Below are 141460 nucleotides of genomic sequence, written 5' to 3' on the forward strand. Positions count from 1 at the left end.
CCTATTTCCCAATTTTGGAGCTACTGTTGTTATTAAATTACCGTTTACTTCAGCGTCCCTTTCACCGTTTGCATCGAATAGATTTTTGTGTAAAATCACTTTTTTTCTTTTTACGAAAATACACCTGAGAAGCGGCTTCTGTTCGAGAATGTATTTTAACCTTCTTTCCTTTTTCACTTCTTACAGATTAGATTTCTCGTAAGTTCTGTTATTTTTCCCTTCTTGTCGAAGCGGTCACGGCTTGGATCGTTTGGCATTTGTTAATCTCATATTTGTAGAAATTGGATAAACTTTTTTTTTTATTATCCTCATCTACCAATCATTTGACTGTTTACAATTTGGTATTATCAGATTTGTAAAAATCGGATAATTTTTAATTTTTCTTTTCCTTCTCTTCTGCCGCTTCCACCGCTTGGCGTTTTATATATAAGAGCAATTCTCGTCATTTTTACTTTCTACTCCATTTGCTCTTATGTTCGTTTTCTTGTTAATTCTCTCACATTTAAAATCAAAGTTCTTCCTATTCGTCGCTTTGAAATTTCAAAAACTAGGTACGTAAGAACTAGGTATGTAGTTCTTTTTCTTCTATTCAGTTAATTTTTCCTTTCTTTTTAAGTATAATGAAACTGATATGTGTCTATTTCTTGTTGCTTTCAATTATGCCATATATCATATCTGCTCTTTTGGCTTTTCTTGTCAGTTAATTTTTCATTGTCTTTAAATTATATTAAAACTGATATGCCTCTGTTCATTTCTATTTTCAATTACATCATATATTCTATCTGTTTTTATCACGTGGTTTATACACATCCAAATTAAAAAATTACAAACTACAAACTACCTAAACCGTGTAAAATAAAGTTCTCATCTAAACAGATATGTTAAGATCCAAACCACAAACTGTTTGTCAGATAGTTGCTACACATGCAGGATAGAAAATTACATACTGCAAACTAGAAGACTAGGCGTATATATGACGATGCTTAAAATAAACTACATATAATCAATCCTCAAAAACTGTAAAATAAGCTTCTTATCTAAACATATATGCTAAAATACAAATCGTAAAGTATTTATCAGATAGTTGCTACACATGCACGTTAAAAAACTACATACTACAAACTAGAAAAATAAAACTTCATATGGTTATCCCTAAAAGTTGTAAATAAAATTCTCATCTAAACAAATATACTAAAATGCAAACCGCAAAGTGTTTATGAGATAGTTGCTACACATGCAAGTTAAAAAACTACAGACTACAAACTAGAACAATAAAACTACATATGGTCATCCCTAAAAGCTGTAAAATAAAATTCTCATATAAACATATATTCTAAAATGCAAACTACAAACTATTTATCACATGGTTGCTACATATGCAAGTTAAAAAACTACAGACTATAAACTCAAAGATAAAACTATATATACGAATCGTTAAAAGCTGTAAAATAAGATTCACACTTAAACAAATATGTTAGATATTTTACAATATCTCCACATTTTCAAGCTTAATAATTATATATAAAAAAATCACAATCACAAACATGTAATTTGCAAAGATCTCTTACCTCCTCTAGAGGAGAGAAAATGGAGAAGGAGAATTGCTCCACCAACAAGAAAAAAAAAATTAAGATGAGAAAATAAACAAAACTAAGAAAAAGAAATGTGTTACCTAACAGATTTGTACGCTAACAAATCTGGGGCAAAGCTTCACAAATCTAGACTAAAACGTCAAGATTTGTCAGTTTACAAAAGAGAAAAAAAAAACTCAAACAATTTATCTAAAAATTAAATACAGAAGTTCATAAGAGATATCTTTTGAAACGACTCTAGAAAAAACAAATAAACATCAATCGATAAACAAAAAAAAAAAAATCGTAGATCTGAACATGGCTTCTTCAACTGTGCAAAGATCTGGTCAGATCTTTGGAGAAATGAAAACAATAGCAACAAGAAATGTGAAAAATAAGTTAAAAATAATCTAAGTGTGTAGACGAGCAAATCTGAGCCAAAACTTCTCAAATGTAGATTAGAATGTCTAGATTTGTAAAGTTTATATAGATAAATAAAAATAAATTCCAACAAGATCTAAAAAATAAATACATAACTTCATAAGAGAAATATTTTCAGATAATTTTGGAAAAAAGAAATAAATATCAATTGAGAAGTAAAAAAAAAAAAAAAAAATCGTAAATCTAAACATTATCTGTTCAAGCGTATAAAGGTTTGTTTGGATCTTTACGGAAATAAGAACAATAGAAAGAGAAATGAACATCAACTGAAGAAAGTAAAAATGTAAATAAACAATAACAGAAACAGATTAAAGAAACAAGAAATAACAAACCATTACATATCAGGCGCAAGTAGAAATTTTTTCTACATATCTGAAAAATGTCAGATTCGCGAGGTTTGAAAGTATGGTGCGAAGAAATAGAATACATAGAGAGATTTGTGCTTTGTTGTTGAGAACAAGGTGGAAGAAGAGAGATGGTGCAGACGGGAAGGAAGAAATGGGAGACGTGGAATATGTTAATTTTATTATATCAACTATTTTATTACATGTCATGTAAAAATTACAACAAAACAACTAAATATAAAAAAAAAATGAGAACGTTTTATGTTATAGTGGCAAAAAATAAAGACTTCACAATCAAGGTAAACATTTTTTCTCATATTCTGGAGTTAAAAAACTTTTACACTATAATTAAAATATATTAATTGCTAATATCAATAAATAATAATTTATTTACTATTTTTAGATATCAAATTTATTTAGAAAGATATAGTGATAACACATCAACTTCAATAGTCACTTTTGGATCTGCAATAGAAAATTGTGTAGCTGTAACTATGTTTGTCAAAATTCTTATGTTATAGTCATGGATATTCTGCAGATAATATATGTAATATTTTTTATGATCAATGAGAAAATTTTAAAACATGGACAAAATTATTACATTTTATAATCATATATATTAATCTATTTTTTATTATTACATATTTTTACAAAAAATTCTTATTTTTAAAAATACTTTTTCAAATTTTTACAACTGGTCACACGTGCAATGTACTTGTTTGCCCTTTACTAGCTCTTTCGGCCTTTTGGTTGGCACCATTCCGTTGTTGCTACTCACATAACTGATTCTACCTGTTGCCACGCTACATCCATTCCCAGTTCCATTGTTTTAGGGAAGTTCCTCTTTTAACTTTTGGTACAGATCTCATAATCATAAACTTATCTGCTCTCGTATTATAGCCATAATTTTTAGGCTGCATTTGGATGTTGAGTTGAGCTAACCTCTTTATGAATAGTAATGAATTAAGTTAATAGATGAAGTTATGTGGGATCCATCTAAAATAAATTTAGATGTATTTGAATATTAAAATGAGTTTAATACTATTTATTGAAAGTTGAAAAAGATATGGGGCCTACCAATGATTGGAAAGTTATTGTAACGATTGAATAATTATTTTATTATTTCTCTTACTAATAAATAACATAAATCAAACATTATTTTCCTCCATGCATGTAAAAAATTACAACAAAATAAAAACAAAATATTCCACCCATTATAAAAACAAAATTTAATTACTCCAAATTTATAAAAATACGTGTTTTTGGGGAGAGATATTTGAAACTCTACGGAGAGGGAGAGAGAGAGAGAGAACCCTAAGGAGAAAGCAAAAACCCTAAACACATAGACTCGCTGCCACCCTTCCCCCACCCTAGTTTTTTTATAAAGTGTAAGAATATTTTATATAGAATGTGGAATATAAAATGATGAAGAAAGAATTATTGTCCAATAAAACCCGCTTGCAGCGAAGATATTTCGTTTACTTAACAGAGTAACATTGATTGAAAGTAAAAGACACGAAGAAAGAAAAAGGAAAGAAGGCGATTAGCCGAAGCATAAGTAACTTTATTAAATAAATAAAAAAATGGTACCCGCTGTTTTCGTTTTCCTCCACTCCCCTAATCACCGTCACGGTGAGTCCCACCATGTGAGTCTTTTTTCTCCCGTCTCTTTTCTGACTCCCTCTTTCTTTTACCTCCAAATCTTTGTACTATAAATCTTCACTTTCCTTGCCATCAATGATTTGCGCCAGTAAACAGAAAATGCTAATCAGGGTCTGAAGCTTTGTGAAAGGTTTGGACGGACACGATCTTAGAAATGAGTTCGATTGCTCTGGTGCGCTGGCTGCAGTGAGTGATACACGTACAGAGAGCTAGTTAGAGGGAGAATTTTTTTTTTTCTATGAAATGAAGGCTTTCTTGGTTGCTGGGCTCTCTTCCTTCTTTGTTTTGGCCTCTCTGAGCTCGATTTCAGCTCTGCCTAGCAATGTACCGCACTCGGATCCTCTCAAGTTCATTATAGGTCCGTCCTCTCGTCTTCGTACAATTGTTATCCGTCTATGTAGTATTAGCTTTTCTCTTTTCTTAGTTTTTCTTATCTGATCGGGGTAAGGGGCTCGATCACTAGTGTCGTTTCGTTTTCTTGTTTGGTTGCTGTGGAACTGAGGAAAAGGAAAGAAAATGGAGATTGCAAATAGTTAATAAAGTCTGCCGCTTCCCCCCGCCCGAGGGGGGGAATCCAGTTAATGAGAATTGTTTCTGTTTAAAATACAAAAGAGAATAATTTTCCCTCATTTTCTCAGCAAACAAATGAGACATACCTTTCATCTTTTGCGAGCGTTACCGTTTACAAATTAATTTCTGGCGGTGCTACTTCGTCTGATTTAAGAAAAGTTATTTTTTCTGTTTTTGAGTTGAATAAGTTGCGAGGGTATATTCATGTTGTTGTACATGCAGGAGAAGAAAATCTAGGACCATGGAAGAATGGAATATCGGAGGCCGCACAAGCTCCAGGGCCTTCAAGCGACGACGCCACTCAAAGCACGCTTGTTTTGGCGGCAAACAGGACGAATAGGCTGGACATTCTTCGTGGGTTTCGGCGCTACCAAGGTGGTTGGGACATTGCGAATCGGCATTACTGGGCAGTAAGTCCTGCTTCCCCTATTACACTACAGTGGTAGTCAGATTTATGTGTTTAAATTTGATTGCCCTACAAGTTCGGTTTTTTCTCCGTGTTGGGGGCTACGAAGGAAGCTTCGTAATTTATTTATTACGTTAATGCATTACCATAATGCTGAAAACTACGTTCTTTATGTTGTCCTGTTCCAAGAGAAAGCCAAAGCTTTTAATGAAAATATGAAAATCTTCAGGACTTGAAGAGGAATACATCTGTTTTTACTTCGCTTATTTTTTCTGGTATTCTTCTCCTGTCAACCAGGTATTCTTTGGCTGAAAATTTACAGAATGATTCAAAGCTGTGGAAGCTTAATTCGATTGTTGCTTATAAGTAATAAGTTGGATCGGCACCAAAATGGAAAAAAACCCTGATTAGTATAATGAATCAAGAGGATTTTATTTAACTTCTATGGCAATCCTTTATTTCTATTCTGAAGTGTTGCCATGTTGAACTGCTCAAAATCAGGGGATGTACCCAACATATTTTAATTATCACAATAATAAAGTTATAAATGCACATATGCTTACCAAAGAATTCATCCACTGGTGTATAAAATATTGGTTCCAATCAACGACTCGAGTATAGCCACAATATCTCTTAAGAAGGGCCAATGGCCTTTGGTTTTAATGCTAGATGGAGTGGGTAAGCTATTGGGTTCAATGCTTCAAGTACCCTAGAGTGTGTGAGTTGCTTACCAATCAAAAAAGAGAAGAGTAAGAGTGTTGTGGATATGACAATGGAAAACAATTCCTTTGGTGTTTTGGTGTTTCTGCAATAGCTGTAGTCGAAAACGTTGTAGGCTCATGATATTATTTGGCTGAGTAATAACATGCAAAATCCTGTCTAATAGAGCCTGATTCATATGAAACTCAACACATATTGACTTCTGGGTTTGTGTTACATTTTTTGACAAGTTATTAGATGTAATTTTTAATTGGTATTTTATCCACTCAGTGTATTTTATCCTTGGTTTCAAGTCTTCTATTTTCAGTTTGTATTTTCTGCATGTTTCTACCGTCTTCTTGTTTTGCTGTTGTTGATTTGTATTCAATAGTATTTTAACCATCATCTGCAGTCTGTTGGATTTACAGGTGCTTCTGCTTTCATTCTTGCTGTCCTATGGTTTGTTTCTTTTGGCTTATGTCTCGTGGTTCATCATTGCTGTGGTTGGAGGATAAACATAAAAGGAAAAGGATCACACCGTTCACAAAGAATTTGTCTTGTACTGCTTTTAGTCTTCACATGTGCTGCAGCGTAAGATTCTGAACTTCAAAATTCAGACATTATCAACTTTTCAAGTGTCATTCTCTTTGTATGTGGAGATCTTCCTTATTTTGTTTTTTCAATTTTCCACTAACCCATTTGTTGCTGGTACTTGTATTTAATCTCTTCCTTTCCCTTGCCTATATAAATCTAAAAATGGACTGGTAGTGCTGTAATTTTATGTAACTGATATGAAAAACTATTCACAGAACTAGCTTTTATTTTGACCTTCCATATTGAAATATTTGTGTTTTTCCGTTGAGCAATCTGGCAAATTAATGAATTTATATTTCTTCTATGACTCTTGCTAATGCCGTCTGGCCCTTTTCTCCCACAGGATCGGATGTATCCTTCTTTCTGTTGGGCAAGATGAATTTCATGGTGAAGTTTTGCGAACTTTGAATTATGTTGTAAACCAGTCAGACTACACTGTGGAGACCCTAAGAAATGTCACACAATATCTATCCCTAGCAAAAACTATTAGTGTGGCCCAGGTGTTCCTTCCTTCTGATGTCATGGATGACATTGATAAATTGAATTTGGACCTCAACACCGCAGCAGATACACTAGCTGACAAGACAAACGAAAATTTTGTCAAAATAAAGAGAGTCTTCAATGCCGTGTATGTATACATTAACCTTGCTTCAAAAGATCTATATCTAGAATTATTTTCCAAAATCAGGATATTAATTGGCTAATATTTTGTTCTCTGCTGCAGGCGTTCTGCTTTAATAACTGTGGCAGCAGTAATGCTTCTCCTGGCTCTGATTGGTCTTAGTATGTATCACTGAATATCTTTTATCTATTTGTCTCCTCTATTAGATTCTTCCCTCTTCTTAACTAACTGATTTATATTGTGGCAGTCCTGTCTATCCTTGGGCACAAACATGCAATTCATATGTAAGTTTCCTTTGCAATTTGGTGGCCATGTGCCGCATTCAGTACTATTCCCACTTCAAAATGCAAGACACTTTTCACTTTTGTATTTAACGCTACATGCTTAATGTTGCAGATTCGTAATAAGTGGGTGGTTGCTCGTTGCAATTACATTTGTGCTTTGTGGAGTTTTTGTTGTCCTCAACAAGTAAGATTTGGGTTTTCATTTGGATTCTTTCTACTAAATGTTCTTTTTCTTTCCCCCTCTTTTTATTATTTACTTGTTCATTTACAAAAAACTTAATAAAACAACACCAAGTTTCTAAGTTCTTTTCACAAGTGATGTCTAGAAAGTTGCTTGCCATAAACAGTTCAAGTTCTGTGTTTCTTATCTGTAGTTCTTCTATGTATGATTCAGCCTGGGTAAAAAAAAAAATCCTTGCCAGGATATTTTACTGACAGCAGTGTTTTACTTTTGCCATTTCAGTACAGTTTCTGACACCTGTATGGCCATGGAGGAATGGGTAGAATATCCACATGCCGAAACAGCTCTTAGCAACATCCTCCCATGCGTTGACCAAAGAACAACAAACCAGACACTTGTGCAGAGTAAAAAGATTATCAATCAAATTGTAAATGTCGTAAATGAATTTATCTATACATATGCCAACACATATCCCTCCCAGGAAAATTCTTATTATTACAATCAATCTGGTCCTCTTATGCCGCCACTCTGTTACCCATATGACTCAGAGCTGCAAGATCGCCAATGTGGGCCTCAAGAGGTGTCTGTGGCAAATGCTTCTGCGGTATGCTTTATCAATTCGGATTATGTGCTATCTTTTCTATTATGAGAATCTTATTAAATATGTATCTGGAAAGTACTTGATTATTGAGGGAAACAAACAGTAGAACTCTAGGTAAAACTGTAGAATCGCCTTAACACCCATGATGTGCCAAGTTTAAATTATGCACTGGAAAAATCTTGTACAGAATTTTAGCTGGAAACATCATGTTGAGATGAAAGGATTTAGATCTCGTAGAGTTTCTATGTTTTACCTAAACACTAGAACTAGAGTGGGAGATAGATGCATGAAGTGGGTCCTACAACTTCTATGGCTGTCTGTGTGAATGCTGTAGGATTAAGTACTCAACAAATATTATTTAGACCACTTCATCTCTCTCTCTCTCTCTCTCTCTCTCTCTCTCCACTTTAGGCCCTTAAAACTGTAGAATCGACTCAACACCCATGACATGCCAAGTTAAAATTCTGTATGGGAAACATCATGTTAAGATTGGGAGAGAGACATATACATGAAGTGGCCCCTACAACTTTTATAGTTGTTTGAGTGAATGTTGTAGGACTAAGTACTTGACAAATTTAATTGGACTATTTTATGTGTCTTTCTCTCTCTCCATTTTAGGCCCTTGAATTTGGATAGTGGCTCTAGGGAATCTAAAACTGAGATGAAATTATAACAAATAATCATCTAATAAGCAACCCCTAATAATTTACTAGGCTAGTAGCTTTTTCTGCATATGAATTTTTGGTGGCTTTCTTTTGCAATATCACAAATTATGTACAAATGTAGATCAACTGAGTAAAGGCCTTTTGCTTTGCTCTCTCTCTTTAATAACATGTCACAGATTTAATTAGCTCTACTTTACTTGGCTATGTAAACTTTTCAGGTATGGCAGAACTATACATGCAAAGTGTCGCCAGCTGGCTTGTGCATCACCGTAGGGAGGGTGACCCCAAACATCTACACACAGTTGGTGGCTGCAGTTAACGAGAGCTATGCCCTTGAGCACTACACACCGCCTTTACTTAACCTCCAGGATTGCAATTTTGTCAGAGACACTTTCAAAACTATCATCACAAGTTACTGCCCACCGCTGGGTCGTTATCTAAAAATAGTGAATGCAGGATTGGGCATGATTTCAGTGGGAGTCTTGCTCTGCCTCGTTCTTTGGATACTGTATGCAAACCACCCCCAAAGGGAAGAAGTGTTTGTGAAACTATCATTACCAGTAAAAGGCAGCAGAAACTTCAAGAACTGCTTTACTAATGACATCAAGCGTGAGGTACCTGTATCAAACCCAACAAGTGAAGTATAGTCCATAAAGTAGAAAAACAGTATTAAGGTTAGGCTCATCTTTTGAGTTTGATTGTACCCCTATTAGGGGAACAAACCAAAGTGGAGCAAAGCTCCATTTTGAGTTGAGGGGCTAATATCTTAGTGTTTGTTATGTCTATATTAAAAGTTATATCCATTGCTTGATCTTGAATCTGTGTCAACTGCACCAACATGATCTATGTTGAACTTCTGTGTTGGTACTTAATTTTTTTAGTTCCAACCCAAAAATAAGATCATAGTCCCTGTCAGGATGGACATGGAAGAACTATGCCCAAGTTCAATTGTACAGCGTACAATCTTCCTGATTAGCTCATAAGATACACAGAAGTGTCAATTATACATTGCGCAATTTTATTAGCCGGGCCGTTGCCCATGACATCATAGGAAGCATTTTCATGTCAAGAATTCCATCTCATGTACTCTATTTCTCTCCTTTGACCACCCCCAAACATCACGTACCCTGTCTCTACATTCAGAGAAAAAACAAAGAAAGAAACGAAGCAATGAATATGGCTTGTTCAAATTTCCATGTTAGTGCTAAACATACCATCTCGATGTGAATGTTAGTAGTTTTCCAATGTGTGGAGGTGGGGAGAGGGTCACCCCCCGGCACCGCACCCTCCGCTACTAAATAGCAGAACATTGACATCCTGTTTAGGCTTTGCTTTGTATATTTGAGAGTTTTTATTTTTATTTTTAATGTTTTTCTTGAAAAAAGGGAGTTAATCTTTGTTGGCTTTTCTGTCATTCTGACGTTATTAGCTAATGTGGCCCCTGATGCCCATCATACACAAGATGGGAAATCACAGTTTTTTTTTTTTTTTTTAAAAAGAAAATAGACATCATTTCATTTTACGAAGGAAGGTACAAGCCAAACTAATATCTGTTCTAAGCTTCCCCGTACGCAAATATCTTTGCGACATGTATTGTCTTAATTTCTAGAAACTCTAAAAAATAGAGTATTATTTTCTGTAAAAAAACAGAGATAAAACAATCCACATCCAAACTCCATCTTCCAAAAGAGAAGTAGAACAACACACCCATCCTTCTAAAAAGAGGAGGGAGGGAGCAACACCTGCTCTATGGACATAAAGTCCAATAGCCTATTTTAATTATTTTCTAACACAAAATAAAAACCAAAATACATATATTGAAAACACACATCAGAAATCGAAAAACACTAGAGAAAGAAAATTGTGAAGGACATGCGCCACTTTGGGAGGAAGCCGGCCGGCCGGTCAGTCTTGAAGGTATCAGAGTCACTGGCCCTAAGTTGTCTCGCGTGGCATCAATGAAAAGAAGATTCACGGTGGCGCGTGGGAGCCATGCACTCTCTTTAACCCGTGCATGGGTGCAACGTGCCGCTCGGATTGGCATCCAATCCAGTCGACTGCAAGATCTATGGGTGAGGATTCTCCCAGTGGGGCGCGTGTAGGAAGATGTCCACCAAAGAAGCTCGAACCTACAAAATCAAATGTAAGACTAAACTAATACTCCACTTTAGCTAATGATAGGCCATCAACTCAGCTGCTCTATACTGATCATGCACCGACCTCCTATCATCCTTGCTCTTCCAACCATTTTCGGTTATATCAGAACAAAAATAGACAATTCTGTAAGAACAAATAAAAACTTGATCAATTTTTTTGATGCCAAGAGAATTGCCATATTTAGTGGAGTAATGATATTTGAAATTGTGAAGTGTGCAAACGTCACGCAATCTCTTTAAAAAAAAATAAGTAAATATGGAATCTACATAAAAAAAAAATTAATTTTTTAATAATAGACTTCACTTTTTTTCAAATCGATTGCACGGCGCTTAAACATTCCACAACTGTATATAATATTACTCTTTAGAGTGTATGCTTCTTTGAAAAGCAATGCTTCTTCATTCAAAATTTATCATTTATTGATATGGCGTAAGATCCCTTAATTTCCTTTTGAGCGTGTGCTTATCTTGAAAAAAAAAAATGAAAAACTACAGCAGCAAACAACAACCATTAACCACACTTTCTGAATCGATGACGATTAATAAATCAAGCACCGGTTGTTACAATCATGCAGCCAACACAAAGAATGGGTATTTTTGGGAATTTAAGCCTATGTACATGCATGATTGGCATTTCGAATTTCCCTCAAACGTCAGTGTGAAAATCAAGTCAAGTTATGAACAGAGCTCTTTGTCTATAAAAACAGGCACAAAGAGTATATGGTACCTATCAGTTTGGTTAGCTACCCATCAGTGCTTTGTCACAATGTGGGGTTTCATTTGGAATTCCATTACCTTCGGAACCATGGTTCTGTGCTGTAGTTGTTGACGTTTTTGGGCTGCTTTCTTCACTTACCTATTTTTTTATGGGTAATGAATCTAAAGATACCCTTGCAACCGGTTCACTATTTTTTTATTATTTATACTATATTTGAAATTTTTTATTTTTTTTATTATTTTTTAAATATTTTTTTAACATCCTTAATCATTAAAAAAAAATTAAAAAAAATATATAATTTTACTAATAGTCACTTTCTTAATTATTAAATAAAATAAAAAATTAATAAAAAAATCAAATAAAAAAATAATATTAAATAAATAATAGGAGAGTAATAATCCTATCATTTTCTATTTTTTATGTGAGTTGGAAGATGGAGCAGCTACATATTTGAAGGATATTGCAGTCGAATTCTTGTGTTTACACTCGAAAGAGTAAGCATACAGCTTGTTGTGAGACCTATTATAATTAAATAAAAATTCAAAACACAAAAACCTTTTTGAGTTAATTGCAAAATCAATAGCTGACGGTTTTTATTTTTACAAATGGAGGCCAAAGTTTTCAGTTTTTACAAAATTGATACCTAAATTATAAAGAATTCGCAATTTTGAGTACTTCCGTCAATCTCTTGTTAGAAACTAATGGGAGGAATGCCATTTGTCAATTTTCAATTGACTGAGGTGTCAATCTTTGCCTTTATGCCTTGTGTCAACCAATTACAGACTGACACATGATGTTAGTATGCCACATGGCAACCCGTAGTTTGTTAATGGGAAACTAGCAGAGATATTTAATTGTGAGTTTTTTGAAATTCAGTATTAATACTTCAAAAATTAATAACTATAGTATGGAATTGTAGAAACATAAAAGCCTGGTTGCTAATTTTGCAACTAACCCTTCTGGTATTTTGACTTGTATGAAAGTTTTTCACATGAGTAGTGTATTGAGTGTATCAACAAGTAAGGGTGGTAATTCGTGTTCTTGAGTCATGTTAATGTCGTGTCAAGTCATAGATATTTAACTATATGATTCAACTTGAATACGACTCGTTAAGCTAAACGGGTCAGACCTTTAAACCTTAACACTATTCATTTAAATAACGGGTGGTACGATATGATTAGTTTAATAATTAATTATAAATTGGTGAACACAACATGACTCATCTCAACTTGTTTTATATAAATAGGTTGAACTGACCTACATAACCTATTTTGACCCGATTAACATAATTTTACATAAAATTTAAAATCTATATTTATTAGTAATCACAATATCTAAAAAAAAAATACTAACTATTAAAAAAAAGAAGTACTGCATACACAAAGAGAGTATACAAAAATAAACTCACAAACTGATGTGGTTTCATGTGATTCGTTAGATCTACTTTACAATAACAGTAACATTACAATCTGATATACTGCATCAAACCACATCATTTTGTGAGTTTACTTTTGTATAATCCCTTTGTAGCTAAAGTCTGGAAAAAAAATATCAAAATTTTTCAGATTATAACCTATAATAAAACTAATATTATAAGCCTAACAATAATAAATATCAGCATAATCCAAAAATACAATCATAACAATGAAAACATAAGCATATTGGAAAGTGAAGATGGCGCAAAAGAATGAGAGATGAGTAATAAGTTGGTTTTTTAGTTCTTAGGGTTAAGTGGATATAATTGTAAGTATTAAGTTTACAGGTTGTGTCACATATTATCACTTATATCAACAAGCGGGCCTCCAAACATTTTTTTTTTTTAATAATTCCAATCTAATTATTTTGCAAATAAAAAGCACTTCCTATCCATTTAATTTGAAAATATGGCCTCATATTGACCTATCACCAAAATGTTTTTTCTCTAGCTAATAAATGCTATGACTATATATATATATATATATATATATATATGGTTCTTTTTTACTAGTGGCATTGATAGTATAATTGGTAAGATATGTCATTCTAATTAATATCCATCACGAAAATACTTGGGAGATGAATTTTTAATCTTAGAAAAAATGTTAGGCAGAACTAATACTCTACTTTTAGCAAATAATGGATCTCAAAGTCACCTACTCTATATTGATCGTTCGTCACTCATGTTCGTCTTTTTCATATACCAAAAGCCTAGTTCTATATTAGGAAAACACACCTTTCTAAGCTGATGCTCCCATGCAATGATGCAAACTCGAAGTGGTTGTTCAACCACATCTCATCAGCTTAAATATATGTTTTAATATTAAGGGGATTCGATCTGTGACACAACTCAAATATGAAATTATGGCACGTGTCTATCTTAGGATGTACTATGCTAGATTTTTTATTTTATTTTTGTGAGGATGCAATTTAGAGCTAGGTGTAATGCAGAAGGAAAAGAATCAGAATAAAAAGTACTAGGAAAAAAAAAGTGGGAATTGTATTTAAAGTAATGTTATATGTAGTTGTGGAGTGTGCAAGTGTCGAATAATTACTTTGAAAAAGTGTGAGTTCACTATAAAAAAATTAATTTTTTTTTTATATAAATTCTGTATTTATTTATTTTTTTCAAAGTGATTATACGATATTTACATATTCAGGACTGTAACAATAATTTTTCCTATATTTATGATCTTGACCTCATCAATGAGATATGCTATAATTATTTTCCATGGTTGCCAACCAAACCAATCAAAATAAGTCATACAAATCAATGAATTTTGTGAAAAGAAAACGTCAACACGATGGTGTAGCTCTTACATAAATAGAGTCCACCCAACCAAACACTTGGCCTGGTACAGAAACTTCTGAGAAGTCCAAGTCGAAGTCAGCAGTCAAAGGTCCAATTTGGATATCTAAGCCATAATTTTTGAACTCTTCCCATTTTTTATACTATAGGAATTAGGAAAATTTATATGATCAGATAAAGAGGACCTCATATATATATATATAATATATATATGTATGTTCAATGCCAAAATAATACCTAAATTAATCGCATGAAAAACGTGAATTTTGAATGAAATATTGGACGATATAAGAGCATCCTCGTCAACCAATCTCCAACTTTAGCTATATATATATATATATATATATATATGTTCAATGCCAAAATAATACCTAAATTAATCACATGAAAAACGTAAATTTTGAATGAAATATTTGACGATATAAGAGCATCCTCGTCAGCTATACTCCAACTTTAACTAAAATTTAGTTAATATCCTCTTAAACTCCTACATTGGATTAGGTATTAGTATATAAATTTAATTATGAGTTACAGTAACTTAGCCAAACGAAATTTATTTATTTTTCACTCCTTTGTGAATATATTTTGTTTATGTTTTAATATTTTGTATTTGAAAATAAAGCTAATTTAGGTTGAAAGATGGATTTTATGGAATTTAATATAGAGAAAGTTGGAAATTATGAAAATAAAAATAAAAAGTATTTAAAAATAAATAATGCATTAAATAAATAGATAAACAATTAAAAAAGAAATACTATTTTATTATTATAGAAAATGAGATGGCTAATTCAATGCGTAGTTTAAGTTTTGAGTGATTAACCAAAAATTTAAAAGTGACATATTAGCCAAACTTGTCTAAAAATTTTTGTATGGCAGTGAGAATGGTCTAAGGATAGATTCATATATACATACAAGAAGTTTTCCTTTACATTGTATAATATTTTTTGAAGTAGACTTGCACTTAAAGAGTTGTATTATTGCTTTATAAGCTATATTATAAAACAAAGAGCTGCATGCACACACCACAATTTAAAAGTGCACTTCAAGTTTTATGAATGGTAACAAGTACGTAAGTGATGCAAGATCATCATTTTCTCTCAAGTATCACCTCAATAAGATTCAAATAAATCACAACATTTTTCCCATTGCATTGACTTCTTATATGCCTTGCTTTATATAGTGAAGAAAAATAAGAAAAAAGAAAGCAATACTAATGCTATAAAACCAAAGACAACAGACAATACGTGTGTGTGTATATATATATATATAAAGTAATGGCTCGTTTGAATAATGAGATGAGATGACTTTAAATGAATTGAATAAAATATTGTTAGAATATTATTTTTTAATATTATTATTATTTTGAGATTTAAAAAGTTAAATTATTTATTATATTTTATGTGAGAATTTAATAAAATTATAATTATGAGATAAGAAGAGATGAGATGAGATGATTTCTGTATTGAAACGAGAACTAAGATATTTTAAAGAGCTCGGGTTTGAGACGTGTAAACATATAAAGTAGACACTACAATATTTACTAATATTTATGTAAATTAACGGCTTATTAAGAATAGAAAATAAAAACTTCAAAGGACAAAAAAAATAAAAAAAATAAAAGCGAAAAAAATGGTTTGAGATTCGAGAATCGAATAACACACTCTGGCGGCCTAAACGGCAATAACGGGGAAGTAAAAAGGACGATCGTGGCAGTGGCGAACTTGGAATCTCTCTTTCTCTCTCTGTCTCCCCCCTTGCAAGACATCATAAATATAGTAAACCAACGTTTGTATTCTGCAATCTGCATACACGGCGCCAGAGATAAAATTTTTATAGTTATCCGTTAATGTAAATATCGGCTTATAAATTGGGTTCCGGCGAGGATGACACTCAATCTCTTGCTTCATTCCAAAACAGAGATTTCCTACAAACATCATAGATAAACGGAGAGAGAGAGAGAGAGACCTTTGTCTTTGCTTCAAGAAAATACGATTCCCATCCTGTAAGTCTCTTCTTCCTTCCTTTCCTCTGCATCTTTGTGTTAAATTCCTTGCCTTGTGCTGATACCTTTGCCTTTTTAGGTTCTTGGTCTGATAACGTTCTCCTGTTATATGAGTCTGGGTCTCTCTCAAATTCCCTTTCTTTTTCTTCATGTTCCCCTTTCTGGGTACTTTCTCCTTGCTGTTTTTGCCTTCGAAAATTTTTGGAGACGCTTTCTTTATTGGGTTTCTTTCATTTTTCTGTGATTGATAATTAAACTCTTTTGATGTTCATAGAGATACAACACCTTGTTAATTTTTTCCCCTTCTTCCCTCCTTAAATTACAAACCGTTCTCCTAAAACTTCACGTGTTTATTGGTTTTCTCCCTCTTTTGCCAATTTTGTTGAGCTTTATATGTTGTCGATGGTGTTGCCTGTTTCATTGAAACCTGTTTATCATGGTTTCTGGTTTGGCCAATTCTTTTTCTCCTCTGTTTCAATAGTCTCTCAGTTTCTGTCCACTGCCCTCTGCTTTTGTAGTTGCACTAACAGTTGTGGGGCCTAGTTTTTCCTGTTCTGTTTGCAGGGAGAAGGTTTCGAATGAAAAAAGAAAGAGTTTCTTCGTTGTTATAGATACTGTTATCCCTATGTAATTTCATATTCCGGTAACTTGCTTTGTTTTTAACTATGATGGTTCTGATTTTCAGGAGTTTTAGAAAAAATAAGAGCCTGTGCAAGGAGTTTTAAGGCTTGGATATAAGCTTATTTCCTCTGAGTTTTTTTAAGTCTTCTGTGTTGTTGAGAATTCGAGGATGGGGGATCATTTTGTGTTGCTGGTTGATCGTTTGCTCACCGAGTCCACGTTAGAGGCTGCAATTGAGAGCAGAAACTGGTCCATGAAAGCCACATCCTCTGTAATTGACGAGAAGAAAATCGGTAATGCTCCCAAGGTGGGTGGTGCAAATATATCATCTCCCGGGAAATTGGTGGAGTGCAGGATATGCCAGGATGAGGATGAGGATTCAAATATGGAGACGCCCTGCTCTTGTTGTGGCAGCTTGAAGGTCAGTTGGGCTCTCTCTAATTCCAACCTTTATAACGTCAATATTGTGTACAAGCATCCTATTTTTTCCTTTTATGTTCTTCGTATGGTCTGTACAATTTATAAATTTGATCATCGTCGTCGTAAAGTAGTCCCCGCGAAGGTTTCGGCTACTCAATATCCTTGTACGAGTCCACAATCACTACACGAGATGAAATACCCGAGGAATCTCCCTTTTTTTTGTGATTGTTCCAAAGCGTGCAGCTCTCTATAGTTCACTACTTGTACAGGAATATTAGATGAATTCTCACCATCCACTACCTTTCTGCATCTGAAGCCATCCGAACGTCGATACCAAAATTTTGTAGAATTTATTTATTATTTTGATTCAGTCAAGTTCTAGTCTACTAGTTTGTAAAAGACGCGAGCACATCCTCAGATTTTTGACAGTCAACTCCAACCTCATTGACCCTACCAACCAGAAACATTAAAAGCAAAAGAACAAAAAAGTCTATCCATATTCATTTTGAAATTCCCGTCTTGATTGACTGAACCTGAAACTTTGGCTTCAATTCAACTTTCAAGGAACACTATTGTTGGGTCTGCCTTGCGCAAGATGCATGTGCTTGTTGACAACAAAATCTTAAGTCTTTCTATATGCAGAAAGTGGGCTCGTCTCATATAATGCAATTATCCCATGATGTAGCACACTGTTATCACAATGATCATATACACCATCCCACTTAAGCCTTAGCATCAATATATACTTCCCTTTCTTGGATTGTTACTGATCGAGGTTAAGACAGTCTAGCATGCACTGGATAGAGGTGCATTGCCACTTGCCTCGATAAAGATCATCAAACAGAAATGTTAAGTATGGTGATTTGATTCGAGATCAATTGTTTTAGCTGCAAGTTTGTGCCTAAACTATCTACCTCAGTAACTTGACCATAATGCTCCTTAAGCTTTCAATCTGGTCTCTTCCTTAACTCCTCTTCTTCTTCAGAAATTGGTGTTTGGGAAGTTTCACAAATGTTATGTAATTTCTCTTTAATAGAATGCGATTTTATCATGTAAAAGTAAGATTTCTTCAAATGATTATAATATTATTTGAATGCAACTGGTATATTTGGTTCACTGCAAACTGTTCTTGTGGCATTCATGTGATGATTTCAATTCCCATCTTTAGGAGTAGTTTATTGTGAGAACCTTGGTCATGAGTTACGTGATTTTTGCAGTATGCCCACCGCAGATGCATACAGAGGTGGTGTAATGAGAAGGGTGACACTATCTGTGAGATATGCCAACAGGTGATCCATGATCTTTTTTTACGTCAGTTAGTTTTCGATTAGTGGGTTGTTCTCGATATTATCCATGCCTTGTGTCAACCATTACATGCAAAGCTCTTGTATTAAGATTAAATTCTTGAATTGCAGCAATTTAAGCCTGGTTATACTGCTCCTCCCCCACTGTTTCAATTGGGGAGTGTTCCAATGAACTTCAGGTAATCTTTATGTAAACTTGTTATTTCAATGGCTATAATCTGGAATACGTTGTACGTTCTTCTTTTTCAACTTCACACCAATGTGTTTTTCTGACTATGACGGGTAAACCAGAGGAAATTGGGAGATATCTAGGAGAGACTTGCATCGTCCCCGCATTATAGCAATGGTTTCAACTGACCGTAATTTGCTCACTCCTGACTTCGACGAGTATTCAGCTTCTACCACAAGAAGTTTGATATGTTTCCGTTCAGTTGCTTTCATTGTAATCTCTCTCTCTCTCTCTCTCTCTCTCTCTCTGTTTGATGATCAACTTTATTCCTCCAAGTTATAAATTTTGAAAAGTGCACTTTGCACCCTCAAATTACCAAAAGTTTTACATTTGGTAGTCCAAACTACTAAAAAACTGACACTTTGCACCCCAATTTATATATAACCATTGTGGTACAATCTTGACCATTAGATTTGAATGTAGGGTGTAAAGTGTCATTTTCTTCTAACTCATGGTGCAATGTATCAGTTTTAATAGTTTGGAGTGTAAAGAGCAATATTACCCTTGATAGTTTGAGGGTGGAAAGTGTGTTTATGTCTTCATAAATTCTAATTGAGTTGTTCACTTTCGAGAAACCTTAGGCTCAATATAGTTTAGATAAAGTTGTAATACATCCTCTTTATTTATTGCTGTAAACTTGACCGAGGCCTCTTCCAATTCCATTCATTTTCTCCGGTGCAGTTCATGGTTCTACTGATTCTACGCCATATTCTTCCCCTCATTCTAATAAGTGGAAACAATGAGTACTTTCTCCCACTATCTGTGGTAAGATAATTTAGGGCTTGCTAATTCATTTCATGAAGACAGACAAAGGTGGAACTTCCCTTGCAGATATTACAATTATCTTTCCTTCTTTGCATGCAGTTGCTACTTCTACGAACTGCTGGGATTGTTCTTCCGATCTACATTATAATGAGAGCAGTAACTTCTCTTCAGCGCCGCCGACATCATCATCAGGTACATTCCCCATATGATCTTTTGATTCCTTTTTTTACTGTTTAAAGTTCATTGCAACTAACTATGAAACATCTACCAACTTCAATTTCCTCATTAGGAGGAGCCTTCAATTTCATCACTTACTTCATCGGATGAAGAAGCTGAGCATTCGACATTGCAGCCTCATCAGCCTCATATCATTCATGTTCACGTGTAGCTGGTGAATCGAAGAAGCTTCACAACAAGAAAATGTGTGCAAGATGGATAAGAAAAAAGGATATTATGATACAGTGCTTTAATCAGTGTGGTGTGCTGTAAATCCAAAAAGGAAAGAAAAAAATGGAGGATCAAATTTCGATTATGATGTAGCTTATAAGATGTACTCTCTTCTCTTGCTCTTGCTGCACATCGTCTGAATACTTTGTACAGCCAGAAAAAAAGTATCCCAAAAGCCAATATACAGACTTTATACCAAGAAAATAGAAGCAAGTTAGTAAAGGTGAAGAATGTTCTTGTATATGTCATTCTGTATTGGGGATTATGACTCAAATACCAAGTTTAGTAGATATAAGTTAATGGAGCGAGACAATGGATTATTGTTTTGCTTTAGAGAAATGATATTTGCAGTCGTGAGTGAACAAACACTATATAATCACTTTAAAAAAAGTGAATAAATACAAAACCCACATGAAATGAAATTAATTTTTTAATAGTAGACCCTACTCTTTTTTAAAATAATTGCACGTCACTTTCGCACTTCACGACTATATATAATATTACAATGAACCTTATTTTCTTGCTAAAACATCTATTTTTTTTCACTCTTTCACTAAAAATCAAGGGCTCCCTTGCAAGTTCGAGAATTTTGACCCATAAAGTTTCACAAAACTCGGATAAGAATGCATAGTTAATTTGCTCGGAAGGAGTACAACCTTGGCTTTTTCTTGAGGCGCAAAGGAAATGTACCATTCATCAGCGTTACAGAAGGAAGTGCACAAGGATCATGTTACATAACCAGTGTTGATAGGAATGGATCGCCAATTGACGGGATATTATTTCTACAATGCGCGAATGCAAAGCTTTATTACTATGAAATTTCGAAAGAGAGAAAACTGAAGAGAGAATTGGCAGCCAAAAAGCTACATTATTCTGCAAATGCCCCCATTCAAGATCCCGAAGACTACTGCATTGATTCGTGGGAATAATGTAATGCACAAGTACATCAAAGGGCATTGGATAAAAATGATGTATTCACTCAAAATATTACTTTTTCTCATCTTTCTTAACGAGATCCGTGCAAGTAACAATAACAAGTATTTTTAAAAATACACAGATCTAGGATGATTCTATCCCAAAATTATGAATATGGTAAAATTCTGTACAGTCCATTATAAATGTTAAAAAAAAAATAATACAGCTTGAAGGAGTATACAGAGGAGGACCTCAGGCAGGGAATTTGTTTTGTACAAGGCTTTGATCTGGATTCCCCCTATTCAGACCCTGAATTCACCCAGGCTGTGTACCTTGTCGCCTGTCTGATTTTGTCCTCTTAACACCTTAGTTCCAGCTTCTCCTTGGCCTGAAATGTTGTGGAAAATAAACAAGATAAGAAAATTGGAAAGCTCCTAATAACCAACTCTCTCTCCCCTCTGTTTTTTTATTATTTTTTCTCTTTGTTCTGATGATCTTTTACACTTTTTTGAAAGAAGTCATTGTTCTCCTAATTATAATATGTTCCTTAAAGAGTGTAGTTGGTAGAAATACTTCCGACTCTTCTGCTGTGAACGCCAGTAGCATGCAAGTGCCCCAAATGCACAGCTAGCGACAGCAATTGCCAATGCAGCCCCCAGAGGCACGACAACTGCATTTGCTGAGACTGCCAAATCTTCAAGAAACCAATCAAGCCTATCATTCCTAAGATTGTTCTTGTCCTTGCGTAGCGATACAAGTATTTTTCCATAGTAATTAGTCAAAAATTTCAACACCTCCTCCTGGTCCCAATCAATACCATTGTTTTCCTCGCTCTGAGAGAGACGGCAGGAAGAGCAAAGCTGCTTTGGAGGCCAAATCATTTTAGGAAATTTAGGATCGCCAGTCCCAAGAAATGCTTCTTCTTTGAATAATCTCTCATTAACCTTATTGTGTGCACTCCACAACCAAAGGGCGAAGTCACGGCTTGTGTTGAAAGGACTAGAGACACTGGAAATCAAGATTACTTATTTTCAGATTAAGTTGGCTGAAAGAAACTTAAAGGTCTGTAAATATGGACAATTCTCAGGAGCATACCTTGAACACATGTCATGAAAATGTTGGCGGCATTCCTCACAAACAAAGAATTTGTGTACAAATTCACATATAGCTGTAAATGCAAATTGGCTCTCTCCATCCTCAATTCTCACAGACAGTGAATGCAGCAAAACCCACAATCCACAACTGCAGAAAGAGAAGAAAGCTAGTTTTCAATAGAATCACTGGATAGAAATCTCATAGTCGGGAGGAGTTAAAAAGTAAAAGGAGAAAAAGGAAAATAACTTTTAGCAGCATAGCTAAACAACAAAAAATAAAAGCAGCAGCTTTTATTGAGAACAAAATATTGGGAATGATAAGAAGGAAAAAGTAAACCGAAAAAACGAAATCAATCACACACAACATTTACATGGTTTGGCAAAGTGCCTATGTCCACGAAGCTACAGAGGATTTTATTCTCTTGAAAGTCGAATACACTGTGCGGCAATACAATGAGCAGCCGTATAGAATAGTACAATATATATTTTTTTATAAGCAATATCGACCAATATATATATATATATATATATATGGCATATTAGCGTGTTAACCCTAATTAAGGGTCAGGTTGGACCGGTTTAGGACCTATCAGCCCAAGCCTCATTGAAAACCCACCAAAAAACTGTAACGAGTTATTGTCAGGTTGGGTCATCGGGGCACCACAAAAATAAACCAGGCTCCACACAAACAAGCCCAACACAAAAATCAAAGTTGAAATTGCACAAGTGATTGGGGTTGTCAATATGAAAAAACACGTAGTTAGTGGGGTTGTAAACTTCTAGTAACCAAGAACATAAATGACATCATGTGCAAGCCACCAAATGATGGCCTAACAATAGATGTCACTTCATAAGAACACTTCTTGCTGTTTAAAGCCAAAGCCTAATACTTACATGAACAAGATGAGTGAAACTTGTGCAGAAAAAAGGAATATATTGCCTTATTTTGTCAATATCAATAAATTCATAGCCAGATGATGAATTTTAAGCTACCTTCTACGTGGGCATGTGCACACGCGCACGTGTAACAATGGATCCAGAGATAATGGCCTCTGAAAGCAAAATTATGGAGACAATCAATCATGCAGGGGCGCCTATAATTGCAATTAAAAAACATGAGCCTATCCCAATAGACTACCTACCTCCTAGATGCCGAACACTGTAGAACAAGGTTGGTCATTGAAATCAGCTCTTAGAATATCATCATTGTCATGAAGCAAAAAAAGAAAAAAGAATATCTCATCATGCATGGAGCAAAGATAACTGCAGGTTGTAATTTTGAGCTACTTAAAATATGAAACTTACTTCTAGGCACATCAAAAAAGTGAGTTTATAATTCTTGTGTATGATGACTAACAAATTGAACCAATTCCAAAATTTGGAGATCTGTGTACTTGGACTATGACTTTAGCTTTTTCTAAAAAAAAGCTCCATTGCTTATTAAAAAAAAATGGAGACCACTACCTGAAGCCCCTTGTATCATTCTTGCTGCCTCGGCAGAACATCTGGAAAGGAACACACAAAGATCATTGACAAAGTTAGGAATTTGCTTCAACAAATACAATATTACATCATGATAAAGTTGAGTCAACAGCCAATATGGTAACGAACCAAAAGAAAAAGGTAAATTTCCAAAGAAATAAATGTACTGGCCAGCTATAGCCTATAGGTGACGTAATTAGATGATCTTACTATCTAGATATTTAAGAGCATTCCAAACTATGGACTCGATAAATGACTCGAGCACTGATTCCCCTCGTATGATAAATCCACCATCCATATATTTCAATAAAACCATATCAAATTTGGATGCAATTTCAACATCACCAAATTAGCATCTACACAGAATAAACAAGTGGACAGAAAACAGTTTTCAAAGAATAAATCACAAAAAAATATATAAGAATTGGTCATTATTAAGTTGTATACAATGTGAAGAGTCATTAACTCACTGCTAAACAGAAAGTCCAAAGGATGCCGACCAGCAATCTCCAACATCAAGTCAATTGGACTGTCTAAAGTGATTTTATCAAGGATCTCATTCACTTTTCCAAATTGAGGAAAGATAATGGGAACAACGTCAATAAAGAATGGACTAGGTACAGGGCATAGGTTTTTAGGCATGCAATATTGACTAATTTCCCAGCAAACAGAAAATCTAACTTCACCTATCACATATTAAAGATAAGAAGAAGTTAATCAACAAACTTAGTTTGAGCCTGATACATCCCGGGAAACTTCTTCTTTCTTCTTCTTCTTCTTCTTCTTCATTTTATTTTTTATTTTGTATTTTTTTATTTTTTATTTTTATGTCAAGGAACCTCTCCAAGGCAAGGCCCTTCGGACCCACCCCTATAAAGTAAGCTCTGATCCCGTGCACCACACCCTCAGAAGTTTCTCTATACGGAACTGGTTAAATCGCTGGCTTTTTCACCAGGAGGTGTGGCCCCAACGGATTGTTTGCACCCATGAGGTGTTGAACCTTGGACCTTGAATGGAGTGATACCCCAAGACCAAGGCCTTCACCATTCAGGCATCCCAGGAAACAATATAGACAATAAACTGATATAGCCCAGGAGGCAGGTCCGACACCCAGAAGTGCTGATGGACCAAAAGATGCCTGAATGTATGGCTAAAAACCTTGCAGATATGATATTCTGCAATTTCCAGCAAGATTGGTTTCAATGCCATGAAATATGCGGAATATTTCTAACTATGGAGCTCAAAATTGAAGCAATAGAGACAGAAGGGAAACAAAAAAAGAAAGCATTGTCTTAATTGTCTTCTTTCACTACAGGCGCAACCCCTGATTAAGCAAAAATATGTAGATTTTTTGGTCCCTGAGCATATTACTTGGAACCAAACCTAATTAACTCCAAAATAAGCTTAAAAGGACTTACTTATCCAAAAAAAAAAAAAAACAAAAGCTTAGAAAGACTCAACTACAAAAGTAGCACTGACCCCTAATATAAAACTAAAGCCCCTTCACAGTAAAACCCAACCCAGCACTGGTTTTAACTTGAATAAACCTAATTATATTAGAAGCAATCAAAGAAAAGTCCCTTCATCCGCTTTTTACATCTAAAAGTCTCTGTTCAATATTAATTGCATCAATGATGAAGACAAGCAATACTTGCCTGTAGTCATATTTTCATCTCTTATATAGGCAAACATCTAGCTGGAAGGGCATTCTATACTGCTTAAACTATTTATATTTATGGCTGTAGTAGGCCTCATGTACTTCTTTACAGCTAATATTCATCACTATACAATGTCAATAATTGTGAAGAAATATAATCAGTAATTGAAAAAAGAAATCATGTATATATCTTATTGTTTGTAAAAATGGCTCAAAAGATATCAGCCACTACCAAATTTAGGTATAAGATTATTTCGTAGACCCAACTGAACAACTGATGATACTGATATGTTATATAAGCAGAGTATAGCATGATAGCAAAGTTCAAAAGGGTAAATACAGCGTTTGAGTATCTACCCAATATCCTCGAGGAATGCCTTTTCCACAAATCTGAAAATTTCCCAGTGTGCCCTCTCCATTATTATCTCCCTGCTTACTAGGTGACCACATGTCTAACGGGCACAACTCATCAAAGTTCACCAGTACGTCAGCACTTCCTGTCCGGCACCTGCCATATATATCTAGATTGAAATAATGGAGGACGAATCATATTTGGCAGAGAAAACTGGCATACTAGATTTCGTCTGTACCTCCTAGAAGGATGATGAGCCACCAAAAGTTGGAGAAATTTTATTAGTGAAGCTCGGGTTTCTGATTTGATCATCTGCAACACAGGCATAAAAAAGATGGGTAAATCTTTGGCAACCATGGGCCCCAATAAATAAAGCCTGACCATATAACAAAAACTATACCTTGTGTTCTAAAATGATCTCAAAGGCTGTTGACGTTGCCTCCTCGACATCATACACAGCACGTGCAATCTTACAAAAGTCATGTGTTGCAGGAGTCAATATGTTTTTTATATAGAAGAAACTTTAATTTGTAATAGAACTGGAGAAATTATATCTAATGTTCTCTTAAGGACCTGAGCAGGGTCTGATACATTTGATGAAAGATGCTCATTTTCAAATTTCTCATCATCCAAGCCAAAAGAGCTGCAAGATTATAAGCACGTGAGAATGCAGTAATAAGCACAAACTCATTGCTAAAATTCACATTATAAGTTACAAAACAAAATGTTATGTGCCCATTATCATCTCCCCAGTGCTTGGTTGGTCATGTATGATAGAACAATCAGGCACCTTCTCATAAATACTAGCAATGGACAAATTTGTTCATGAGAATTATGGTTTAGTTATTTAAAACGAATGAAATGTAATTCCATCAACAGTTATCACAAGTAAATATACGGAGTAGTTTAGCTTAATCCAACACTTGTAGCATTTTTCCCAACGGTACATGTATAGTCCTGTTATCCATAGAGGTGATTCGATTTTTATAGACTACACTTTGCTGTAGTAACCTTTTAGCATATAGCTCAGAAAGAGTTAATAGTAATACATGTTAATGCATACCCTAAACATGGGCTTTTGATGGCAAAGAGAAGTCTGCTTAAAAGCTCAACGGCTAGAATAATAATACATGTTAATGCACACCCTAAACATGGGCCTTTGATGGTAAAGAGAAGTCTGCTTGAAAGCTCAACAGAGGACTCATGAAGGCTTTTCTTTCAAGGCTAGATCATACCATTATTTGCCAAGACAGGGTCCTTCTCATGTTTCATTGTCTCATTAAAAAATTTTAGATCTATATTTATGTTCTAGTTCCTTTCATTTACTATTCTTTCTCACTTTTGTTTTACTTTTTTTTCTCCTAACCCACATAGATTAGTCCCTGCAGACTAATATATTAATTTATTGAACCTGTTACGGTTGTAATTACTTTTTATCTTTTCATGATGGAAAATAATGTATTGGCAAATGATGCAATAGTTACATGACATAGAATTACCTCCCAAAAGGAATCGAATGTATGATCCACATAATTAAATTTGATGATTTTTTATTCTTCTTCAAATAACAAAAGAATGGAGGAACATAGGCTGGGGGCGGGGGGAGGGGGCGCTCAGAGGGACACATAGGTCATTTACCAATTTTATCTTTCTCTAATGATACTTATTTCTTGTACAATCTATATGGTTGGTAGGCGTAAAATCCAAAACCTACCAAGCCATGTGGTAAAGCATAAAAATTTATATCCATAAAGAAAAATAGTAATGATTAAGCACGTCAAGAATGTCTGAACACTTTTAAGTTTTATTTAATTTTAAGCTCACCAATTGAAGGACTGGTTTTTCCATTAATTAAATCATACACCTCAAAGGTAAAAAAGTATGAGATCTTTCAAAAACACGGGATATGAAAACCATTAAAGTTACCTACATATTACATAAATCACAACACTCATTGAGTAAATTCCAACATTATAACTCCTTTGAGTAAAACATATGGTAAAATATACTGCCTTCAACTGAATACCTCATACCTGTCTATTTGCTTGTTTATCCAATTAATCATTCGGTCAGCTGTCCGTCCATCATCAATGAGACGTATTTCACTTTTCTCTTGTTTAGGTTCCCAACCACCCGCTACAAATTTAGCAGGAGGACCCCAAAAGAGCATAGGATAATGAACAACAGAAAACTTATCACAAAGTTTAGTGTTTATCTGTGCTGCCAAACAAGTGAAAGTAGAAGGACTAATCATCAAGCCATACATTAAGATTCAGGTATCATTCAAACAAGCAATAATGAAAATGCAACAACTACATGGAGAGAGGGCTAATAGAACAATGCCAAAACCCGAATGATGATAAGAACAAAGATGAAAAATCATATATATGGCAATATCTATCAATAAGGTGAATCATGGCTACGAAATATTGATCTGAAGGGCAGCTGTCTACTTTAATTGGGTGGCCACTGCTTTAGCCCTCCATTGAGTATATAATTTCCTCCCTTAACAGACAAATCTATCAATACAAGAGAGACGCCTATCTAGCAGGAGAAAAATAGATAAGAAACTAATGTAAGTTGTCATTAAAGTCTATAGCAGCTGCTCCAAGGAGGATAGTATTGAAAAAGAAAGATTTGAGCTCCTCGAACATTCATTCGAGTCCTCAAAATCTCGGCCATTGCTTCCCTCCAAATACACCATATGAGGCAAGTAAGAACCATCTGCAAAAGTTCTTTAAAATTTTGAATTTAATTTAGATAGACATTTGATGGAGTATCACTCTTATTCGACCAACATAAGATTGTGAAGTGGAGTTATTTTCTTCATTCTTTAACCTTTGGTACTCTACTAGGTAGGGGGGTGGTGGTGGTGAGGATAGGATCTAGTGGGTCATATCCAAAAAAGGAGGAAGTCTGAGGACAGAACATTTTATAATGCTTTGTACCCGCCTGTACTCCTTTTCCTTGGAAAGGCATTTGGCGGAATAAAGCTCCATCATGGGTGGCATCTTTGTTGGACAGCTCAATAGAGAAGATTCAAACTATGGATAATATGAGGAGGAGAATCATAGTGATAGATTGGTTGTATATGTAAGAAGAGAGGGAACAGTTGAACCTCTGTGCTCTTAATAAATCAAATAAAAATAACAATTAACCAAAATGACGATCACATAGGTGACTTCTAGATAACTCAAGAACTTTGCCACTCAAAAATAATACATCATGAGCCATACAACACATATAAGGCTTAATTTAGGTATTTCCTTTACAATCTTCACCAATGTTATCACTTTATAGTGGGTTTCAAACTGCTGAAACAGTTCAACAACTACTAGTGGTCAGGGAAAAGGCAGTATTATGTTTATAAATACAAGATGTACTAAAACAATGCAGGCATAAAAAAATTAAAAAAATAAAACTCTGAAGACAGTGATCAAGAGAGCACGGCATAAATACCTTCAGTGCACAATCTACCCTACTCATCAATATGATTCCCGGATGCACTGCATCAGGTCCATTAAATAGCCTAGCAACTTTTTCATAATGAGGCTGCACAATTTACTCTCAATCAATTTCAACTGATAAACAATATTCCTTAGGAACTATTAGTCACAAATTTTAGCACAACAGACCTTATAATTTCTGCAGGCTGGGCACCTGAAAGACCAATCAAATTATGTTCAATTTAAAATCAAACTCTACATGAAATAAAAATATCAAATTTCAAGTTCTTCAATAAACGCAGAGAGAAAAAAAAGGGAAAGGTCATTTTGATAATAAACAAAAAGATAATCACTGATCTGCAGTTACACGCACCAAGAAATAGAGAGAGAAAGAAGATGTAATAGAGAGAATTAGAGAGAGTGGCAAAGGTTGTAAAACACGTTTTGAAAAATTAATAAAAAACGACACAACGTATTTGAAATTATTCAAATTTTAATACGTATTGCCAGTTTCATTATGGAGATTTCAATGAAAATAACGAACTATGAAGTAATACCTAAGAAATTGCGCAAACAGAAATGCTTCGGGTCCCGAATGGCTTTTTTTTTTTTTTTTTAGTGATTAAGGAAGTTTTTTTTAATGTTGTAAATTTTTTATTTTTTTAAAAAATGTTTATGATGATTAAAAAATAGATGAAAAAAAAAAGAAAATAAAAATAAAAAAGTGAAATACGATATCTTCGGGCCACTTTTTCGGTGGCTGTAGCATAGCTCTTGCGCAAAATAGCTTCAATGAGCTCAAATAACATTTCCACGACAGTAGCTTCCTTAAAATTCAAATACTTCAATGCAAATGAACCCAGGGAATCTTCCAATTACAGATCTAAAATGTTAGTTAAAAATGAAACAGGGAATCTTCAAATTATAGATCTAAAATGTTATGTTAGTTAAACAATTTGCTACACGGAATACAAACAATCTTTTTCATTTTTTGGGTACTGACCAGTGGGCAAAGAACTCAACGACGGCAAAGGTAGCAGGGGTGTCCCCGAGGACCGAATCGAAATTCGAGGCGTTCAAATCAACGGCGTAATCGTGAGGACCACCGTTCTCGTTGTCGATCGCCCGAAGGATCGAGCGGGATCCTAGAGAAAACGAAGTAGCTCCGGAGCTCAAGGAAAGCAGGCTCAGAAGATTCAGAACCAAAAGTACCTGAGACATGGGATTTGACCCGACTGAGAGAGAAAGAGAGCCAAATCCGATGCGACGAACCTGCTTCCAGCACTAGGGTTTTGTTTGGTAAGAGTTCTTGAGACGAGTGTTTTGAGTTTCGGAGGTTTTGGCCTTTTCTTCCTTCGGGAAGTTCGGATAGAGAGATGGATTGGTCGATTACTGTCTTATGGGTATGATCGCCGATGGGAACAAATCTGGATGCTTCTGTTTAACTCTTCTTGGTCGTAGTTCGTAACTGTTATTACAAAAATTAAAATGGTAATTTTTCAAAAAAAAAATAAAAAACGGTATGGGTTCGTCAGCAAACACAAAATATCTAATAATCTTGAGTTAAAATATTTTATTATATTTTAAGAAATAAGAAAAAAATTAAATCAAAATATTATAAAATAAAAAAAATATTTGAATATAATTTTTTAATATAATTTTTTTATAAATTTTGAAAAGTTGTATTTTTTTATAAATTTAAAAAATTGTAATGATTAGATAAAAAAGTTGAATATTTGAAATTGATGTGTATTTTATGTTTGAGTGATATTTAAAAACAAATATTTAAAAATATTTTAGAACACTTGTATTCTCAAACTAGTCCTAAAATACTCATTATATTTCTAAAATATTTCTTAAATTTTAAATTTCATAGTCGAAATTTGGTATGTTATGAGAAAACTTCAAAAAAAAAAAAAATTAACAAAAGCATTTTGAGTATGTATATTTGGTTCTATTACCAACTCTTTTTTTTTTTTATCAACAGTGATATGTACACAAAAAATAAATGGAGTTCAAACAATGATATAGGCAATGGCCACTGTTTACTCACTATTTTCCTCCTATAAACTTTTTGTAGGTCAATATTTTTATTTTATCATATTTGTGTTGGTAGTCTTAGGGCTTGTTTAGAAAATGAAATGATTTTATCTTATCTCATTTTAAAATTTTTCATAATTTTCTCTCTAAACATCACTCAAACATAAAATACATTTCAATTTTAAATTTTTAACTTTTTAATCTGATCATTATTTAATTATTATAACTTTATTAAATTTTTAAACAAAACACAAAAAATAATATAATTTTTTCAAATTTAAAAGAAAATTAATGTTAATAAATTATATTCAAACAATATTATAAATTTATAATATTTTTATTCAACGTTTTCTTTTCCTCTCTCAAAACTCAATAAAACATTTCAACTTAAATTATTTAACTATTATTCTCAAATCATTTCACTACTATTTACATAATTTTCTTATATCATCTTCTTATCCAAACATGCCCTTAGTTTATTGGTAAAACTCTTTTGCATAGACTTTAAATAAGATGTGATGAATTAGGAATGTCAAGAGGACAAAACCCATTCCTCTTATTCATTTCTTTTAATTGTGTGTTACGTACGCGTTATCAAATTTTGCATTACTTACATGTTATCATGACGATTAGCTCATAATTAATATTTTCTTTATTTTTATAAATGAGCTCTTCTACGTATAAATAAATTTGCAAATAAATCTATATACTAATATTGACGTGGATTATTTTGTCAGATATTAATTAAAGAAAGAAAGAAAGAGATCGTTTCATTAAAGTTTATATTTTCACCTCAGCATTGGTGCGCGTATTAGTACGCAAATCCACTTACAATCAAATTTTTCCTTTATAAAGAGATAACTCCTCTATGCGGTTCAAAACTCATGGCCTCACCCTCCCTTTTTTTCACTTACTATAAAGAAAAAATATACTAGTTAAATTATAAGTCAACATGTTGTTCTTATTGTTCCTATCTAGCATGGAAGGCCAACCTATCGTACTTATTATTTCTATCTAGCATAGAAGGTCGTGGTTGAACTATAGCTTAGTCTTGCTAGTCTCTGCCTATCTCTGATTGAGCACCTAAAACCATATCAAGCACATGTCATAAGTCATAAGACTTGCATTTGTTCATTGTGTTGTCATACGAGTTCTTCTAATCGGAGTACTTACACCGCACACCTGCTAGCTTTTTTTTTTTTTTTACCTAAAATGCGCGTTTTGAAATATGAAACAACAATCTCATTTCAAAGGGTCTCGTCATTTATGTATATATGGACTACAAATTTCGTACAAGTTTGAAAGATTGAAAGGGATTGTCTACCATTTCTGTACATATGGACTAAAAATTTAAGTAGAAATTGTAAAACTTTCATCTTTTCTATAATCTTTTTGAAGGGTTTCCGTCGTGCTAGTATATAGAAGCAACCAAACAAAAATAGTTTCTCCTTCACCTTTGGGCTCAACAGAAATAACCCCAGATCCAGCATCCACTGGTGAAAAGTCATCGTCGTTAGACAATCAAAGTAAACCTTTCTCCAGCTCCTATCAATGAACCTCCTCCAAGTGGAGCTTTTTCTATCTCGATTAGCTCTATCAGTTCCCTTGGAGCATCCACTGCTTCATCTCTTCTTCTATTATTCTCAACTTGAATATGTTTGCATGATTGAGTTTTTTTTTTTCATTTTTTTTTATTACCATTGATTTTCATGCAGACCTTAAGCTTAGTGGTTTCAACTGGGTTTTCAAAGGTTGAATGGCTTTTTAATTTCCACTGATATTGAGACATGATGAAGGAGGAAGCAATAGGGGAAGAAGTTTGCCCTAGACTTTCGACATGGTCGCACAAGGGGGTTTGTCCTAGAATTGGTCGAACGAGAAAGTTGATTTTCTAAATTAAGAGAGCAGCGGAAAATAATGAAATTGAGAGAGAGAGAAGCGACAGAAAGGGGAGAACTTGAATTTGAGAAACAAATCAAATCTTAATCTATACATATCACTTGGTTGTGAGGCTAACATCCAAACACCCAACTTTTAAATTATTGAACTCATCTCAACTCAAAATCTCTTTACACGTGGGACCCACAACTTTTTTCAACTCAACACATCTTTACATACGGGACCCATAACTTTTTTCGACTTCCCATAAATACATCTAAACTCATCTTAACATCCAAACACATCTAAACTCATCTTAAGTGGGTTTTACAAAACTCACTCCACCATCTTAACTCACTATTATTCATAAAGAATTCAACTCATCTCAACTCAACTCAATATCCAAAATGGGCATAGTAGACTAGATTTTTCATGTACACGGGTGTGTAATGTGGTCTGACTGACCTTTCAAGTTGATTTTTCCATTATTATATGCCTAAGGAAAAATCTATTCGGCTGCCGGTTTTATTTTCCTACATTGCACACCTGACGTGGCGAACACAGTCTAGGTGGCCAAATCACAGTTCTCAACAGAGTAGGGAAAAATAGATCTCGTGCTCGTCGTCTAAAAATTTCTAACTTTCTTCCTGTGCTCCTTTCTCTCATCTTGACTTCCTCCTCTCTCTCTCTCTCTCTCTCTCTCTCTTTTCCTTCCGTGCTCCTCTATGTGATTCTAGGGCAAAGTCAATTATTGCAAACTCGAAATTGTGTATAGACTAGATATGCGAACTCAAGTTGATGTTGAAGAGAAACAATGCCTGAGTCCAGATCTGTGGCCACATCACAATAAGCTTTCGGCCAAATCTTGGTTTATGGTTCCCCAGTACAATGACAGGGTAAGATAGTTTTTCTTGTGTATATATATACATTGATTTTTGTTTGGTTAGACGTGATTGTAAACTGGTGTTGTGTGTAACATTTTGTATGGAGGTTGTTTTGTGTTAATTTTTGCATGAATGTTTGAATATGTTTCTTTTTTTTTTTTTTTTTTGCGACCATCAGCTATTTGATGAAATTACTTAGCTAAAAGGACATTGTGTGTGTCTGAAATTTTCAGTCTTACACGAATACGAAAATATTCCCAATGGTCAAATTTATGTCCTTGTTCCCTGGACATAGTAGCAAGAATAACATTTTAGCATTGGGCAGTGCACTTTCAAAACTAAAATATAGATTTTTTTTTTTTTTTTTGCAGTTGTTTGTTGATGTGTTGCTACTAAATAGTTAAAGATAACTCCTACCTGGTGAAAAAACTGAAGTTTGGTTAGCAACACTTGTAGCTTGAGGTCCTTTTCTAATTTCAAAATTTTTTAATGGTATAGCAGTTAATGTGTGTGCGTGTGCGTGGTAGAGACATAGAGAGAGAGAGAGAGAGAGCTTTGCCAGTAGCAGTCAGTAAATTATTGTATAAGGGAAGATGTTCTAGCCTAGAAAATAGGTGTTTCAGTTACAAAACTAATACTTGAATATAATGTGTAGTATTGAAGTTACTTGACATCCATACATTCTAAAATTTATGTCTGTGCAATTGTTGTTGTTGTTCTTTGACAGTGTGAGATTGAAAGTTCAATATCTAACCATAATAGTAATGACAGATAAAATGTTACGAAAATGTGATGAAACCATATGTTCCATGCTTGGTGCAGTTTCAAGCCCCATGTTGAAAAAGTTTTTAATTTGAGGAGTTTGGATGTTTTGGAAGTTATGCTTTTGAAATTCTTATGACTGGCTTTTTTGAGTTTTGTAGGGCAATTGAAATATTAGAGAGATGACTAATTTTTTTTGTTTAGCATGGACATTTTGCTTGCTTTCACTATCATTTAGTTTTGTTCTCATTTAGATTACCTATGACATCGAGTCAATCATCATCATGTGTAGTTGATGTGCTTCTAACGAAATCACCAATTTGTTGGTGTGGTTTGAAAATACTACTAAAGACCTCCTAAACTAACAAAAATATTGGAAGAAAATTTTATGCATGTCCAAAGTATAACACAATAAATTACTTTTGAATTTGTCATATTTAACATTTAAAATTCTTAAATTGTATGCAGTGATAAGTAATATATCAATTCTTCATATGGATATATATAGTTCAATTGGTAGAAGAGAAAATTCAGACAAGAGAGAATGTAGTTTGAAAGAGGGAAGATGATGTATTGTTGAGTAAATATGAAGCTCATAAAGAAAAAGATCTAATAGAGAGAGAATGGTCTTCACAAGCAAGAGGAAGAACTTAGAAAGTGGATTGTATAGAATAGATATACACGTATACTATTGTGTTTGTATTGGTAGCTATTTATTTTAATAGTTTTTTATTGGCTCAGACTATAGATATATGGCGCTACTGTTGATTGTAAATAGATGGTTCGGACGGTAATTATAACGCTATACTCTCTATGAATATCATTATGAATATGTATGGTAATGGATGTTAAATTTATGATTTGTGAGATGACTGATAATGGTACTGGATCATTTTGGAATAATATTATACATCTTGAAAACAAGGAAAAACAACATTCATATAATATTTTATTAAATCTTTTAAAGAAATCAACAGGCTACACAATTTCATCCTCATAAATTCACAACAAACAATCATCTTCGCAACTTCTCCACAATTTCATCCTACAACACTTGTGAGATCTAAAAAATATGGACTTATGTGGGTTGACAGTACTATGATTGTAAGCAATCTCAAGAGTGGTCAAAACTCATACTCCATTCACCAAGTGAGCATTTACATTCACCTTACAATCCATTTTAATTGTTGGTGATGGCCTCGACTGATTGTTGTGACTAGGATGGTACTTTTCATCATGCGCACACCTAATTGTTACATATTTTGCACTCTCATCTGCCTCTATCTTCGTCCTAAATGTCTTCACACCCAAACTCCAATTACTTTGCATATTATTTGTAATAGCCAGAAGCTCTTTCTCAGTGGCAAACTCTATACCAAATTCTGGCTCTTCAACTCATTCATCATCATCTGATACTTCATTAGTCCTCTCTACCTCTGCCTCTTTATTTACGTTGGATGAAGTTTCTAAAAAATGAAAATGTATGGTTGGGATTAGCATTAATATTATATACAATGAATGTTAGTTTATCAAGTTAAAAGTCCAATATCGTTAGTAATATGATAGCTTTGATCAGTCGTATGATGCACTTCCAACATTCTTTAACTTTCAGCACTATTAGGCACAATTGATTAATCACTTACATGTTAGAGAGTCTTTTCAAGTCGTCTCAACTCCTCTAAATTACTTAACAGAGAGTAAGCCATGATTGGTGGATGCTGCAACTAGGCATGGTGTTAGAAAGATTGAAACGCACGTACGAAACAAGATTTAAAAAAATAAATAAAAGACATTTACCTAGATAAACTCTTGAAATCATCTCAACTCCTCTGGATTACTCGACGGAAGGTAGATCATAGTTGGTCCAAAAGATGGCATAGTTGGTGGATGCTATAATTAGGTGCGGTGTTAGAAAGATTCGAATGCACATACGAAAAAAGATTTTTAAAAAATAAAAGACATCTACCTTGATAGGCTCTTGAAATTATCTCAACTCTTTCGGATTACTCAACGAAGAATAGGACATATTTGATCCAAAATGTGGCATAGTTGGTGGATACTGCAAGCAGGCATGGTGTTAGAAATACTCAAATGCACATATGAAAAAATATTTTTAAAAAATAAAAGGCATCTACCTCAATGGTACGGATATAAATTTGGATATGTATTTAAATGCATCATAAATGGTAGGTTGTATGGATATTTGAGATAATAACATCCCTATAATACACAAATAAGCAATGCATTAAGTAAATGGAAATATGAGACACAACGACATATCCAAATGACCAATGTGTATCATAACTGGGTCGGTAAAATCGATGTAGAAGCCTAGGTGGCCTTCCATCTTTCTCTTTGCCCATCACGCTATTTCAATTGGGTCGGTGAAATCAATGTAGAAGGCTTGGTGCACTCTAATGCTCACTCTCTTTCATTTTTTATACAAACTCTTTATTTTGTCTCACCTTAGGTGCAAACAATTTTCTTTGAGCATCATAATAATGTCCAAAATAGCAACCAACTACAACCAACCACTGTAGATCCAAAAAACAGAAAAATCAACAACCAACCACAAATCCAACAAACCAATAAAAAAGCACATTAAAAAACAAAACAAAAACAAACAACAAACCACCCATGAGCTACCCATGTTATCATTCAGCTACTAAATCACCACTTACAACGTCAAAGTCGACCAAACTTTTATAATTAACATAATTATATTTTTTCCTTTAATAATTACTTTTAATATAATCTCAAGAAGTTGGTAAGTCACAAAAAATGGAATTAGATAGAAAATTAGAGGGGGCGACAACAATCTCTTTCCTTTAACTTTGTTGAGAATTTAGCTAGGTATAGAAAAGAAGACATACCTATGTAAAAGAGTTGAAGACAACCAAAAACACATCCAAAGTTTCGATTGTGGAGAAGGCTGCAACCAATGTCTATGGACAAAGATAAATGGAGATAAGCCGAACACAGTATGTGTTGGATCAATTGGGGCTTTTAGTGAGTCGTTTTTCTCGACGGCCCCAGATGATGGTGGACGTAGAAGATGTAAGTGAGATTGGCAGATGAGAGAATGCGGGTGGAGGGGAGAAACGTCGGGGGGGGGGGGGATCGAAATAGAGTTCAGATAGGGTGAAAAAAATTTGAAAAAAAAATTGAAATAGAGTTCAATAGGCAAAACACATGTATTTAGTTTAGGTTAGCAGTAAAAAAAATATATAAAAAAAACACCTCAGCAGGTGCGGTGTATAAATAGAAGGGTAGTTGAGGAGAAGAACTCGTATGCCTATATATATGAAGTTATTTTCTAGTTAAGTTTGTTTTAGATGTAGATGAAGAAATTGTTTGGATGAAAGATGGCCCTGTGTTGAAGATGTGTCAAGTTTTTATATTTGTATTTCATTAATGGCACTTTTGTAAATAGATTAATGGCAAATTTGTAATATTTAATTGATCACAATGTTGTAATTATATATATTTGTATATAAAAGGCAATTGTGCCTACGGGAATCATGAGATGCAGAAGAAAAAAATACTTTACCTTTTCCTTTGAAGCCGTGTGCGATATTGGAGAGAAACAGAAGGGTTTTTTTCAAACTCTAGTTTTACCAAGATCAAATTGAAACTTGTGGAGATGATCAAGCGTGTTTTATGGGGTGATTTCGTTAAAGGATAATATGAGGAAGACAATCCATATTTTGTGCGGTGATCAATGATTGTAAGTGATTATAAACTCAAGTTTTGATGTATTCTTCAATAATAAAGACTCCTAGACTGTTCATGCCTTGGATATAGACCATTAGGGTTGAACCACATAATTTCTTATGTTAATTTCGCATTCATTTTATTATTCTTGTTTTTATTTTTATCTTGCATGAGTATATAATGTGATTTCGAGTTTCTCATGTATTTAAAGTATAGAACTAAACCGATCACATTAATCATATAATTTCTTGGTGATTTGGTTGTCTGATAGTCAATATTAAATTACATATTACAACCAGTTACGTTAATTTGGTTATTTGAATATTTTTTTGTGAAAGATTGAAATTATAACAAGTGGTATTAAAAGCTTTGGTTCGATGGGGATTGCAAGGTCTGATATCGAAAAGTTTGATGGAAAAATGATTTTGAGTTGTGGAGGATTAAGATGAAAGCCATTTTCACTCAACAAGGTCTCCAAGAAGCTCTTCTTGGAGAAAAGAATATGAAATCTGTTGAAGAGAATGATAAGAAAGAAATCTTGAGAAAGGCTCACAACAACTCATTCTTTCTCTCGGAGAAAAAGTTCTAAGGGAGGTAGCCAACGAAGACACCGCTGCTGGAATCTGGTTGAAATTAAAGAGCCTCTACATGAAAAAATCTCTGGCCAACTGACTGTACAAGAAAACAAAGCTCTACATATTCAAGATGTCCGCAGGTATATCGATTTCTGACCATCTCAATGTTTTTAATAAAATTATTTTAGATTTGACAAATATTGATATTAAAATTGATGATGAAGATCGAGCAATTCTATTGTTGAGCTCTCTGGATAATTCTTATGCTAGTTTGAAAGAGATCATGATGTATGGGAAGGAAATACTGACCTTAGATGAGATTCATGTTGTATTACACTCCAGGGAATTACAAGCCATGTCTGAAATAAAATTTGAAGCTGTCGAGGGCTTGACTGTGAGAGGGAGAGCTGAAAAAAGAGATCAAAAGGGAAATAACAGTAAAACAATGTGAGATGTAGTCTAAGTCTAAAGGGAAGAAATTAAAATGCTTCCTATGTCACAAAGATGGCCATTTCAAAAGAGATTGCCCAAATAAGAAATCTAACACAGGAGATGGGTCTAAGGAGGAGGGGAATGTTTCGGTTGTGAGTGATGGGTATGAGAGTGCCGAGGTTCTAAATGTGTCCGAGGTTGATTCAAGAAAAGAATTGATCATTGACTCAGGATATTCTTTTCACATGTGTCCTAATAAAACATGGTTTGAAATTTTCAATAGTTTAGATGGGGGTTTGTGATGCTTGGCAACAATAAATCTTGTAAAATTCAGGGTATAGGGTCAATGAGACTAAGGCTCCATGATGGTATTGAAAGACTCTTAATTGACGTTAGATACATACCTAAATTAAAAAGGAACCTAATCTCGCTAGGTTTGTTAGACCAATCCGGGTACACTTTTAAATCTGAATATGGATCTTTGAGGGTTGCTAAGGGTTCACTCATCGTGATGAAATGAGTCATTAAAAATGGATTGTATACTGTCACTAGGAAAACTATTATAGGTGAGGTTTCTTCTATCCTAGAGAAGGGTGATGATAGGGTTGTTCTATGACCCAAAAGGTTAGGTCACGTGAGTCACAAGAGACTTTTAGAACTCTATAAGCAAGGGTTGCTAGGTGAGAAAAAACTAAAAAATTTATTTTTTTTGTGAGGATTGCATCATTGGGAAAGCAAAAAGGGTAAGTTTTAAAACAGCCACTCATCCTACAAAACAAACCCTGGACTATGTGCACTCGGACATTTGGAGTCCAGATACAACTCACATGGAGGGGGAAGTTATTTCCTCTCTATAATTGATGACTATTCTAGAAAAGTGTGGTTGTACATTCTTAAAAATAAGAGTGACACTTTTGAGAAATTCAAGGAATGAAAGAAATTGGTAGAAACTCAAGAATTAATGAAGGTTCGGAAATTAAGAACTGACAATGGGCTTGAGTATCTCTCAAGTGAATTCAATCAGTTTTGTTAGAATGAGGGTATGACTTGGCATAAAACAGTAAGGGAAACCCTCAACAGAATGATTTAGCTAAGAGGATGAATATGACCATATTGGAGAGGGTTAGATGCTTACTATCAAACTCGAGACTTCCTAAATCTTTTTGGGCTGAAGTTGCCACAACTGCAGTCCATTTAATTAATAGGAGTCCTTCTACAACCATAGGGTTTAAGACTCCTCAAGAAATGTGGATTGGAAAATCTTCTAACTATGACTACTTAAGCGTGTTTGGGTGTGTTGCGTATGCTCACATCAGAACTGACAAACTGAAACCAAGGGCTATGAAATATATTTTTGTAGGGTACCCTGAAGGAGTAAAAGGGTACAAGTTATGGATTGATGAGCCAGGGATACAAAAATGTGCCATTAGTAGAGATGTGGTTTTTAATGAACATGAAATGGCTCGAGTGAAAATTAAAAAACTTGAACCCACTCAAGATATTAACCCTGAGAAGATAGATCTTGAGGTGGAGCAACCTGACAATAATTTGAGAAAATTAGAAGGTCAGGATGCTAAGACTCAAACTTCCACTTTAGGTGATGAGAACTAAGGTGGAGTTAATTCATACAACTTGGTTAAGGATAGAAAAAAGAGGGTTATAAAACCCTCCAAGAGGTATGGTCAAGTTGAGATGACTGTTTATGCTTTGACCATAGCAGATGAAGTTGTAAAAATGGATCCTAGATCCTACAAGGAAGACATGGAAAGTATTGAGTCTCATAAATAGGTACAGACCATGGATGAAGAAATAGATTCTTTGAAAAAGAATCATGTTTGAGAAATGGTCATTAAGCCTAAAAAGGCTAAGTTGGTATGGTCTAAATGGATCTACCAAAGAAAAGAGTGCATACCAGGAGTTAAGGGTCCTAAGTATAAGGCTAGACTGGTAGCAAAGGGATTCACTCAAAGGGAAGAGATAGATTTTAATGAAATTTTTTCACCTGTTGTTAAACACAGTTCAATAAGGTTAATTCTATCCTAGACTGCTTATGAAGATTTACACTTGGAGCAATTAGATATAAAAACAGCTTTCTTGCACGGTGAACTAGATGAGACTATTTACATGCAACCCCTTGAAGATTATGTAAATGAGTCCAACATTGATCATGTCTGTTTACTTAAAAATTCATTTATTGGACTTAAACAGTTCCTAAGGCAATAGTACAAAAGATTTGACTCTCATATATTGGACAATGGGTTTAAATGAGCCATTATGATAGTTGTGTGTACTTTAGGCATTCCGGAGACCACATTATCTACTTACTCTTGTATGTAGATGACATGCTTATAGCATGTACGGATGCCGATCTAATTGAGAAAGTCAAATGTATACTGAAAATAGAATTTGAGATGAAGGAACTTGGGCCAGCTAAAATGATATTAAGTATGGAAATAGTTAGAGATAGGAAAAAAGGACTTCTCTATCTATCTCAGAAAAACTATATCACCAAGATCCTCAACAGGTTTGACATGTCTAATTTAAAACTTGCTAGCACGCCAATAGGACATCATTCAAAACTGTCAATAAATAAAGCTCCTAAAACCGAGGAAGACATTAGATTTATGCAAGATATACCCTATGCAAGCATGGTGGAAATTATCATGTATGCTATGGTATGCTCTAAACTTGACTTAACCTATGCTGTTAGCATGGTAAGTCAGTTTATGAGTAACCCTGGGAAGCCACATTGACATGCTATAAAGTGGGTATTACAGTACTTAATTGGAACTCAATGTCTAGAATTGAGGTTTGGAAGGGATGTGCAACAGGGGAGTGAGTTAGAGGAATTTTTGGATTCTGACTATGCTACTAATTTGGATACTGGAAAATCTTTGACTGGGTATATATTTACAATATTTGGAGGGGCTATTAGTAGAAAGCTAATTTACAATCTGTAGTTGCTTTATCAACAACTGAAGTTGAATATATTGCTATGACAGAAGCAATAAAGGAGGCTATGTGGTTAAATGATTTTTCACACGAGTTAGGCATATTTAAAGGTGTTATCACAGTTCAGTATACCAAAGCATTATACATCTTGCCAAGAATTCAGTATACCACGAAAGATCTAAACACATAGACATTCGACTTCATTTTGTAAGAGATGTAATAGCATCTGGAGAGGTTAAAGTAAACAAGGTTCTAACTGAGAAAAACCCTTATGATATGATGACAAAATCCCTACCAGCTACCAAGTTTAGGCATTGCCTAAATTTGATTAATATGAGGAGCTATTAGAGTTTGAATTACTTTGCAGGAACAATTTAGAGGAAGAAGAAGATCACTTTGTAAAGATAAAAGACTTGTCAAGGTAGAGATTTCTTAAAGATGTGTCAAGTTTTTATATTTGTATTTCATTAATGACACTTTTGTAAATAGATTAATGGCAAACTTGTAATATTTAACTAATGACAAAGTTGTAATTATATATATTTATATATAAAAAGCAATTGTGCCTAAGGGAATCATGAGATGCAGAAGAGAAAAATACTTTACCTTTTACTTTGAAGCCGCGTGCGATACTGGAGAGAAACAGAAGGGGTTTTTTCAAACCCTAGTTTTACCAAGATCAAATTGAAGTTTGAGGAGATGATTAAGTGTGTTTTTATAGTGTGGTTTCGTTAGAAGATAATATGAGGAACCAATCCATATTTTGCGCGGTGATCAATGGTTGTAAGTGATTGTAAACTCAAGTTTTGATGCATTCTTCAATAATAAAGACTCCTAGACTGTTCTAGCCGAAGATGTAGACCATTAGAGTCGAACTACATAATTTCTTGTATTGATTTTGCATTTATTTTATTATTCTTGCTTTTATTTTGATCTTGCATGAGAATATACCGTGCTTTCGAGTTTCTATGTGTTTAAAGTAGAGAACTAAACCGATCACGTTAATCATATAATTTCTTGGTGATTTGGTTGTCTGATATTCAATATTAAATTACATATTACAACCAGTTATGTTAATTTGGTTATTTGAGTATTTGTTTGTGAGATGCTAAAATTATAACACTCTGAGGTAGTCTGGTTTTAGAGGATAAAGTTGTAATGGATATGTTTTTGTTGTGTTTCGTAGCCCGAACAGTTCCGTAAAGCCCAAGCTCATAGTCACCTGCAACTAAGAAGAAAGAGAGGCTCATGTGGCCTCTGGGGTCACTCTGATGCCTAAGTCAGTGGATAATTCTTTGGTGAAGAAGAAGGAAATATGGAACAAGGTTGGATTGTTAAGCCAATTGAATTGAGACTCTCCCATAGGAGGGTTCTCCATTATTCATACCTGATTCGGGCTCTTCTGTTGAGGGAGATCGTGGTGTGTCAGACGTTAGACCTACCACTACTCATTCTCTATTACTTCAGTAGGTGTCAGTCCACGACCTAGCGGGAGATCGTGCTGTGCCAGTCGTCCTAGGTTTGTCTGGTCGCCACTTCCCTGTCATGCTAGTAGGTGTCAGATCACGAGCGAGCCGTCCTTGGCTCGTGGGACGTGTCGTTGCTTGCCGGATTCCCTGACACTGATTCGGGTTGGCTCATGCCTTGGGTCCGTGACTCTAGGACCGGGCACGTGCCGCTGTAGTGCTCGTCCGGCCCGGTTATTAGGCTTGTTAATTCGTCGACCCTCGAAGCATTCCTCCTGATACTCCCGAGCCTTGAGTCGACAGACCAATCTTGATTGGGTCTGCGCTCACTTCCCGATCCTCTCGCCCCGGGCTCCCAACTTCCTCCCTTGGACGGGTAATTTCGTATTTTGGACCCTTCTGCAAGGTGTTGCGCGCTCGATCTTTGATTCTGTGGCCTAGAGTCTTTAGCTCCCCTCTTCCGGCCCGGACTTCGTGGTTGGGCTTTCCTAGACTAGGGCCCTTCCAGGATAGGCCTCCCTCACAAGATACTTTTCGATTGAATATAGATACATATTTGTTTCAAAAAAGGAAGAAAAAAAAAAGATATCGAATTATTTTAACCTTCTTTTGGGTGTAAAACGGACTCTTACATCCCTTTTTCCAAAGTTGGGCCGAATTGGGCTGAATGGGCCAGGCCGACCTGGCCTCTTGCCGTTGCTCGCCGCTAGTCCGCTCGCACACGAAACTCCATTCCCAGCAACCGTATGTCTCGTTGTCCCGATTCCCGAATCAAAATCCACCAATATAGAATATTCAAATCTAGAGCTCTTTAAAGTTTAAAACCTTTTGTATCAACCGCCGTGCCACAACCCAAATCCACTGAATTACAGCGGGGAGCTCAAGTTTTTCCAGCAGTTTGACAGAATTCTGCTCCAACGGGTACTTCAGTTGTTCCCTTTGCTTTTCAATTCGTTCAATCTGGTCTGTTTTCCGGCTTCTCTGTCGTATTTTCATTCCTGTTTGTTCTTTCTTTCTCTTTTTGTATTAACCTCCGATTTATGGAACATATGCGGGTTTATTGCTTTATTATAGCACTTGCAGTGCTAAGTTACCTATCTTTTTTTGTGGGTCATCGTTTGTCGTTGTTATTTAAGAGTCAACGATATAGTTTGACAGGGGATTATTGGTTGGACTTGTATTTTTTTTTTTTTTTTTTTTGTTGAATTTATTTACAGTTTGAGGTTGGTAGTGCAGTATTATTACCAAAACACTGAATTCTATGATGTTGGACTGTTTCTCCGAAGTTAAGTGCAATCTCAGGCCGATGCCCAATGATTAATATTTTGTTCTGCGGGGGAACAAAAATCTTGGGTTCATAATTGAAGAAAATGTCGAAGTGGTAGAAATATTTGCAATTGTGGGAGTTGAATCATTGGATTGCGGGCTTCCTTGGAACCACTGACCTATACCCAGTTGCCACCATATTCTATTTCAAAAGTAGGTTAATAATGGATGACGATGAACTTGAATTACAAAATTGGAAAGACATGGATTGTGGGTGGGTGGGTGGGTGGAGTTCTCAGGTGGAAATTTGGGCACATCGTATGTCTACCAAATGAGCAATGAGAAAGCACAAAGTAAAGGGGCAAATGGGTTTTGTCAATGGTGACGGCTGCATAAAGAAATGTTGGTGAGGATGGTTGAAGATATTTGTGGAGATGGGTTTAATGATGTCGGGAAAGAATGGAAGATAATAGTGGTGGTGGTGATGTGGGTATTGTCAACTGGAAATAATGTGGGTCTTCTATTAGTTGTGATGATGATAGCTGATGGTAATCTGTATTTATGGTGAGCAGATGGCTTCTAATTGCGAAAAAAATCATTTGGTACGAATTTGACAAGGGAACAAAATTTTTGCTGTTGGAGGTCATGATTCCGATTGGAGAAACTTTCCCTTTCTCCATTTTCCTTATTATTTTTCTTCTCTATTGTTTGTTGCATCAAGTTGGTAGGGTTAGATGTTGGGCTTCACTGTATAATTAGGGTTTTGTTGATGATAGATAAATTGTCTGTCCAATCAGGTATCAAGATGTGCTTATTCTTAAAGTCCTTTTTTCATATTACATAATTTGTTTTTATCTTGATTATTATCGTCATCATTTTTATGGTTATTATTGGCAAAGTCATAAAGTTGGCCAAGTGGCAGGCAATAATTAGGTCTGGTTGTGTCAAATCTTCAGGAACTGTACTTATAAAAAAAAAATCTTCAGGAACTGCTTCCGTTTTGGATTTCAAGATCTTATAGTTGTTTAATATGCTTGCTGTTGTCAAAAATAAAATATGCTTGTTGTTGTATGTTGAGTGGATTTATGTATACTTCCTGTGTCTCGGGATAATATACTTTTCCATCGTTCATAAAATTTATCTTACAAATATTTAAAAAAAAAAAAAAATGCATGCTGTTGAGGACCAACATTTTGCAATCTAGTAGCTTCCAGAAGCTAAACTGATCTATTTCATGGTTCTTTCTTTGTTTAACATTTTCCATTTGTTCATAGTTGTTGTTTATCGAACAGGAGATTTTTAGTGTTAGTATATTACCTACTGCATCAAAATCATTGCAATCATTGGCAGTATACTCACCATGAAGTTCTTAGAGTACACTCCTCTGGACAGGTAATTGTTTAATAACTAAGTAAAAGAATTAAACTCTACTTATTTGACTTCAATAAGTGCACCTTTTTCTCTGATTTCAGCATTAACATTTATTTCTCTACTTTTTTCAGGCTAAATGATTTCTTGACTCATTTAAATCTTGGAGACAGTACCATTAAAGGATGCCTTGAGGCTTACTCATGTAAGAACTGTCAATTTGGTCTGAATGCCTCTTCCATTAGGTTTCTTTCATTATTTATAGAAAAGAGTTACAATGTTTGCTAGATATCTTAGCGTAATTTTAGCCCCAAATTTCTGTCGATTTCTCTATAACACATTAAGTGTCTATACACGTTAAGTCTATTTATAGTTAGCCTAATTCTCTACTATACAATCTAAATATAGAAAGACCTAAATTATATACATAACATCCCCCCTCAAATTGATGTTGTTGGATCAAGAAGCATCAATTTGTCAACCAAGAACTGATGCCGGTGCCGAGAAAGAGCTTTAGTGAATATGTCTGCAGTTTGATGTTTAGTGGAAATGTGAGGGAGAGTAATCACATGTTTGTCAAAGGATTCACGTATGGAATGGCAATCGACTTCGATATGTTTTGTACGCCCATGGAAGACAGGATTAACGGCGATCTGAATAGTATTAGTATTATCAGCATGAAGAGGAGTGGGATGCAATTGAGGAAAACCAAGTTCACCTAATAACCCACGAAGCCATGTGGGCCCATAACCCACTGGTCCCAGGATCGAACCTGGCTCTGATACCATGTGAATTTGGTCTGAATGCCTCTTCCATTAGGTTTCTTTCATTATTTATAGAAAAGAGTTACAACGTTGGCTAGATATTTCAGCGTAATTTAGCCCCTAATTTCTGCCGATTTCTTTGTAACACGTTACGTGTCTATACACGTTAAGTTTATTTATAGTTAGCCTAATTCTCTGCTATACAATCTAAATATTGAAATACCTAAATTATATACGTAACAAGAACAAGTTTACTACTTTGTTTTTTAAACTTATAAAAGTATTTGCTATTAATTCAAGATTGACTTGGTTCTCTTTTGTTTCTTTTAGGCAAACACACTGGAACGGATAAGAAACTCTCTGTCAGCTTGGAGAATGAGGTAAATCTGGCATGTTAAATATATTGCAGGTTTGATTATTATGATGGACAACTTCCTTAAAACATTTTCGACTTTTTCCTTTTCCTTTGAGATTTTTCCCACTCTTTTTTCAGCTGTTAGGATTCTTTGCTCTTCTCCTGTTTATTTGTTGAATAAAAGAGAATAAATTTCTTAATTATTTTGTCTTACATGTCTTTTTTATATTCAACAGCAGATTTGATTTGTTGTTTATATTTTTAGGACTTTGTGTTTGTGCTTGATTCTGACTTTTACTTCAGATCCTTGATTATCTCGGGAATTCATCAGACACAGACTCTTCCTCAGCATCTGATTTCTTGTTGAGCCGAACCAGGTGGAAATGTTAGCCATATTTGTCTTGGAAAGTGTAGGTTATCTCTTATGTTTCTTTGACTGGTTTTCATTTATGCTCATTCCAGCCGAAAGACATTGATCTACCTGGTGCTTACACTCAATCACATGTATCCAGATTATGACTTCAGGTATCTCTGTATGTTATGTTGTATAAAGACATTTTCATTTAACATATGCCTGAAAGGAGGATTACGGGTAATGCCATGGTCAGCTTATTTGGCGACTTGGCAACCCACTAAATAATCCTGTCTTGATTGCTGTGGGAGTGTTGTCAAATGGTTTGACAGACAGTTCAGAGGACTGTTGCTCTGGAAGGAGCTGAGAGTTCAAATCTCTCCATTTCCCAAGTATAATGTGGTCATTCTTACGGTTGGCTTATTTACTCATCTTAATGTTGTCATTCTTACAGTCATAATGTGGTCATTCATACTATAGATGATTTGTTGTGGTCTTTTCTATGGTTTCCTTATGTTGTTATGTTGCCTACATCGTTGGGGTTTTCTAGTACAGTGAAAGCTCACCAATTCTTCACAGAGGAAAGCTGGGACATTTTTAAGCAAATTGTTGATACCTACATGTTTGAAGCCTCAAAGGTATTGCCATAATAATGTTTGTTAGGTTTCTATGAACATTACTTTTGCCTAGCTAGTGCTATATTAGATTTTAATCTTATTCAACCTATTAAATGTCATGTGCATGTGCCCCTTCTCTTTCTTCAAAGAGTTACATGGGGTGGGGGAATAATTAACCACATTTCCTTCTTGTATCAGTTGTTAATTGTACTTTGGTGTCTCTCTTGTATATGTCCTATGTACATGGGCTATGCATATTATTAGCAACAATAAATTAACCACATTTCCTTTTTGAGGAAAAATAGAAATCTACATGTTCTTGAATGACCGGTATTGTTGGTTTGTTGGTCTATTCAATTGCAGGAATGGATTGAGACCAATGGGAGCAGTTCTCTGCTGGAGGCCTTGTACAAGTCTTTGGATGAGGTGAGCTTAGTTTAGAGAATTGACCCCTTAGGGTACAAACTTGTGGTCAAAAGGCAGGCCTGAGATGAGCTTTAGACTCGGGCATCTTGGGTTTGATTCCATTCTAAGAGTTTCCCTAGATTACTTGATACAAAGTTGTGGTGGGTGGGGTCATGTATTTGGAGTTTACTCCAAAGGGGTGGGTCCGAAGAGCCCTACTTTGGTGAAGTTCCACATCTTCAAAAAAAAAAAAAAAAGAGGAGGATTGGATGCCACTCATACCCAGTGGCAATTTTATGATATCCTGTGATGCAGGTTGTAAAGTCAACAGAATGTGAAATTTACAGTTACAATCCAGACACTGATGCTGATCCATTTTTGGAGAGGGGAGCCATGTATGTTTTGATTGATCCTTAATTGGCGTTAGTCTACATATTTGCAATATGACTTGGGCGCACTTATTTTCTTTTCAGATGGTCTTTCAATTTCTTCTTCTACAACAGGAAACTAAAACGGGTCGTGAGTTTTCGTTTGTGCTGTTTAAGGTAGGCTATTTTTTTAAATACTGTGTTCTCTACTAATCGTCATCGGTAGTTTTTGGCTCAATTGTTGCTATTTTCTGCAGTAATTTGGTGGCTGATGAATTTCGTATGGTTGAATTACCTTGTGAGGAAGATTCGGAGATCTTTGATGTTTTCAATGACATGGACATGAGAGTACAATAAGCTTGTTGATATGATGATTACATGTTAAGGTTCTTGACACATGTAGTTGTGCAATAACAAGTGCTGCACTCTTGAGGCTTTGGTGGCAGGATTAGACTTTCTACATTCCTGAATGTAGCCGGTCTCGGATAGTTGGAACAATTCTGTTGTATGAATGTATGTAAAAATATAACCAGGCTTGTACGCTGATATGGAACAACCCAAGTTTCTCAAAGACATTCCTCTTTCCTGTATGCATATATAGCATATTGTAGCCGGTGTCTGTGTAGTTAGGAAAAATGCCGTCTATATAATCCAGGCTTGTAAGCTGCTCATATGAGACAACCCAAGTTTCTCAAAGATGCTCCTCTTGACAAATGGTGCTCCTCTTGCCATAATTGTTCATTGCCCGTAATTCATTAAGCAGTTAATTTGACATCAAAATATAGCATGGACATGACATTGAATGAGGAGTTGATTTTCATTACTTTTTTATATAGATTATGCTCTTGAGTGCTATTAAATATCTTTTGGTTGAAGTAATGATGGGAGGTTATATATGGAACTTATATGATTGCTCTGTCATTGTCATTCTTTTTGTACTCTCGATGTTTTCCAATCCTTTTTTTTTTTCAATTATAAATTATATATATATATATATCATGTTAATTAAAATAAATATTTATATAGGCAATTTTAATTGCATATCATCTATTGATAGTATATCATGAATACCTATTCTGAAAGTGTTTAATAATTTTTCAAAAAAATAATAATTTTTTTTAAAGAAGGAAGCAATCCTGAGATCAGTATATATATAGTGGAGTGATAAGTTTAATCTTTGTTTTTTCTTTTTACTTATTTTTAAATTACGCTATGGAACAGTACCTATGGTGGAATAATATAATTAATACCTAATTATATAGTTTTAAAGAAATGTGGCAAATCATGATTAATTAACTAATTCCGCCAAACAATATCTTATGGTTTGGAGATTAATATATAACAGATCATCACTTTTAATATTCTTAGAAAAATGTGAAGAAGAAGTGCATGCATGCATGACCTTCTCGTCTATTTTGAAAGAGGATGGGGTCAAACTCGGTAGGTAAATTGTAAAGCTTGGATGTGCTCCCATGCCCACCTGATACAATTGACCTGAAAGTAAACCAGTTTTTGCAGAGAAAGCCATCATCCCTTTTTTTATTATCATTATTTAATGATTTCATTTTTAGGATCAATATCTCATATTTTTCACGTGTATATATCGTTGTGTGTGTGTGTGTATATATATATATTTCTATGATCGACCTGCAAACTCATTCACAATTCAAATAAATCGAACAAAATCAGACCTTTAAATGATAATAATATGAGATAATAAAAAGTACTATATATATATATTTATTTTGTTTATTAAAGTGATCATCGATTAAACACAACTGATGAATGGTATATTTCAATGCTCAGTACTATACTTAATTAATATCCTATTGAGAAATTTATCACCTATCTATATATATAGCGGTTGTTGTAGTCCTCATGACTCCTCAATTTCTTCGAATGCAAATGTCGAATGATGAGAAAAATAAAAAATAAAAAAAAGGAAATCAAACGTGTAAAACGACGAATTTATCACGTACGTACGAGATCGATCCATCCATGTTTAGTCAACACTATAATTAGTTGGTCAAAAATATCTGCTGGCAAAAGTGTTGATAATTAATGAAGGTTGGGTCACGAAGGTCAATTAACAGTGGCCCCTCAATTTTACTTTTAGAATAGGTGGTGGAAGTGGCCAATTCCTAATGGATCTCAACGATGCCTACTCCAACGTCCGTGACCAGATAACGCTCATCGACCCATTACCTCCGGTCACCAAGGTATTCTCATACATCCGGCAGCAAGAACAACATTGGACGGTTGATTCTATTGCTTTGGTATCTCGGAAACCACCCCCTAACCCAACTTCCAACTATGGCAAGAGAGATAAGCTTTATTGTACTCACTGTAAGATTACTGGTCACACTTTGCAAACATGTTTTAAATCTGAAAATGTCTTGCTCCAGTTTGCACCCATTGCAAGATGACATAGGAGCCACATCACATGATCTTTAGTCCCTCCCTTTTTACCACTATCACGAAGGTTTGGTCACGAATGTCAATTATCTATTCGACCTATAGGATAGATGCAACGATATGATTGTATCTTGGATTCAGAATTCTATAAGACTTTCCTTACGTTCTTCGGTAACCTTTGTTGACAACAGAGCCGGCTCAAGGGGTAGGCAACTAAGGCCACCACCTAAGGCCCCCCTCTTGACAAGGCCTCCAAAAGAAAATATATATATATATTCTGATCCTAAAAAGTACACTATAGAAAAAAATATTAGTCAGTATAAAAGATGGAAATTTTTTTACCTAAAATAAAATCAATCTTAAATGGTAAAATTTGGTAAAAAAAAAAAAAAGTAAATATAGAAGTTTTACTAAAAAATATCTTACTTAAAATGTATAAAATTTTTAGACAATGGTGAAATTAGAATAGAAGTAACAAAATAATAATACATTACTCTTGAATATTTTATAAAATATAATATTTATTTTGATATCGATGCCTTATTTGTTTTCATAATAAAGTATTAAAAGAAGTATATATATGGACAATGGATAATACTCTCTTTACAGAAAAATTAGATCCTATTTTAAATTGTTATAGTACTAATAGATATTATTATTCAGAATAATATTAATATATATTTTGCATTTCAAAAATTTTAATATTTAATATTTAAATATTATTATCATTTTTAAATTAAATCGACATGTACTTAATCGTTGCCTTAGGCCACAGAATATATTGAGCCGCCCCTGGTTGACAATGCCCATGATGTAAGGACTGAGTTACAAGAACGTTTCTCCCCACAAAATGGACCCTGAATCTATGAACTCAAGAAGACCTTGGCTAATCTGTCTTAGGAAGATGATCTCGTGAATGGCTATTATGGCAAACTCAAGTCCCTTTGGGATGAACTATCCATCTATGACCCACTACCTATTTGTTCTTGTGGCTCAACCAAAACCCTCTTTGACCGCTACCAACGCGATTGCGTGATTCAATTTCTAATAGGTCTCAACGATTCCTACTCCAACGTCCGTGACCAAATAATGCTCATTGACCCATTACCTCCAGTCACAAAGGTATTCTCATACATCCAGCAGCAAGAACATCAGATGGTTACTTCCTCAACTCCCCACCCATATTCTATTGCTCTGGTATCTCGGAAACCACCCCCTAACCCACCTTCCAATTATGGAAACAGAGATAAGCTTTACTGTACTCATTGCAAGATTACTGGTCACACTTTGCAAACATACTTTAAATCTGGAAATGTCGTTGTTCCAGTCTGCACCCATTGCAAGATGACACATGGGCCACTAATACTCTTCTGCTGCTGGTAACCTCTTTTGTTTATCCACTTCTTCTCATCTTTCCACTTCTTGGATCATTGACATAGGGGCCACTGATCACATGATCTTTAGCCCCTCCCTTTTTACCACTATCACTTCCACCACTTTATATTCCGTCAAACTTCCTAATGGGGAATTAGCTCCTGTAACTCATGTTGGCACAATCCAAATAACCACCTCCATAATTTTATACAATGTCATTTGCGTCTCATCCTTTACTTTTAAGTTGTTGTCTGCCTCTTAACTTGCTCAACAATTAAATTGTTGCCTCATTTTTTTCTCTAATTCTTATTTCATACAGAGCCTTTCTTCTTGGACAACGATTGAGAAGGGTAGCATGGCACACGGGCTCCACCACCTCCTACAAGACACAATTGCTTCCCAAGCTTTAGATATTACTTTATCACAGAATTTCCATTCTCAAAATTTCATTTCTGCTTCTGTACAAACCTCTGACTTTGCTGTTGATTTGTGGCACTGTCGGTTGGGTCATCCATCCCATTCCTAAATGCAACTCATCCATGATTCTCATGTAATTACTCAAATGAATACAAAGAATACTTTATCATGTTTTGTTTGTCCCCTTGCCAAACAGGCTCACTCACCCTTTTCCTCTAGCACTTATAATACAAAATGCTTGTTTTGAGATTATACATTGTGATTTATGGGACCTCACTTAATTATTGCATATGATGGTAGTCGTTTTTTTTTTTCTCACCATTGCTGATGACTACTCACGCTACACTTGGGTTTACCTCTTAAAAAAAAAAACTTGATGCACGTCCATGTCTTAAATCCTTTTGTCACTTAGTTGCTGCTCAATTTAATCCTCGGGTAAAAGTCTTGCGCAGTGACAATGGTGTTGAGTTTTTCATGTCTGATTTTTATTCCGATCAAGGTATTCTCCATAAAAAATCATGTGTTGAAACATCATAATAGAATGGATTAGTTGAGCGTAAGAATTGCCACATTCTCCAAGTTGCCCGTGCACTTCGTTTTCAATCCAATATTCTACTGAAATTTTGATCTGAATGTATACTTACGACCACATATTTAATTAACCGAATACCCACCCCCTACTTCACAACAAAACCCCCTTATAAACAAAACCCCTCATACAGAGGTTTTTCCGTACCAACTCTTTCTATCTATACCTAGAGATGTCAAATTATATTAACGGATCGTGTTCGTGTCGTGTCAAAGCATATATATTACTATATGGGTCAACCTGAACACGACCTGTTAAACTTATCATGTCAAAATCTTAAATCCTAAAACGATCTATTAACATAACGGTCGTGTCATGTCAATCTGATTTGACTCGTTAATGATTATTACAAATTAAGTTGACTTGACCCGTTTATATAAATAAGTTGAACAGACCTAAAATTAACCCGTTTGACCTGATTAAGTTTAACATAATTTTATATAAATATTAAAATCACAATATTTATAAAAAAAATAAAACTAACTACAAGTCCAAAATTACAATCTAAATAATAAAACTATCGAAATTAAAATCTCAACAATTTTATTTTTAAGTATAAGGGTATAATTGTAACTTTAACTTTCTTAGCGGGTTAAAACGTTATCAACCCGTTAAGCAAGTATATCTTAACGGATTAACATGTTTTAACTCAAATCCGTTATTATCGTTTCGTATTCTTATTGGGTTAACGGGTCGTGTCTCATATTGTTACCCGGCTATACCACCGTTGAAGCACCTAAAGGAGAATTTGGTGTCTTACCTAAAAAAGAATAAAAGAAAAGAATAAATATTATTTTTCATCTTGCATTTTATCATTCAATATTGATGACAGTTTTATGTGTCATATTTTTAATAAGTGACTTAATTACCTGATTTGAATAATTAGTTATCTATAAAAAATATTTAAAATATATCATATTAACCGATCATGTGATCAAAATAATAAAATTCAATACGAAAAATCGCATCATTGAACAAAAATAAAACTGACATGAAATCTCAATTCCTTGCTAACAATTAATTCTTTTCACAAATTTTACCAACATTTTCGAAAAAAAAAAAAAAAAAAGAACCAATTAATTAATGCCCTTTTATGGGTAAGTCTCACTTAAATAATTATGCCACGCGCATGATTCAGTACTTTAGCAGCAACACAAACATATATAACATTATACCATATGATAGTTTAATTTAACAAGCTAGCCACCATAATTAGTAATTACCCATGCACTAATTAATTAGTGCTTGGGTAATTAATATCTCCTAAACAAATAAATAAAACAGCAATCAATATCTCCGCTCCAGGCAAAAAATAATTAAGAGCAAATTCATGAATTTCTAGATCGATCATCAACATTAATTAGATATATATTCCTATATACGTACGTACCCTACGAATTAATTACCTAAATACATGCTTATAATCTTATCTTGAACAAATTTGCTCTTCCTTTATCGTCTCCAATACTGGCTTCCTTGATCTGCATACAGATAACCTATACTTCATCTCCAGCGCAGAAAGCCCCTCAACTCCGTTGTCCAGACTTAGCCTTGAACCTCGAACCTCGCTTTCCTCCACTGCCGCATACGAGGAGGCCTCCTCTTGCTTACCAGTACTGGTACCGGACTCCGGCAAGATCCTGAATTTTCCACCGGATATCCGCTTTGCTGCCGAGTTGGCTGCCATGAAAACAATCGCCATATCCGCTGCCGTGACTATAGAATTCACTCTCCTCATAGGAAACGTGACGTAAACGTTGCCAAGCTCTAACTCCTCGTCAGCGCTGAGTGCGGAGAATCTCCGGCCAATGTGAAGGGATTGGGAGTTGACGAGGAAGAAGTTCGGGCACTCAAACATGAGCTCGGCGGCCTTGACGGGTTCGCGGCACTGTCGGACTTCACCACTGGGAAAGATCACCCTCGCTGCCTTATTGTTCTTGATCAAAGGGGTGGCAAGAGTGCATGAAATATAGTTCCCCATATTCTTAAAAAAGGAAGAAAATTCTTGGGAGAGAGAGAGAGAGAGAGAGAGGTGGGTAAACTCAGAAAACTGGTATATACTGATCTGTTTGGAGGGGGAGATTTAAGGGTGGGAATTATATAGAGAGTGACTTCTAAAAACAAGTCAATGGAAGCCTAAAAAATTTGATAGAAAAGCAGAAGCGATTAAAAAATCATGTGCGTGGTAGAAAGAAACTGGGGAAAGTTGTGGTCAGTGGTGGGCTGTATGTGTTGTGAATGCGCGTATTGCCTGCTGGGGATTCAAAGGTGGGAAAAGGTGAGAAAGTGTTTGATGTCTGCTTTTGACACGCGAATTTTCGCTGTGAATGCGTGTGGGACCGCTGATCAGGAATCCCTCCCTAGCTAGCTAGCTAGCTGTTAATGGTTTTTTTTTTTTTTTTTCAGCTATCTATTAGGCGTGGTTTATTTTTATAAATGAAATAAGATGAATTAAATTAAAATTAAAAATAAAATAAAATATGATTAGAATATATTTTTAATATTATTTTTATTTTTAAATTTTTTAAAAAATTAAATATTTATTTTATTTTATGTAAGAATTTTAAAAAAATTAAATTAAATAAGATAAAATAAATTAAGAGAAATTCTGAAAATAAATGAGACTTTAATAGTTGCTAGAAGAGGTTGAATTTTCTTCATTATAAATGTAACCCTATAAATTTCATGGTATTTTCTGGACGTACATGTGGGGTCTGACTTGCTGTCCTCCTCGTCAACGTGGACAACTACAAGGGCACCAAGATCAAACATGGACTACTACTTTCCATGCCTTCCACTGTCCTTTGTGATGCGCATGTGTATTGCATCATCGCTTGGGGAGCAAAACATTCTGAAACAGAACTCATACAATCAAGACAAAAGACAAGGAGAAATAAGAGGTGATCTGGTTTTCTTTATTATATATATTGTTGGGACATGGGACGATATTAATACATTAGGCAAATTTTTTTTTTCCTTCAAATACTTTAAGAGCATTAATAATAGACTCAACAAATTATATTTTGACCAAAATTTAATTAGATTGTATAAAAATTTATTGTAGTGGACTTAACAAAACTACAATACTTTTAATTTTGATCATTTTCACTAGTCAAATTTGTTGAGTTCAAGTTCTTGGCAAAATATTATACAATCTTAACGAAGTGCCTAAATCCCAAACTCAATCACAAAAGGCGGTCAGTCTTCATCAATCATCATTTTAATGACGTGGTATCATCTTGCTGGAGTGCTTCAAGTTCTAGTTTTGCAATAATATTATTCGTTGATGCCAATTTTTTTTAACAAAATCTAATATTAATGTTAGAAAATTAATGTGTACTTTTTTAATAACGAATAAATATTCAAATTACAATTATAATTAAAATAAATAAAAATATCGAAATTAATATTTTAATAGAATATTGATAGATTTGAAAAATCTGTTATTTGGTATTGTTGAAAAGTGACTAACTAAATTTTGATCAAATTTTGTTGAGTCAACTATTAATTAATGCTCATTGCAAGTTTTAAGTTTTATGTTCAAATACATACTATTTATGACCTTTTTTTTTAATATATATAATTTAGACAATGATAATCTGAAGAGAAATAAATATAATAAGTAAATTTGACCTTGCTTAATGTTAAAACCCACATAATTCATGGATAACATTTAATATTGTAGTCTATAGACTGTGTTTATTCTTTGAATTTAAAAAAAGAAATTCTCATCTAGAATTTTTTATCATCAGTCACACTAATTGATAATATAACTCGATCAATTTTGAGTTACATCTTATCATGTCGACGAACCACTTAAATGGAAAGTTAAAAAAGATAAAAAATACTTTGGCTTGTACAAGTAAGAATTACACATGCTGCATCGACTTGTACGAATTAAAATGATAAAATCTAAGCTGAATAATAATGATAATAGAGAAATGCTAGTATGTCGCATGAGTTTGTTCCTTCACTTTGACTGGTTATGTATTTTATTTTATTTTTTTAATTTTTTTACTTAATGATGATTAAGAAAGTGATTTTTAATGTATTGGTGTATTTTGTTTATTTTTAAAAATATTTAAAAATGTTAAAAAAATATGAAAAAAAAAAAATAAAAAGATAAATTTATGCTAGACGGCACGCCCAGCAGTAGCGGCCTAGCACTACTCATGATAATATTACTCTCTAGTCTGTAAGCAAAATTTTCAATTGAAATAAAGTTTGGTGCTTCTAAAGAATTCATATGTCAATCTTTAGTTGATCGATCCACCATGCATATATAGATCATATATTACGTAAAATATAATCTAACACTAGTGCTGCAACTTCAATCGTGTAAAGTCAAACAAAAAGGATAAAACACAAGTTGGTGGATATATTCCAAGTCCATATAATTAAGCTTACTCATCATGAATTATGATATGCTAGCTATCATGCAATTGGATTAATTAATTGTGACATGATGCCTGTCGCTTTGGTACGTACGTACTAGTACTAGACTACTCCGTTTTATATATCTGAATACTGATTTTTACTTACACCAAATTAAATAAGACTGTAGATATATATAAACCTAAGTGGATATATGCCACTTAAAATAATATATATAGTTTTCCCAAGAAAAACAAAAGACTTCAAATTATTTAGTGTCCGAATTATATATAGTTTAATTTACCTCGAATGTACGTAGTTCATGTCGGTGGGATTGATCACATGCAAATGATCCTACTGATCATCGCAACTTGGACAGGCAAAATAAGGACGATTTAAATCTTGAATCCCTGTGTACGATAAGGACGATTCAATGTCCTATGCATTAATCATCGACAAGAGTTCGAGGCCACGTACGTAGTACAGCTAGCTTGCTATCTGTTTGGTGGGCTCTTGCATGTGCTTAATTTTACAGTGAAAAATGAAAATTCAACTGAAAGGGTTTAAGCAGTGAATTGATGGAGCTTTGGCCCAATCGCGTTTGCATTTTTCCAAAGGATGATGATATGTACGTAGGTGGGTTATGATCCAGCGGGGACGATCAACGCCATTTATAATAATAATAATAATAAGAATAATAAGGGGAAGTGATTAAAAAAAATGCGCGCATCAGATAGCAGCTAGCTCCTAATCTATTAATTTATTCTATGCATATATATATATATATATATATATATATATATATATAAACACTTATCTACATACATATATATATATATACACACGAGACTTGTTAGATACAAGCGATTTGATGCATCAAATTACATATCAACACTCATGTAATTTTTTTATTACAAAATAAATAAAAAATTTCTGAGAAAAAAATAAGGTCTTCTATCTCACAAAAATCATTTTTATTTTTAATTAGTATTGTTTCATTAAATGAATGTCTTATATTTAATATTAGTGCAAGATTTAGGGTGCAAAAACGCTTATAAGAAGACTTTCCCTATATATACATACGTGTATATATCTTCTTATATCTTAAAAGAGGCTATATTGATATGAACAGTAACATCAACAGTAATGAACAGTAAAGAGGCTATATTATTTTGTTTTCACATGTTTGTTTTGTTTCTTCTTTTCTTTTTGGTTTGAAGAGAGAGAGAGAGAGAGTTGGAGAAATGGGTTGGTGTGTGTGAATGACACTGTGCGATGAAGAGGGAAATGAAGGTTCGTGGTGGCTGGGTCTGTTTGAGGTTGTCGCCGGTGTGAGGTGGTGGAGGTGCGGTGGCCTGGGTGGCCGCGTACAGCTACGGAAGTGAACACAAATGGGTGAAACCCATTTCGGTTGGGTTCCGCGAGGGAGAGCCAGCCGCGCGTGGCGGACATCAGTTGTTGCTACCTTGGTCGCCGGCGTGAGGGGGAGTTCCCGGTGGTGGTCGTGAGGCTGGGTGGCCGCGTACGGCAGCGCATGTTGACACAAATGGGAGAAATCCATTTCGGTTGGGTTACCGCAGGGGAGAGAGAGGCCGCGCGTGGAGGATATCGGCGGTGGCTGGGTTGGTTGTCGGCTTGAGGGGAACTCCCCGGTGGTGGCGGTGAGGCTGGCCGGCGTACAACGGCGCCGAGCTGGACTGAAGGAGAATGAGTCGTGGGCAATAATCGAGCCAGAGGAGAGACAGAGAAAGTGAGGAAAGAAAAAAAATTAATAAAATCACAATAATATTTATCATTATTATATATAAATAAAAAATAAAATCACTATAATATTTATCACCATTATATATAAAATTGAATAAAATCACTAAAATATTTTTTACTATTATGTAAAAAATATATTCTTTAATATGGATCTCAAATATACCAAATTTTTTTAAAAATATTGTGCGGAAGATACACACCTTAAAATTATAAAAATAATTTTTTTTTGTTAAAATTTAGAGATGCAATTATAAGACTGTAAAAATATATTTTGTTAAAATTAACTTATGAACAAAGCTTAAACTTGTTTGTATAACATAAATTATAACATATTTTGGTTCCAAGTAGACTGTAAGACAATAACTCTTTAGGTTTTTTCTAAGATATTTTAATTGTAATATTGATTAGTTATTTTAGAATATAATTTTCAAGGTGGCTTGACTTGAGTTGTTAAAATCATATATCGTTAAATGTAATGGATCAATGTAAAAACAATTTTTTATCTTTTTATTTTACTCATATTTTCCTATTCCTTACACCACACACTACACATTATACATAATTTTTTATTTTACTTTTTTTTTATCTTTTCTTTTTGCTAAATATATAATGTATGGATGATGAATAGAATAATTTATTTAGTATACAAAAAAAAATTATCAAGTGTGATGTGTGGTATAGAATGATGAATAGAATCGGGCAGAGGAGAGAGAAAGAAAGTGAGGAAAAAAAATACTATAATATTTATCACTATTATATATAAATAAAAAATAAAATTACTATAATATTTATCACTATTATATATAAAAATAAAATAAAATCATTAAAATATTTATCACTATTATGTAAAAAGTAGATTCTTTAAAGTGGATCTCAAATATACCAAATTGTTTTAAAGATATTGTGCATATTTTACACACTTTAGAATTATATAAATAATTTCTCTTGTTAAAATTTAGAGATATAATTATAAGACTGTAATATTTGTCACTATAATAAATAATTTCTCTTGTTAAAATTTATATATAAATAATTTCTCTTATTAAAACATTGATTTAAACTAATTTAAAATTTAAATAATTTAAATATAAATAACATATCATACATAAACTTTGGGTTTTAAATCTTAACCTTTCATCTTAAATCTTTAGATTTAATCTAACGGTAGAAGTTTAAATACTGATTTAAACTAACATAAAATAGATAATTAAAATATAAATATTATATCATACACTTAAAATTAACTTTAATTTATAAAATACTAATTTTTTATCATTAAATAAAAGACAAAGTTTTACTGAACATTTTTAATAGAATAATATTATATCATACACTTAAAATTAACTTTAATTTATCAAATACTAATTTTTCATAATTAAATAAATGATGAAGTTTTACTGAATATTTTTAAGAGAAAAAAATTATCTAATTAATTTGAATTTTTAATATAATTTAAATTTTATAATAAATAATAAACATAAATAAATAGTAATTTCACTTTTATGCATTAGACTATTTTAATATTTGAAATCACACTTTATTTTTTTCTTCAATTTGGCAGATGTGCAAACGTGCTTTTTGACAACTGCTAGTATATATATAGACACATGTATGTGGTGGTGGATGGGGCCATGCGCGCACTTGTAGATTTTTGTTTTTAATTCAATGATTGCATCAAATTAAAAATAAGAATACGGTTACAGGGGTGGGAGTGGGGTGGAGCCCCAATAACAATTTAATTGCAGGCCGTGAGGCAGCCCAAAATAATATAAAATAAAAACGTGAGCATGCAACGGATCCAATAATTTCAACCTCATCTTGTTCAGTTTCATCTCATCGTATTTTTTTCTCAAATATTATTTAAAATATTTTTAAATTAATCATTACAATTTTTTTAAACTAATCATTATAAATTTTTAAAACAAAAAATAAAAAACAAATCAACTTTTATAAATTTTAAAATAAAAATTATATTGATCTAACGATATTTTAATTTTATAATATTTTTTATTTAACTTTTCCAAACTCAATAAATACTTAACCCAAATTATTTCACTACTATTTACAAACCATCTTATTATTATTTACAAAATTTTTATCTCATGATTTTTTTTTTTTTTATATATGATAGAAATTTTCACCTCATGATCTAATTTCCCAAACATCCCGTTAATTTTAGGCTTGTATTTCTTAGTCGAGTCCATGAGGAGAATGTTAAAAAATATTTTTGAATATAATCCAACTAGCTAGTAATCTACAAAATAAGAATAATAAAAAAAGGAAAGCCAACAGATCCAATAACAAGTTAGTTGGATCTCAGCGTAAAAGAAAGAGTAACGATATATACAGTCGTAGAATGCGTAAATATTGTATAATCATTTTGAAAAGTAGTAAAATTTGCTATTAAAAAATTAACTTTTTCATGTTTACTCACTTTTTTTAAAGATATTACGCGGTATATATTTGTGTACTTTGCTACTACAAAAATAATTTCTCGGCCGTTGTTCATTTTGCATGTACTCTTGAATAAACAGTACTAGATGCAAGTCCAACGCTTACAAGCGTACAAGCGTCGTGTTCTTGAAGCTGGAATATTGATTCTAAACACCATCCTTTTCAAAGGAAAAGGCTAGGTGTTAAGTTGATTGCTCGAAACGTTAAGTTGCAAGAGGCCACCAATGTCTGCTAGTTTGGTCTTTCATAATTTCGGGTTTGGGACCTAATTGGGTGGAGCCTGATCGTCTTATTATTACGTCATGGCCGGCAGCTAGCCTCAACCTGCATGCATGATCTATCAACCTAAGTCATGTTTTATGCTTGCATGCATGCATGCTCGACGACCAGTCAATTACCAAGTGATCATATATATTGATCGTCATGCATGAGCTCTTTAATCAGGGATGATTCGGCATGTGATCTTATTCTGGTCCACCATATACATTTTTACTGGATGTTGGTGAATGGTGGTGATCAGAATCATTCTCATGCAAGCAGATGATGTAATAAGAAGCTGGGTTGATTTTGTCTTTGCATGAATGTGTGTTTTCCCTTTGTCACTATCTCTGCTGTCTCAAAGCTCACAAATAATTTATACCTTGTTTGACATTTTGGAATCCAAGGAATGCTCGCACTATATATGTACAAAAGACTGATCAGGATCCAACACTCCCACTACGAGCAAGGAAAGTGTGATATACAGAGAAGTGATGGGGAAGTCAATCGCAATGAACGGTGGAGAGGGCCCCAACAGTTACACCCATAACTCCAAGCAACAGGTCTGTCTGTTCTTCTTTCTACATGTGTAAATGCAGATGAAAAAGTAAATGAGGTGAAAGCTAGCTTCGATGAAAGCAGCTAGCTCTCATGTGGTCAACTGAATGAATTTTTTTTTTTTTTTTTTGTTGCTAATTTACTATGAATCTATGATCAAGGTGAATTCTAAAACCAAGCTTTCCATTGTACTGCTTGAACACAGCGAAAGGGATCAGATCGTGCAAAGGTCTTATTAAGCAATTGCATCCAAGAGAAGCTAACAGTCGAAAACAAATTGAATACTGCAAACCAACAAATCTTCAGAATTGCGGATCTTGGATGTTCAGTTGGACCCAACACCTTTGCCTCTGTCCAAACAATAATAGAAGCAACAGAGCTTACTTTCAAAACCCAGATTCTCGAGAATAAACCGCCTGAATTCCAAGTGTTCTTCAATGATCATGTCGGTAACGACTTCAATACACTGTTCAAAGCGCTTCCATTGGATAGGCAATACATGGCGGTCGGAGTCCCGGGCTCTTTCCATGGGCGACTGTTTCCCAAGGCCTCAATGAACTTCATGCATTCCTCTTTTGCTCTTCACTGGCTGACAAAGGTTCCTGAGGAAGTGACAGTAGAGAACTCTTCCGCATGGAATAAGGGGAGAATTAGCTACGTGGGTAGTTCTTCTGAAGTTGTGAAGGCTTACACAGAACAATTTGTTAGGGACATGGAGAGTTTCTTCAGAGCAAGGGCTGTAGAATTGACCAGCCATGGATTGATGGCAATTCTCATGCCTTGCCGCCCAGAGGGAACCCTTCCTTCTGAGTCAATTATCATGCAAGTATTTGAGGTTTTGGGATGTGCGCTTACAGATATGGCTAAAGAGGTAAGATTTTGATCACTTCCACCTGTGGACTTCACATGAGTGTTTATTGATCTCTGTCCATCTCTCTCTGCACTGACTATCTATATCAGTCAAGCAATTGGAGAGTATGATCCCAACTGCAAATGTGTATTATCATATTAGGGTACTAGGTTTGTTTTTTCTTATTTTATTTGACAGTTCTCCTAATTCTGTCTCCTTAAAAACATGCATGCAGGGTCTGGTAAGTGAAGCTCTTGTGGACTCGTTCAATCTACCCATTTTTATCCCAACTGGCAACGAAGTAAAAGAAGTGCTCTCAAATATCGAGCATCTTACAATTGAGAAGTCTGAGGAAATAAACTACCCACCAAACCTTAGCAATCTTGAAGATGTTCGATTGTGCATTGGTCATGTAAGAGCAGTAATGGAAGGCATCTTATGCGAACACTTTGGAGCTGAGCTCCTTGACCAACTTTTTGAGAGGTACTCAAACAAGGTTGAACAGTTCTCCAAGACCTCAGTCTTTACTCGAATTGAGAAGTTGGAAAACTTATTTCTACTCCTGAAGCGCAATCCTAGTTCCTAGAATTGCTCCAGAACAGCCATTAATGAACATGCAGCTTCTATCAACAAATTTCGATCCAAAGGAATAATATCAGGAAGATGCTGAAATGTTTTGTCACTGACTGTTGAAAATTTCAGCATTTTGATATATAGGTATTAATCATTTGGTGCAGTAGTTTGATTTGATTATTCAAAAGCTGCACCAAATTAAGTAATCACGTTTATGACGCTGCATGTACCAACTTTCATGAACAAGTCAAGAAGAAATAAACGAAGTCTAGCTTGTCTCCAATTCTTTGAGCCCCACATGAACAGAATCTATAGTCACAGAAATGCATATAGAGAAGAAGACAAAGAAGCTAATATCCTTTCATCCTCCTCTATTTTGCGTTGGTTGAAAAAAGATTAAGGAAAAATAACAAGTACGGAATCATGATTTGCGTTGCACCAATGGTCATGTGTTATATATGATGCATGCAGCATGCAGAACACAGTCAAAGGAAGACCTATATATACTCCTTTAATATATAATGCTAACAATTGAATTACCTCTTTAATCTGATGCATGGCTGAATCTAGACCTCATAAAATTAGTTTGCAAATTAAGGAATTCCATGCTTGGCTATATGCCCCCTTTATTTCACTACTGCGTAGCTGATAACTGAGAATTAGAAGGGAATGAGCTATATCAATCATAATTATGCAGCTTATTGCCATGAGGATATCCAAGAAACCTACTACAAGATCGATGCCTAATGATATATCCTTATCCCTTGTGACACGCATATTACTTTTACTTTTACCAAAATTAGTCAGTACAGTACTCTTGATCATTCATTACTGAGGTTAAGGTCGGTGGGAGTGGTGGAGCTAGGGAGCTTTGTTCAATGCACTGCTGAACTAGCATTCAATGTTTCTGAATAGCCAAATAATCAAATGGATCATGGAGTCCACGATACGTTAAAGACTCCTTTAGCTAAAAAGACCCGATGTTTCTTTTATCATTTCCTTTCAAATATACCTTCAAAATCTATTTTTTCTATTTTATATACTAATTTTAAATCAATATATAAGATAAAAAAAATAGTTTAACCTATTGTAAAAAAACATAATTAAAAATATTTAAGTATGTAAGATTAATATTTAAGTAATTTTTACAATAGATCATATATTAATTTATCTATTTTTTCTCTATATCATTTAAATATTCTTATTTTAATATTTTTTATTCATTTCAAATATTTCTTCTAACTATCAATAAATTTGTAAAAGAGAGAAAATAATTAAAAATATTTTAAAGTTGTGTAGTAAAATATAATCAAAATACAAAATCCATTGAATGGGTTTTTGATCAATTTTTTTTTTATATTTTATAAAAAAAAATATTTTATACGAGCCTGAATTGATATAAAATGCTGGCGTTTAAAGTTGAACAGTGGAATATTCAAATCTGTTTTTCTAGGTTTATAAATATGCATAGTTTGCAGAAGCCCGTCATTCAAAGATTTCTGTGCGAAGTTAATGCATGTAAGCCACGTGGTGGCCATGCCTTACTTCTTGCGAATGGGGCTTGGGACGGAATCTGCCAATGGCAAAAGGCTGTATCATTTTACATTCATGGTGACGATAGACTCGGCATGGACAGAAATAATTTAGCTGACTCCTATCTTATCTCATTGATTTTATAGTCAAATGACTCAAATATTTCCTACGCCTATCATACGCGTTTTGAAAAAAAAAAAAAAAACCTTTACAATAATATATTAATTTTTTCATATTATTTTTATTTAAAATTTTAAAATAATTGTATTATTTTTATGTTTTATAATGTGTAAATCTGAAAAAATTGTAATAAAAAGTATACGTTTTGTATTTGATTGGTGTTTGAAAAAGAACTATCTAAAAATATATAAAAATATTTTAGAATAGTTGGGTTGCCAAACGTACCTTAAAGAGCATAGAGTTGGACACACAAAAATATATTTCCAGTGTTTTTAATTAATTAAAACTGTTTTTTTTTAAAAAAAAAAAAAAACATAATGGAGAGCTTTTGTATTTGACGTGGGGAGAAATATATCGATGAGTTTTTTTAAGAACAAAATTGGTTTATGGAAATTTCTACCAAAAATAAAATGTTGGACAGTTCTGAATTTTTGTATCTTGCTAAAAGTAAGATTAATATTTAATTTAAATTCATACATGATATTGGTGGTCAAGACTTTGAGTAAGACTAAGTACACCAAATTATATTTTATGGATCCATATTAATTAATTCAATCAAGAATACGTAAGCAATTACCACTTGTTTCTAATTAAGTATAGAGTAGAGTATATTTTTCCATATAACATATTAATTACTATTAGGATGAGTCGGCACGCAATCCGGTGATCCCGGTCCACCACTTTTTATGTTATTTTAAGAAATTATTTAGTCACAAAAATATTTCCCAAAATTAAAATTCTAAACTGACGTGACGTGACGTGACGTGACGTGATATATTAGATTGTAAAATCATTTTTATTGCAAAATAGATATAACGTATTATATAAAATCATGATCAGTTTGTAGATTTACTTTTATGTAATCTCTGTATAGCTATAACACTTTCACGCCAACATATAGCTGTAAGAATTTCTTTTAATAGTCGTAAGGAACCAATTATAAGGACTTTTTTTTTTTTTTGGAAGAGGATGTAATCTCAATCTTATTAATAATCGCGCGATATAAACGACTTATTTCTTAACAAACCTCTTCTATATGATTAAGAGGCATGCACGTGAAAATATATAGCGCAGTTGCATGTGTGTTGCTGTGTGTGTACTGTGTCGTGAGTGAGAGAGAGAGAGAGAGACAGAGAGAGCCCTCACAGCTATGCTCAAAACTCCACCTATCAGGTATTAGTGCTCATCATGTCTTTGTTGATTAATTATCTATAACTTAAAATGAAATCTGATCATGATGGGATGGACATGCACTAAACCAATTCATACTGGCATAATCAATCCAAATAATGAATTACTCGGAATAATCCATCAAAGTGGACCAAAGCACTTCAGAATGGATACCTTTCCTTTGATGATCATGTAAAGTACTTGACGCAAATATAAATATGCAAGCACAGTATGTGTTAATTATCATGGTTATGATTATGATGATCATGAATAACAATCATTTCTACTTGTGCTGTAGTGAGGAGTGGTGGAAGCTGCCAGAATAAAGATCAACGAGGTCATAACTAATCACTTCGACATCAAAACACAGCTTTCATCTACTTCTCCAAAGCCAGTTCTGTGTAATAGCAGACTTAGGTTGTTCTACAGGACCCAATACCTTCATCGCTGTGCAAAACGTACATAATAGAGGCCCTTGAGGCTTGAACTCTTATACATAATAGAGGACTTGACACCGATCAGATTCCAGAATTTCAAGTGTTCTTCATTGACCATTCCTCCAATGATTTCAACACTCTTCAAGTCCCTCCCTCCCAACAGACAATACTTTGCAGCTGGGGTGAGTGAGTGAAGCAAAGGTGGATTCTTTCAATTTGCCCCTATACTACACTTCCATAAGGAATTGAAGGAATTGATTGGAAGAAATGAGCATTTCAGCATTGAGAGAATGGAAAATCTGAATGACCCGAAGAAGTATGTTATCTTGCCGAAGCCCTCAATGCGTTCTTCATATAATACATGATGAGAGCCAAATTGGAAGGAGAATTTGTGAAGCAGTTTGGAAATGAGATCATGCATGGATGAGTTCATGTTTAATCGCTACTCTGAGAAAGTTGCAGGCTCCTCCTTTTTCTTATATCCAGAGACCTACAAATACATTTACATTGTTTGTACTTCTAAAACGCAAGGATTAGACTTTAGTTTCATCAAACCAAACAATAATGCATGGGATTCCAATTCCTTGATCAGCTCTTATAAGTGTAATCAAGTTCAATGATCTATTCTCTTTTACTTTTTTGTTTCATGTATAGTTTAATCTAGTTTTCGAACAATCAAGAACAATGATTCCCCAAGATCTAATCTTTGAGATAAACAAAAAATTAGACAATCTTAATAGATAAATCTAAAAACAGATCAGTTATTCTTGTGTTTCAATTTGGAGATCATACGTTCACTTTGTTAGTTTTGCATTTATATTGCAAAGAGAGAAGTGGTTATGGGGACGAGGTAAAATATAATTTCCCTACAACAAATATAGATGCTTTGGCCCGTTCAACATAGATTTAAACAATAATACTGAAGTCACGGGAAGAATGCCTCCCTAGTAGATAGAAGATTGTCTATCAAACATGTCCAATAATTAATGCCATTCTATATTTCTCATCATTCATTAAAAGCTATACATGGGAAAATCATCGTGTATGCTATTTATTCACATATAAAGCACATTAAGCAGACCAACAGAGGGATCATCAAGATGATAATCTACACAAATCATAAATGAGATTTAGTTTAATCCAATCCATTTAATGAAGGACGGAACAACATGACAGATAATAAATACAACACAACCAAAACCAATTATATAGCCAAAAGGGTCAGAAGCTACCCAGATACGCTAGTGTTGCTTATAGTAGCCACTTTGGTGAGGAGGAGGATAGGGAGCTGGAATGTTATAAGGAGGCCGAGGAAGAGATCCAGGTTGTTGTGCGTGAGCATTGTAGTATGGGCCTCGCCACCCCGGATATGCAGGTTGGCCATACTCGTGGCTTGCAGGTAGCTGCTGTTGGGCCTGAGGAGGTGGATATGGAGCAGCAGAAGCAGGTGGAACTTGGTATGGATGAAGCGGCGGCGGCTGCTGTGGGGAGCTGTAAGGGGCAGGCGGGTGACCATATCCTGCCATTGTTGGCTGCTCACGGGTATGGTAGTAATGTGTTTGTGAACGAGGATCTGCCTGCTGATGTAAATTGGATCTCTGATTCTGATATCCTACCGAAGGGTAATTGCTGTTGTTCACACCTGTGTTTTTGCCATCTTGGAAACTTAGGCCTGCCATTTGTCTTTGCACATCTTCAATCATTTCCCGGCATTGGATGCCTCTGGTCATGACAAAATCACTGCATTGCTGCTTTACATTTGTGATTGCATCCTATTGGAAAAACACAGCTCATATATCAGCTAATTGTGTGAAAATATACCTCTTTTCTCCACATCGAAATAGGCCAAGTGTATAAAGCAACAACTGATCAACTTATTACCTGAAAAGTAACATAGAACTTCAATCCTTCAGTTATATTCTCCTTAATCTCACGAAACTTTGCAATGGCAGCTTGAATCTGCTTGTAACATTTTTCACGAGATGCTGGAAATATTGAGGGGCAAAAAGATCAAATCAAAATATATCAAAATGCAGCCTATAAGCATCATCAAAGCAAGGGATTATAGTAGAAGCATGTTTAGAAAGAACGTAAATAACTTTTTTTTTTTATTATTATTATTTTTTTGCCCCACGTTAGTGCAAAAAGGGGAAAATAGTAGCATCTTTAGAAAGGAGGGGAAAAAAGGCAGACAATAGAGGAAAGGCATAACCAGATTTTTTTTTTCTAAAAAAAAAAAAGAACAATAAGATATCCGAGAATGCGATGTCATTTGACCACCAGAATGATAACCCCGGAGAAACACGAATGGTATAGTCTTTAATAGACCAGCACAGAAACAGACCCCCTACACATGCAAGCCCTGGGATTCAGGTATATTTGTTAGAAACAGGTGGATAGAACAGACACGGATCCTTGCTCCTAAAAGTTTTCAGAAACCAAGGTACCCATGAGTTGATTAACATACTTGAGAATCAGGTAGATCTCATGTCATAGATGGACTACTAAATCATGGTCATATTGATTAGTATTCCCTGTGTTAATGAGGTTAACAATTCAATCCATCACCAAATCAGATTTTCAACACCCTACTCTCAAATGTATGCTTTGAGAAGACACCTTAAGTCAGAGTAACCAATAGAAACTGATATGCCTGCAGCATAATGTATATGTGAAAAGTTTTAAACGGCATTAGGCTGCAAAATGCATAGAATGCATGAAGATCTTTCACGCATTTAACAATAAAGACAGTAAGGAAAAGAAAAATTGAATGTCCTTAAAAAAGAAATGACCCAACCAAAACACCAACCTTTATAATCTTCAAGGTTAAAGATCGCTGAAAACTCATCATTTTGAGCCTGTACACAAAAATAACAATGTTATTAAGATGCTAAAAATGCTTCATCCTTAACCTTATGAAAATCGAAACTAACAGTTATATGGGTGAAAATGTCAAGTTGATGCATTGCAGGAAAAAAAAAAAAAAAAAAAAAAAATGATGCTATGCAGAGAAAAAAAATGAAAAGGCTGTGGGAAAATAAAAAATTGTGAAACGCCCAATTTGCAATCACTCTCAAACCCTCAATTTTAACAATTACCATCCTAAACTACCAAAAATGGTAATCCACACTCTCCATGAAAATTTTGACTTAAATAAACTTAATAAAAATTTGAAAAATAAAAAATAAAAAGTTAAAACAGGGAAAAAATCATTTTTAAAAAATATTCAAATAATTAAAAACATAAAAATTGAAATTTATTTTTTTAAGAACAATTTTTTTTAAAAAAAAAAAAAGGAAAAGGCATAAGTAATTTTAACAAGAAAAAGCACGAAAAATAAAATAATCATTTTTTCCTTAATTAAAGTTTAATCCTTTTATTTTAAAAAAAATAGAAAACATTTATATTTTTAAATATTTTCTATAAATTTTTTTTAATTAACAGGATACTTTGTCTTTTGGAGAATTTTCAGAGGTGACTGTCTTTTTAAGCGAAAAATAGGGTACCGAAAGTTTTCGCTAGTGTGGAGTTGTCATTGCCAAAATTGATAACATGGGGGTAATTTCAAATTAAGTTACAGTTTGAATGGGGCTTTGTATTTTTCACTAAAGAATTAGACCTGGATTTGCAGCAATAATTTTTCTTGCGCCTCAATATTTTGGGCAATTTCTTCACAAATGTGATCATACTTTGATATCTCCTTCCTGAAAAGATCCTCGTAGGAGCCAGTTGATGTCATCAGCTTAGGTAGTATATCATCCTGAAGCCATATGTAGAGCATAAACACTTACTAAATATATATACATATATACATATATATATATATAGAGAGAGAGAGAGAGAGAGAGCATAAGCACAATCGAGTATGTCATAATGTATCACAGTAAAACTACCAATTACAGGAACAACAAACGGCATAAAAGGAACACTTGATCATTATACAATTTGATCACCGTAACAGGCAGCCACATTTGTATAAAGCAATCCAACTGATTGATTTCTACATGCAAAAGACACGAACTATAATAAAACATGCTCTTTGGAAAGCACACATCAGATTACTTGCTTGCGCAGAAAATGCCAAAAACAAAGATAAGTGCAAAACAAGGATAACGTAAAAAAACAAGAGTGGCAATTTCAAATTTTAACTCTGTTCTTACTTATATGGAATGTTCAAAACCAAAATTATTCAGCTGGAGTTTATAGTTTCTAATATTCACTGGACATTATCTAATGCAGCTATCAAAGATAACATTTTTTCATATAATGAATGACCAAAAGCACAGGATATAACCTTAACAACACAGATTTGAGACATTTGCTTCTAGTTAGGCAAAAATAATTAGGCAAATGCAGCAAACAACTAATGCTTGACGATCGTTTTGCAACCATTATATAATTTTTGCAACAATTACACATATCTTTAACCCATTTAATCTTTTTCATATTAATGAAAATACATGCAATAATAAGGATCTCAAGACAATTCAAAACGATGTCAGCATCTAATGGTTAAGAGTCATTTTATTAGAAGTGACTTATGGTTAAGAAACAAGTGAAGAATAACCATTAGTTCCACGTTTAGCTCAAGACACAGCCCAAGCAAGCATACAAGCTGAACAAAAAAAAAAAAAAAAAACCCTAATTGAAACCAGAGAACATATCAGTCCATGATTTTCTTCAGGGTCAGATTGCCTCTTTTTCCTTTATTGGTAAGTTATGCACCCAATGAGTCATGAACTCAAGACCTCACCTCTACTTTACTTTTATGGGAGAAAATGTCATTTGACTTTATTGGCATTTTTGGTTGGATTGAGGGGAAATATCAATGTCACTCAAAAAATAAATAAATAAAGACATAAGACCTGCCACTAAATAATCATATGCATGCAATAAAGAAGCCAAACAAGGCATAACTCTGCACTTCTTCTGTACAAGGGTGCACTCTTTTCTTTCAATGAAAAATTATCAATTATTGATAATAAAACACACCTTCCTTTTCATCTCTTTAAGCATGTCTTCAAGACCAGCCCGCTGTGCACCAAGAGTTTCCAATTGCCTCTGTATCATTGAGCATGCAAAGTTAAAAATAGTCAAACGTAAAAGTAGCACATACAAATCTTAAAACACCTTTGAGATTAGGAATGGGACCTTTAGATCTAATCTCCAAAGTAAAATACTTAATGGAAAGATCTTATTTCTGGGACACTTTGCCTAAGAGTCCTTGAAAGTAAGAAAATAGATGTATTCCAGTTTACACCAATGTTTCCAGCTCCAAATAGTACAGTTTCGACTCTTTTTTTCTCTTTCATAAGTAATTTTATTAGAAACGAATGTATAGGTGAAGCCCTTGTATACAAGAAGTATATAAAAGAAAACACCTAGATGCATTCTAAGAAACAGAAAGCGACAACAGAAAATCATGAACAGTTTCAACTTTTATAGTAGTTTGTTTGTTTTGTGTACCACCACTCCAGATATCTAGTCAGTTTAAAGAATAAACCCCAAAATGTAGGTTTCGAGAACATGTTGACACAGGAAGCAGATAAGTTGGAGACACACACGTGCACACATGCATGTATGTATGTATTTATATAGATATACAGATACATTGCATGCCAATGTACCACATACCAGTCATTAAGCACAAGTCCAAAACATCAGTGCAACTGGTTAATACTTAAACTTCTGATAAGTAAAAGTGAATCTTACTAAAGCAAGAACTAGGCATAGCCCAAGTACATAGGAAGTATACAACTAAGAACACCCAGTTACGATTAGGAGCTAGAGATGGATACAAGGAAATCATGGAACTTAGCCCCATTCAAAACAATAACCATGGCCCAAAAAGCGGAAAGCAAAAAATTTATGTGCCACATGCAACTTGTATTTGCACCTCTTAACAACTTATGTGCCGCATGCAGTGCAGAAACACTTATTTCTCCAATCTTTCTACGAATAGCTAGGAGTTCATGGGAAACCTATCCTTCTACAAATTCTAAGCATTAAAATTCAGACTTTACAAACCTAGAATAACGATGCCAAAAGTAAAGTCCAACCACAAAAAACAAATCAATATAAATACATGATACCAATTATATTTAAGTAAAAATGTCAAAATCATATATATTCAATAAAAATAGAATGATATCATGCCATTTTTAACTATTAAAACAGCATGATATCTTTCTTCTTTTTTTTTATCAGTAAAAGATAGAAATTATATATATGAATGAAATTTGCATAGCACTTGTACACAGCAAGTATACATAAGAGCTCCTACATACATTCTAAGAGCGGTAAATTAAAGACAAGAAATCCTGAACAGTATCCCCATGTAATACAATAGTGGAAAACCAACACATTAGAGTGTGGAGAAAAAAATTCTTCTAAAAAAAAAAAAAGCATGATATCTACACGGTAAGTCATGTGAAACAACCAGTATGATGTGCCTAGATTGTGTACATCTTGTCTAAAGCTTCAGAAAAATCTCCAAACAGGTTCAGGGCGTGCTTTATCATTACTACACTTTACCGATCAAGAAAGTATTCTCCAAACAGATGAGAGGATGAAAAGAAATGTCCCCTATGACATGTACATAATTCGCTGCAAAAAGCTGATTTTTTTTTTCTTATTGGGGGGGGGGGGGGGGGGGGGGGGGGGGGGGGGGGGGGGGGGGGGGGGGGGGGAGTGAATGATAAAAAAAAAAAGAGCATAATCAAGCATTATATATTGGGGAAAATGTTGAAAAGACGTCTTTGGCTCTTAATTTAAAGAAGAGGAAAATCTGATCTGTGTTCTTGAGGTATGCCTATTGTCATCAATAAAATTAACATTTACTTATCAAAAACTATTGAAGAAAATATTTACCAAGCTCTGCTTCAGGGCACCGACGACAGCATCTTCATTGGAATCTAGGGACATTATGGGTCTTGCCAAAGTTGGGAGGGCCGATTCAATCTGACAAAAGAAAATCCACATATAGGATTCTTAGCATGTTGAACCAATAGACAGCAGTAAATTATTTAAAAATCTGCTAAGGTAAACAACACTGGCCAATCCATAGCATCAAAAGTTATACCCAGATTGCTAAATCTAAACGAGGAGAAATACAGGATAAAAACAAAAGAATAAATCTTCACAACCTCCTCGCACTTCACACTCCACATTTTTTTTTAATTTTTATTATTTTTTTCTTTTATCAAATATTTATTATATGAATAATGAATAGAAAAATTTGAAATAATTTAAAAAGAATAAACTCAAAAAAAATTTAAAAAAAAATATTAAAAAATTTAAAAATTTAAAAAAATGTGGAGTGTGGAGTGTGGTGGAGGTTGTGTAGCAAAACTCAAAACAAAATGAAGCAACTAAATGAAACAGTTTGTCAGTAATTTGTGAATTCTGATTATCCCAAAAAAATATTAGAAGTGGGCAGTGCAAAATGCTTTTATTATTGGTGTGAGAAAAGGCGAACGAAAACTTGGGCCATATTTGTTTCACTAAAAATGAAGAACAAAGAAATAAAATCCCAACAACTTCTAAAAAACTTGAAAAAATAAAGTCTTATATGGTAGGAAAATGCATCCAAAATTCCATTGCAGAACGTATTTTTTCTTTATAGAATAAACTAAACTTTTGAGGTGCTGAGTTTATTTTAGAGATATTTGAGAAAGGAAAGTTCTCAAAAATTGAAAGTATCAATACCTTCATTGTCTGAGGCTCTTTCCATTTCTCCATTCTAATAAAAATAACTCAATCCTAAACAAGTTGAAAATTGAAAACAACATGTTTTTCAGGATATTATTACCAAATAAAATAAACTTTCCACTAAAACAAAAACAGACTAAACTTTAAGGGCTACAAATTTTGTCCCAAAAAAACTACATATGCAAAAGACAAAATAATGAATAAAGGAATGCCTTTGAAACTCTTATTCATGCATTTTCCATATAGTCTCTTTGCTTAAGTGCATGACTGATGGATCCCACGAGAACTATATTATAGTAACCAGAGGTTTTTTTAATTCATAGGAACGGAGGCGTAGCCCAAGTACGCAGGATGTCTACATGAGAAGTATAGAGTTTCATTCTTTTTACAAGTAAAAGAAAGAAAGTGATAATTATAGTAACCAGAGTTAACTATTAAATATAAACAATAAAAACTATTGGACAAACATACCGGACGGTGATCAAGGATTGACATCAGTGCTAAATGTTCCCTGACTGAACGCTCAATACGGCCATCACTTTCAGCTGCTTGCTTCGAGTTAGCCGCAAATCTATTCAACCTATCCAGTAAGTTCTTTGTTAGCGTGCTGGACTGAGGTCTGGTCCACCGTGTTCCAAATTGGCTTCTAAATTGAGCATCTTCTCCTTCCTCTTTCTGCAAGAGCTCCTCTATCTGGACCAGCATTTCCTGGTTTACCCTCCTCAGATCCCTAAGCCGCTCTAACTCTGCTTCCAAACCAGCTGGACCCCCACTTATCTGCACTGCCTCTACATCTTCTTTAAGATCAGTAGGGAGAGTAAAATTGCCTTCTAATGCAAATATAGATTCCGGTTGGTCCATCTCCTTGAGCCTTACTCGTGTCAACTCACTGGCTTGTTGTAATTTTTCAGCTTGTGTTCGTATAATGTCATCCACCATTTCAGTGTACCTGGAAAGAGCTTTAGCGCTGCTGTCTGGAACAAGACTTGCAAACATCTTCTCCTTGCTTGCATCCAATACGTCATTCATTACCATTGACTTAACCAAGGAGAATGCGGGAAGAGGGGGTAAAGAACTGGGGGAAGGAACCCTCATGAGGTAAACCCTATCATTCTCCTTGATGGCCCTCTCTAGGCTTCGGTTTAGATTAGCCTCCAACTTGTTAATTGCATCCAGAAGTTGTGCCGCAGCACCCTTTGAGGATTTCTTTACCTCGGTTAAAGCACTAACCCCACTCCTCAACCGTGCGATTTCCTCCGCAATCTCTTCTTTCTCGTGAAGCTCTAAACTGTACCTATAGCATGCTTCTGCATAAAACAGAGCTGTCTTCAGTTGCACATGAGATATCCAGCCCTTTTCAAAATGCTGGTTCAAAGGTGAAACGTTCAGGGCTGCCAAAGCCTCCTCATAGTAAACCCCCACCTGTAATGACATCCATATCTCTAAGAAACTTGAGACAAAAAGAATATCGGTGACCGAACAAACCCGACATAATGATAAATCAAATTTTATTCTACAAGTGGGTTACAAATACGTACTAGAGAGTCCCAAATTACAATTTTATTAAATGCAACTACAGGTCACTATAGCAGCACGTTGTCGCTATTGCAAAAATCCCAGTTTCAAGTTTTTTTTTACGAATGAGCCAAATTAACAATCCTATCTATTAGACCAAATTTGATCACTTATCTAATTCATTTAGTTGTTACCTAACAAATTTTTGTACACAGACCTGCCTGGAGATCTTGCCGCAGACTCCCGGGGTGCTCCCTTTGGCTATGGTATTCTCGAACACGCATTCCTGCGCCTGCGCCAGCATCAGGCGCTCGAGCATGCCGGCACACTCGATGGATATGTCCACGGTCGAGGAGCTCCGATAGACGCTTTTGTAGACGCATTATCTCTCAGAAACGCGAAAGCCCCAGCCGCCCCCATGAAAGCGTGTGATGCCTGCCTCCTTCCATCGACCGTGGCCCGATCGTAGGAGAGCCCAATCTGGCTGTACACGGCGCCCAAATTGAAGAGCACGGCGGCCTTCTCCAAATGAATGTTCTGCTGCGAGGCCTTATGCTTTTGCTTAAAAGCATCGTGCCAGATGAAGGTGACGGTGTTTATGTGGTCCTTGTCAGGGGAGATGGGGAAGCGAGTCTCGACGAGGCAGAGGGCCTTGAAGTAATTCTGAAGAATATCTCGACGGGCGGTTGGGGTAGGGTCGGATAGGCGCTCAATATCGGAGCGCAGTTGGTTAAGAGTTTGGAGGTCGTCCTCGAGGTTCTGGGCGTCGCGGTCCGAGTAATTGAAGGCGATGAAGTTGCGGAGCGGGCGGTAGAGGTCGACGGAATTGGTCTTCTTCTCGAAGATCGCGAGCATTATATTGGTGGTAGTCGCCGATCCAGCCATAGCAGAGGAATCGGACTTGGATCGAAGAAGAAGAATTGGGTGAGTCAATCCGAGACCCTTTTTTTCTTTTTCGGGGTGATGCAAAGCAGAGCAGAGTCGTCCGATTATGGATCGGTGGGCCCAATTAGTAAAGCGTTACCCACCGCATGGTTAAGAAAAGCCCAGGCCCACCAAGTGTGTCCATTACGCCGCGCTTCAAATAACACGATATCGCACTCTTTCTCGAGACACGTGGAGTCCGCGTACCGCAAACGTTGTGAATATAGAAAAAGAATAAATATAGATAGAAGTTACTTTTGAGAGTAATTATTTTGTACATATGATATGATATCATCTAAATTACACATCTCTCAAATATAAAATAAAAAAGTAGAGAACTAAAAATAATCATATAGTGAGTGTAAAATGTGTACTACTACAATAACTTCTCTCTAACATTACTCATAAAAAAAATATATGGAAAAAGATAGTCTACCACCCATTTTCAACCATTCTATTTGACCACTTGTATAATTTTTTATTTTTTTATTTAATAATTAAGGAAATAATTTTAAATATATTCGTATATTTTTTTATTTTTTTAAAATATTTAAATATATTAAAAAATATAAATATTTTAAAAAAATATGAAAAGAAAAAAGCTAAAAAAAAAAAAAAACTTGAGCGACAGAGTAGTCTTGCCCAAAATATATTTATCATTTATTTTTCTCATCATCTTCTCATCATTTTATGATATGATATTAAATAATAAATTTATAAGTAAAATATAATAAATAATTTTTAATTATTTAATATCACATTATAAAAAATTAATAAAAATTAAGATGATAAATAAAATTATTCGTATATATATTCTAAGGAACAAAGAAACAAAAAATTTTACCGATCATTTACTGCAAAAGAACTTGAAAAATAATAAGCTTCGGAGTTCGAATTGCCTTCGTTTGAATTTAAATCATCTCAACTTATCTCAACTAATCTTATCTCATTATTATAATTTTTTTAAATTTTTATAAAAAATATAATAAATAATTCGATTTTTATTCAACATTTACAAACATTTCAACCCAATCCAAATCACACTATTGCTTCGCTCATCTACCATGAATGAGGTGAAAGTGGGATGCAGACGCGTATATATAGCATTAGTACGTATATATGTGTGTATATATATACACGCGAACATTAGACCTCCAAGAGAGAGAGAGAATTTATGCAGAGAAGTGAAGGGTAAGACCCTGAGAAAGTCAAGCCCTAGCACAAGCACGAACTCGGCTCCATCACCTCTCTCCGATCTGCGCCTCCTTCGCTTACTCTTGGATTTAGGTACGAGATTTTCGATCCTTGGTTTTGCGTTTTATCGATCTGCTGAGTTTGCCTAGGGCTTTGTCTGGTTTTATTTACTTCATTGATTTTTCCGAAGGTTCAGGATCTGGAAGGTCCAAGTTTTTCTTTGTGTGAGGAGCTTTTGTTGAACTTGATCTTTGGCTTCAAAACCTGTATTTTTTATTTGTAGTTTATAGTGTAGTTGTTAAATTTCTTATTTTCTTCTTGACATTATTGGTTTGCGTAGATTTTTATTTTTCTGCTTTTTTTTTTTTTTAAATTTCTTTCAGGGATTGTAGCTGATTGGAAAAACATTATTCAAAATATAAATTGATATATCTTGTTTCCCCAATATATTTTTTTGTTGAGAAAGATAAGTTGAAGCAAACGAGAAAAAAATGATAAACTATCTTTCTTTCCCTGTATGTTCAGTTGCTGAGAAAGATACGTTGAAGGAAACGAGAAAAAAATGATAAAATGTTTATCTTTTTCTATTGTCGGGACTCGAGGAAACAGAAGATGTTAACTTCTGCACTTGCAAAAGATCTGTCTGCTTGGTTAGGTTTCATTGGGTTTTTGTCCGTTTATGGAAGTGAACGCTGCACATGATTGAGCTGGCTATTTTACTTGTAAATTTTCTTAGTATCAGAAAAGGGTATGAATTGTTTTTTTTCCCCATTATGAGCAAATGATAAAGTTTTTTTTTTTTTTTTTTATCGGTAATCAAGAAAGTTTTATTTATAAGAATAGGCAAAGCTCAAGTATATAGGGTGTATAGATGAGAAGTACCTAACTAGCCATCAGTAAAAAGTCATGGACATTTAGTGCATGTTTGAGATTGCGGTGGGAAATATAGCTCATAGTTTTAGGACTTATAGTTTATAACTTAAGTAATAAGTTCTACTATTAAAAAAATATTTACTGTTTGGTAACTATATGTTTAAAGCATTTTTAAACATGTTACGTTTGTTTGAAAACAAATTAAAAAAGTGCTTTGTGATGTAAAAATTATGATTATTTTAAGATTATGATCATATCTTTGAAAGTTTGAAAGTTGTAATTATTTGACAATTGTATGGGTATTTTCGTCCATTAACAGTATTTTTAAAATTCGAATTACATTCCGCATTATCTGGAAAAGTACGTTTGAGCTCGTCAAATGTACTTTTTAGCTTATTTGAGATTAAAAATGCTTTAATATGTAATACCCAAACAACCTAATTTTTTCATTAAAGAGCTTTTAAGACTATTTAAGCACTTTTTAAGACTCCTACCGTAACCCCAAGCAGGCCCTTAGTCCGTTACAAACAATGGCCCCCACCCATAAGAAAAAATTATATAAAGTAAATGATATAAGATTTAGGAGTATACGATATATGATTATGATTGTGAGAGTGTTTTCTGACTATTTTTTCCTTTATTGTCTTCTTTCTACAGGCTTTAGTTCTCTTGCACAGTGTAAGCCTTGCAGTTTGGACTTCAAAGTTCAGATTGCATATTTGATAATAAGATAGTTCTGTTTCTACATATAAGGTAAGAAAGCCGGATCAAGTTTGTTTGCTTTTGGTGTTTTTTGGTGGACAAAGATGTTCTTTCTTTGTTTAACGTTTTATTATGTTATATGCACATAAATTTTGCATATCAAATAATATATTTTGTGCTCTTTGCTTGTAAAAAAAAAAAAATCTTGTGCTCTGATTTCCTAAAAATTATGGGGAATGAAGTAGCCTGTTAATGGAAATACAAAATTGGAAGTTGCACTCAAGAATTATGTGCTTTTTTTCTATATTATTCAATTTTTATATGGTTATAAAGTCTATTTAAAGAATGGAGAAATGAAATGCTCGTGATGACAGGATGCAAGAGGGCTAGAGGTATTTCGTTTGGTTCCAAAGAATTTCCTATGTGAAAGAAATAGTTTTTGAAAGAATGAAAACAAAACAAGAAATAGTTTTTGAAAGAAGGAAAACAAAACAATGATCAGGGAATTCAAACAGTTTTTTTTTTTTTTTTTTTTGGCCCGGGGTGGGGGGGGGGGGGGGAGCTAAAGTTTCTGTAGGGCCTTATATATGATAAGCAAGGGAGTCCTGAGCCTTTTATAAATAGCCAAGAACATTATGAGTATAAATTGAAGTGTTTGTTTAGCTGAAATTGTTGATCTACCATTTTTATCATCAAAGGAATTTGGCAAAAGCATAGACTCCCCCAAATTTCAATTATCAAGGTTGCCCATACCAGCTCATCCTAACTTTCTTGTTGGAGTATGTGATGTGTAACAATGCATTGTGTGAGTTGTTGAACTGTCTCTGGTGACATCTGATTTAGATCAATTCATTTAAATTAGTGTTATATGCTGAAGTTATATCATTGCATGTCTTCTTGTTCCTTCTTATATGGGTGGATTGCGTGACATACTACTTGGAAGTATAATTTGCAGTGTTTTGAAATCCATTTCATACCAGCCGGTACGGCCGAAATATATTAGTTGTGAAATACTTTTGGTTGCAAAAAATTTCTAGGGGGTCACATCCTATCGGTGAAAAACCGATGATTTACTTGGTCAGTGTGATGGGGACACATTACACAAGTCTGGGGTTTAACCAGATAAAAGACATGATGCATTTGCACTTTCTCCAGGATTACTCGTCATGAAAAAATATATTAGTTGTGTACCTAATTTAGAATAATTATAAAAAGGATGTTTTATTATTTCATTAAATGCTCTTTATTATTTTCTACAGCTATGATTTGATGATAGAAGGGCTAACATTGTTTTTTCTCTTCTGTGAGATGTACTTCTGGTCATCATCATACCAACATGCAGGTATTGAGCTGGTTTTTATATTTCAATGGACGCCAAGAGGTTCATCCAATTGGTCGAGGAGAAAAAGAAGAGAGCATTGGAAAAGAAAGAGGCCCCTTTAAAATGGGAACAGAAGCTTGAAGCTGCTGCCAAGGCAAAGGCTGATGCTGAAGCCAAAGGGCTGAAGCTGAAGGCTGCAAAGCATAAAAGAAAATCTCTGTCCCATTATGATAGTGACAGTGATGGTGACAGCAGTGATGGGGGAAGAAAATCAAATAAAAGAGCCCACAAGAAGCACAAAAAGCATGTCCACTCCGACTGGGGTGGTGACAATGAAAAGAGCAAGGAGAAGAAATCCAAGAAAAAGTCTAGGAGACGATCCTCTAGCTCAAATGATAACAGCGATGATGAGTATGAGAGTGACTCTGATGAATATAGGAAGAGAAAGAAGCGAAACCACAGAAGGCACCGGCATCACAATTCGACATCTGATTCTAGTGCTGATGGCTCTTCAAGTGATGATGATGATGATGATGATCCAATAAAGAGGAGAGGCCATGCTAAGCATCACAAACACCATAAGCTAATGGAATCTAGTGGTTCAGATTTTCCTAGTGAGACAGATGATGGAACAATTCAAAGGAGAAGTCATCCAAAGCTCCACAATCGCCATCACCGGTTGGAGTGTAGTGCTTCAGATTCTTCAAGTGATGAGGAAAATGGTGCAGTTAGGAGGAAAATTCATGTGAAGCACCATAAACATCATAGACGATCGCATAGGGTGGGGTCAAAGTTATCTGATTCAGATGGCCACAGACACCATCAAAGGAGTGAATCTACAGGAAAATCATCAGATGACAATCATGAAGAAGCTAAACGATCAGCGGACAAGATTTCTGGCTATAACCACCACAAGCATTGACACCATCACTCATTATGATGACAGAAACCGTTAGCTCTAGCTCAAAGCAGAACATGATTGGAAGGGTACAGAGGATGCGGAGCAACATTGGGAACAAAATGCTGCTCACAATGGTGGCAAGTTGGGTGACTTTTGGTGTATGGGTTTTATTAATATACTTAATTCTTATTGGCCTTATTTTGTGGTTCGAGCGGTTGAGTTCTTGGAACGTTAATGCGGACAAATTGGGTTTGATTTGTACTCGAAATAAGGCTCTTATTCGGACTTGGTTAGTATAATAACTTTAGTAATTCAAGATCCCTAACCTATTGTTAAACCAGTCTGTTGGTATTTGATCTTTGTATTTCTCTATGATTCTCTTTTTGCTTGGTTTATAGAGTTGATACGGATACTTGATGTTAAGTTTAGCTGCCAAATTGGTTGAGCATGATCTACTACGTCTTGACTGACCTCTCCTCCCCCATTTTCTTCGTGGTGCAATCTGCAGCCGCTTTGTCGAGTATTGTACGTTGGTTTGAATTGTGGAGCGAGGACGAGATGCTTGGTACTTGTTCTTCAGTGAGTGGACTAGGTTTCTAAAATATGGTTTGTGTGAGCGTCGAAGCATGGTAAATTAGGGGTTCAGTTTTACTCTGAACATCGAACTGTCGTTAAACGTGGACCTCTTCAGATTTTTTATAGAAATCCTTAGATAGATAATGGTAATAACATGATTAAATAGAGGTGTAACCCAAATACAAACCAGGGGATAACAAGCCTATCCCGTACAGCTGATTCCTGCCTAACGAGATAAAGAGTTCTCTCTCTTATTCAATAAAGAGCAACCACTTTGGTCACTTGACACAATGGCTCAATTTCATTATTCGGGATAGCGTTACCTCCGATTTTTGTATGCTACAACGAAGTGTTAGGCACAAAGTGGAATGGTATGAATCCAGCGAGTTCGTTCACTCCTTGTCAAAACTTTAGTATGAATCCTGCAACTTAGCTTGCTTGAGAGGCAGTTTTCATTCTGTATCGAATTAAAAGGATGCTCAAAAACCCTAAAATTATTTTATTTTCTATGCCAAGCTGAGAATATCTTCAGCGATTGGAACAAATAAATCACTAACGGTTGCTCAACAATATTACAAGAACAGGCTCCATCTGGTTTGTCAAAAGTTCTTTAGTATCTTCTCACTTGAAACCCCATCTGCTACAAGAATTGAGGTAATCTCCTGCAAAAAAATAGACATAAATTATCTTACCATCAAACAATTGAACTTTAATGACCATGACATGATGTTTGAATGTGTGTGGGGGGAATTTAATGACCATGACATGATGTTTGAATGTGTGTGGGGGGAAACGCCTTCTGCCAAGGGCTATCACGTATAAAAACGAGATTTATATAACCATTAAGATCAGATAACATGCTGCCGTAATCTATCTACAATTAAAAATGGTTTCATAATTTTCATGTCCCATTGTTCTTGCCATTTCACTAGGATGTCCTAAAGCATCGAAAATATTATGCTCTCTTTAATATGCCAATGCATTCTTCTTCTTTTTTATAAATAATATGCCGATACATTCATGCACCAATATCAATAAAAAGATGAGCATATCACTTCTTGCTGATAAAAGATGGACCAACAAGAACCAGTGAATAACACAGTACGGCCATGAGCAAAGAAAATAAGTTATAACATTAGTCACAAGGAAAGGACCCCGAACAGTGGCAGATACAAACAGTAGAAACAACAAATTATGTTAGCTAACACAAAATTGCTGGTATTCAAGACTTCTCCTGAGCTAATTGTTGAAATCAATCTAAAAAAAACACAACTAATTACTGAGTTTCTTGCAAAGATGATGGGAAACTGCATCCATATTTCCAAACTGAACCTTTTTTTATAAGTAACAACATGTCCCTCCGCAACAACCCCACCCCCCCAAACACAAAAACCTCCCCACACACAAAGAAGAAAGAGGAGAAGGAGAGAGAGACCACAAAGACTGCAAGATTTCCAAAAAGCAGTAACAGGTACTTCATCTCAAAAAAATAGATGACGTGATTTTGCAGTGACACAATTATGTGGAAAGCTAGAATTTATAGAGATCTTCCTAAAATACCTTTTATCTTATCAAGGTGGCACAACTTTTGACAAGAATCTTGTCTGGTAGTTGGAAAAAAAAAATGAATTTAATATAGGAAACTGGAGAAGTATGACCTTCTAAAAAGTTTCCATACATTTGATGCAACTCAAAATGATGGGCCATCTTCTATTTTGAGAAGCAAGAAGTAAAACATAAAATAATTAGACTAGAAAAGTGGCAAACCTCAGTCATCTGTTTCTGCCCACAGAGTACAGCACCAACAGACTGAGGGCTGTAAATTTGCTTCGCTCTACTGAAAGCAGCCTGCAAAAGCAATCGTGTGTGGAAATGCTGATTTGATTCTAGGGAAAAATAAGATCAAAAGCCCAATTGCTCACAGACACACTCTACCTGTACATAGCCACTTTCGCCAGTCCAACTTTCATCCGGTTGGGATAACACAGGCACAATCTTAACCCCAGAAGATTCCCAATCTCTAAATCTATCCTATAGAAGGAAGCAGCACAAATTTAAAATCAGCTTCCAAATGGTGGACTAGCTGTGCTGATTCTACAGAAAAGGTATGTAACACTGAAAAAAAAAACATTGGGCAAACCTGATAAGCCATTCGCTTAAGGTTTCTAGCCCCATAATAAAGCCTCACATCAGACCTCTTAGAAGCACCAAAACCTGACTCAATGAGAGACCGGATTGGACTGCAGATGAGAAAGTCAAGAGCATTAGTAACTGATGTGGAAATGCAGATGGAAGAATCACCACAAGCAATAACATGTGAACAGAGAACAAGGAGCAATAAAACTTTAAATTGCTAACTGAACGATCCGTTGAGAAATGTTACATTGTGAACACATGGGTGCAGCAAACACTTGCATTCACAGATTTTTAAACGAAGATTTATTTTTTCTTTTTAAGCAGTAAGCCTAATTATCAGTTATGGACTGGAGTTAAGCAAAATACAACAAATTACAATAAAATGGACAACAGAAGTTAAGAGAACGAAATACATTTGATCAAATTTTCCAACTTCCATTCTGGCGAAAATATTCAAAAATCTCAAACTATCAACGCATTACATTATAGAAATGAGGCTAGACGACAAAGTATAAAGCGGAATCCCAAGCGAAAGGAAGACTACTTTGCTGAAAATAATAATGGTAAAAGGGCTTCTATTCTTCAAATGGAAAAGGAAAAATTCTAAACATAAGCCTCACCCTCTTGCACACTACTTAAAAACATATAATTTTACCATTTTTCTCTCATATTTCATGAAATATAAAATATAAAATACAAGGATAAGAAAGTAAAATTACAATGGAAAAGACTACAACTTCAATTTCATTTCGTAAACGGTCCTTTCGACCATTAAGTTCTTTCCAGGGACAGAACAGGACAATAAGCATAAAAATCAATCAGAAATCTGACCTGATCCCCGATCCGGTGGCGAAAATAAGAACCGTAGGATAAGCATCGGGCGGCTCAATCCGTCGATCCCGAAGCCTCTCCCCATGACCTGGCTGAGCTCAACCACATCTCCTTTCCTCAAGCCACAAAGAAGCTCGGCGGTGGAGCCGGCGATGCTCTTCACCAGGAACTCGAAGGTGCCACTTGCGGCGGCAAAAGAGGGCGGGGACGCGATGGCAAGGAAGGAGGGCTTGTCGGAGACAGGAACTCGAAGCTGGAGGTACTGGCCGGCGCAGGTGTGGGAGGCGACTAGGTCGGGTGAGTCGGAGATGTCGATGGAGACGTGGAAAAGGGACTCGGCGGCGGGCTCGACTAGGGATAGAGGCGCCGGGGTCCAAACGGTGGTGTCCTGACGTACAGCAGCAGCGATGGAGAAGCGGCGGTGGGGGTGGGGCCTCAATTGGGGGAGAGAGAGGCGGCGTAGGACAGACATGGGAGGGCTAAGGTGGGCATGGGGAAGAGGAGTTAGGGAGAGGCGGCTGGGAGAAAGAGTAACAGACATCGTTTTCCTTGGGTTTTTTTTTAAAGAACTAGTCAAAGGAGTAGGGTAAACCGGGGAGGGAGGGTGGGAGGGACGGCCAGCAGTGAAGTTACGTAGGTGGACTGTTATAGAAAATCCGACGGGTGCTTATTCGGATGGATTGGTTGATCCAGTTGACCACACGTGTCTTCTTTCCGAGTGATCCGGGGAATCTAGAGGATAAAGTGGCTACAAAGATCAGAACAGCCCCCAAAAATGAGGTAAATGTGGCTAAAAGTCGGTATCATTGCTACGCTAATACTATGAGCGTAGGAATGCCATGTAAATAGGGCATGCATCAGTTCAAGGATTACAATCATCCACTCTTGACTGTCGATTTGCCAATTAAACAGTCATGCTACAACTACTTTTGAGGGCAAAGTTTGGAGGACACGAGCAACATTTCAGTGTTAGCAAGTCCTTCAACACAAGGGCAAGAAACGATATAATCGACAGATTTCAATGTTTCCAACACACAAAAGGTAAAAATATACATGTCCGCTTTCTTTTCCCCGTTATTTTAAACACCAAGAAAAAAGGGGCAGACTGTCGGCTCCATTTCTCTTTCACACTCTACAATAATATGATTAAAAACAGAAATGGAAAAATCCTGATACATTCGATCTCAAAAAATGAACAATCCCATTGCCTGGCACTGCCAGCACCTCCTAAATTATTGGATTTCGCAATTATCAAGACAAGGCAACAAGGATACTTGAGGGAAGGGAAGAGATTTGTCTAAGATGCAGATTCCTTGGCAATCTTCTCTGCCTTAGCAATGACTTCATCAATACCTCCAACCATGTAAAACGACTGTTCTGAAAGGTCGTCGTATTTTCCATCCAATACTCCCTGCCAACCAAAACAGAACATCAATGAGCAAAACTCCATACTTTCATAAAAGCCAAACACCAAAATTCCTATGCCAACATTGTCCATGCACATATGTATGTGTCTGCCGGTATCCACATAGTATTTGCCAGTGGAAGCCTAATGCCTTGTGTATGTTTGCACAATCATTTTGCATAACAAAAAACACACAAACGAACCCATAATACTTCAACAGCAGCAAGTACAATCACCACAGCCATACTAACCAAATGACATGGCCATCTAATATAGTGTGCAATGTGCCTCAGTACCACAAGTAGAACAGTTCTTTTTCCAATATATGAGCTTCTCCAGAAAAGAAAAGGAAAAAAAAAAAAAAAAAGCCTTCTTCAATACATAAACAAAACCTATAAAACCAGTTTAGGACAAACTAGTTCACTTATTTAAAATCCCTCAATACATTCAGATCCTATAAGCTCAATGGGCACAAATATCCAAAGAAAGATATAGATATTTTCCGACAAATGGTCTAGGCACAGCACAGTCATGATAAATTTGCCCAAACTTAATGATCAAATATGCAAGGTGTCATTGGAGCTCTAAGATTACTTTATCAAGAACAGATTAACCAAGAAAGACAGACAAAGTAGGTACCTGGAAGCTAGTAATACTCTCTTTTAATTCCACGTACTTGCCAGGAGCACCAGTGAACACTTCTGCAACATGAAAAGGCTGGCTCAAAAACCTCTGAATTTTACGTGCACGAGCAACGGTCAGCTTGTCATCTTCACTGAGCTCATCCATTCCCAAAATAGCAATAATATCTTGCAGATTTTTGTAGTTCTGGAGAACCTTTTGTACCCCACGAGCAGTATTGTAGTGTTCCTCACCCAAAATGTGCGGGGAAAGCATTCGAGATGTAGAATCTAAAGGATCGACGGCAGGATAGATACCAAGCTCAGAAATCTGTTTAAATTAAAGCAACAGAGATATAAGTAGATGATAACATGGCAATAATTATTCAAAAAACCACTAGTACATCATGAAACATAGAGAAACCTGTCGAGACAACACAGTTGTTGCATCCAAGTGAGCAAAGGTTGTGGCAGGAGCAGGATCTGTCAAGTCATCAGCAGGCACATAAATAGCTTGCACAGAGGTAATGGAACCTTTCTTGGTAGTTGTAATACGCTCTTGAAGGCCTCCAAGATCAGTTGCCAGAGTTGGCTGGTAACCAACAGCAGATGGAATACGTCCAAGCAAAGCAGACACCTCAGAGTTAGCCTGCAGGATGCCCCAGGAAGAACAGAGAGGATGTCGCAACATTTAGGAAGATGAATCGAAAGATACAGGGAAATCTTCAGGGACAGAAAAGGCTCCTTGGCAAGTATGCTTACTTGGGTAAAGCGGAAAATGTTGTCAATAAATAGGAGCACATCCTGACCCTCAGCATCACGGAAGTGTTCAGCCACAGTCAGACCAGTGAGACCAACACGAGCACGAGCACCAGGGGGCTCATTCATTTGACCATATACAAGAGCACATTTACTTTCAGCCTGCAAGAAGGAAACGATGCAATTAAATTCCAACTAGGTGTTTTTACATCCTTTGCGTTCATTACTAAATCTTCATTTACTAAAACAATCAATATACCAATAAAAAATAAAATCCAAAAAATGTGAACTGCATTCTACTAACCTGCTTTTCACCCAGCTTAATGACACCACTCTCCATCATTTCCCTGTACAAGTCATTACCCTCTCGAGTGCGTTCTCCAACACCCGCAAACACAGAGAAACCACCTGAAAAATAAATAAATTAATAAATAAATTCAGCTAAAAAAATGATAGCAAACAGTGCCAGCAGCACGTATTTGAGTAAACCAACCATGAGCTTTTGCAACATTGTTGATAAGTTCCATGATAAGCACAGTTTTTCCTACACCAGCACCACCAAACAGACCAATCTTACCACCCCTTTGGTATGGTGCAAGAAGATCAACAACCTGTAGACAAAAAAATAAAAAACAAATTTTGTAACAGCTATTACCCCACACTTGATCCAACTCTAGATTACATGAGAATCCAGGTTCTACAGTAGAAGGGTCGGCCAAAAGTACCTTAATTCCCGTAACAAGGATTTCTTGTTCAGTTGCCTGCTCAACAAATGATGGAGCTTCTCTATGGATTGGCAAATAGTGATCAGTTTCTGTTGGCAAATCACCAGTAAAATCATCAGGAAACTTACATCATGTGAATAATGACCAAAAACGGTGATCCATTTACAACTAGACAGTCGAGGTTCATCTTTCTTACTGATTTCACCCCTCTCGTCAATGGGCTCCCCAATAACATTCATGATACGGCCAAGTGTAGCTCTACCAACAGGCACCTAAAGGAAACACAAAAAGTAACTCAGCAAAAAGAAATTAAAAGTTATCAATGATAACACACTTGAGCGCCAAAAAAAACAAAAAAATGCAGATAAAAGGAGAACAGATTACCAAAATCGAAGAAAAAATATAGATAAGTCTTCTACAATAAATTATAAAACTCAGAAAATATGAATTGCAAAATATTGAGAAAATGCAACATCGTAGGACTGAGCTTTGGTGGAATTCAGCGGCTAACCCTAATTATAGAAACAGAATACTGATTCGTAACACACTAGCAACGTGTCAAACGGAGTAAGTTAAAAACATGTCCACTTTTCACATCAATCAGCATCATGATTACCATTTCAAACATTCATGCATCTTAAGTAAACCCTCGACCCATGTCAGAACAAAACTAAGGCATCTTCTTGATCCCTATCAAAACAATGACTCGAACACTATAGAGGAGATCTCCCATTATGACAACGAAAAACACTCTCCCTGGTTGCGCAGAGAAAAACAGATGAGAAAAACCATAAAAAGCTACTATATTGATTTCTGTTACAGGGAAAAGGGTGCAACCAATTTCGAAAAAACAAAGCTCGTTTAGGACTCGTTGACCAGAGGGTTTCAATTTGGAAAGTCTCAAACAATTGAAAAGATACTTTTTTATAAGTGAAACAATCGAAAAGATAATATTTTACCTTCCCACATTTTCTCAGCACACAATGAGAAACAACACCCAGATCTATAAATCACTAGAGCAACCAAAGCTCTGTTATTCCCACATTATAAACATCAAAATCCCCATATTTTATAATCAAATCTCGTCAATCAAAAACAATCAGCTAAAGAAACCAAAGAGATAGAGCTCACAGTAATAGGAGAACCGGTGTTGAGCACTCGCTGCCCTCGGACCAATCCTTCCGTACCGTCCATAGCGATAGTACGAACCATGTTCTCCCCCAAGTGCTGCGCCACTTCCAGCACCAGCCGGATCGAGTTGTCGAGAACCTCCAGCGCTGTTAGGATCGGCGGCAGCCCCTCCTGGAACCTCACGTCCACAACAGCACCGATCACCTGGCACACCTGCCCGATCGCGCCGGCTCCGGTGAACTCGTCGGTGATCTTCCCTCCCTTACCGGCGTCCTTCGGTGGAGCCGGTGGGGAAGGTGGAGCGGCCGCAGCCGCCGAGGTCGAGTATTCCGCCACGCGCGAGAGGAGATAGCCGTACGGAGACGCGCGGCTTGGGGGTGCTGGGGACGCAAGTCTAGGGCTAGGGCTCGAGAGGGCCGATCTGGAAGACGATCGCCGAGTGGACGATCGGAGCAGAGAGGATAAAATTCTTCGGGAAGCCATGGCGTAGGAGCTTCAGTCAGGGAGAGAAAGAAAGACTAGGGTTTGTGAACCTTTGGGTGGTTCTATAAACTACAGCTACAGTAGCCAAATGGGAATGAAAATGTCTAAACGCAGGCACGAGTTACGCCTCCCCGCGGACGACATCCCGTTTTGTTTCCACTCTTATGGCTGCCTGCGTGAACCAAAACGCGGCGTTTTGGATTTCTTCTACGATCCGTCTCCCTCCCTCCCTCCCACGAACTCTCTGCTCTCCTAGGGCGATTTCGAATCCCTCTTCCTTTCGTTTCCCACACTCATCGAATCTCCTCTTCGTTTCTCAAATTTTCTTCCCCTTTCTTATTCTTCGTTTCCCCTTTCTTCCCCTAACGAGTCCCTACCCGATCTCGCTCCCAAAGATAAACCTAACCCTAACGCACCTGTGCGACACCGAGGAAGATTCGCGCTCTAGCGATCCACCAAACGGCGCCATCCGAGGTTACTTTCGTTTCTCCTTATGATTTCGTGGTGCTTATAAGTTCTAATTGTTGTTTCGCTGTTAGCCCTGAATCATTGTATGTGTACTTCTGCTAGCAACAAGGCAGGCGTAGATTGGTATGAATAGCTATTTATTTTGGATTGAAGTGGGTTCCTGATTAGTTTGATTCAAGGGAGATTGGTTTTCCTAAATGGTTGGTTCCATTTAATTAGTTTGCATTCCACGTCTTACATACAGGCATGAACATCATATTATAGGAAACAGAAAGAAAAATTACTTGTCAATGTATATGTACATCATGTAGTAACAAAAGCAGGATGGGCATTCCATCAACCATCACCCTATATTTTCCTTGACTATCCATTTCATTCTTCTTTTTCATATATAATGGAAATACTAATAGAAAGACCAAATACAAAGAATTGAATTGAGTGTCTCCAAAGCCCTAATATGAGATATATCTTCCTTTTTTATTTAATAAATGCCCTGGAATCACACATACTCGGTATGCACATCTTCACTTTGCATGAATTATTAAAAATATGGGTTGCTTCTTCCACAATCTACCCTTCCACATGAAGAATTGATTCAGGATAAGAATTGATCATGCTTTTGATGTAAGGAGATTATTTTATACGAAACGCATTCCTTGATCATGATCATCATGCCATGATCGATGATGAATATATAAAGGAATTATTAGCATGCATGCATTCCTGGCCAGCACAAATTCGATTGACATGATCTTATAAATAACACAGCTCATTTCTTGCATATATAGTTTCCCAACATTCCTTGAGAGTTAAGATCAAGTCAACACCAATCCAAGCAGCAGATATATAATCCCCTCGTATTCATTAACATTAATTTCCATCCATCAAATCAACATCGATCATGTTATTATAATTGATTTTAATGCTACATGAAATAGAATTAGTTCTACCTGCCCAAGTTAAAACCATGGATATCAAAGTCTCCATTGTAACTTTGAACTTAAAACTCTGCCCAACACTATATGATAGCTTCCAAAGAACTATACTAAGATATCTACAAGAATACCCCTACTGAGTTAATTCAAACTTAATGCAAAGAAAACAATCCTACTCTCTCACATACTTAATGCTATCTTAAAAAAAAAAAATCAGAGAAACAAGAATCTTTTAATTGCTAGTGCTTTAGATTTCAATATGACAGCATCATTGTGTTTACACCTTGGTTTGTTTATTAATTTCCAACTTACCTCAACCTGATTCTTCAGTGAATGGACATAATTGATAATTTCATCCAACATCGTTGCCATTCCCATTGTCTATGAATTTCAGGGTCATATTACAGAACATATACACTTAAGCACACAAACAATTAATGCAAGCATGAACTCACATATACACATAAAAATAACAAAAAGAATCTACCTTGCGGCATCCAGGAACTAGGTCTTGCAAGCATCTCAACTTGTAATTGATTTTTTGCCTTCTCACCTGATCCAAATAAATGGTATTGCATTTCAACTTCTCATGGATTTTGCAAATACATTCGATGAATAACATACAAATATACTCTTGAGCTGTCAACTATGACTATCAGTAGCTTGGCCTCTTTTTGCTCTAACATGAATGCCTTCCTCTTGTTTTTCCTCTTCATCCTCACTGCTTGTTGACAGCTCCAGTACTTTTCTCTTCTTGCTTTCCTGGAAAACGTCATTTGTTGATCTTGAGGTATGAAGGCTTGGCAATTCATTTTGGCAGTTGAGGTGTGAAAGATTCTTGTCAAAGCGCATCCCTGGCTTTGGCTCCTCAGTTATATCACCCCCATCAGTGCCAGCCTCATTCGTATCAACTGTATTACCAAAAGAGGCAGTAGATTGCGCTTCAACTTCTATCGAGTCTAATGTGGCCTCACTAATTTCTTCAACAGAGTTACTTTGTTGCACTTTATTTTCCTGTAAAATAAGAGAAAAAAGTATTATATGAAAAAATATGTTTTGGATACTTTGACAAGACCGTGCATGTGGAGAATCCAAGATATCACCTCACTGCCACATGGATATGTGTTGGTAGAAGTTGGAGTAACAAATGTTGGTAACGCCGAACATGAGCTAGCAGCGACACTAGCGCATGTTTGTACACTAGAACTGGCAGCTACACTAGAGCTGACACTACTTGCAGAACTAGACATGGGAGCGGAAGTAGAGGTCCATGGGTGTTGCTACAGTTTTCCAAAAAAAAAAATGTAAACATAAATACTTAGACCAATATTTAAGTATAACATTAACTACAATAAATACTATAAAAAATGATCACCTGGTTGCTCCATGGATATGGGTAGGCAGTTGGAGGAGGTCCCATCATTGGTATGGCGGAACTATACAAGGCAGCAGTACTTGACACGTTAGCGGAACTACTCAAGGCAGCAATATTTGACATGGCATCAGAGGTAGTGTTCCATGAGTGTTGCTGCAGTTTTTCATAAAAAATTTAAACATACATAATTAGAGGAAATATTGAAGTTCAGAAAATTAAAGCACACTAACTGCAATAAATATTCCAAGAAATTATCACCTGGTTGCTCCATGGATATGGGTAGGCAGTTGGAGGAGGTCTCATCATTGGTATGGCGGCACTTGACGTGGCAGCAGCAGTAAAGCTCCATGGGTCTTGCTGCAGTTCTCCCAAAAAAATTTAAAAATAAATAATAAGAGGCAATATTCAAGTTCATAACATAAAGCCCATGAACTACTTTACCATCTAACAATCACCTGGTTGCTCCATGGATATGGGCTGGCACTTGGAGAATGCACAAAAGGTGGTAACCACGCATGAGGTACTGGCCCGTAGTAACTTGGCATGTAATTTGGATACAGTGGTCTTGATATGTCCTAACATATAGCAACATAATGTTAATCAACACCAGTGGACAATGACTACGGCTTAAAATAAACATACGCCAATTGTTGAAAGAGGTTTAAAATACCTGCGTTGATGGATTGGTGATAGGAGCTGTTATACGTGATGCATCTTCTTTCTCTTTCTCCATTTACCTCAACAACGAAACCAAGTGGGTCTTACTTTTTACGTAAATACTGCAGCAACATTGAATGCAACTTTTTACAATAAATCTTTATACAAATCTGCAGCAACATATATACATAATCAAGTTGGGCACTCAACATTTTTTCACACTGCATTTTTTGAGGAAAAAATATTACAATCAAGTTGGTCATTTTTTAAAAACCAGCCAAGCTTACATGCATAGATCCTATGTAAATGAGTCAGGCCCTTGTAAGGGTGGGGGGGATTGGTTGCAAGGAAGAAAATTGTAGCGTGATCCACTCAATTTTTCCGAAGCAGACCATATGTTGGCAAAAAAGGTTTTTGTAGTTGGAAATCCATTTCCTGAGTTGCAATGATGTTGGTTGAGAATATATTGGTGCACTTTTCTAGAATTCATTGATTTCACTTCGTGATTGAAAGGATACAAAATTTTAAAGAAGTGAACTTTAATTAGAATGGTTGAATAGTCAATGGCCAAGAGAATGCATGTATGTGAATGTATAGGTTATAGCAACTCACACATGGCCCCATCAGTACCATAAATCTTTCTGGGTTCACTTTATAATCTGGGTGTGTTACGTTAGGATCTTATAATTAAAGGGAAAAACAACTTAACCATATAATAAGGCATTGTCATTGCCACATATTAAGGTATCACCAACGCAAATAACAAATTCCACAACAATAACGGCCTATCGTGTATATGTAAAGACAAGCAATTTCGTGAATTATGGAACTGTACTCTGTGGCCTTTTTGCAAACAATTGGTGTGCTGTTGTTTTCTTTACCACAAAATAAAAAGTCTAAAATACTATAATAAAATGTAATGAGTTTGAAATTGAAAGGAAGATTATTACCAGGTTCGCAGCAACTGGGCAGCATAGATCTCCTTCTATTTTCTCACTATTTTGAAAAATCTGTTTTTCTCAATGATAGTAGAACTGGGCAGCAAAATATGTTGTTCTACTAAACTGGGCAGTGCCGAAAAGCATATTTTCGTTCGTTCGTGGTTACCAGTTCAGTCGAAAAGCATATTGACGAGAGGAGGAGTGCCGAAATCGTTAATCAACACTATTTTCACAATCGACGAGAGGGGACGAAAATCACGCATCGAGTTCTCCCGCTCGTTCTCTCATTCTCAGCCCTCTTTCTTCTTTTTTTTTTTTTTTTAAATAAGATTGCTGACGTGGCAAAAGTCAGTGGTGTCCGCGCGCAGGCACGGCCTTGTGCCTGCCTGTAGCAGACCTCAATGGGAATATTCTCGGTTTTCTTTTTCCAATGAAAAACTCTTGGGACCATCCACTGTTTGGCATCAACAAGAGCACACCTTATGTGGTAAGTGATTTTATTTTTTCCTCCTTTTCTCCCAGTCGCCCGTTCCTCTCTCACTCATTTGAAATTCTTCTTTAAGCCTCGTCGCCCATCCTCTCCTCCAAAAGCCCTCAATTCCCCCCCTCGACCCAAAGCACAGCTTCATCTTCAACCTCAAGCCCAACGGAAGCCCTCAGTCCCCAAGCGTGCGAAGCTTCCAGTCCACTTGTTCATCCATTAGAGACGGTTGTTGGGCAACTCATCAAAGACCTGCGTGTTCCTCCCTCACCAAGTTAGTCATCTCTCTGTGATTCTAGAGCAAAATTTGTGCTCCTCTCTCCCTCTTTACTCTATCTATTTTTTTGCTAGAAGTTTTCTAGAACAAAATCTGTGCTCCCCTCTCCCTCTTTACTCCATATATTTTTTTGTCTGTGATTCTAAGGCAAACACGTCTCTTCATTTCTCTGTAATTTCAGGGCAAACACAAACATTTGGGAAACTAGCACACGTCCCTGCGTCTAGATTTGCATCTCCCAAGGTAAGGATAATTGTTAATTTGCATCTGCGTTTATAAGGGCTCAATGGTTGGCTAGAAATATAGGCAGGCATATCGGAAACTCAACTCAATAATCGTGTGGACTATGTTCTATGTCTTAAGTAAGCATATCTAATTGTGTGGGCTTTAAGGTTAAGAAAACGTAAGGTTTGGTTTCCCTCTTAGAGACTGAGTGTTTTTTGTCCAGGAGGGTAGCTTCTAGTACTAGACAATGTAACATTTCTTTAATTCTGTACTTTATGTGTGTTGTCTGCTAAAGTTTTTAGGTAACTCTATTTGTAACAAACTGCTGAGCTTGGAACTTGTTTATTCCACCATAGTATGACTTTTACATCAAATGAAATTGTATTAGCTTGTTTACTAGATTGAATTGTACACTACAATGGTTGCTAAGTTCTATCATTTGTAAATTTTATGTAACAGAACTATGGCTGGAAATGCGCGGCAAATTGTACACATAGAGATTATCTCAAGTTTTTCTCTATTAATACTCATCTTCAATATCCTACAAAATCATATTAAAAGAATATTCAATTTAACTGGTTAGTTTTTTTCTTCATTGCCTGATTTTTTTTTCTTGATAAGGCATGAAACTTGTTTTAATTTCCATATCATCAACACATAAGTTTTAAGGCCTAAACCTTTGTTTGGTTTTTGGACAAGGCTTGAACCTCCATAATTCATCATAATTTTAATTTTCATGTGTTTGACCGAAATATTAAACCAAACAGCTTGAGATTATTAGTTCTTGCCCATCATCAAGCTTTGATTTATCAGAGACTAACTTCCGTTCATGTAATACATGTAAATGATTTAACCACAACAAAAGCATACAATCATTTTTTAATGAGTTAGATGTATATAAACCCAATAGGGAGTATTTGAAAAACATAATTTGAAAGCTATTGAAAGTCCTCATGTTTTAAAACAAGACAACTGGTGAACTTTCTTCGTTTAAGCTATTTAAGCAATGCTCACCGTCTGTGAGATCTCTAATTTTGCATGTGTTTTTAATTCCTTATTTAAGTGTGTTATTTTAGTTATGTCATTTTATTTTATTTTATTTTAATTTGGTTTATTTTCGGTTTGTATTTTTTTAATTGTTGTGGGCTCTCTGTGTGTGTGTTTTATGTTTGTTTTTGGGCCGTGTGTTGTGTGAAGTCCGAATCCCAGCCCGTGCGTATATGTGAACCTAGCCCCTCATTTAGCTAAACAGCGCCGTTTTGGTGTAAATCCCTTAGAGTTTCATCACATTCTTCTCTGCGTCGTGCGACTTCTTTTCCTTCCTTCTTCATTTCTTCTCCTATCTTCTTCTTTCTTCTGTGTTCTTCTTCTACTTCTTCCTCCCAGCAGCTGTCGTGAGTCATCACTTTCACTTCCACCTCCTCCTTCCTTTTTATTCTCGGTGTCGTTCGGCTAGGGATCCCGAGGGCTTGCTGTCACGATGTCGCTCCACGGCCACCACCTCATTCTTCCGTGAGCATCCCTGTGGCGTTGGGCATGGGCTCCGAATGTGCTGTCTCTGCCGCCACGCCACACATACGCGCTTTAGCCTCCCTCTCCTCCACGGCTTGTGTTGTCGTTTTTCTCTTCTTCTACCGTGCAACACGCATGCCTCACATACTGCCATACTTGGCCTATAAAAAGGCCACGGCTTCCTCAATTTAAGTCTTTCCACTCACTCATCTTCTTCTCTCGTTTAAGCTTTTTGTTTCTCTGTGTGTTTAAAGTTTTGTTCTATAAATTTTGGTGGTTAATCCGAGAGCTTGAAGAGTTGTGCCGTGCTTTGTTTTGTTCTAAAAATTGTGGAATTTCAATCGGTTTGTTTTGGTGAATTGTTGGAACTTGCCGTGAGTTGAGTTTCTCATCCTTTTTCTTAGATCGAATTCTTTTGAGAGAAAACCCACTAGAAAAGCCATTGTTTATTCTTGAAATCACTGTTGCCGCCGTTATGCTGCCACCTTGAGCAATGCCCCTTTCGCTTGATCTTCTAGATTTATTTTCCCATTTGTATGTAATTTTTCATCGCGACTTAAGTGATTTAAATTGGCATTATAATTGTTGTTCATTTAGTTGTTAATCTGTTAGTTGTTGGAAATTGGGCCTTGGGCCGTTGAAGTGTTGGGTTGTAATTGTTAATTGGAGTTGTTGGAATTGGGCCTTGGGCATTGGAGGACGGGATTACGCGTGTAGTTGGTTGTAAACTGTATTTTTATAATTATTGTGAATTTGTAAATGAGATATTTAAATATATTCCAATAAACTGTTGAAATGCAATTTATCGTTTTTTTATAAATTGTACTGTGATATCACGTTATCTGTTTGGAAATGAGACTGAATTATGTGGATGCATGTATATCACGACCCCAAGCCGAAATGGGGCATTATCTCGGTGGAGCTCCTCTGGTCACTCGGGAGCTTAACAGACTGACGTGACGTCCCCTGAGTTGTAGCAGGGCGACGACAGGAATAGACGAGACGGTAACGCTCTCGTACCGATTCTGTGACCTTTTGGCTAGCGAGGTTAGATGATGCTTTTCCATGTACGCGCTGGGCGCGGAACTGGGCATCGCTCATTACGAAGTCTCATGCACGGACGTTACCTGTGATGTGACGATGAGAGCTAGGGTGTGCGGACGGTCCATAAGGGAGACTGTGGTGCATGCGTAATTTTGTAATAATGTTTATGATTGGGCCAAAAATGGAATTTTTGGTGTGAGTATTAAAAGTGTATTTTTGGGAAAAAGAATTTGATTTGTTTTTCTGCATATTTGTCCGTATGGGGACGTGTGATTATATTAATGTGTTTTAAATCTCTTGGATGTTGTTTTGGTTAATTATTGTTGAGATGTTATAATCTCATTATAGTGTTTTACCCTACGATTCCGTCTTATGGTGCCGTAGAGTCTGACGCAGAGCCCGAGTATGAACCCAAGGGATCAGCTCCGCCGGAGGTCTGAGTTGCTGAGATATTGTTCAGCGTTATGTGATTTGTTTTCCTTATGTTATTTCCTGTCTTTAATTTATCTGTTGGATGACTGTATAATTCTTGTAAAGTTATTTTACTGTTTTTGAACAATTCTGGTACTTAATAAAGAAAGACCTTTTCATTTCTCCTATGCGAATATTATTTTGTACACTTATTGCATATTGTACATACTCTGAGTACTGGTCGTTGCGATGCGTGATCTGTGTGGTCAACATCCCGGTATCACGAACTCCACAAAAATAACACGTAGAGGTCGAGGGTGCCACACCGTCTCTTGTTTTGTTTTATGGTGCAAGAGATGAAGATACAATGTGATGAAAAAAGGTCCTTCAATGGAGAAGCTGAGGCCATTTCAGAATATATGTTGTTTTCATTTAATTGTTATTGTGGAGTAGTTGGTTGTAATGTAATTTGCAATTTGTAGCTTGTTGTAATACTCTTTCTTAGCATGAGTTTAATGTTCTAGCCTCGTATTTGTCATTGTATGTCAAAACATGATATTTGTGCGATTGGTAAGTAAATGTAATGGTTGGAGACTCCAGATTAGATTTTGATGCTTGCTAGTTGTTGGCTGTTGCACTTTATTTTTTGTCTGGCCATGATTTCTTGTTCAATCAAAAGAAAGAAAAATGTTGTTCAATCATGGTTGCTTTTGCAACGATCAACCAGGTTTAACTTTGCTTAAACGTTTTGGCTATATTAAAAAATTCATGAGAAATCCATGGAACTTCCTTTAGTACCTTCAGTACATTACAATCATAATCTCAGTCACATCCTGAGCTTTGCACTCTTATGAAGCAATAGAGAGAAAATAATGTACTAAATTCATCTTCAGCAATAGATAAAACTCAGTACACATTGATGATAAAACCAACCAGAAATAGTCTGAACCAACTAGAAACTATTACAATAAATAAAACTTAGTACAAATACAAACACAATAATATATGTGCACATTTATTCTCTACTATCCGCTTTCAAAGTTCGTCCTCAAGCTTGTGAAGATCATTCTCTCTTTCTATTAGTTTATCTTCTTCTGATTGGCATAAGCCCCAAGTCCAGAAATCAAGAGCAGTTTCAAGACTAGAATTGATGCTGTGATGAAGAGCTGCAAAAGCTTCATGTTGTGATTCCCTCGCAATCTTGAAAATGACCTTCACCAACCATACCAATAGCCAATATTATGAAAAATGCCTTGAGAGAGAGAGAGAGAGAGAAAGAGAGAGAGAGAGAAAAGTTATTCAGAGATGTGTCTACATGGTCATTTTAGATGAATATAAATACTCTGATTAGACACCACCAAATGACATAAAAGTAGAAAAAAAAAAAAAAGTTCTCAAGTTGGTCTTGCACATAGATATCCCTATATTGTGCAGAACACGTAACAAAAAAAATACATTCTTAATAAAAGAAACATCGTGCATCAACCCTTACTTAAACACTGTCAGAACCTCTACTAAGGCACATAAGCTCAAAGAATCAACAAGCATGACCTTTGACATATCAAACAAATGAATTAGCCTTAAAATTCTCTAGTCTGAAATACATAAAGCAAAAAAGGTTGTTTTTAAAAGCCCTACCCCAAGTTTTAAGCATAATAATTAGGACCACCAGACTTTATAACCTCAATATTCTGAACAATATAATTTTAAGTACATGTCTTACGTTGCAAAATCCCAACACCGCACTCCATCCCAACCTTGGCAAGGAATAGGTCTTCGCAAAATTGTTATTAGTTTCAATTGCAATGACATGTCACAATAGAACAATGTAAATTAGCCTAGAACCAATACTTTTTTACAATTGACATTCCACAAAAAATGTTGTTTGCAAGATATTTTATTTGAAGTGACTAAATAAATGTAAATTAGCGTAGCCCTAACTCTAAATAAAAGAAGAATTCATGCGTTTGTAATTCTTACTTCAGGTGGGGTAGCAAGTTTTGGTGATCTTATGGTGGGCTTCGAGGGAACCGATCGTGGAGACCGATCAACTGAAAAGCGTGAACTTTGCAAAGGAGGGGGTGAATCAGATTATGATTTCGCTACTCCCCTACTTGGTCTAGCAACTCTTGGAGTTGCTGGTGATGCTTTGTGAGGAGTTTCAGATAAGGCGGACCTATCAAGTTCAAAATCACAAAAATATGATGCCGTAAACAGAATGCATTGAACTGGACTCTACTTTGTGAGATGTACAAACATTAATCATGTACAGGAAAGGCAAATTCGAAATTAACAAAAATACATATGGATTTAAGCCAAAAGTTCCCTCAAAACATACTGTAATAAGTAGAACAAATTAGATAACTACATCCTCCAGAGAACATACTCTTGACATCAACGGGGTACTTTTTTCTTCTATTCATTGTATTTTGTGAATTTCTTAACAAATGAAAAACTAGTTGATCAATCACTCTTCCCTTACCATATTTCTGGAATGTATTATTACAATCTTTTAGCTTGTATTTCTTGCTTATCTTCTTTTGATTGATTTGTGTAGATTTGAATTCTACATTAATATTGCTTACCTTGCGCATACATAGTGTGATGATTAGGAGAGGATTTGAAATCAATCCAGTTATTGAAACTGGAATTGGAAATCAATCCAGTTATTGAAACTGGAATTGACCCATGATCTTAAATTTCACCAAGACACAAGGAAATCTAACTAATCCCCTCCTAATCATCACGCCAGGTATGTAGCAAGTTAAGCAATATTAATGTGGAATTCAAATCCACACAAATCAATCAAAAGAAGATAAGCAAGAAATACAAGCTAAAAGATTGTAATAATACATTCCAGTTTGCAATTTTCATAATACATGCTTTACAAAACAAAAACAAAACAATAAAAGGGTGATTGAATGTAGAGATCGAAAATTTAAATCTAATATTTGAACACTGCATTGACTCATGTCTTCAAATTTCACCAAAGGCTAAGAAATCCATGCAAATGACTCAAAGCACGTATTTCTTTCTTGGGCATTCTAGTCAAAGGATTATTCACCAAATTTCACCAAACCCGTTATTTGCTTCAAATTATTCATGTCTCAACACCTAAGCATTACTTCACATCAACAATGCCATTAAAGAGCCATATACTTTCATACATGTTTAGGCTTCATGTGTCAAAGGACCTTCCTCAAAGAATCGCTTCAACCTCTCACCTATACAAATTAACAAGCAAGGACCCTAGCCAATAAAATCACTCATTTTAAGACCTAAGACGAAGTAAGACATTTAATGTATACCATTTCAAGGGCCATCAAGGTTTTGAACTCAAAACTAAACCCCATAGTGTCATTCAAGCTTACAATTGTAATCACCATAGAATAAATAACCCAAATTGTGCATATTACAACGTGCAAGCTCTTTAAACTTTTTGAGATTCAGTGATAACCTGAACACCATAACACAACAAAGGGTCAAAAAATCATACCGAGAAAGAATTTGCTTGTCAAGATCCAACTTCAGGGGAAATGCATTTCATCAAGACCTTCCTTTTCCTCTTTTCCTGTGTGCTCCTTGCCTTTGCGTAATAGATTCTCATAAAAATAAAAACAAAACTCAAATTACAAACCCGACATTTGAGCTCAGATACTAACTACTTAACTAAGATTCAAACAAATAAAACCATAAAGACCTTAACTTTACGATCACAACTTTAAACGTTGCTTTCGAGAACCGAGAACCAAGTAAATATATATGAACCAACACTTGTGAGATTGCAACAGTTTCGAGAGCCGTCGATGGGTGTCACTGGACCGAGGGATGGCCGTTGTGGGGTGGCGCTAGGCAGGCGATGCAACGCAACACGAGTGCTGGGGCAACGTGGGATGTGTAAATTCAAGGGGCGACAGATGAGGAACTAGGGGCGGCAGATTTCGAATTTGGGTATTTATTTTTTTCGTAAAACGAGCGTTTAGGGAGGGGGAAAAACCAACTAAGGTGTGCTACGAATCAACCGTGAACAATGGCTGATCCGTAGAAGAACTCTTTTCTGATATATGTAAAGTTGGAAAACGCTGCGGAGCGATCCGGTTGTTAAGCCTGGAATAGCAGCCCTCCAATCAGACGTTGACATGTAGACAAAAACACAATAAACACTTTAGACTTCACCACATAGAATCACGAGCTATTCCCTTCACAGAATCGATTTCCATTTTCCAACTCACATTTCTTTTCTTCTCTTCGTCCACTTCCAACCCGTTTCTTGCTGTGCACCAAGCCCGCCGCCCACCGACCAAGACTTGAGCACCACCTTCGGAACCGACCAAGGTTATTTCTGTATGAATCCCAAAGTACACGCAATGAAAATTGATATAATAAACAACTCAGATTGTTGTTTCCATAAGAATTCTTAGTAAAGGTTTTTTCCTCAACAAATTTTGCTTGTTAAAGGTTTTTTCCTCAACAAATTATGCAGCAAGCAATATTGACAGAAGGGCTTTCCACCACAAGTTAGAATCAATTTATTTAGCCCAGTTGAGGAAAACGGAAAATGGACCAACACTTCAACCTTGAGGGAGCTTGGGGGCGGCGTCGTTTTGGCGATTTCATATGGGAGAGAGGAGAGAGGTGAGGGAGAGGGGAGTCCAGCGTCGATGTGAGGAGAGGGGTGAGCTTGGGGCGGCGTAGATGGGAGCGATGGGAGAGAGGAGATGGGGCAACGTCGATCTGGGCGATTTAATATGGGAGTGAGGATAAGGGTGAAGGAGAACCCAGTCCGGTGTCAATGAGAGGAGAGGAGTCATGGGCGGCATCGATGGAAGTGGTGGGAGAAAGGAGAGGGGGCGGCGTCGATTTGGGTGATTGAGGAATCTAGTTGAGTAGGGTGATGGGAGAAATGAGTGGGGTGAGGGATTTGATTTTCGATTTTTTTACTATTGGTTTGAACATTCGTCTCGGGACACCGCCACCGTCTGGGTCACTGCCACCGTCTGGGTCGAGTGCCGTGCGGGATGGTAGTGTTGAGATGTTGAGTCTATGGGTTCCTCAGGAAAAAGTAGAAGGGCAGACGAATACGAGAGTGAGGAAGGTGTACTGAATTGAATGATCGGGTGTCTGCAGATGTAAAAATTTCACAATAAGTTGCCTACGTGTCGGGTCGAGATTGGAGGGTTGTTATCCTTTACTTAACAACTAGACCGTTCCCTAGCTTTTCTCTGTAAAGTTTTGCTGGTCATCATTCTTACATATCACATATTACATTTATTTTTTTATTTTTTTTAAAAAAATTGATTTTATTCTTCTTAAATTAAAAAATTATATGTAGTGTGTGCTATAAGGATTATAAATAGAATTTTTCATACATGTAAGTCTAGTTACTAATATATAAACTTAGGGAAATTATACTATGCGGCCTAAGTTTGTTCTCTCAATTTGATCGCTTATGTATTTTATTTTATTTTTTAATTTTTTTATTTAATGGTTAAGAAAGTGACTATTAATGTTTCCTAAATGATACTTATCATTCCTATAACAAATATGTTATTTATCATTTTTGTCTTTCTACTTATCATCCCTGCACCTACACCAACATGTGTAAATATATATGTTTAAATAGAATGACAAAATGATAAATTATATGTTACTGTATGATATAGGGATGATAAATAGCATTTCTCAATATTTTATTTAAATCATCAAAGGTTTTTTGATCGCTTGTGAAAGATTGATCGCTATAAATGGTCAAAACTCAAAAGCTTCATGAAGAACAATTTTTCCCAATAAGCACATTTTATAAAGAAAAAATCTATTCATCATCATTTTATAAACCTTTCACGAAGATGGGCAACATCAATATTATAAGATTTAAGGATGACAATATTTGATATGAGTGAACCCAACACAACATAAAATTAGTGATTTTGACCCTTTTTTTTTTTTTTTTTTTTTTTTTTTTTTTTCAAACAGTGATTTTGACTTTGATATAAATAGATTTGGATCAAAACAAATTAACCTGTTAAGACACGATAAATTAGTCAATAATGGGTTAACCCGCTTAATTCGAAATCAACCCGCAATAACACGTTTAAGTTTTATTTCAAAATTATAACTTTATTATTGTTTGGTTGTAATATTATTATTTCTCAATTAGCCCTTCTACACATCATTCTTACACTACACATCACACTTATTTTTTTTTATTCCTACTAAAAGAATTATTCTACTCATTATCCAAACACCACATATTTGCTAAGAAAAAAAATAAAGATAAAAAATCAAGTGTGGTGTAGGGATAATGACTAGATTTTTTCTTTATCAATATGCTAATGTTTTTATTGTCGGGATTGTAATTTTGGATCTATACTTATATTTGTTATTGTTGGGTTTGTAGTATTGGTTTTATTATACGTTAAAAGCTGAAAAATGTTAATTTTTTTTGTTAATAGGTAGTCTTATTGTTTTTTCTTAGATATTGTGGTTACTAATAAATATAAATTTTAACTTTTATGTGAGATTATCAAGCCAAATGGATTGTGTGGGACAATTCAGTCTATTTATATAAAACGGGTTGAAATCGATTGTGTCCCATTTATAAAGCTATACAAAAACATACCACACCAGCCGTCACCGACGCGAATCAGCCGCTAGAGTCCGAAACCGACCGATTATATATATATATATATATATATATATATTATACGTATAGAAAACGACATCATTTCACTTAAATGAGATAAACAACATCGTTTTAATTCTAATGTTAATAAAAAAAATTATATGAAATGACGTCGTTTGGACTTAGGACTTAATAACCCCGCCCCTACCCTCCATTTTCTTCTTCTTTTTCCCTCGTCTTCTTCTTCTTTCTCCAAAATTTCTCTCCTCTCTCACACGCACTCCTGCAGTGCCACACACTTCCACTCACCTCCTCCTTCATAACATCACCGATGGGAAACCACATAACCGACCAAAACCACATTGGCATCGAGACTGTCAATTTGCTCCCCCCTAAACGATCGGTTCGGCCTGTTCTAAACATCTGAGAAATACATCAATCCAGCATCAGTTTTGGATCGAAATCGCACCAACGACGTCGATTTTCACCCCTGCCCATTTATAATTAATATTAAACGGGTCAAAATGGATCGTGTCGTATCACCTATTATTTACATGGATCGTGTTAGGGTTTGAATAGCTTATCTGCTTAGCTTAACGAGTCGTGTTTGAGTTGACTTATGTAGTCGAATGTTATCAACTTTACATCGCTACTTGTAGAAATCGCTCCCTCTTAGTAGAGTAGCCGTTGCTCACAATCGGAATTAGGGGTGAGTACCAACGTAGTCAGAGTTGGATTCCCTTGAATCAAATTTCGACTTTGACTTGTGTAGGTTCCGATCCGACTCTGACTCCAACTTATTGGATCGGAGTAGGATTTGAGCTTTTTTTAGCTTCATGTTTAGCTAATTTTTAAAAAAGAATTTTTTTTTGGACTTTCAAATTTTAGTTTTTCCCACAATGAAACACTAAATCTAAATTATTCATTGTTGATTTAATTCTATACTAATATCTAACATATTTATATACTATACTTATACTACATTGTCTAATTATATGTTATTGTACTATAATATTACATATTATTTCTAATATCTAATTACATGTTACTATACTATAGTATTAGGTGCTATTAACTTATTATATTAGACTTATTTTTATTCTATTATCTAACTTGTTTATATACTAAACTTATGTTATAGGGTCTAATTACATATTATTATACTATACTATTACATGTCATTATATTATCTAGTGTTTAACTTATTTATGCATTAGACTTATTTCTAGTATCTAATTACATGTTATTATACTTTAGTAAATTCGTATTATGTGTTATTAACTTATTATACTAGACTTATTAGTTAATTATATACTAGTATCTAATTTATTTATATACAAGACTTATATTATAATGTCTAATTACATGTTATTATACATTAATATTATATGTTATTATACTAATGTCTAACTTATTTATAACTTAATTATATACAAGAATTTATATTGTAAGTATATATTATTATACTTTAGTAAATTAGTATTATGTGTTACTAATTTATTATACTAGGCTTATTTTAATATTAGTGTCTAACTTATTTCTATATTTGATTATAAATAGTAGTAATACTACGATATATATATATATGTATATATATATATATGTATATAAACACACTAGAACATTATTAGTTTATTTATATTGTAGTATACGTATATTATTTTATACTAATTAACTCCTACTAGTATATTATTGAGAATTTAACTATCTAATTTCTGGCAAAGTCGGACTTGAAGCATAAAGTCAGAGTCAGAGTCGGCCCAGTGACACCACCGACTCCGATTTCAACTAAAAAAAAAAAATCCTACTCCAACTCCATTTTATCAAATCAAAGCAAAATCAAATACAAAATCGAATTTTAGAATTTTTGCTCAACCCTAAATCAAATGTTAAAAGCCCACATGCCCACTAATAATCTCCAACATGGCAAATATCAATAAATAAGTTTGTTTGGAGAGTGAGATGAGATGAAAATTTTATAAATAGTAATAAGATAGTTTGTGAGTAATAGTAAGATAGTCTAAATTGAGTATTTTTTGGATTTTAGGAAAAGAGAGAAAAAGAGTTGAATAAAAAATATTATAAAATTGAAATATTGTTATAGTATAGTTTTATAATATTATTTTTGTTTGGAAATTTAAAAAAGTTAAATTATTTTTTATTTTTTGTTTAAAAGTTTAGAAAAATTGTAATGATTAGTTTGAAAAAATTGTAATGATCAGTTTGAAAATGTTTATATTTGAATTATGTTTAGGAAGAAGATGAGATGAGATGTAATGAGATGAGATAAGAATTTTGAGATAAAATCTATTTCCAAACAAGCCAAGATGCCATTCCTTTCTCCCAAATTCATCCGATCCTCGAAGTAAAAAATAAAATAATCCAATCCTCCCTTGCCCATCCTTCCTTCTTTTTCCTTTTTATTTTTTTCTCTCAATATTTCCTCAATTTTCTTTATCATTTAGATTAGGCCTCGTTTGAATTATGAGATGATGAAATAATATGTAAATAATAGTAAAATAATTTGTAAATAATAAAATAATTTGAGTTAAGATATTTTATAGAGTTTTAAAAAATGAGAAAGAAAAAGTTGAATAAAAATATTATAAAATTAAAATATTGTTAAAATCTAATTTTTATTTTCCGATTTGAAAAAGTTGAATTGTTTTTTACATTTTGTTTAGAAGTTTGAGAAATTTGTAATTAATAGATAATAATTAGATGAAAAAATTAAAAAAATCTGAAATTAAAAAGTTTTTGTGTTGGTGTTTGGATATTGAGATGAGATGGAATGATATGAGATGTGAGGCTCTTGCCAAACCAAGCTTTAGAGTTGTTTTGATGTTGAGATGAGATGAAATGATAATTTTTGTGAATAATGGTGAAATAGTTTTTGAATAGTATTGAAATAGTTTGAGTTAAGATGTTTTATGAGATTTAAAAAAAAAATAGAAAAAAATGAATAAAAATATTATAAAGTTTAAATATTGTTAAAATATTATTTTTTAATATTATTTTTGTTTCGTGATTTGAAAAAGTGAAATTTTTGTGTGTTTTGTTTAGAAATTTGAAAAAAATTGTAACAATGAGGTAATGATTAGATGAAAAAATTAAAAATTAAAATCATGTTTGTATTTTTTTTTTTATAAGCGGGTGGAAGGTTCAAATCCAGGTTTTTCATTTGGAAAACCGAGCTATATGCCATCAAGCCATTAAGCACTTAGTTTGATGTTTGAATGTTGAGATGAGATGAGATTATTTTGGTCCCATTTGAATAGTGAGATGTGTTGAGACGATTTTAGATGAAAATTGTTAGAATATTATTGTCTAATATTTTTATTGTTTTGAGATTTGAAAAAATTGAATTGTTAATTATAATTTGTCTGAAAATTTAGAAAAGTTATAATGATAAAATAAGATAAAACTGAATCCAAACGAGACCGAAATCTAAATGAGACCTTAATATTATCCTATTGTCAACTATGAAGGTAGAATAAAAGACGTAACATAATGAACAATACTACGTATAGTCTCTATTTGGAAACTACATGTGCAAGTCTAGTCAATTTTGTCTTCAAATTATTTTAAAATTATAATAATATCCTTGTCAAAATAATATGTTTTTCCATTTAATGTAGGATTTGCACATGTAATTCCCAAATGGAGATTGCAAATAAAATTTCTCTTTGATAATTGTACAATTTGAATGGTGAGATGAGATGAGATGGTTTTAGATGAAAGTTAAATAAAATATTATTAGAATAAATTTTTTAATATTATTATTATTTTAGAATTTAAAAAAGTTGAATTATTTATTATATTCTGTGTAGAAATTTGAAAAATTTATAATAATTATATGAGATAAGATGAAACATTTTCACTACACAAATCAGCTTTAAAATATTTTAGTTGAGGATAAAAAAATTAAATAATAATTATAAAGAAAATGGTTAAAAGCTCCCGCCAAAACGTAAATTTCCTTTCCCTCCACATTTACTACCGGCTACAGCCGGTAATCCCTTGCTGCCCAATCGAAGTCGAAACAAAGCTCCACAGAGCCGCATATAAACCCAACGCCGCCCAACTCGATATCTCCTCCTCCTCCTCGCCAACGTCGTCTGCCTATTTCTCTCTCGCAGGTTCTCCGTCCGAAGCTGCTGCAGTCTCTTCATCTCCTCGATGTGTGTCATCCAATACAGTCTTAGAATTGATTCTAATCCGAAAGCAGCAGAGTCGTCCGGTTCCAATTCGAGACGATGAGCGCTGTCAACCTCACCAACGTCGCCGTTTTGGACAACCCCGCTGCGTTCCTCAATCCCTTTCAGTTCGAGATCTCCTACGAATGCTTGGCCCCACTTAAAGACGGTATTATTTACGGAACCTTCATTTCCGAGACGTATGTTGTGATTCTTGCTCTTGAGCTTCGTCTAGGGTTTCTGAAATTAAGAACTTTATATCGCCTTTCTGGTGTTGAATCATAGAGACAGAAACCTGTTTTGGTATTTGAAAAGTGCATGAAGTTCTAATTTGTTCTTTGTGTGTTGTGAGGCATCTACAAAGTTGACTTTTTTTTTTCCCCCTTTCGAGTTCAGTTTTTCCCCATTTCCATGTTGTAACTCAAGATAACTTTGCAGATTTGGAATGGAAACTCACATACGTGGGGTCTGCCGAGGACGAGACTTATGACCAACTTCTCGAAAGCGTGCTTGTTGGGCCCGTCAACGTTGGCAACTATCGATTTGTCCTTCAGGTTAGTTTTTATTGCTGCATTTTGCCCAGAACTCACATATAAGTGCCAATTTGCTTGTATGAGAATAATATTCAACTGTTTCTTTTTCGAACCCTGGCTGGCAGGCAGACCCTCCAGACCCATCAAAAATCCGTGAAGAAGATATCATTGGGGTCACGGTACTGCTCTTGACATGTTCTTATCTGGGACAAGAATTCGTTCGAGTTGGATACTATGTGAACAATGATTACGATGATGAACAGCTACGGGAGGAACCTCCCACTAAGGTGTTGATTGATAGGGTTCAAAGAAATATTTTGGCTGACAAACCCAGGGTCACAAAGTTCCCAATCAATTTCCATCCTGAGAACAACGAGCAAGGTGAAAAACCCCCTCCTTTGCCTGAGCATGCTATTGAAACCAATGAGAATGGAGAGGAGCCGCCCCCTTCATCTGATCAACCGCCCGGGGAGCAGTAGTTGGACATCGAAGTTGCTGCTGGACATTTTTGGACATCCGCGCTTCCAATTTTGACGAACTGATCATTTTGGGTGAGCTTGATCTTCCAAATATTGAAGATCTCCATCCTTGATATAATGTTGCAAACTGATGTGTTGTGAAGTGCCAGTTGGAATGTGTTGTACCATTTTTTGTATGCTAGTGTTGTTACAATCTACAAATCTTCCTCTCTTCACAGCTGGCACATTGATTTCCTTGCCGAGAGCCAGTGAAGCTCGGGATTAGTCGGGACTCAGTTCTGGATGCCAGGTGCCAATAAAAAAGAAGTTTCGCACAATGAGGATAAAATAGATCTTTGAATGATTTGTTTCAACATACTCACACGGCTTCTTGCTATAGGTTTGGGTATGTCCATGTTTCCAAGTCATTCAGCTGTACCATTTGGTAACCTTGTGTCAAACACTGAATGCCTTTTCTCCCGAGAACTAGATATGAACGATTTGCTTACCTTTTCTTGGCATTGGTTTCATACCGTAGGTTCCATTTGTTTTCTTGGTTTGCTGTTAAAATCCAATATATGGTTCTGCATGTTTTCTTGGTTTAGTGTGAAAATCCAATATGTGGTCATGCATAATAAAAGCACAGCTTTCGTTGCCTGAAGAAAGAAATAAGAGACATTATTTGAAAGAATCGTACATGATCACTTCTTCATTTGCTATATAGAGCTTTCCTCACACAAAGGTTCATATAGTAGCAAATTGTACAGCTTTCCTCATAAGCCGCACACCAAGATTGTAGTAACGCCTACAATTGCACCCTCTGAAAAGGTAACTATAATTGTGGTAGCTCTTATGCGCTTCCCATAGATATTCATAAGGAGTATCACTTCAGAAGACAAGTCAGTCTGTAAAGCTGTTTTTTGTGTGAAGCAAGTATTTATCTTTGAAGCTAATGTGATGGAGATGGCGATCTTGCACCAACATGCTGCTTTATGACGGCCTATGAAGAATGGAGATGATGCATGTAAAAAAGGCAATGCTTTATCTGGGTCATCAAACTCTTGAGACAAAATCCGGACCAAAACCGGTGCACCTATTTATGTTATAATCTTCTATGCGCATAAAAGTTATAAAACACCTGCATCTTGATCTAAAAGTGTACGGGCATAGTTGCATCTATCAAATCACGAATTATCTGAAGACAGATTAAAGTAAAGGGAAGTATTTGGATAAATTTCTTCGATTCATCTCAAAACCATACATAATGGACTTCGGAAGCGAGTAAAAAGCATTAGGCAGGCCTACTCAATTTTAATCCAGAATTTACGAGCCCTTTGGGATTATGAAATCAAGTCAAGACAGACGTGCAGACCCAATTCTATACTCTAGCATGTTTAATATTGGCATTGGCAGGTTTAAGACGGTTGCATCGTAGGCAGGCATGAATTATCAGATGTATTCTGTTAAGTAGTGACATCTATTCATTTATTTGATCTCATCTGGTTATTTACATAATATAGCACATCTTAATTGTTAGATATATATATATATATATATATATATATATTTTTTTTTTTATTTACGGGGATGGGAGATTCGAACATGATTCTTCTATTAGAGACCAGACTTTGTCTTTTGGTCCAAAGCACCTCGGCCTAGTTTGATTTTAAATTATTTATCTCCTAGTAAATTCACGTTACTATAGCCTTTTATAGCTGTGAAAAGGGTACTAATTAGTTCGCTTGATCCACAGTTATGCAAGAATCATGGCCAAGTGTATTTGTATGCCCTCACGGAGAAAGCTAGCTGTTAAGTACTCTGCTATCCCATTAATTTTCTTTCTTTCTTTCTTCTTTCTTCTCAGACATTTATCAACTCCTTTTTTCCTTTTTTATTGGAATCCCCAATATATAGCAATCTGGAGATCTTGTTATTCAATATGCTCATATAGCTAAGTTGGCAGCAGTCTTTTAAATTACAAACATGCAATAAAACGTGTGATAATCAGCTCTGTTTTAGGGTTTGACTATATATATATATATATATATATATATATATATATATATATATATATATATATATATATAATGAGGCATTGTGACAGGAGAGGACGTGTCTGTTAGAGATTGATGCGAGGTGTTGGTCTAAAAACTTCACTTCGTATTTCTTGAATAAGGAAGTAGTAATGTCAAACCCCCATCAGTTTTTCAATGATGTTTGAGACAACTTGTGATTCTCAAACGTCGTTGGAAATGGAGTGCCCAATATTTTAGCCCCTTGAACATCTATCCACATCCAACCACCAATTATCTTATTTTTTTATTTTTATTTTTAAAAAGAAAATGATACCTCAATTTTATTGATAGTCTTCACTTTTGATGGAGGAAATCCATGGTTACAACCAGACATCTAGAGGTTACAAATAAGCATAAAAACCAAAACTCAGATATCAAAAACCAAAAAATCCAACCACAAACTAAGAAAGCTAAAAAATTACAAATCAAATAAAAAGAACAACCCTAAGAAACCAAAAGGAACATATCACACATATAAAAGAATAACAAAGAAACGAGAAGCAAAAATCGATTACCTCACTTTGATAACCTCAAATAAGGAAAACCAATTTTATTCATGCGAAGAAGGCCTCTTAACTAATTAGATAAAATATTCCTATTTAAACCCCAAGCATCTTGCTTAGTAAGAAAATCAGTCACAACATTACTTTCGCGATAGATATGAGTAATTTTATAGCCCATGCAAAGAAGACAAACTTGGATCTCATCCCAAAAATCCTCAAGATGCCAAATATTACAAATACCTCAAGTAACCTAGTTGACTAGAAGTTGAGAGTTTGTCTCAATATGAACCCGATAAAAGCAAAGCCAACAACACCTCCTAACTCCCTCCAGTAAACTTCTCATTTCGGCAAAATTATTAGAGCCCAGGCCTAAGAACACAGAGTAAGCCACACACAACTTACTACTAGGATCCCGAATAACACCCTCCGCACCAGCTAGGGCTGTATAGAAATCGACGCCACCGGCCGCCACTGACGTGAACCGATCGGCCGCGTCAGGAACCGGTCGGCGTGCGGTGGCAATTTGAAGAAACCGACATTCAGCGGCTCGGTCCCAGTTTGAAGCCGGACCAGACCGCTAACCAACTGATATAATAAAACTTTTTTTTAATATACCTTTATTGAAACAACGTCATTCTACTTAAGTTTAAGTGGAATGACGTTGTTTTATAACTATACGCATTATAACAGATAATGGAAACGATGACGTTTGGCATTAAACCAAACAACGTCTTTTTAATAAGAACGTAAGAACAAAAAAAGTATGAAACGACGTCGTTCCACTTAAACTTAAGTGGAACGATGTCGTTTCAAGACGTGTCTTCTTCTTCCCGATTTACTCTGCAACTCTCTCTTTCTCTCTCTCTCTTTCTCACACACACACACACACAGAGACACAGTCTCTCTCATTATTCTCTCAGTGGATAATCGTCGCCAAGGGAACCGATGCCGACTGAGACCGCCTCGATCGGTTTCCTCCTCCCCATTGATAGGTTATGGTCGGTGGCTCCCCCATTTTTTCAGACGTCGGTCGGCATCAATTTTGCCCAAAAATCGCGTTGACGCTGTCGGTTTTCACCTTTAGCACCAGCTAGACCTGAATTACCCAAACTATTGCCATTAGTATTAAGCTTTACCCAATCTTGTTGAGGCTGAATCCACTTCACCAGAGTAACCTTCTTAGCTTTAGGAGTTAAAATTGGAATATCCAACCTTTTTAAAATAACATCCTGCTTAGGGAGTCTCAAAGATTTCATAGATATTTGCATAATACGACGGATCCAGAATTTACTAATATGTCAAACTGACTCAACTGTATCAACCTTACCCTCATACCGGGCTTTGCAACGTCTATCCCATAGCTTCCAATAAACAATAAACGGGAGGAGACCAAAGACAGTTTGAATGTGAGAGGAGTGCCCGGCACGACGAAACCAGGAATTAACTTGCTTCTGCCAGGTGCAGAAAAGACCCATATGCACACCTAATTGAATTGCTACCAAATGCCATATTTGTCTAGCAAAGTCACCCATACAAAGAATATGATTAAGATCCTCAATATGACCCATAGAGCAACAATTACATTTAGAGACCATAAGAATGCCAGTCATTTTAATCTTCTCATCCACACTCAAACAGTTATTGATAGCTTTTCACATCATAATGGAGATTTTCTTAGGAAGGTTAGCATGCCAAATCCATTGAGCCCAACGTAAAGAAGGCGTCCGAAACCTGATACAATCCCAAGCACTTTTAGTATTAAAATTACCATCATTTTCACTCTTCTAAATAAGAACATCCTGCCCCTCTTTGCGCTTAGCCAAGAAATGAACCAAATCATTAGCTTTTTGGAAACCCACAAGCATTTCTAGGAGTGGAATATCTCACTCATTCTCGATACGACACTCTTTTATCTTCAACAAAGACTTTTTAGTCACCGGATATTGGTCATGAAGAGGACCACCCTCATCCCAGTTATCATACCAGAAATAGATGTTTCCATTTCTCACTAGCCATTTAGAATTATTTAAGACGTCTGACATACTATTAACAATAACCTTCCAAAATTGAGTACCCTTAGACGGATCTACAAGGGATAAATGATTACTTCTAACATACTTGCCTTTAAAGAAATCCGCCCACAACAAATGCCCTGAAATCAATCTCCAAGCAAGCTTCATATTAAGAGCCCTTCGGATATCCTAAAATCCTGAATATCCACCCCACATTCTTCAATGGGTTTACAAATATTTTTCCAAGCCACCAATTTCCTCTTACCTTTACCCTCGGAATCACCCCAAAAGAAAGAGCTCAAAAGCTTATTCAATGCCGTGAGAACCACTTTAGGGACATGTTAAACAACAAGAAGATGAGTGACCATGCTTGACAAAACATGCCTCAAAAGAATAATTCTACCACCTGCAAAAAGTAATTTCATCTTCCAACCTGCAATTTTCTTTTTAACTTTTCCAAGTAACTCCCCTAAATTAGAGGCTTTCAATCTACCAGTCACAATAGAAACATCTAAATACTTGAAAGAAAAGATCATTCACAAAAGCCAGTAATGTGAAGGAGTGAACTCTTTTTGGAAGCCCGAATAAGTTTAGAAAAATAAATAGCACTTTTATCTTTACTAATGACTTGACTCGACCAGTCCTCATAAATCTTCAAAGCCTGATTCAAACCTCGCATAGATCTATTACCACCATTAGCAAATATAACAATATCATCAGTATACATGACATGGGTAACAAGTGGAGTACCTCTAGCTGGAGAGAACTGGCCAATTTTGTCTTGAGCAAAGTAATGATTGAGTAGACGAGAAAACACCTCTTGCATAATAAAAAACAAGTAAGGCAAAAGAGGATCACCTTGTCAGAAACCACGTTCACCTTTGAAGAACCCCATATGAGTGTCATTCATCGTAATAGAATACCAAAGCAAGGAAATACACGCCTTAATTAGATCACAGACTTGAGGAGAAATCCAAAAGCATTTAAGGCATGAAGTAAGAAACACCAATCAACCATGCCATACGCCTTGGACATATCGAGTTTAATCAACACATTACCCCTATTGGATTTTTTGTGGAGAGAATGATCTCCTGAGTTAATATAATATTTTCAAAAATACTATGACCAGGGATAAAGGCCCATTGCTCATGAGAGATCATTTTTTAAAGTAAATTCGTTAAGTAGGCCACAATAATCTTAGTGCAGATTTTATAAATAATCGAGCAAAAATTAATAGGTCTAAATTTATCAAAACTAGTAGGCTTTTCCACCTTAGGAATTAAAAAAATGTAAGAAGCCATATAGAACCTAAGAAAAGACTTCATATGGAAAAAATCAGAAATAGCTTCCAATAAATCAACTTTAAGAAAATCTTAACACACTCTAAAGAAGCCAGAACCAAAATCATCAGGGCCAGAACTGTTGTCAATGGGGATACTGAAGAGAGCATCTTTTAGTTCATCCATCGAAGGATCTTTACAGAGAGAAAGGCTATCCTCTTCAATGATCATTGGAGAAACTAAGTCACTCAAATCTGGCAGATTTTGTCTACGACTCTGACCCAAAAATTGTTGAAAGTATTTAACAGAAGCCAGATGCAAGCGGAGAATGTAAAATAGTTCCATTAGTAAGACGCGTGTCATTGACCCTTTTATGCTTCTTAGAATTCAGAATACTATGAAAAAATTTAGAATTTTGGTCTCCATCTTTTAGCCAATTTTTCTTAGCCATATGTGAAAGTCTCATCTCCTTTCCATTCTTCCAGGTAGATAACTCAAATTTCGACACCATGAGATCATAGTCGACCTCAACATTAAAACAAACTTGAAGACTAATATCTAAACTCTCAATTCGGTGTTCAAGATCTTTGATAATAACATTAGTTCTACCAAACACACGCTAATTCCACTCCCTTAAGGCCACTTTAATCCTTTTCAATTTAGAGGATAATTTATGAAGCTCAAAACCAATCCCCTCCTGTTTCCAAACTCCTTCCACAAAGCTGAAAAAATCCGTATGATCAATCCACATATACTGAAATCGAAAGGGACTAGGACCATATTTAAAAGAGTCCTCTCCCATTTGAATCACCATAGGAGAATGATCCAAAGTGGACTGAGCCAAGACATGATAATAGACATTCGGAAAACCATGAGTCAATAAAGCAGTTGTCTAACCTAGCCCAACTCCGAGCCAACCCACATTGGCCATTGCATCAAGTCATTCTCGGGCATTTAAAGCACATATCCAACAAACCACAATTTTGTAAGTAGATGTTAAACTCTTCCATCGCTGAAAACTGGCTACAATGCCCACCTCTTTTTTTTGAATAATCTTTAATAATATTAAAATCACCACAAAGAACCCACGAAAAATTACCACTACCAATAGCCTCCAAATCCTCCCAAAGAACTTTCCTTTCAACCCGACTACACTTGGCATACACAACAGTAAGGATGAAGGCATGATCATTCTCCTCAACCTTCACAATCACAAACTGACTAGAATCTGGCAACCATTGCACTGAAATTGCCGAGTTCCACAACAACCAAATTTTACCTTCATGCATTTCATTAGTAAAATAAGAATCACATTTAAACTTGCTAAAAAAACTAGGAATTCTATTCTCAAGTAAAAAAGGTTTAGCAAGAGCAATGATATTAGGTCTATAAGTATTAATAAGATTTTTCAAACGCAACTGGGAAGTACCAATTCCCCTTATATTCCAAAAAATAATAGGACTAATCATAAATTAAGTTTGGAGAGGCGTATTACCGACCTGGTAGAGCTTCTCATCTTTAACTTACTAGCAAAATCTTTTGGGGCTTCTGAATCCGTGCAGTAAACTTTTTGCATATCAACCCGCATTGTGTCCCTATCAACTTTATTGTCAAACTGAGTTTATTTCATAGTGTGCCTCATCAATTCCTTCTCGCTTTGAATAACAAAACCCTCAACCAAAGATTGACCGATTGGTACCATGCCTACACATACTCAGAACTTTGTTCAATCGGCACTAGCTGTATGGTCTCTTCCAAACTAACACACGGTGCTGCTTCCACATCACAGCCCGCATCACAAGCTGATGAACCTCCACCACCACCATCTGTTTTGGACGTCAAAGGTTCCATATTAAGCACATTGCATTGAACCAATATAACAGGTTGCACAGGGAAATCCTCCAATGTGGGCATAACATGTTGCACAGGGACATCAATATCTTCCTTCAAAGCCTCCAAACCACCCATTCCCACCACCTTATCAGGTTCAACAGCCTCATCCTCTCCCATAGCACCACTATCTACCTACAAAACAACCTAACCCTCAAGACCCAACACCGGCTGCTCACCATGCTCCAAGATTTGAGTGCCCCCTTCAGCCTCAAATTCCACTGTCGACTTCTCAAATTTTTTTACCCAAACCTGCCCTCCCTTGGATTGATTCTTCTCGGTATCTCTACCCATTATGTAGGTCCTTTCATTATGTCCCTGTGTCCTACAAGTCTGACAATAAGCCGACAATGTCTCGTAAATAATCTCTAGTCTTTTACTTCTTGGCATTCCAAGTATACCGATCCAAAAATAAGAGATGAGCTCTTTTGATGCATCTATCTCAAGACAAACTCTTGCACCGTCCGTTCTTGTTGCACAAAAAGTTAGATTATCACGTCGGATAAACCGTCCAATCAGTGTAGTAAACATTTTCAACATCGACGTATGATAAAAATTAGGAGGAAGACAAGGCAAAAAAAATCCATACTGGGACGCATGGTGGTTCACTTTCTTCATCAAAATCCTACATCCATAAGAACTGCTAGTAGAAAACACCATTAATGTCACATGACTCTATGAAGAGAGCTTTATGGAAGTCTACTTCATTGGACATTCGGACAAACACGTTTCTTGGCTTTTGCATCGATGACACCACATGAGCACTAGCCAATCCCCACCGACTTCAGATAAAGCCACAAATGGCATCTAGAGAAGGCCTTTGCCGCAAGAATTTCAAGACTAATGAGAATCTAAAAGGCTGGGCAGTATGATCCAACTCTTCTGCAAAGAAAAGGAAGCAGAGCTCCCCATTGATTAGCTTCGGCGGACAAAAAACAACGTCCATCTCAGGAAGTGGTTGCAGAACCGCAAAGACCAGTTCAGAGAACGACCGTTGATGGCCTGCTGAGTCTAGCAAGGCATCAACGGCCGCCATGCAGAGGCTGCCGAACGTAAATGTAGCAATGACGACACCAAAACCCTAGCAGAGTGATAAAAAAAAACTTTCCTTATATATCAAGGACATACACGCCTAGTTCGGACTACGAATTTGGACTATGAATCATCCTAGAAGACCTCCATTGATCAGCTAGGTCTAGAAACCATTTAAAAAAAAAAAAGAAAAAAAGAAAAACCAAAACAGATCATGTCAAGTTCGATTGATTTGGGTCAAAGCCAGCAACAGTACCCGATCCATGCCATTAAATAGAAAGGCTGCCTGAATTAAAAACACAAATACAGGCAATGGAGATCATGCTGCTAATTCTTTAATTCCTACACTTTTTTCTTGTCCATCAAGTTTATGCGCCTTGATTATATTATAGTACTACCGCAAACAAGGAGGCACCAATGTTGAGATGGATGCAATTACGTGCACGCCAAGGAAATAGATTCTCTCTTTTATATATTGTTTTCATGACCTGTTAAAGATTTTGGACCTTATTTTTGGGAGATGATAGAGACTTCTTAAAATTTTTCTGTAAAGTGAAGTAGCCTCCTCGCATGTCGAATGGGCCTTGCAACGCAAGTAAGTCTTGTCACGTACTCGGGGACTCGTTTAGGAACTCCGCGACAATCTGCTATACGGGAGTTTATGTTTGTGTTTATGCAAATATGGACTAGGCCGGTGCATGTGTCCCTTTCCATTAGGTCATGCACGCCAAAGTTTTCACTATAAAAATTTAAGATTTTTCTATTGCAATTTGCTTCTGGAAATATTGAATTAGCTTGAGTGAATTAATGGATTACATAACCAATTAAAGAGATCGAATTACAACAAATGATCTTAAAGACTTTGCTGGTTTTGGAGTCTTTTATACAAAATCTATATCAAACATATACAAATCATTTCTCATACAGATAATTTGGTTCAGCACGTGCAAGTTGTGTAAGACTTTAAAAAAAGTAGGATTCATTCGAAAAACTTGTTTTTTAGTGATGGGTCTCATTTTTTTTTCCAAAAAACTTATATGAAACTTGCCTACCTTGAGTATTTGATTTGATTTTTTTTTTTTTTTAAATATTTAACGAAGTCAGGTAATTTACTCAAAGTTGAGCGAGTAAGAAGCAAAGACCACCCACTCCTACAGGAGACAAAGAGAAAGACGTGGAAAATAGTCTATTTAAAGGAGGTTGATCTCAAGATAAAAGTAAGAAACTCCACCTCTAGGCTCTAACAGGAGGTGCGTTAATCGCTGATCAAGGGGTTGGACGCTCTCGTTAAAATAATAAGGCAAATGGTAGGTGGCATGCTGTTTGATTGAAACCCACATGGTTTTTCTCCATTCCCAGGCACTTCCTATAATTAATTTTTTAAAAGATGTTGAAGCCCCATATCGCATGCAAGGACATAGATTCTCTTCTGTGTACTGTTTTCATGACGTGTTCGTTTGTCCCATATCGTTTTCAATTATATAACGTTTTTGGACTTTTTATGGGAGATAAAAGAGACAGACTTTTCTTTCAAGTGAACTTGGCTGATGGATCATATATATATGGCTCCTCATCGGTGGGGCTCCTTGCAATGCACGCAAGTCTTGTTACATATCGTTTTCAATCTTTTACCGAAGTCTCAGACCAAACAGAAAAAGAAAAAGATCTAGAAAAAAAAAGGAAGCTAATCAGCACCTAGTCGGAGTGACTAATGTATACGGGGTGCAGCGAGGGGTTTAAGGAAAGACACGCCATGCCATGCCATGCCATGCTAGCTCCTCGTGCAGATTGTGCAGTCAGTTGTCTGCAAATCTCATGCATTTATAACAGCTGTCTGTGAGAACAGAACCTTGACTGGCATTATACGATCGATCGACCTTCTTCTTGCAGGATGATTTACTTTTGTTGCCATAGAGACTTATTTGGTTGATCTACTTGGATCAAACCATCTGATATTTGAGTAAATTCCCATTATGGAACATTTATAATTTGTTTGTAAACGGAAGAAATTATGAGTTATTAAGTAATTGAAGATATGTGAAAACGATCAATATATTCTATGATCAATATATTATATCACCGTGTAGTTTGTACATCGATAAGCTTATGATTTTCCAAACTTCAAAAGTTGACCCCTTTCTGGCCCACCAGTACTGTATCAATCTTCAGCATACATATTACACACACATATAGAATAACTCTATTATATATATATATGTGTGTGTGTGTGTGTGTGTGTGTGTGTGTGTATTGTATGTATGTATATATATATATTGTATGTATGCATCCCGTGAAGTACCTAAATTAAGTTCAGAATAAACCTCTTCACAGCTCTCTCTTTCTGAGATCCCAAAGTTGAGCGCGGGGCTAAGAGCGGCGACTTCCATGGGAGACATAGAGAAGGACATGATGGAAGAGAGTTTATTACAAAAAGGAAGAGAAGAGAAAAGATCAGAGGCTTCACCTCTAACATGGGGTGTGCTCAAAGAGGAGCTCAAAAGGCTGGGTTTCTTGGCAGGTCCTATGGTGTCGGTGACCCTATCACAGTACCTGTTGCAGGTGATTTCAATGATGATGGTGGGTCATCTGGGTGAACTTGCTCTCTCTAGCACCGCTATAGCCATCTCTCTTTCTGGGGTCACCGGCTTCAGTCTTCTTGTAAGCCTTTCTTATCATCTATTCTTTTTTCTTAATTTGTTTTCTGTCTTGATCATGTACATATCTTAGATTGTTGTTCAATCTTCGTTTTGTTGAAAATTTTGTTATAGATTCTAATCTTACCTTTCCAAAAAGAAACAAGAGGACAAGAAAAAACTTTTCTATTGCAATTATTTTTGCCTTGGTTGCGTAGAAATTTGGTGTATTGGGAGTCACGGATAGATGCATGACTTTTCAATAGTAGGGTGTCAGTTTCATAAGATGTATGTAGCCTACTTTGTGTACACTCCTAATTCTTCTCGGTGTAACAAGCTGTCTTTGAGCAGATAACGCTCAATTACTGTGGTAATTTAACTGGATTTGCCACCTTACAAAATATTCGGACGGTCTTAAAAGGAAAAAGTTCACAAAACTAGAAAAAGATATTATAAAAATGTTCCAGAAAACACATAAAAACTTAAACACAAAGGGAAGCCTGTCGGCCACTAAAGAGCTTACTAATTCTTATAAAGCTCTGAAATAATTATTGCATGAGGAAATCATGTGCTCTTTATAGCATCTCTCAGGAAAAATATACTACTGGAAAACTCTGCACATTCTCTAAGAAAATAACTTGTCCTTCAGTACTCCTTTCTTTTGTTCTTGAACAAATTGTTTGGTACTCATGAGCATGATCCTTGAAGGAAGGATTCAGAGGCGATGAGGTAAGGTAATAAGGTTCAGTCTGCTTAAGATGAGTCATCAGTTAATACAACTGAGACATTGTTCAAAAGCACTGCTTTTTTCCTAATAATCTTTTAGGAGTAACCGCCTAGTTTATTAGGTTGATCATATACATGGAGGGACGGAACTAGCAATATGCTGATACAGTTCCATAATATTACTTGAATTGTGATATGGCTTACCTTTATGAATGCTAGTGCATGTTGAAAAACATTTGCTTAGGATGGATGAAATTTAACAATGACAGTTACTTTGAATTGCTACCAATATATATGGGTTTTATTAAATCAGAGCTCGTAGACAATACGAGCAAGTAAAATGTTCTAAAGAAGAATTCAAATTAAATTTTGGGACCTATTTATAATAATAGAGGTTGAACTTATCCATATCATATAACTAAGTGTATTTGTACTTTGTGTGCCATGGACAGTTAGGAATGGCAAGTGCCCTGGAAACCTTATGTGGGCAAGCTTATGGAGCTAAGCAATATCGAAAACTCGGAGTTCAAACTTACAGTGCTATATTTTCTATGATATTAGTCTGTATTCCTGTGTCTTTTATATGGATCAACATTGGAAAGCTACTCATCTTGATTGGCCAAGACCCTCTAATTTCACATGAAGCTGGTAAATTTACAGTTTGGCTTGTTCCTGCACTCTTTGGATATGCGACACTTCAACCACTGGTTAGATACTTTCAGACACAGAGTCTGGTCATGCCAATGCTTATCTGCTCTTGTGTTACTCTTTCTTTTCACATACCCCTATGTTGGGCTTTAGTATTCAAGTCTGGTCTGGGAAACCTTGGAGCAGCATTAGCTATTGGCATTTCATATTGGTTAAATGTGATTTTGCTCGGATTATACATGAAGTACTCACCTGCCTGTGCCAAAACTCGCATTCCAATTTCTATGGAGCTGTTACAAGGAATTGGGGAGTTCTTTCACTTTGCAATCCCTTCTGCAGTAATGATTTGGTAAATCTTTTATTTGTCTTCAGTTGAAAGAAGAGCTTGTATGTCCTGTTGTAATATACTATTCTTGTCTGATGTATATATTCATTTTGTAATTGCAGCCTTGAGTGGTGGTCTTTTGAGCTTCTTATATTACTTTCTGGACTTCTACCAAATCCACAGCTTGAAGCTTCTGTGCTTTCAGTATGGTGAGTTTTCTTGCAGTATTTCAGATCAAAAGCACTTTTGATTTTCTGAGAATTTCTAATCTTATGCGCAACTAATACCTATTCCTCATAAACCCTCGCTTCAATGCTTGGAAATGATCATTATTGTCAACTTCTCTGGATAGTCTCACAACCATCTCGACTCTGTATGCAATACCATATGGACTTGGTGCTGCGGCAAGGTTTGATCAATGACACATAAGCGATTTATTAATGCATGTTATAGGTGTCTATTGTAGTTTAAATTTCACAAATAATATTTTTTTTCTTGTTTTTGGTTTAGTACTAGAGTTTCAAATGAATTAGGAGCAGGGAACCCACAAGCTGCTCGTGTTGCTCTCTTTGCTGTGTTGTTTCTTGCAATCATAGAGACAAGTATAGTAAGCACAACCATTCTTGCCAGCCGACATGTTTTCGGTTACACTTTTAGCAATGTGAAGGAAGTTGTAGACTATGTAACAACCATGGCTCCTTTAATTTCTCTGTCAATTATACTGGACAGCATACAAGGGGTACTCTCAGGTTGGAAATCTCTCTTTTTTGTTATTTAACTTCTACTGAGAATATATGTTTTACACTGTTGATCAAGAGTTGTTAACTCAGGTGTTGCTAGAGGATCTGGGTGGCAGCACATAGGGGCTTATATCAACCTGGGGGCATTCTATCTTTGTGGAATTCCAGTTGCTGCAGTTCTTGGTTTCTGGGTACAGTTGAGAGGAAGGGGCCTTTGGATTGGAATACAAACCGGTTCTTTTGTTCAGACACTTCTGCTCTTTACAGTAACAAGTTGCACTAACTGGGAAAAACAGGTCTGTTCTCCACTTTTTATCTTGCTTTTGATCCTAGTCTAGTCCAAGATTGCTATTTGTTCTGCTCTGTTGCCAAGATACTTGGGGGAAATAGTAGAAAGTTTTGGATTGTTTTGAAAACCTTTATAGTTTCTAAATGCTTATTAAATACAAAATTTTTACACTTTCTTCCATCTGTTGGTAGGATCTGTTCCTTTATATTCTTGTCAATTAACTGAAGACATTTGAACTGTGAACCCCATTTTAATAATAGTCAATCGCAACTTAAAGCTCTATTGGGTTTTTGATATTGCAGGCTAGCAAGGCAAGGGAGAGGATATTTGCTGGTAGAGACATCCAATAGATAATGAGATAAATCTGAAGAGAATTTTTGTGAGCTAAAGTTTCATACCCTTAAAAGTTGCAAGGAGAAACATTATTAATACTAATGAGCTTTCTATCTCTTTTTCATCTGTCTTCTTTCTGTTTTTATTTCTTTAATTTTTTGGTGGAAGACCCCAAGTCCTATGGTATAATGAAGTACCACATGAGTGATATATAGGAATCCAAATCTGCCAAATCAGTAATATTATGATCTTCTATATCCTAAGAGCCGGTTTGGATTGACTCATCTTACTACTATTCACAAATTTCAACTCAAATCTTACTATTATTCACAAACCATCTCATCTCATCTCTCGATTCAAACGGTAATTCTTCCCGTTCCTTCATCAGGTTTATGATTTCCATGTAGCATTTAGACCGAATGACTCTATTTCTCATTAAATTAATAAAATTGAAATTACCGATCTTTATTTAAAATTTGTGGGATGATGCTATAGAGGAAGCATGATGGGTAATATGATTGTTACCCATTGCTTATATTAATAGAAATTATAATATATAGACAGCATAATATAATTTAATGTTTTAGATTAGTACAATTAATGACTTATAAAAAATATATATGATTTGACGTCCAATAGCAACCCGCCTATCTTCTTGTCATTAAATGTGCTTAAATAAGGAAGTTGGCGGGCGTCTTTTGAATTATAAACATGTAATGAGACAAGTGATGAGGCTGCCAATCAAGGCTATTTTGGGCTTGAGTTGTGGAGCCTCGGAGTCAAAGGAATTCCTTTGGATGTACATGCAATCGGCTCTCTTGAATGGACTTGTTAGTTACCAGTTTAGCATACGAAATTGCATATCAATATTCACATAATTTTTTTTATAATAAAAAAAAATAAAAGATTTTTTTTTTGAAAGAAGAATAAGGTCTTCTATTTCACGAAAATTATTTTTATCTTCAATTCGCATTATTTCATTAAATGAATACCTTACATTTAACATTAGTGCGCGGTTTACTATGGGAATTTGCTTGCAACAAGACTTTTCCGTCTTTAATATGCACGGATGCTTAAAAGTACACACACTATAATTATATGTATATACATTTACATATATATATATATATAAATTTATTATGCATCCTATTTAGGAGTCACTTTATTTTCTTGATATGCCACTACAATATTGGGTTATGTTGCTTATTAAAAAAATTTAAGAACACAAACATGAAATGGGTGGAAGAAATTTAGGATTTTAGTCTTTCTTTTTTTTGTATTTTTGGGTGCCATTTTGTTTTGAATCTATATTTTTAAGGTTTTTTTAATAAGCCACATGATATCACAAGGGATAAAGTGAATGATATAAATTAGGAGACATAATAACATTATGCTATATTTACATCAATGTACTGTAGTGACAATGTGAATGGTATAAAAGGAAGGAAAAATCTAATTGTAAATGATTATGTGCATTAATACGCGCACCCATTCAATATGATTGGTCAAAAAGTAGATTTTATTGAAAACAATGCTAATTTGAATTTAGAATATGAATGCAACAACATTAATAAACAGATTGGTAAGCAAACTTGCTTGTACATGGCAAAACTCAAGAGAGGAAAGGTTGAGATGCTTACAAATACCATATTATGATTGTTACAGCCCATAAATAGTTGAAAAATAGAGCTCGTAAGTTTTGGGCTTGATTAGGAACACAACTGTTCTCATATATTCTCGTACTAATTCATTACTATTCACAAAACTATTTTACTTTTGTTGGCTATAGACTTGCTTGGTTTATCTCCTTAAATCAAACTATCCGTAATTTGAGCAAACTCCAATTGGTGAGTGGTGATGGCTTTTGTGTTTGTAAATGGAAGGATTTATAAGTTATTAAGAAATTGAATAAAATGTGAAATTATTAGTATATTCAAGTAGAGCAAGTAAAGAAGAGGAAACTATATTTATTTTATTACCGTGTAGTCTGATAACTTGTCGATTTGCCAAACTTCAATGGGTGACCCTTTGCTGGCCTACTAATTAATGAAGTAAAATCCTCAGCATATAAGTCGAAAAAACCAAAAAAAGCTCCTTTACAGCACTCTTCTCTTTCCTGAGATTCCAAAGTTGAGCGAGTGATCAGAGGCTAAGACCAGTACAGACTTCAATGGGAGGCGTAGAGAAGGACTTGGAAGAGAGGCTGCTACAAAAAGGAAGAGATCAAGATAAAAGATCAGAAACTCTACCTTTAACATGGGGTGCTCTTATTGAGGAGCTCAAGAGGTTGGGTTTCTTGGCAGGTCCTATGGTGGCTGTGACTCTATCACAGTCCCTGTTGCAGGTCATTTCAATGGTGATGGTGGGCCTTCTGGGTGATGAACTTGCCCTATATAGCACTGCAATTGCCATCTTTGTTTCTGGGGTCACCGGCTTCAGTCTTCTTGTAAGCCTTTGATGTCATTATCTATCTATAATTTATTTTTGGCATGTCTCTCATTTCTTAGATTGTATTTATCTTTCTTTCCCCCCCTAAATTGTTTAAGATGCTTTCATCTTTCAAAAGAAGAAAGCAGACGTGAAAAGCGTACGTAAATACTTTTCACTTCCAATCATTAAGAGTGACCAATAAATGCATGCCTTTTCAATAGTATTAGGGCGTCAGTATCGTATGTAAGATGCAAATTGTAGCCTATTCTTACGATACAGTACTCCTAATTCTTCTCGGTTCACCAAGCTGTTTTTTTCCCCATTTGGTTTGCATATTTACAATAGAAATCAAACAAGGCTTAACTCAGAAACCTACTACTCGTCGTTTTGGTTTGGTAATGCTACCGAACATGACTTTCAAAGTCATGATAATAGCACTGAAGAACATTCTCACAATTATCAGTAACTTTTCTGTAGACTTTCGAAAATCTGTTTCACGAAGCTTGACAATGTACAACATTTTGCTAAGGTGGCATGCACTTTTCTCTCTACTTTATCATTGCAAAGAGAGATACGCCTGTAGAGATTAGAATCGACAACTTGACCCTTCCTTTTGTTATTGTATATGGAGGAGGACATACAAATTGAGCAGTGAGCACTACTGCTCAACTGAATTCTGGTGGTTCACCAAACTGTCTTTCAGCAAACTATGTCAAACTGCAGTGGTTCTAAAGAAGCATTCAAATTGAATTTTGGGATCTAGTTATATGAGTGAAGTTTGAACTGATCTATACTTTGTATTCTCGGACAGTCAGGAATGGCAAGTGCACTTGAAACTTTATGTGGGCAAGCCTATGGAGCTGAGCAATATCGAGAACTTGGAGTTCAAACTTACACTGCTATATTTTCTATGATCCTAGTTTGTCTTCCTCTGACTTTGTTATGGACCCACATTGGAAAGTTACTAATCTTGATAGGCCAAGACCCTCAAATTTCCCATGAAGCTGGAAAATTCACAATTTGGCTTGTTCCTGCACTCTTTGGATACGCGACGCTTCAACCACTCCTTAGATTCTTTCAGGCACAGAGTCTGGCCATGCCAATGCTTATCTGCTCTGGTGCTACTCTTGCTTTTCACATAGCCCTATGTTGGGCTTTAGTGTTCAAGTCTGGACTGGGAAACCTTGGAGCAGCCTTAGCTATTGGCATTTCATATTGGTTAAATGTGATTTTACTCGGATTATACATGAATTACTCTCCTGCCTGCGCAAACACTCGCGTTCCAATTTCTATGGAGCTGTTCCAAGGAATTGGGGAGTTCTTTCACTTTGCCGTCCCTTCTGCAGCAATGTTTTGGTAAACTTATTCACTTGCTTCAGTTGAAAGAAGAGCTTGTATATTCTGTGCAAAATTCCATTATTCTTTTATGTATTGCAGCCTTGAGTGGTGGTCTTTTGGGCTTTTTATGTTACTTTCTGGACTTCTACCAAATCCACAGCTTGAAACTTCTTTGCTTTCTGTATGGTAAGTTTTCTAGTAGTATTTTAGATAAAGAGCACTTTGGATCTTCTAAGAATTTATAATATTTACGCACCAATAATATCTGTTCCTCTTAACAATCTGATGATTCTAATCCCACTCTTCAACACCGGAATATTGATCCTTATTATCAACTTCTCTGGACATGCAGTCTCGCAACCATATCAACACTGTATGCGATACCATATGGACTTGGTGCTGCAGCAAGGTTTGATCAATCACGCATAAGATATTTATTTATATATGAATACTACGGGTGTCTATTGTAGTTGAAAGACTGAAAGTGCACCTCTCTAAAAATTTTTCTCTTGTTTTTGGTTTAGTACTAGAATTTCAAATGAATTAGGAGCGGGGAACCCAGAAGCTGCTCGTGTTGCTCTCTTTGCTGCGTTGTTTCTTGCAGTCATAGAGACAAGTATAGTAAGCACAACCATTCTTGCCAGCCGCCCTTTTTTGGGTTACAATTTTTGCAATAACAGGGAAATTGTAGACTATGTAACAGCCATGGCTCCCCTAATTTCTCTGTCAATTATTCCGGACAGCTTACGAGGGGTACTCTCAGGTTGAAAATCTCTCTTTTTTGTCATTAACTTCAAATAAGAATTCAAGTTTTGCGCTGTTCAATAAAGAGTTTGTTTGACTCAGGTATTGCTAGAGGATCTGGGTGGCAGCATATAGGGGCTTGTGTCAACCTGGGGGCATTCTATCTTTGTGGACTTCCAGTTTCTGCATTTCTAGGTTTCTGGGTACAGTTCAGAGGAAGGGAGCTTTGGATTTTTATACAAACCGGTTCTTTTGTCCAGACAGTTCTGCTCTCTATTATAACAAGTTGCACAAACTGGGAAAAACAGGTCTGTCCTCCACTTCTTATCCTGTTATGCTTTTGATCCAAGTCTAGTCCAAGAGTCCCTTTTGTTCTGGTTTGTTGCCAAGATGCTTGGAGGAAAAGAGGAGAATTTGGGATTGTTTTAAAAACCGTTGTAGTCTTCAATTCTTGTTAAAGCTCCATTGGATTCTTGATATTGCAGGCCAGCAAGGCAAGGGAGAGGATATTTGCTGGAGACTTCCAATAGATAATGACATAAATCAGCAGAAAATTTTGGTGGAGCTAAAGTTTCATACTCTAAAGTTGTAAGGACACATCATTTGTTTTAATGAGCTTACAATCTCTTTTTCATCTTTGTCTAATTGTCTTCTTTTTGTTTTTGTTTCTTCAGTTTTTTGGTGGAATACCCCAAATCAGTACAACCCAGCAACTTTGTACCCTACATGAACTTGGTTTAGATTCTAAAGGACATTAGGAGAGACTTGAGAGGAACAGCCTTCCTTCAACCCAAGCTGGCAGAGAAGCCCGGGAGGAGGCAAAACTTGATGTTTTTGGTTTTTGTAAAAGACTAGGGCGGCCTCTAAAATCGGCATTAGGCAAGGTTTTAGTTTCCATGTTCATCTTCCTATGTCATCTAAATGCAGTATAGATGCTCAACATCTATAACTTATATAATTTTCATGTTGCTCTTGTTAAGCTACGTCATGAATTAAGACAAAAGTTATTTGTTAGTTCAAAAGGGTCATATTAATAAATATAAAAATATTTAGAATTTTAAGAGTCTACACTAATTTTTTTACAAGAGCAATGCTCCGAGGATGTAGCACGAGACCGGTCCCGAGAAAGAACAATTTTTTTTTTTTTTTTTTGTGATTATTTTTTCATTCATTTTTTTATATTCTTAATTTTTTTTAAAAAGAAAAAATTTCAACATCACTAAAAAATACTTTTTTAATCACTAAGTAAAAAAAAAAAAAAATTATCGGGACCCAAATATCGGTGACCCTAGAATTTTTCTTTTTACAATTAGTCATAAAAAAATGCTACATTTAGAAAAAGCAAGTCGTAGTTGGGTTTTCCATCAAGAGTAATATAGATCATGCAGTGGAAAGTGGTGAATTGAGGAATCTACAACCATACGTTTTCTTTTGTGTAGTCTTTACTTGCTGAATAAGATACTTCTATTGAAGAACCAAGATTACGAACGCACAACTATGGGGGGTCGAAAACTTCCTCCCATTTTACGTATAAGTTTGGGATAATATTACCCATAAAGAACCCAAAAGTATTCGTATCAGCAGCTTATTTTGCTAGCAAGTGTGCTTGTTGATTAGTAACTCTGAGGATCCAACTAATTAAAGCTCCATTCCACGTGGTTATGCAAATGTCCCTTGATGTCTTCTATCCAGTCTCTCAATCTCCATCTGTTCTCTTCAGTCTTCACCATTGTCTTCAATACTTGGTGCACTTACTTGGAGTCTCCTTCAATCTGGAGTTGATCAAAACCTGTTTTTTCTGTCAGCTTGCAATCTAGGATTGCTGCTCTACCTTTTGCTTCACATGAGGAGTTGGTTTGGATTTTTTCCATCCATATATGTGTAGGGTTTGTGAAGCCTGGTTTATTGTTGTGGCGTCCCGACTTGATGATCCAATCCGACAATGATTCGTTATGGTTTTTGAGTGGATCTTCAATGAAAAAATTTTTGGCATTGTTTTTGACTCAAGAAGCACCAAAACAGAAAGTTCATTCGACGTTCGCTCAACTTTCAGCTTGAGCGAAGATCAGACAGAAAATTTGCTCGAGTCTTGCTCGATAGTGGGCCCGAGCGAAGTTCAGGTAGAGAGTTCGCTCGAAAGTCGCTCGACTCGGTGCTCGAGTGAAAACGAGATAGAGAGTTCACTCAATGTGCGCTTGACACTCCGCTCAAGCAAATATCGCAGAAAAGTAGAAATTAGGATTTCCGCCATGTAAATATGTTTATTTTGTACAGTATGGCTGTTTTTGAACAGTGAAAAATTGTCCCAAAAGTGTATCTTGTGATTCTTTAATATAATAAAATCCTCTACAGTTCCGTGGACGTAGGCACATTACCAAACCACGTAAATTTGTGTCATGTGATTGATTGTTTGATTATTTCTTGTTTACTTTTACTTTATTGTCATCGGCTTTTCGCAACAATATGGAGTATATGCTCCATATAATACCTATTTTATTTTGGGTAGCCGACCCTTAAAGAGTGTAAAATGACCCAACATAGAAAATGAAAATGATCAATCACATATTTCATCGTTTCTTTCAAATGAGAAGTTCACACTAGCCTTGAAATTACCATTCTTTTAGCAACATTACTCGGATCCTAAGTATCAAAGTTGACATCTAGTCCCCAACTTGAAATATAAGTTAAGATGTACATGTTTATTAAGCTACCACATGAGCTCTTAAAATAGACGAAATTAAGAATGTTATTCTTTTACCGTTGATGGCACATATAAAACAAAAAAAGATTGCCGAGTAACACGATTTTAATGGTTGAAAAGGACGAGAAAAACTACAAAGGGTGGACTGTCATGAGGATAAGATGATATTTTTGATAGTTTGATAATCATAATGATGAAAAAAAAGTGACAGTTTTGTGGGATAGAGTGTAATCCAGACATAGGTGAGGAGCCAATGCATGCTAAAGGAAAACACACGGTTCTGACCAAGGAACAAAGAGTTCATGAATTAGGAATTTGTGAGTCTGAGGATATCTTTATAGAGACACATTTCTCCCCATAAAAGGACTTATAGGAGGAGTGTGATAACTCCTTATAAAGATCAGGATGAGTTTGTTCTTAAGCCATGTGAGACTTCTCAACACGCCTTCTCACGTGTGGGCCGGTATTTCCGGTACCATCATTGTGGGTAGGTCGTAGGAGCCCATCATCGGTCATAGGTTAATCTGCTTTGATACCATATACAGACACATTTCTCCCAATAAAGGGCTTATAGGAGGAGTGTGATAACTCCTTATAAAAACCAGGATGAGTTTGTTTCAAGCCGTGTGAGACTTCTCAACAATCTTGACGATGAAAAATTCGAGTGCATAATTCCAAACCACGAAACCGTGGATAACTATGTTTCTACTTCATGCCTGAAAACTATCGGCACATATTAGGTTACGGTATCAAATTGACTTGTTGAGTTCAAACTAAGTGTTATTCAGTCCCCATCACCCAAATTAAAAAAAAAAAAAAAAAGACTAAAAGCTAAGAAAGTGCTTTGGTTGTCTTCATAATTCCTATGTCTCCAAGATTCTAATTCTTTTTTTTAATACTTTAGTGCATACCTCTGGCTTTACCTGTCTGTCTTTTCATGCCTAATTTTTAGATTCGTCAGTCCCTAGATTGTATTTGAGGTATGAGGATGGTACCTGAAATTTATGAATAATCTCATTTATAGCGGATGAATACCCCGTGCTCAATTCCGAGCAACTTAGATAACCAAGATGCTTACCATCCAACTATAAGCTGAAAATATCCTGTAAAACTAAATGTATGCAACTCTGCATAAGAAAGCCAACATGACATGACAAAGCCACATTCATGCATATATAGATGTGGAGGGAGATATATTATGACTCAGAATATAAGCTCAGATTCAAGAAACCAATGCCTGATATGTTATTCCACAGAACGCTATACATATGCACCAGCAACTCGATCTGATGCATGTGAAGTTCTTAATGATAATCATTTATTTTTGTCTTTTTTAAATTGCTGAAATGGACAGGAAGCATGGTATCATTGCTGATGGTGGCAGAGGATATTTATATTATTTAAGTAAAATAAATAGCAAATTCAGAGAAAGAGAGCAAAAAAAATATCATTGCTAATGGTGGGAGAAGTCAGGTGACGTACTTTCATCACCTTAACACCAAAAGTCTGAGAGGAGATGATGTAAATTGACATAAACATATCAAATTAGGGTACTGAATACAAAAATCCATTGCTTGGATGTATCATTAGAAAATAGTCGATAATTCAAAAGGAAGATGTCCTAACTTCTCTAGCTTAGTCAAAAAAGCATTCCATTTTTCGGTTGTTTGTTTGGTTGGCCCGTAGGAAAAGTCCAAGCCAGGTTCTAGGAAAATACAAGCAGCAGAATGTTGGTTTTTAGGAAGTAGCATCAGGATCTTACACTGCAATAGAAAACCACTACCATTCCCTCCCCTCGTCCATTTCACACTGCAAGAACGTGTCAAATAAAACACTAAGCCCTTCTTTCTAACTTTGGCTGTCGATCACTCCTAAGATTTCTTAGCTAAATCTTTTTGGCATAAAAAACTCCTCCCTCCAACAAACACAATACCCTATTCCATGCATTCAGCTTTATGACAAATTTCCCTCAAATTTCCCCCTCTGCTTGCATCTCTTCCTTTGGCAGATCCGCCCCCTCTAACTATAAAACCATTTTATTTCCTTTTCTCCGTTCCAATCTTCTCCTTTGTATATCAGGAAGCAATGGCTCTTTTCTCATCATATTCAGCTTCCTATTCTATTAGATGTTCTTCGAATAGAGATAATCATGATCAAAATAAGCAAAAGCTGACTAATCTCAGAATTATTAGTACATCAAGTAGGTCCTCTAATAAGGCTGATATACTGAACCAAACGGCTGGTGTGGCTAACACGTTCAATTCAATCACTTCGATCCCGGAAAATGGCTACATCCCAAAAGAAGAGGTTCGCCAAAATATTCCGACGAGGAAGCAGTTGGTGGATCCCCATCGTCAAGGGCTCATCAGTCAAGGAGGTGTTGGCTACAGGCAGACTGTTGTCATTAGGTCCTATGAAGTTGGTCCTGACAAAACTGCAACTCTTGAGAGCATCCTGAATCTTCTTCAGGTGAAAAAAAACATGTGCATGAAAATGTAGAAGAAGCTCATAAATAAAGAGCTTTATACATTAAGATTGTCTTCTTCGAATTATTTCGTTTTCATGCAGGAAACAGCATTGAATCATGTATGGATGTCTGGTCTTCTGAGCAATGGTTTTGGTGCCACACATGGAATGGTAAGGAATAATCTCATATGGGTTGTCTCAAGGATGCAGGTTCAAGTCGATCACTACCCAATCTGGTTAGCCCCGTCATCTTCCTCCTCATGTTTTGATGGCCTAAACATTCAAATAGTTCCAACTATGTATTTCTCACCCGCCTCGTGGCCCTCAACAAGCTTAGAGCTTTCTGATAAAGACGTCTTCGTTGGACTTTAAATAAAAAAATAAGATAAGTTGTCCTGAGCTAAGACAGAAAATCAGTCCAAATTAGGAAAAGGCCGTTCATAGGATTTCTCTCCATATTCAACTCCATTTGCCCTCCATCCATTGGAAGCACCAAACCGTTTTTCTTTTCTTTATGATGTATATGTTTACTCCACTTCCAAGGTTTTGCAGCCGGAGAAATAGTAAAGCAATCAATATAATAATCTCTTTAAGTTATAACTGCCATAACCAATAAAACCTGATCTCCCAAGTTAGAAAGCCAGTTAAAAGTTGTGCACTTCTTTAAGATGATAACTTGCTTATAGACTTCTACTCATAGAACAGTTGTGCAAGTGACTGATATTCACTCAACTTGATCGTAAGGCTGCTTTTGGATGTTGAACTGAGTTAAGTTCTCTATAAATAATAGTGAATCGAGATGATGGAGTGAGTTTTATGGGACCCACCTAATATAAGTTTACATGTGCTTGGATGTTAAGATGAATTTAAATGTATTTATGGGAAGTAGAAAAAGGTTATGGGTTCCACATATAAATAGATGTTAAGTTGAAAAAGGTTGTGGATCTCACGTATAAAGAAGTTTTGAGTTGAGTTGAATTTAGTAATTTGAGAGTTGGGTGTTTGGATATTAGAAGGGGTTTAAGTCTAAACTGAACTCAGTTGTGAGTGCAGTAAGGAACCACTTTTAAAGTAGGCTTAGTCACGGCCACTTCTCTGCATACAGGGGAGAGGTAATGGAGATTGACACATGGGTTGGAGCATCAGGGAAAAACGGAATGCGGCGAGATTGGCTAATCCAAAGTCAAGCCACAGGCCATGTTTTTGCACGTGCCACCAGGTAATGCCTTAATCCCAAGAGTGACTAATTGGAGTCTGCTCCTCTCCCACATATGCTTACCTTAAAAACATGAAACAGCACCTGGGTGATGATGAACCAGCAAACAAGGCGCCTCTCCAAAATGCCAGAAGAGGTGAGGGATGAGATTTCACCCTGGTTCATAGAGAACCAAGCAATCACGGAAGATTCCCCCGAGAAAATCATTAAGTTGGACAGTAAAGCAAGATATATGAACTCCAATTTGAAGGTAAAAGACAACACAGCTTCAGTGCCTCATTCTACTCATTCCAGCTAAAAAAGAAGCATACGCTGACTATTGCAATTTTTCCAATTGGTAGCCCAAGAGAAGCGATTTGGATATGAACCAACATGTAAACAATGTGAAGTACGTAAGATGGATGCTTGAGGTAAAGCACCAATCTGCTGTCAATCTTTGGCCTATCATTTTTTACCCATTTCTTAACTCTTTTTGAGTTATTTCATTTCTTTATCCACAGACCATCCCTGATGAGATTTTGGGGTCTCGCCAACTATCCAGTATCATACTAGAATATAGAAGGGAGTGTAGGAGTTCAGACATAGTTCAGTCACTTTGCCATCCAGACGAAGATGGAATTCTGAAAGATGGATTGAAACAAAACAATGATATTAGTCTGCTCAATGGGTTTTCTCTTGCATCAGAAATTCTTGAAGGTGGTGGACTTCTGGGCTCCTACGAAAAGGCACCACTAAGATATACACACCTTCTGCAAACTCAAGGTGAGAGAGGAAGTGAAGAGATTGTCAGAGGAAGAACCACATGGAAGAGAAAGATGTCCAGTACCATGCCTTTCTCCACCTAGTAAAATAAACTAGGCAATTGAAAGGGTTTAAGAAACTTATCCCCTGTGAACATAAATTCAGATATTTCAGCTCAAAAAGAGCTTATCAGGTAGTGTGCAGATTCGAAGTGTCCCAGAGATTTCTTTCTATGCATGAATATGCTTTGGGGGAAGCTGAATGAAGATCCTAATAATCGTGCCCGAAGTTTGATGCAGAGTAATTCAAGGGTGCCACCAGAGTACTTAAAATCACAGATCGAGCTGAGTGAAATAAGTGATTTAAGTTGTGTGGTGATTATTGTAAAGAAAAACAAACGAGAACCGTCTTAGGTGCATCCCCTTTGATAACATTATTTGAAAAAAAAAAATACAAAATCAACTTTATAAACCTACTTAATTTGAAGTGTTATGTCAGATTGTAAAGATCTTTTTTACTGTAATGTAAATCTGATGTATCACATTATATCACGTTAGTTTAGAAGCTTTCATTTTATAATTTATCTCTTCACATACATTCAAATCGGACCATTTTCCTTCAACGAGCTTCCTTAACATAGAATCCAATCCATCTGACTCAAAATTTATAACGTCATCAAGAAGAAAAACTTATATAAATGGGAGGATTGGAAGGGGAATCCAGCCAGCTCTCCTCTCCTCTCCTCTCCTTCTTCTTCCAGGCTAAGCTGCTCACATTATTCTGTTTAGTTCCTTTCATTTCACTTATGGTACCTAATTTCTTAAAGAAATGAAAAGGATTAGGGTCTGCTAAGAGAATAATCCCTCGATTAGATGACAGGAGCCTAGACCCGTTCACTTTTTGCTACATTATCCAATTGCAGATGACAAAAATGCTCTGCATGATTAAAAAGTTAATCCATTTGCAGATGTCACAAAAAAATCATTCAATTGCAAATGACACAAAAACTGAACTACAACACGAAAACTTGGGATGTCCATAAAGGCTCCACATACACACACAAAAAAAAAAGAGTTTGTTACAGCAGCACACTAGTAACTCAGGAGCCTTGGATTAGAAGCATTTCCCAGTACCTATAATGTAAGAAAAAACTCTCTCTTCTCAAACAAGTGATCCACTAACCTAAGAGAATGGCATTTACAGTTGTGAAGGTGTTGGATATTTACAGCAATGGATGCATATCCTCAAAGAAAGGAAGCAGTCAAAGAATAATGTATCTCAATAGCAATATCATCGCCTCTTCCTACCTAGACTCTGATGCAGTTGCCAAGACCAAACAAGGAGGAACATGAGGAGGGCCCCTCCAACAGACATCCAGAAAATGGCCAACCATGAAGGCATTGGATTAGGATATAATCCTGGAAGAAGTCGAGAAAAAGGTAATTAAAATCAATAAACAGCCAAAAATTTATAAATGCTTCAAGATGATTGATCTAGACTGACATACCATGACCAAACTTGATGCAAATGAGAAGCTCTACAATGCAGATAGCAAGTGAGAGCCAACAAAATGCTCCAACTTTTTTCACCGGTTTTCTGGAAAAATAACATAGTAATTAAGCAGGATTAAATGAAAATTCTTTCTTAGTAAATATATTCTTTGAAAATATAGCATTTTTTTCATGTGAATATGCTGGGGGCGGAGAGAGTGTCTGTACCGGTCTTGAAGATACGAATTGTATTCACGAATCGTTGGTATTGCAATTACCCACCACAAGATCAACCTATACACAATCACCGGGTTCCGCGGAGGAATCCAAAGACAAAACTTCAAAAAGAATGTGTTCAACTCCACAGTCAAAAACACAACGCAAAGAGTGAGAACTTGAATGAACCGCCATGGACCAAGCAGAGGGTGCCACTCATCTTTGTCCCACTGTGCTGGGGTAAACTGTCCTAATGTTCGCTTGAACTGAAAAAAAAGTGAAAGACACACGTCTATAAACAAAACTAGTAGAAAACAAGACTATACACTGAGAAAGAACATGGAAGATCTAATGTGTAATATGAAGCATCAGAATCAGTTTAATCTCTCCAGAATTGTATTCACGAATCGTTGGCATTGCAATTACCCACCACAAGATCAACCTATACACAATCTTTGTCCCATCAATCTAATGCGTAATATCAAGCATCAGAATCAGTTTAATTTCTCCAGAAATTTAGATACAACCACGCAATAATGATGTATTATAATGAGTATGCAAACAAGGGAAGTAAGATGAAATATAGTTCTTAAATATACTTTTTCAATTATATTAGGCTGACGGCTTAGGCCAACCCAGTTGTATGTTTTTCCATCGAAGTACCTGACGGTATGCATCCCTGCCCAGATGCCTGCAGTAGGTAAACCAAACAGAACTTGTCATAATGGAGTTATTTCCGAAAAATTCCAATCTAGATATAAAAGATTTTCGTAAAAGGAAATTTAAGTTGTAAAAAATGAAAGACTTGCTGCATCAATCTAGATAATATCATGGCTTGTGCTCCGCTTTATAGCATTGTTGATCCAAGTAATAGGTAATTTAGGTAACAATGAAAGCCATGAAAAACTAAGTGCAAAATTAGAAGTAAATGTGATATGAGGGATATATTCAAATTTTATAGTCAGAATTTCAGAAGGTAAGCTCAACTAGAAATGGGTTGGAAGGGAAAAACACTGAAGGAACATAGAGCAGAAAGAGTTTCACAGAGTTGATATACAACATAGTATAAGGTTCATAATCATGGTCTCAAATTCTCGAAGAACTAATTAACATTTATACTTTTTACTAGCTCCTTTACGGAACCATACATCCAAGATAGCAAAAAGATCGATCTAGAAGTGGCTTGACCCTGCTGTTTTCATAGCTATTTAGGGGCATCGTGACATCGCAAAAATTCATATGTTCATAAATGGAAAACTAGTTTATAAATAAGAAAAACTATAGGCAAGTATGTAAGACAAAATGACTTAAAATCACATCATCAAAGATATATTAAAGGTACACAAACCGAAGCGATAATAAACCAGGGTAGAAAAAATGGTTGAGAATCTCACCAAACCAATTGCAGATCAAAACGTCAAGAATTATACTGTCCCACCAGCACTCGTTGAAATTTGGCAACATGTGGCGGAATGTAAACTGAAAATTCCAACATAAAAATAAGACTATAATCA

General features: G+C 35.5%; 16 protein-coding genes and 1 long non-coding RNA gene across 26 annotated transcripts in view; 10 read left to right on the top strand and 7 right to left on the bottom strand.

The window, feature by feature from the left end:
• The first annotated feature begins 3963 nt into the window (after positions 1-3963).
• On the top strand, positions 3964-9458 carry LOC121256939. The gene is made up of 9 exons (XM_041157747.1): positions 3964-4376; positions 4811-4998; positions 6106-6284; positions 6631-6915; positions 7012-7070; positions 7157-7193; positions 7306-7377; positions 7657-7978; positions 8859-9458. Exons 1-9 carry the CDS (start codon positions 4262-4264, stop codon positions 9285-9287), a joined length of 1686 nt encoding a protein of 561 aa, XP_041013681.1. The 5' UTR covers positions 3964-4261; the 3' UTR covers positions 9288-9458.
• On the bottom strand, positions 8337-30504 carry LOC121256940 (sulfhydryl oxidase 2-like). 3 transcript variants are annotated; one of them, XR_005939135.1, is made up of 12 exons: positions 30037-30504; positions 29223-29247; positions 29047-29139; positions 27621-27802; positions 26161-26230; positions 25988-26056; positions 25826-25899; positions 25593-25743; positions 23561-23601; positions 22098-22244; positions 21445-22010; positions 8337-8380 (listed from the first exon to the last, which is right to left on the bottom strand). XR_005939135.1 is itself a non-coding variant. In XM_041157748.1 (12 exons), exons 1-12 carry the CDS (start codon positions 30252-30254, stop codon positions 21369-21371), a joined length of 1527 nt encoding a protein of 508 aa, XP_041013682.1. In that variant the 5' UTR covers positions 30255-30502; the 3' UTR covers positions 21066-21368. The 3 variants fall into 3 exon arrangements, 1 of the variants encoding a protein (XP_041013682.1); XR_005939137.1 differs by having other exon boundaries at positions 29223-29288; positions 30037-30174; XM_041157748.1 differs by lacking the exon at positions 8337-8380 and adding an exon at positions 21066-21390 and having other exon boundaries at positions 21576-22010; positions 30037-30502.
• LOC121256941 lies at positions 16006-20379 on the top strand. Of its 2 annotated transcripts, XM_041157750.1 has the most exons (9): positions 16006-16301; positions 16381-16466; positions 16987-17343; positions 18560-18631; positions 18758-18825; positions 18938-19088; positions 19557-19640; positions 19740-19832; positions 19930-20379. In XM_041157750.1, the coding sequence occupies exons 3-9, from the start codon at positions 17092-17094 to the stop codon at positions 20026-20028; spliced, it is 819 nt and encodes a 272-aa protein (XP_041013684.1). In that variant the 5' UTR covers positions 16006-16301; positions 16381-16466; positions 16987-17091; the 3' UTR covers positions 20029-20379. The 2 variants fall into 2 exon arrangements, with proteins under 2 accessions (XP_041013684.1, XP_041013683.1); XM_041157749.1 differs by lacking the exon at positions 16381-16466.
• Positions 30505-46362: 15858 nt separating the features above from the next.
• On the top strand, positions 46363-49588 carry LOC121257854 (repressor of RNA polymerase III transcription MAF1 homolog). The gene is made up of 10 exons (XM_041159103.1): positions 46363-46394; positions 46505-46575; positions 47465-47514; positions 47793-47866; positions 47952-48014; positions 48392-48479; positions 48822-48884; positions 49179-49258; positions 49337-49408; positions 49489-49588. Exons 1-10 carry the CDS (start codon positions 46363-46365, stop codon positions 49586-49588), a joined length of 693 nt encoding a protein of 230 aa, XP_041015037.1.
• Positions 49589-55452: 5864 nt separating this feature from the next.
• On the bottom strand, positions 55453-56007 carry LOC121257855. Its single transcript, XM_041159104.1, has one exon. It carries the CDS (start codon positions 56005-56007, stop codon positions 55453-55455), a length of 555 nt encoding a protein of 184 aa, XP_041015038.1.
• A 746-nt stretch (positions 56008-56753) lies between these two features.
• On the top strand, positions 56754-69372 carry LOC121257607. Its single transcript, XR_005939244.1, has 3 exons — positions 56754-56765; positions 59720-59722; positions 69103-69372. It is a non-coding gene; the product is annotated as an uncharacterized LOC121257607 (long non-coding RNA).
• On the top strand, positions 63285-65140 carry LOC121257603 (loganic acid O-methyltransferase-like). The gene is made up of 3 exons (XM_041158683.1): positions 63285-63439; positions 63640-64305; positions 64520-65140. Exons 1-3 carry the CDS (start codon positions 63371-63373, stop codon positions 64868-64870), a joined length of 1086 nt encoding a protein of 361 aa, XP_041014617.1. The 5' UTR covers positions 63285-63370; the 3' UTR covers positions 64871-65140.
• Positions 69153-78358, bottom strand: LOC121257600 (vacuolar-sorting protein BRO1-like). The gene is given in 9 exon segments (XM_041158681.1): positions 69153-69949; positions 70059-70162; positions 70987-71035; positions 71797-71937; positions 73170-73238; positions 75048-75137; positions 76359-77309; positions 77620-77759; positions 77762-78358. Coding segments are annotated over 9 exon segments (2601 nt in total). The 5' UTR covers positions 78288-78358; the 3' UTR covers positions 69153-69418.
• Positions 78359-79445: 1087 nt separating this feature from the next.
• LOC121257605 (sarcoplasmic reticulum histidine-rich calcium-binding protein-like) lies at positions 79446-83657 on the top strand. Of its 2 annotated transcripts, none has more exons than XM_041158686.1 (3): positions 79446-79613; positions 81051-81146; positions 82438-83657. In XM_041158686.1, exon 3 carries the CDS (start codon positions 82463-82465, stop codon positions 83336-83338), a length of 876 nt encoding a protein of 291 aa, XP_041014620.1. In that variant the 5' UTR covers positions 79446-79613; positions 81051-81146; positions 82438-82462; the 3' UTR covers positions 83339-83657. The 2 variants fall into 2 exon arrangements, with proteins under 2 accessions (XP_041014620.1, XP_041014619.1); XM_041158685.1 differs by having other exon boundaries at positions 79447-79613; positions 82404-83657.
• Positions 83658-84034: 377 nt separating this feature from the next.
• Positions 84035-87725, bottom strand: LOC121257604 (fruit protein pKIWI502). The gene is given in 6 exon segments (XM_041158684.1): positions 84035-84555; positions 85661-85741; positions 85829-85924; positions 86034-86133; positions 86861-86921; positions 86924-87725. Coding segments are annotated over 6 exon segments (879 nt in total). The 5' UTR covers positions 87402-87725; the 3' UTR covers positions 84035-84492.
• A 140-nt stretch (positions 87726-87865) lies between these two features.
• LOC121257601 (ATP synthase subunit beta, mitochondrial-like) lies at positions 87866-92081 on the bottom strand. Its single transcript, XM_041158682.1, has 9 exons — positions 91501-92081; positions 90566-90641; positions 90370-90458; positions 90138-90255; positions 89949-90052; positions 89648-89806; positions 89310-89534; positions 88905-89216; positions 87866-88271 (listed from the first exon to the last, which is right to left on the bottom strand). The coding sequence occupies exons 1-9, from the start codon at positions 91981-91983 to the stop codon at positions 88158-88160; spliced, it is 1680 nt and encodes a 559-aa protein (XP_041014616.1). The 5' UTR covers positions 91984-92081; the 3' UTR covers positions 87866-88157.
• A 1947-nt stretch (positions 92082-94028) lies between these two features.
• LOC121257857 (cell wall protein TIR4-like) lies at positions 94029-94922 on the bottom strand. The gene is made up of 3 exons (XM_041159107.1): positions 94762-94922; positions 94490-94666; positions 94029-94400 (listed from the first exon to the last, which is right to left on the bottom strand). The coding sequence occupies exons 1-3, from the start codon at positions 94882-94884 to the stop codon at positions 94029-94031; spliced, it is 672 nt and encodes a 223-aa protein (XP_041015041.1). The 5' UTR covers positions 94885-94922.
• A 16078-nt stretch (positions 94923-111000) lies between these two features.
• Positions 111001-113997, top strand: LOC121257606 (histone chaperone ASF1B-like). Of its 3 annotated transcripts, none has more exons than XM_041158690.1 (4): positions 111003-111296; positions 111566-111681; positions 111786-112166; positions 112207-112722. In XM_041158690.1, the coding sequence occupies exons 1-3, from the start codon at positions 111188-111190 to the stop codon at positions 112137-112139; spliced, it is 579 nt and encodes a 192-aa protein (XP_041014624.1). In that variant the 5' UTR covers positions 111003-111187; the 3' UTR covers positions 112140-112166; positions 112207-112722. The 3 variants fall into 3 exon arrangements, 2 of the variants coding, with proteins under 2 accessions (XP_041014623.1, XP_041014624.1); XR_005939243.1 differs by adding an exon at positions 113872-113997 and having other exon boundaries at positions 111004-111296; positions 111786-112211; XM_041158689.1 differs by having other exon boundaries at positions 111001-111296; positions 111786-112722.
• Positions 113998-123178: 9181 nt separating this feature from the next.
• LOC121257053 (protein DETOXIFICATION 12-like) lies at positions 123179-126730 on the top strand. Its single transcript, XM_041157922.1, is given in 8 exon segments — positions 123179-123568; positions 124722-125266; positions 125365-125451; positions 125595-125651; positions 125753-125991; positions 126073-126278; positions 126574-126612; positions 126615-126730. Coding segments are annotated over 8 exon segments (1491 nt in total). The 5' UTR covers positions 123179-123295; the 3' UTR covers positions 126660-126730.
• Positions 126731-128774: 2044 nt separating this feature from the next.
• LOC121258141 (protein DETOXIFICATION 12-like) lies at positions 128775-132005 on the top strand. The gene is made up of 8 exons (XM_041159514.1): positions 128775-129050; positions 129846-130390; positions 130472-130558; positions 130725-130781; positions 130897-131135; positions 131219-131424; positions 131602-131704; positions 131791-132005. The coding sequence occupies exons 1-7, from the start codon at positions 128775-128777 to the stop codon at positions 131644-131646; spliced, it is 1455 nt and encodes a 484-aa protein (XP_041015448.1). The 3' UTR covers positions 131647-131704; positions 131791-132005.
• Positions 132006-135902: 3897 nt separating this feature from the next.
• LOC121257861 (palmitoyl-acyl carrier protein thioesterase, chloroplastic-like) lies at positions 135903-138344 on the top strand. The gene is made up of 6 exons (XM_041159111.1): positions 135903-136286; positions 136386-136519; positions 137389-137502; positions 137581-137749; positions 137841-137909; positions 138000-138344. Exons 1-6 carry the CDS (start codon positions 135903-135905, stop codon positions 138342-138344), a joined length of 1215 nt encoding a protein of 404 aa, XP_041015045.1.
• An 864-nt stretch (positions 138345-139208) lies between these two features.
• The window catches only part of LOC121257889 (CDP-diacylglycerol--serine O-phosphatidyltransferase 1), an 8427-nt gene continuing 6175 nt past the window's right edge, over positions 139209-141460 (bottom strand). For all 4 annotated transcript variants that reach the window (XM_041159152.1, XM_041159150.1, XM_041159153.1 and 1 more), the window contains 5 exons: positions 141341-141425; positions 140546-140637; positions 139959-140212; positions 139748-139836; positions 139209-139658 (listed from right to left, as the gene is read on the bottom strand). In XM_041159152.1, coding sequence (XP_041015086.1) covers positions 139531-139658; positions 139748-139836; positions 139959-140212; positions 140546-140637; positions 141341-141425 — 648 coding nt within the window. In that variant the 3' untranslated portion in view covers positions 139209-139530. The remainder of the gene's footprint in view (positions 139659-139747; positions 139837-139958; positions 140213-140545; positions 140638-141340; positions 141426-141460) is intronic.

The sequence above is a fragment of the Juglans microcarpa x Juglans regia genome, chromosome 3S (genome assembly GCF_004785595.1).
Source record: "Juglans microcarpa x Juglans regia isolate MS1-56 chromosome 3S, Jm3101_v1.0, whole genome shotgun sequence".
Classification (NCBI taxonomy): domain Eukaryota; kingdom Viridiplantae; phylum Streptophyta; class Magnoliopsida; order Fagales; family Juglandaceae; genus Juglans; species Juglans microcarpa x Juglans regia.

Bases quoted from the DNA above. Each gene is read 5' to 3' on its own strand.
- LOC121256939 (XM_041157747.1), top strand. From the start codon at position 4,262: ATGAAGGCTTTCTTGGTTGCTGGGCTCTCTTCCTTCTTTGTTTTGGCC. The intron at 7,071-7,156 runs GTATGTATCACT...ATATTGTGGCAG, and splicing joins CCTGGCTCTGATTGGTCTTA to TCCTGTCTATCCTTGGGCAC. The intron at 7,979-8,858 runs GTATGCTTTATC...TAAACTTTTCAG, and splicing joins CTGTGGCAAATGCTTCTGCG to GTATGGCAGAACTATACATG.
- LOC121256941 (XM_041157750.1), top strand. From the start codon at position 17,092: ATGGGGGATCATTTTGTGTTGCTGGTTGATCGTTTGCTCACCGAGTCC. The intron at 19,089-19,556 runs GTAATCTCTCTC...TCTCCGGTGCAG, and splicing joins TCCGTTCAGTTGCTTTCATT to TTCATGGTTCTACTGATTCT. The intron at 19,833-19,929 runs GTACATTCCCCA...TTTCCTCATTAG, and splicing joins GCCGCCGACATCATCATCAG to GAGGAGCCTTCAATTTCATC.
- LOC121256940 (XM_041157748.1), bottom strand. From the start codon at position 30,254: ATGTCTCAGGTACTTTTGGTTCTGAATCTTCTGAGCCTGCTTTCCTTG. The intron at 23,602-25,592 runs GTAGATACTCAA...GTTCCTTTCCAG, and splicing joins GCATTCCTCGAGGATATTGG to ATGTTCTGCCGAGGCAGCAA. The intron at 21,391-21,575 runs GTATTTCTACCA...ACAACATTTCAG, and splicing joins TCACAGCAGAAGAGTCGGAA to GCCAAGGAGAAGCTGGAACT.
- LOC121257854 (XM_041159103.1), top strand. From the start codon at position 46,363: ATGAAGTTCTTAGAGTACACTCCTCTGGACAG. The intron at 46,395-46,504 runs GTAATTGTTTAA...TACTTTTTTCAG, and splicing joins GAGTACACTCCTCTGGACAG to GCTAAATGATTTCTTGACTC. The intron at 49,409-49,488 runs GTAGGCTATTTT...TATTTTCTGCAG, and splicing joins TTTCGTTTGTGCTGTTTAAG to TAATTTGGTGGCTGATGAAT.
- LOC121257855 (XM_041159104.1), bottom strand. From the start codon at position 56,007: ATGGGGAACTATATTTCATGCACTCTTGCCACCCCTTTGATCAAGAAC.
- LOC121257603 (XM_041158683.1), top strand. From the start codon at position 63,371: ATGGGGAAGTCAATCGCAATGAACGGTGGAGAGGGCCCCAACAGTTAC. The intron at 63,440-63,639 runs GTCTGTCTGTTC...GCTTGAACACAG, and splicing joins CCCATAACTCCAAGCAACAG to CGAAAGGGATCAGATCGTGC. The intron at 64,306-64,519 runs GTAAGATTTTGA...ACATGCATGCAG, and splicing joins TTACAGATATGGCTAAAGAG to GGTCTGGTAAGTGAAGCTCT.
- LOC121257605 (XM_041158686.1), top strand. From the start codon at position 82,463: ATGGACGCCAAGAGGTTCATCCAATTGGTCGAGGAGAAAAAGAAGAGA.
- LOC121257601 (XM_041158682.1), bottom strand. From the start codon at position 91,983: ATGGCTTCCCGAAGAATTTTATCCTCTCTGCTCCGATCGTCCACTCGG. The intron at 90,256-90,369 runs GTACTTTTGGCC...TTTTGTCTACAG, and splicing joins TCCTTGTTACGGGAATTAAG to GTTGTTGATCTTCTTGCACC. The intron at 90,053-90,137 runs GTTGGTTTACTC...TTTATTTTTCAG, and splicing joins CAATGTTGCAAAAGCTCATG to GTGGTTTCTCTGTGTTTGCG.
- LOC121257857 (XM_041159107.1), bottom strand. From the start codon at position 94,884: ATGTCAAATATTGCTGCCTTGAGTAGTTCCGCTAACGTGTCAAGTACT. The intron at 94,667-94,761 runs GTGATCATTTTT...GGAAAACTGTAG, and splicing joins CATATCCATGGAGCAACCAG to CAACACCCATGGACCTCTAC. The intron at 94,401-94,489 runs GTGATATCTTGG...CTTATTTTACAG, and splicing joins CATATCCATGTGGCAGTGAG to GAAAATAAAGTGCAACAAAG.
- LOC121257606 (XM_041158689.1), top strand. From the start codon at position 111,188: ATGAGCGCTGTCAACCTCACCAACGTCGCCGTTTTGGACAACCCCGCT. The intron at 111,297-111,565 runs GTATTATTTACG...ATAACTTTGCAG, and splicing joins CTTGGCCCCACTTAAAGACG to ATTTGGAATGGAAACTCACA. The intron at 111,682-111,785 runs GTTAGTTTTTAT...CCTGGCTGGCAG, and splicing joins ACTATCGATTTGTCCTTCAG to GCAGACCCTCCAGACCCATC.
- LOC121258141 (XM_041159514.1), top strand. From the start codon at position 128,775: ATGGGAGGCGTAGAGAAGGACTTGGAAGAGAGGCTGCTACAAAAAGGA. The intron at 129,051-129,845 runs GTAAGCCTTTGA...ATTCTCGGACAG, and splicing joins TCACCGGCTTCAGTCTTCTT to TCAGGAATGGCAAGTGCACT. The intron at 130,782-130,896 runs GTTTGATCAATC...TTTTTGGTTTAG, and splicing joins GGACTTGGTGCTGCAGCAAG to TACTAGAATTTCAAATGAAT.
- LOC121257861 (XM_041159111.1), top strand. From the start codon at position 135,903: ATGGCTCTTTTCTCATCATATTCAGCTTCCTATTCTATTAGATGTTCT. The intron at 137,750-137,840 runs GTAAAAGACAAC...TCCAATTGGTAG, and splicing joins ATATGAACTCCAATTTGAAG to CCCAAGAGAAGCGATTTGGA. The intron at 137,910-137,999 runs GTAAAGCACCAA...CTTTATCCACAG, and splicing joins ACGTAAGATGGATGCTTGAG to ACCATCCCTGATGAGATTTT.